Source organism: Anarhichas minor, unplaced genomic scaffold, assembly GCF_050575085.1.
Source record: "Anarhichas minor isolate MPS153535 unplaced genomic scaffold, ASM5057508v1 ptg000090l, whole genome shotgun sequence".
NCBI classification, from domain to species: Eukaryota; Metazoa; Chordata; class Actinopteri; order Perciformes; family Anarhichadidae; genus Anarhichas; species Anarhichas minor.
The window spans coordinates 1398846-1502804 of record NW_027466536.1 but is presented as its reverse complement, the minus strand read 5'-3'; the positions used below and the strand labels follow the sequence as shown (position 1 = coordinate 1502804).

The window sequence follows — 103959 nt, the reverse complement described above, 5'->3', positions numbered from 1 at the left end:
CTGGCAGTGTTCTAAAAACTTCAAAAACATTTACATCTGTCAGTTCACATTACTCACCAAACAAATACCCCTTGAAACTCTCAAACTTATTCTTTGTCACTGGTTTGGTAAGAACATCAGCTACCATGTTTGCAGTAGGACAGTATTCTATAGATATTTTCCCTTCTGCGTGTGCAGACCGTATAAAGTGATACTTTATATCTATGTGTTTGCTTCTCTGTCTGCATACTGGGTTCTTAGATAAAGCTATCGCCCCCTGGTTGTCCTCATATATCTTGACTGGTACATGCTGGTTACTACTATCTATTCCTCGAAGTAGTTGTACAAGGTACATACTCTCTTGAGTAGTGGCTGCAAGTGCCATATACTCTGCTTCGCAGGTAGATAATGCCACCGTTGGCTGTTTCCTACTCTTCCACGATATAACTGGACCATTCTCAGTTAAGCTGAAACAGTATCCACTTGTGCTCCTCCTATCATCCTTATCGGCTGCCCAATCAGCATCACTATATCCCTCCAGCTGTAGTAGGCTTTCCTCACATTTCTGGTAGTGTAGTTCTTGATCTATAGTACCCTTTAAGTACCTCAGTATGTGTTTTGCTGTAGCCCAATGCTGTTGCTTTGGTTCTGCTAGGTACTGAGATAGTTTACTCACAACCCAGCTCAGGTCAGGTCTGGTACATGTCATAATGTATATCAAGCTACCTACTATCTCTCTATATCCTGTCGAATCGATAACTTCACCCTCACTGTCAAAATTTAACTTTTGCTCACATGGGGTGGATCTCGGTTTGCATTCGGACATTCCAAATTTCGCTAATATTTTCTCTATGTGTCTCTTTTGAGTCATTTTGATCTCTCCCTCACTCTGTCTGAAATCGATACCTAGGAAGTGTTTAAGTGGACCCATATCTTTCATCTTAAACCTTCTCTTCAACATTTCTTTTACATCACTGAGTAAGGTGTTGTTACTCGCTGCTATGATTAAGTCATCTACCCACACTAACAGAATCACTTTCTCGTTCTCAGATTTTCTGCTGTAGACACAATGATCAGCATCATTTTGCACAAAACCATTCTCTGTAAGGTGATCATGCAGTAACATGTTCCAGTTCCGCCCGGACTGTTTTAAACCATACAATGACTTGTTGAGTTTACACACTAAGTGTTCCCCTGTTTTTGACTTGATCTCAAAACCTTCCGGTTGCTCCATATATACCTCACAGTCTATTGGAGCATGGAGGTAAGCAGTCTTCACATCCATTTGGTGTAGGGTAAGATCCTCCTGTACAGCCACCTGCATTAATGCTCGTACAGAGGTCATGTTGGCTGTCGGTGAAAAAGTCTCTTTATAATCAATCCCTTCCACTTGACTATACCCCTTTGCAACATATCTGGCTTTACAAGTCTCAGATCCATCTGGGCTCTCTTTCACTGCATATACCCAGCGACCTCCCACTGCTTGTTTGCCTCTTGGCAGTGGGGCCAGAGTGAAAGTATTATTCTCTGTCAAAGAGTTCATCTCCTCTTTCATCGCGTCAGCCCACATTTTTGACTTCTTAGAGTCCATTGCCTCTTTAAGTGTTTTAGGTACATCATAAGCCACTCTGTAGAAATAATCTACATTTTCACTTTCGTCATTATTACACTCAGCTTTACACTGGTACTCCTTTAAGTATTCTGGAGCCTTTCTCTGTCTCATAGGGTATCTCTTTTCTCCCTCTTCTCTCTGAGTACTATCTGTCTGGGTCGGACCTGCCTCAGCAGTCTCCTCAACATTTGACTCTTTACTCTCCTTAGGCTGTCCCTGACCCTGGTTGACTATCTTCGGTGGTGTATCTCTTTTCTCAATATCTTCCCCCATGTCACAATCTGTCTGAGTCTGGCTATCTGCGCTACCTTTGGTGAGGAATTTCACCAGCCTATGTTTGAGGACTTTTCCTGTCTCGGGATAATACACGTTATATGCTGGACTATATTTGTCATAGCCTACAAGGATCCCCTTTTTGCATCTAGAATCCAGCTTTTTCTTATCCTGCTGATATACGTAGCATTCAGAGCCAAATATCTTCATGTTAGATAGGTTAGGTGTTTTTCCTGTGAAAACACGGTAAGGTGTCTGCTCTAGCCGCTTACTGTAGCACCTGTTGCGGATTTGAGCTGCTGTCTGTACAGCATATGTCCATAATTGCTTTGGGAGGTTACTCTCCAGTAGCATGCATCGAGACATCTCGAATAAGGTTCTCCAACCTCTTTCGGCAGTTCCATTCTGATGAGGCGAGTAGGGTGCACTCTTCTCATGCCTTATCAAGTTACTCCTAAGTAAAGACTGGAACTCCTGCCCGGTAAACTCTGTGCCGTTATCAGACCTTATGCACTTTATCTTTCCATATGGAGCTACATCTGCTATGAATTTTTCTGTAGCTTTTGTCGTGTCACTCTTTGCTTTAATAAAGTATGGAAAAATCATCCCACTGTAATCATCAGTAAATGCTATTGCATATGTGTATCCATCTTTATCTGCTGGTTCTATCGGACCGCATAGGTCTGTGTGTACTAGCTCTAATACGGTTGTAGCTTTAGCGTCTGCCTGTCTGTTTCTGCTTTGTGTAAACTTGCCCTGTGTGCATATTTCACAGTTTTGGTTGGACTTGTCATGTTTCCCTTTTATAGACATCCCTTCAACCACCTTTTCTAATTTTGCAACATCATCAAAATTACAATGACCAAGTATCCTATGCCACGTTTGAATGTCATGACAACCATATACTTCATCAACATTTTCATCCTCTACAGTGCTAAGGTAATACAGCCTACCATACACGTCCATTTTGAACATGGTACCATCCTTGTGGATCAGCCAGTCATTACCGTCCTTGAAGCGGACCTCAGCTCCGTTGGCTGTCGCTGCTTTGACTGAAAAGATGTTTTGTGGAAACGATGGGATGTAGAGTGCTTGCTTGAGCCTCGTTTTCACCTGTCGTCCCTCGCTGTCCAGCAAGTAGACTTCGGCGTCTCCCCTCATCTTCGCCATCCCGCTCACCTTGGATCCGTCAGCGAGCTCGATCATGTGGTCCTCGGGTCTGAAGCTCTTGTCAACTGTTTTGAACTTTGTGGCGTCGTTGATCATGTGTGTTGTGGCGCCGCAGTCGACCATGAGACCCTTCTTGTTTCCTCTTTGTGCAGGACAGTCACTCATCCTGAAACAGAAAGATGTATGCTCTGCCTCTGTCTCTCCATCAGCTTTCTTCACATGGTCACGGCCTTGTCCTCGGCTGCGTCCCCTTCCTCGCTGTGGTGTGTCCCATTTTCGTTCCTCTCTTCTCACCTGGTAACCGTCAGGACATGCCCTGGCCATGTGTCCCTTTTTACCGCACGTGTAACACTCGACATCAGCCATGTCCATTTTCTTCCCTCTTCCTCTTCCTCGTGACCTCGTTGCCCCGCTAGTCTTCATCACGTTGTCTTCTTCAACATTCACGTCACTTTTCCCATATTTTTCAGTACTCTCGTAACTTCGCAGTTTTGTTTTAAACTCGCCGAACGTTACAGTGTCACTTGTCTGAGTGATGTACACGATGAATGGCTTGTATGAATCAGGTAGTCCTTTTACTACCATAGCCATCTGAAGCCCATCACTAATATGCTCCTCTGCTCTTCTCAATGACGTGAATATAGTCTCTGCTCGAATAATATAGTCCGTGACCGTTTCATTGCTAGCCTTCTGGAGCGAGGAAAGTTCACAATACAAACTCACAACGCGGGGTTTGTCCTTTCCCGCATAGTGCTCGCGAAGAATATTCAGTGCTGTTCTTCCGTCACGTTTCGCGTCCCTCATTACCAATGACAAGCTCTTGTTGTCTAGACATTGCACTAGTTCTGCATATGCCTCACCGTTCTTTCCCTCGTCTTCCGCGAGAGCTTCTTCGTCATCCTCAGCTATCTCCGGGTCTTCCGAGATAACTTCTCTGAGGCGACGTAACTCCATGTGCGCGAGGAACCTCGTTTCCCAGAGCTCGTAATTTTTCTCATCACCGTCGAATAAAAGTCTGAACCACCTTTGGCCTGATTGACTGGGCCCATAACCTGTAGCGTTAGACATTCCTGCAGCTATCTCCGTTATTACAGTCACCAAAGTGGTTAGCTAGTAGCTCCTAGTAGCTAGCATTCACGGGAGAAAAAGGATAGACTACCATCGTCTCTTTGGTCTGGGAACTCACTGACCGTTTATTCTGCTCATGCGCACAACAGCACCCCAGTGCACACAGGTATACATCCTCCCACGTGACATCACTGCACAGGCCACTCAACATGGCTTTGCTACTCATATAAGGAATATGCTCAACACTACTGACTGTTAAGACTGACTGTTGAGTGCTAGCTAAGCTAATAGTAGCCCTGTGTTACATCCCTTGTTTTTATCTGGCGCCTACACAATGAACTTTTTCTTTATGATGAAATGAATCGACTCTTTATGTTCTGTTAGGTCGATCCATACTAAATATGTTAATTAATGTGACTGTAATATGTATATAAGTGTTGTGAATGTTTGTTAGCATTTGTTAGCTGTTCGCTGTACTGGTGACGCACCGCCGCCATTTGGAAGAGTGTCTGTCTCACGTACGCCACAGTGGCTGTGGGCATATTGCCAAAGTGCAGTTAGGAGGGGTTTTAGCCCAAGAGACAACAGATATGTTGATCAAACATGTAATAATAGTAGTGTAACCTTTGTTATTTTGTTTATTACAACTTAATGTATTTTTCCTGTGTTTTGAAATGGAGAAACATATACAGAAGACTGTTTTCACTTAAAGAAGTGTAAAAATAAAGATAGCTTGAGAGGACACTGAAGCGAGAAGCCACAGCGTTTGCCTGTTTCATTTATTTCCTGTTTTTCTCAGGCACAAAATCTGTGATCAGGCCCATTCATGCTGGGACCTGTAACAGATCTTTGGGGGCTCGTCCGGGATCGGCAGTGAATGGGGATCCGACAACTGCTGATCCAGTGATCCATGAACCGTGGGCCAGAGTGACGACACGTTGCCAGAGCGAGGGGTACTAAGAGTGTGCGACTGCCAGGGTGAGGGAACCAGCAGAGTGGGATCCAAGCCAAGAGAGCGCAACTCAACAGTCCCAGGGTGTCGACAACGTGCAGCATGTCTGACAACGAGAGAAAGAGACTTGTTTGGACAGTAAAGAAAGGACTCCACAACCTGACATCTGAAGAGATCTTCGAGCTCACTCAAAGCATTGGACCAGTTGATGAGCTTGAATCAGATAAGTTGGACGAAAATGACGAGGAGAGTTGTTTTGAATATTTGTCTGCTTATATGTCTAGCAACTCCCTATTGATGTTAGAAGATGAGGGTATGTCATGGTTATTGGACCTGAAAGATAAAGTAGATCAGATTATTGAAGACCATAGCGAGAGTCCAGAGACTCAACAGTTGAATACTGAGGTGAAGATTAACACACCGACCATGATGCATTTATTGCACACTGACAGAGCTACAGCTAATGAGTATTCTGGATTAATGCTAAATGAAGTGACTGGAGTGAACACTGACACACATGGGGCACACACACGAACTGATACAGCCACTGCTAATATTGATACCAATGAGCTTGATATGCAGAAGTTGCTGTCCAGTTATGAGGAGATTTACAACAAACTCCTCCAGTTAAATGTCCCACTGACCACACACACTGCAGACAAGCAGCTGCCTAGTTTCAGGGACTGTAATCAGCCCAGTAGGCTAAACACAGTCCACTCACCCCCGTGCTTACCTAACTCCAACACCGAGAAACAGCCCACCCAAACCAGTAGGCTACACATTGATCACTCACCTCACTACATACCTCAGTTCGGAACAGAACAGCCCACCCATGCAGGTGAAACTATGATAGCCTTAAGGGATCTCCCACTGCTACAGCGTAGGGAATTTAAAATACATGGAGGGCAGATCGGGGACACTGCATCAGATATGAGCTATAACAGTATCTGCAAACAAGTAGATGAGGGACTGAGGGAGCGACACACAGAGAATGAGATCATCAGAGGAGTCCTGCGTGTAATCAAACCTGGAAACTTCAGAGATATGCTCACAAACAAAGAAGAAATGACTGTCACAGAGCTGAAAAGTTTCCTCCAATCTCATCTTGGTGAGAGGGGCAGCACAGAGCTGTTTCAAGAACTGATGTGTGCAAAACAACATGAACATGAGACACCTCAGCAGTTTTTATACAGGACAATTGGACTAAAGCAGAAGATAATGTTCACATCCAGACAATCTAACTCTGTGGTTAAGTATGATGCATCCACAGTACAGTGTGTGTTCCTTAACACCATCTACCAAGGTCTGGGTGAGAAACATGAGGATGTGAGGCGAGATCTAAAACCTCTTCTGTCTGACTCCACCGTGTCTGATGAATCCCTACTGAGGCAAGTAATCAGAACTACCAATGAAGAAAGTGAAAGGAAGCGCAGACTGGGTCGCAGCTCCATCCGCAAAGTGACTCAGGCTCACAGTACTCATGCTGAACCGGAAAAGACAAACAAAGGTGATAAGAGTACTGAAACTGAAAATAAAGACAAGACAATTCAGAGACTATCGGCTCAGGTAGAGGCCTTAAACCAGATCATAGAGTCACTGAAACAACTTAGAACACCAACTCAGGCACCTGAACAGCCATACTCGCCTGTGTATAAGTACCCCACTGACAAAGCTATGTCACAGAAAAAAAAAAGACCTTTTGGATGCCCTCAGTGTGTAGAACACGGCCTACCTAACTGTAGCCACTGTTTCGCTTGTGGAGGTGAAGGTCACCGTGCTGTAGGTTGCCTGAAGAAACCAAAGCCGTCGGGAAACGGGCCTCGGTCATGGAAGAGGGACGATCTGTGACCGCATTCGAGACCAAGTCCCACTGCAATGATGTTCTGGCGTCCAAAACTGACGATGTCAGTTCAGTCATTTCCCCTCAGCTGTCCAACAACACACAGCCAGTCACAGACAAAGTAGCTCCACTCATAGGACGCAGATCCCTGCTAAGATGCAGCATGGCTGGCTATGCTGTCACCGTTCTGTTAGACACTGGAGCAAATGTGAGTATCCTTGATCGTACCTGGAAAGAGAAATATTTACCCTGTCAAGATATTCGACCTCTCAGTGAACTCATTGACAAGGAACTGGATGTGCTAGCCATCACAGGAGACGAAATACCCTACGACGGATGGATTGAGGTAATAGTCAACTTACAAGGCAACAATGACCCAGACCTGTCTATTCGAGTGCCGTTCCTAGTGAGTCGTTTAAAGATAGAAAGGCCATTGATTGGATTTAATGTAATTCAAGAGCTCATCATTGGGCAACAAAGCAGACCCAAAGTCCTGTCTATCCTCACAAATCTCATCGCTGGAGCCATGGAAATTGACAGTGTCAAAGCTGAAGCAATTGTGAGTTTTGTGCAGACCCAAAAGCCAGAGGAAGAATATACTACTGTGAAGGTCGGTCTGAAAGGGGCTATCATCCGTCCTGGAGAAGTTGCCTATGTCAAATGTCAAATCCCAGACAATTTTCATTTCTCTGGCTCATTGGTGTTATTTGAACCCAAATTCAACAGCTTACCTTTAGAGAGACTAGACATGGGTGTGGGGCTGGTGGAAATCCGTCAGTCTGACAGGCCCTATGTTGAAGTGCCTATAGGGAACCACACAGAGCAGGATGTGATACTGCCCAGCAAGACAGTTATTGGCAGTATTGAGCTTGTTGAGGAAATAATAGAAGAAGCAGAGCCAGAGAGTCACAAGAAACATGAAAACCTAGTACATGGTACCGACTCTGCACCAGCCACTCGGTTAAACAATGGCAACTCAATCCCACTGTGGCACCCTCCTGTTGACATAAGCCATCTAACAGAGGAACAACAGAAAGAAGTCAATCAAATGCTGTACGAAGAATCTGGAGCTTTTGCAAAGGACGATGATGACATCGGATGCATCCCCAGTCTCCAAATGAGCATCAACCTTAAGGATGATATTCCTGTCCAGCGAACTTATGTATCTATTCCTAAGCCACTCTACAAGGAGGTCAAGGAATATGTACAGGTTCTGCTTGCTAAGGGATGGATAGTAAAGTCAAAATCACCATATGCTGCTCCAGTGGTCTGTGTTAGAAAGAAAGATGGAACACTCAGACTGTGCATTGACTACAGACTACTCAATCAAAAGACTGTGCCAGACCGACACCCCTTACCTCGCATTCAAGACCTAATTAACACCCTTGGAGGTCACAGCTGGTTCACCATTCTGGACCAAGGAAAGGCCTATCACCAGGGCTACATCGCTGAGGGGTCCCGTCACATGACAGCATTTGTCACACCCTGGGGTCTATATGAATGGGTGAGGATCCCATTTGGCCTCTCAAATGCTCCAGCTGCCTTTCAGAGAAGCATGGAGGAAATGCTTGACAGCCTGCGGGATGAATGCTGTATTCCCTACCTGGACGATGCCCTTTGTTATGGCAAATCCTTTGAAGATCACATTGAGGGGGTAAGGCGGGTCCTGAGAGCTCTGCAGCGGCATGGTGTGAAGCTCAGACCAACAAAATGTGATCTATTCAAGCATGAAGTCAGGTATGTGGGAAGGCTGGTCTCTGCAGAGGGAGTACGGATAGACCCAAAGGACCTGGATGCTGTCTTAGCTTTGAGGGAGAAGACACCCAACACGGTAGGAGATGTCAGGAAGCTACTGGGATTCCTCAGTTATTATCGGACATACATCCAAGACTTCTCCCGCATCGCCAAGCCCATTTATGAATTGCTGCAGGTAAAAGGAAGTACAGCAGAAAACTCAACGAGGATACTGAAGAGAGGGAAAGGTGCCCAGCTCTCATCAAGGTCCCCAGTCCAATGGACAATAGAGCACCAAGGTATCCTCCACCAGCTCATTAACACGCTTACCAACCCACCTGTACTAGCATATCCTGACTTTGACCTGCCCTTTACCGTACACACTGATGCCTCAGAGCAAGGGTTAGGTGCAGTGCTCTACCAGCGCCAGGAAGGAAGACTGAGAGTCATCGCCTATGGTTCAAGGACTTTGTCTCCGGCTGAGAAGAACTACAGGCTTCACTCTGGCAAGCTTGAGTTCCTCGCTTTGAAATGGGCTGTTTGTGAGAAATTTAGGGACTATCTGTTTTATGCTCCCCACTTCACAATCTACACAGACAATAACCCACTAACATACGTCATGAGCACAGCCAAACTAAACGCCGTTGGTCACAGATGGGTAGGTGAACTTGCAGACTTCCGATTTGATATCAGATACCGACCAGGGAAGAGCAATGTTGATGCTGACACCCTCTCCCGTCTACCACTGGACTTTGACAGGTATGTGACAGAATGCACTGAAGAATTGTCCAAGGAAACTGTATTTGCAACGTGGGAAGGTAGTCAGGCTGCAGAGGAACAAGACATTGCTTATGTGGCCGCTCTCAATCTTGCACAAGACCCAGAGCCTCATGGGATAGGACATCTGCCTACTATTAACCATGATGAGCTGGCCAAGGCTCAGAGAGAAGACCCAGCAATTGGGGCACTAATAAGACTGAAGGAAACAACGAGAGTCTTGTCAAATGAAGATCGACGAGGAGCGAATGGTCCGCTGCGAAAGCTCATGCATCAATGGGGGAAACTCCACATCAGGAATCAACTGCTGTACAGGCAGACAACGCAGCGACAACAACTCGTCCTCCCAACAAAGTACCACGCAGTGGCTTTAAAGCACCTCCATGATGACATGGGTCACGTAGGAACTGAGAGAGTCCTTACCTTGGCGAGAGATAGGTTCTATTGGCCCTTTATGAAAAGAGACATTGAAGTTTACGTGACCAGGAGATGCCCCTGTATCAAAAAGAAGAAACCTGTGACTCACATCAGAGCACCAATGGGAAGTATCACCAGCACTTCACCACTGGAACTGGTCTCCATTGACTACATGCATTTGGAGACAAGCAAGGGTGGGTATGAATACATCTTGGTTGTCATAGACCATTTCACCAGATTTGCCCAAGCGTATCCAACGAGAAACAAGTCTGGAAGAACAGCTGCCGAAAGAATCTTCAAGGACTTCATTCCCCGTTTTGGATACCCAGCAAAGTTACACCATGACCAGGGCAGAGAGTTCGAAAACGAACTATTCAAAACTCTACAACAATTAACCGGAGTAAGCCACTCCAGGACAACACCGTACCATCCTCAGGGTAACCCAGCAGAACGTCTAAATAGAACCCTGCTTCAGATGCTGAGAACCCTAGAAGAGAAAGAGAAGAGCAATTGGAAAGAACACCTACCACAGATTGTGCACGCGTATAATTGCACCAAACATGAAGCCACAGGGTTTTCACCACACTACTTACTGTATGGACGTCATCCGCGCCTACCTGTTGACCTATTGTTTGGGCTGTCCACAGAAGAGGAAGCAGATTCTCCAAAGGGTTACGCAGAGAAATGGGCGAAGCGAATGAGAGAAGCCTATCAAGTTGCCTCTCAAAATAGTCAACAATCAAGCGCTAGAGGCAAGAGACATTATGATCGTCACCTGAAAGGAGTCATCCTCCAGCCTGGTGACAGGGTCCTGGTCCGAAACCTGGGTGAGAGAGGGGGTCCAGGGAAGTTAAGATCTTATTGGGAACAAACAGTATATGTCGTTCGAGAACAAGTGAATGACAACCCCGTCTACAAGGTATCCCCAGAGACTGGTGGGATTAGAGTGCGGACTCTTCACAGAAATCTCCTGCATGTTGTCAATGACCTACCAGTCGACCTAACCCCACAGAAAAAGACCACACAACTCACAGAGAGAAGAGTGCAGAACAGACCTGCAAGGACACAAAACCAGAGGGATCTATCTCAGAACAGTGATTCGTCAGACACAGACGAAGACACTCCAAGGATACAGTACTGGTTGAGGGTTCCAAGACAAACTGAAACTGAAATGGGAGTTGTGAGACCTACTTCTCAACCTTGGGAAAATGCAGCTCACATTCAAACTTCAGAACTGCCTGAACCCAGAGTCATCTTACCTGCAAGGGAGGCTAGTAGAAAAGCACGACCTGTGAGAGATGACAGACGAGAAAACTCCATTGTTTTCATACCTGAAAGAGAACTGAGACAGGAGCGACCAGAAGTGCAAATCAATGGAAATCACCTACCCGTAGACCAAGCACAACTGGGAGAGTATGAGCATGAGGGAACTAGACCCAGTACAGATAAAGGTGATGGATCCGTAGTCTCTGGAGCAGTTGACACAGAGAGTGAACAAGTCAGGAGGTCCACACGAGACAGAAAGCCCACACGGATATTGACATATGAGTCCTTGGGTCAGCCCTCATACTACCCATACAGCTCTGTAAACAGTGTAAGGGTACAGCCAATACCCGTCTGGGGAATGCAGCCATGCCCCATGTCACAACAGGAACACTATCCAACATTTTACCAGGCATCTTACCAAATACCTCATCAGGCACTGACATACCAGGCCATGCCTTACACCCCAGTAGTGCCTTATTCTGTTCCTGTCTACCTACACTGAAAAACACACACACCTCACACCACATACATAGCACAAACATACTTACCTTGACCTATTTGAAACCTTACCTTACTTCGCCTATACAGACACTAGAGTATGTTATATTTGTTGAAAGAACTCAACGGTTTTGTGGTAGTGTTTGAAAAAGTTTTCTTTTGCCATGTCAGGAGCCATTTTTATTTTGTCCGGGAGCGTGTGACGCACACAAAATGTATGGTCACATTTTTGTTATTAGATTCATATTTGAACGAATTTCTGTGATTTGCCTATCATAATTAAACTTCCTTTAGAAGTGTATTTTTATCTATGCCCAGTAGGTGGCACTGGAGCGCTGTCGATCTGCCTCGCGACCAGAGATTTGTAGGTGCGCGTTCAGCGTCTTCTCATAGCTTGAGAGGACACTGAAGCGAGAAGCCACAGCATTTGCCTGTTTCATTTATTTCCTGTTTTTCTCAGGTTAGTAACATGAAAAGTGCACAAAAGACACATGAATTCAGGACCAATGTGTACGTAACATTTGTATAGAGTATTTTGTGTTTTTATGTAGTTGTTTGATCGCTACTGACTGTTAAGACTGACTGTTGAGTGCTAGCTAAGCTAATAGTAGCCCTGTGTTACATCCCTTGTTTTTATCTGGCTCCTACACAATGAACTTTTTCTTTATGATGAAATGAATCGACTCTTTATGTTCTGTTAGGTCGATCCATACTAAATATGTTAATTAATGTGACTGTAATATGTATATAAGTGTTGTGAATGTTTGTTAGCATTTGTTAGCTGTTCGCTGTACTGGTGACGCACCGCCGCCATTTGGAAGAGTGTCTGTCTCACGTACGCCACAGTGGCTGTGGGCATATTGCCAAAGTGCAGTTAGGAGGGGTTTTAGCCCAAGAGACAACAGATATGTTGATCAAACATGTAATAATAGTAGTGTAACCTTTGTTATTTTGTTTATTACAACTTAATGTATTTTTCCTGTGTTTTGAAATGGAGAAACATATACAGAAGACTGTTTTCACTTAAAGAAGTGTAAAAATAAAGATAGCTTGAGAGGACACTGAAGCGAGAAGCCACAGCGTTTGCCTGTTTCATTTATTTCCTGTTTTTCTCAGGCACAAAATCTGTGATCAGGCCCATTCATGCTGGGACCTGTAACATAACCGCTATGTTTGGTTAATTGTAAATTAAATGTGATGCAATCTGCCTCTGAGCCTGTGCGTGTGTCCTCGCCATCCTTATTGCTCTTTAAAAGTGACGCCTTGTGTAACTGAAATTTATTGAAACTTTGTTGCAGTGTTTCAGGGCGTTCTCACACCCGTAGTTCGTTTGCTTTGTTCCGATTCAGGGATTAATATGATACAATGTTGCAGTTGCCCCTTTGTTCGGTTTGTGTTCACACTGCAACATTTAACAGCGGACTAAATCTTGTAAACAAACGCCACGCGCGAGCAAACTGTTCTCTCATTGGTCCGATTGTTATGCGGCTATAAATAGGCTCTGTTGATTTTTTTTTTTTTTAAGGTGTGGGGGATTGGGGGTGCGTGAACCCGGTCGGGATGGGACATCCCGACCGGGTTCACGCACCCCCAATCCCTGGGTGGCCTAAAAAGTTTGGGAACCGCTGCTCTACAGAGACATCAGCTCTGGTGGTGTCAGTTCATGAAGAACAAAGTCTGAAGTCAATCCTCTGAAATACAGCTTTGACTTTGCTTCTCACTCCGGTTTCATTTCCATATTGTTTAATTTGAACGCCCACAGACCAGAAATTAGGCTAAACCACACTATGTAAATGTTTCATCACTTCATGATTAATAACAAAATATAAAATAAATACAGTGAGACAGTCGAAAAAACGACGACTGAGTGAGACTATACAACAGACACTAAATTAATATCTGCTGATATGTCTACGTAGACACACAACATAATTGTCCTTGATAATGTACTTTAGTACACCTTTTAAGTACCTATTGTGCCCATAAGCAACAAACTATGGAGGAGACACGCATTGCTTCTTTTATGTTTATTGGCGGACTACAAACACACGTTTAAGGTGCATGCCGCCACCTACTGTGCCGGAGTGTGTAACATCATGGCTTTATGACAATTGTCATAAACACAATAATATTATTACAAATTTAAAAAAAAAGACTTCATGTAGAAGTTATATTCTGGATATAAACCTGTTCCATTCAAAAACTTAAATAAAGCCCTTTTAACCTGAACTTGTTAGTCCACTATCTCTAACAGTCCTTTAGGGTGCACCAAGTTACACATCACCCTTCAGTTAAATCCAAAGAAGAAGAGAAGCCCCCCCCCCCCCCCCCCCCCCCCCCCCCCCATGTCTTCTATCACGTCCTCAGGCAGGGTTTAAATATCAGTGAACCATCATCATTCTTCATATTGACAAAATACTCTGACCAGTGAAAATGAGCGGAAGAGGCAAAGGCGGAAAAGGACTCGGTAAGGGAGGCGCTAAGCGTCACCGTAAAGTGCTCCGTGATAACATCCAGGGAATCACCAAGCCCGCTATCCGCCGTCTGGCTCGCCGTGGTGGAGTGAAGCGTATCTCCGGTCTGATCTACGAGGAGACCCGCGGTGTGTTGAAGGTCTTCCTGGAGAACGTGATCCGTGATGCCGTCACCTACACCGAGCACGCCAAGAGGAAGACGGTGACCGCCATGGATGTGGTGTATGCTCTGAAGAGACAGGGACGCACTCTGTACGGCTTCGGCGGTTAAACTCTAACTGCTCGTTATCAAACCATCAAAGGCCCTTTTAAGGGCCACACACGTCCTCAATGAAAGAGCTGGTATCCTGGAGAAGAACGCAGGTCACTTCTTAACAGAGCTGTACATCTTGTGAAAACACAAACTACCATTTACTTAAGGTGTCAGCAGGTCAACTAGGGTTTGGGTTAAGTGTTTAATAAAGGAAGAACTATTACAACCCAAAGCTGGGAGCAGGAAAGTTGTCTGGATGAAACATCCATGAAGGTGTTATCTATTTTACTGAAGTTAATTTGTTTGTGATGAGGCTATTGTAATATCTGAGGCTGAATTTTAGTTTGTTTTTTGTGCCTTTTTTTTTTTTTTTTTTTTCTGATGGTCCAGGTCTGTTTTTGAAAAGAATATTTATAAATAAATGATATCAACCAGACTTAAATTTATGAAACCATCTGATCCAGCTTCGGGTTTTTTTCAAGATAGGATGTGAGTCGGAAGCAAACACATCTGCTGGTATGTCAGAGTAATGATGAGGAAGGCACAGTACTAACCACAAAGCATTTACTCATCTCAGCTGTCAAACCAGGTTTATTTGTACAGCCCAATATCACACATCAAGTCTTTTGTATTGGGCCACAGACACAATATAGATACTTCTAGTAAATGAGTATAGCTTGAGCACACTGACGAGATGTATTCCTTTACTACAAATGTACTACCTAATCTATGTTTTGTATTATAAACATTTCTCTTCCTCTACATAGAATGTGAAACAATACATTTTAAACCGTACCTCTTCAGGTCAGTGCATCATGAATCCATTTAACAAGACATTTAATGCAATTAAATGTATTTTAACATCACTGCCCCAGAAATACAAAGCAATGATATGTACAGTATTATATAAACACGGGTAGTTTGTACACTGATACAACAGGTCCAAAGTTTGGAACTGAATCCTTTGTGTTTGTAAAATAATAATACAGAGTATAATAATAATGAAAATATTAATATAATGTATGGTAATAGTGTTTGACATTTTTAGAAGCCGTTAGAAAAATTACATATAGTATATTTAATTTATTTACAATTTGATCTGCTGTATAACTCTCAGCAGAATACATGTAATATCTGTTTAGCTCTGACAGTATCAATGAAACCATGTTACTGTAACATTTGAAGCACTACGTTGCTCTCCCAGACAGATTGCATTTATTTGTCAGTGTGTTTGATCATTAATAGTATAACTATTTCTATTAAAAGTTATTATCAGCAGAGGACATGTTCACAGTGAGCAGCTCTGATAGGAAGTCTGGCTGAACTGCACCATAAGCCTCGACCATCATCAGTGTGTTTGCTGCTCCCAGAATAACTTCAGTTTATTAAACACTGATCAACATCAGATGGTTGTTTTTACATCGAGACTCTGAACAAACATGTGGACCAGTTGGAAAACGACTTTTGATGGAGCTCTGATGCATTTTAAATCATTTTTAGAGAGAAATGAGTTGGAAAAGCCGCTGATCAGTGGTGTCCACGGCGGTGAGGAGGTGAGGTTTTTTTTCTGGGACCAACTCCCAACGTCCACGTGTTGCCACAAAGTCTGTAAGGGCTGTAGGACTGTCTGTCAAATAGTCGAGTTCTTGAGGGCGCCTTTGCAAACATTTCGAGCCCTTTATGACATTTTTTTGAACATTAAACGTGCTGAGGAAAACAATGGAAATAGCAAGCTGAGCAAATGAACCCCCAAATCCTGAGCAGATCTGGGGGACAGCCAGCAGCCATATCACACTCCCAAATGGGCGAGTTTCAACGTGAGGTCTATTTGGGTGAGGCCGGCCCACATACCACACACCATAAGATATGCAGCATATGTTGTCATTTGCCCAAAATAACCTCAATAGCGAGGCACCGTTCCACATGAGCAGGGTGTGAAGAGCTCCGAGGGCTGAATGGGATATAAAATGTTGAGCAGCAGAGGGCGCTCTTTGACCAGATACGATATGGGTCTGTAAGATGCCACATCAGCAGAACAGAACTTAAGTACAAGTCTGGAAAAAATAGGAAAGCAAGATTTGTGTCCTCCTTTTAACTGTAAAAGTATGGCTCGTTGGTCTAGGGGTATGATTCTCGCTTAGGGTGCGAGAGGTCCCGGGTTCAAATCCCGGACGAGCCCGAATTTTGAACAATTGGGCTTCAATGTGATAGAACACATGAAACAAGTCAGCTCACAGTTTAGTTTACACAAATCAAAAACGACTAAATTGTGTTCCAGTGACGGTATCCATTGGAACTCACCTGCTAACAGTACAAATTCGATGTTTGTGCAAACTGTTGCCAAACACATTTGATGCTCGAGATTAGAGCCATCAAGCAACCAAAGTCTTCTTTATGTTAATGTTGATCAACTTTTATTGACACCCATTGTACACAAACTAAAATATTGCATACGAGTACCAGAATAAGTGACAGTGTCACTACAAGGACTTGAACCACTGAACCTCAGATTGTCATGTCATCTCCCTAAAGACTGAGCTACTACCACACCTTCTTGTGCCTCCACCATACTCTGATTGAAATATAATTGTACAAATACAATATTATACAGGAATACAATTTGTACAAAGATGCGATATGTGCGAAATAAAATATTAAATATAATGCAGAAAAAATATGAAACATGGTGCAAAAAATGGATGCAGAGGAAAAGAGGAGGTAATTGTCAGCAACGTCAGAGGTCTGTCAGGAGCTTTGGAAGTGTCCAAATACATTGCTGACAACTGCTTTAACCAGATACTTGTCCTGTTCACTTAAAGAACAAATATGTCAGCCAACACGCATTACAATTACAGTTTAAAAAAAAATTGCTACCACACTAAAATTACACGTAAACCACAATTATATTATATTATTACGTTACAGCAGTGACCTGGCCAAACACCTGAATGCTTGATTGTTGACTCATCAATCAGGGCGTAAGCACTTTAAAAAGACCACAGGTGAGTACTTGTGTACAACAACAATGGAAGCCAACATCAGCGAGTTTGTAAAAACATGCATAAGAAAAAAAAAAAACATTTTTTTGTCTCCACAGATGAATTTGCTGAATCTATATTATATTTAGAATAAACTCTGTTCTGATTTGCAGTGCAAAATGCAATCTGTGGAAGTCAATCAACGTATTGATTGATTTTACAATGTGTAGAGTTGGTCAATATAGTAATGTAATTCAAGATATAGTAGTAAGGTTTTAATGTAATATATATGCTGTACATTATGATTCTTGCAGTAAAAATACTATAATAACCATCATAATATTCAAGATAACTTAAATACAGCAATGAGGAGCAAGGCAGCGAGACTTCTGCCCCCAGTTATATAAAACACTATATGACCCGGGGTATACAATAGGTCCAAATTATGTTAAAAATATTAATAAAAATACTAGTTAGTCCTTCTGGAACAAACTAGTTTCATCAAGCTGTTAGAAAAATGCAAAATAGTTTCTTAGCTCTGTCGAATCTGAACTGCTGTTTTAAATTTAAGAGATCTAAATCTAAATGGCAGTACTCACTTCAAATCTCATTAGAATTGACAGAATAACTTGACACTTAATGTTTTTTTTATTCAACTCTGATACATGAATAATGTAAACAATGTTTCTGTAACATTTAAAGCCACTTACTTAATGTATTTGTCATTGAGTTTGATTGAGGACATGTTCACAGTGAGCAGCTCTGATAGGAAGTCTGGCTGAACTGCACCATAAGCCTCGACCATCATCAGTGTGTTTGCTGCTCCCAGAATAACTTCAGTTTATTAAACACTGATCAACATCAGATGGTTGTTTTTACATCGAGACTCTGAACAAACATGTGGACCAGTTGGAAAACGACTTTTGATGGAGCTCTGATGCATTTTAAATCATTTTTAGAGAGAAATGAGTGGGAAAAGCCGCTGATCAGTGGTGTCCACGGCGGTGAGGAGGTGAGGTTTGGAGGCTCCTCAAACACAACACAGAGATCATCAGAGCTCTACATGACTTCAATATGAAGAGACACTAGTCCGCTATCGGCTCCCTTCACCGTCAGCCTTCAGTACTTCTTCCACATTTAGTTTTGAGTCTTTATCAGTGAAGAGAAAACACAAGTGACTCTGCTTTCAGACTGCACTGAGGAGTCCCGGGCTGGGTTGAGTCTCCACGGTTCTCATGGTGTGTTTAAGTGCAGCCCCGTGCTCTGAGCTCTTCAACAGTCAGTCGGACTCTCGTGTTCTCGTGACTACAAACACAACGATAGAAAATGGCAGAAGTAGCTCCAGCTCCAGCCCCCGCGGCGGCCAAAGCAGCGAAGAAGAAGGTGTCCAGGCCGAAGAAGGCTGGTCCCAGCGTCGGTGAGCTCATCGTTAAAGCTGTGGCCTCATCCAAGGAGCGGAGCGGCGTGTCTGCTGCCGCCGTGAAGAAGGCTCTGACCGCCGATGGATACGATGTGGAGAAGAACAAGTCCCGCGTCAACACCACCATCAAGAGCCTGGTGACTAAGGGGACTCTGGTCCAGACCAAGGGGACCGGGGCCTCTGGCTCCTACAAGATGAGCAAGACGGCTGTCGAGAAACCGGCAAAGAAAACCGCTCCTACAGTCAAGAAGCCCGCAGCTAAGAAACCCGCAGCGGCTAAAAAGACCAAGACAGCGGCAGTAAAGAAACCAGCAGCAGCCGCTAAGAAATCACCCAAGAAGGCAAAGAAACCCGCAGCGGCCAAGAAGCCCGTCAAGAGCCCAAAGAAGGTAGCCAAGAGCCCCAAAAAGGCCACCAAGAGCCCCAAGAAGGTGGTCAAAAAGGCCCCCGTAGCCAAGAAAGTCCCCGCAAAGAGGGCTGCCAAGCCCAAAGCCAAGAAAGCAGCACCCAAGAAGAAGTGAGCTGTTATCAGTCTGAAGTACCAACGCTCCTATAAAAGGCTCTTTTAAGAGCCACCCACATCTTCATAAAGAGCATTTTCCTGTTTATTCAGAAGTTATTAACAGCAGAAATAAGTTACTTTTTATTTGAGACAGAAAAATGATACATTTAAGAACATCACATTGCTCATATACTGTATACTTATGTATCAAATAGTAATAAATCTAAACATGCATACAGGAGGAGAATAAAGTAGCAAATATGAATCCACTTGTGAGGAGACATATTAGACACAATAACTAGTTTGTATTCATGTCATGCTTTATCCGGTTTAAGATGAAATGTGCTGGAAAGCTTAGAGACAGAAGGCTGACTCAAAAGTTGAGAAGCCTGCACAGAATACAACTACTGTATAATACCTTGCACTGCAAACGGTTTTTTTTTTTTCCAGGCAACTAATTTAAGAGCAATCCAAACATACAAATAATGTAAAATGGTAACAATAAATACCTCAATTAAAATTAGTCATAAAATAAATGAAATATGTAAAAGCATTAAAGTTATTCACAGGTTTCACACCAACATAAAAGTGTAATGTGGGAAAAACAAAATCCAGATCTCCACAGTTAGTGGTGGCTGGATGTCTTCAGGAGTATCCACTGAACTTCAGAGTTTACTGAGCACCTACATTAAGATCCTAAACTCCTTTATAAGATGATAATTTTGGCCATCAGCCTCTATAAAGCAGGTTATAGTAACAGCTGTTAAATGTAACTTAGTGATCCGTATCTTACACAGACTACCGTCAACAGGTATTTGATCTACAGATATAAACTTCATGTTACTGACCTACTCCAGCCTTTCTGGCATCAGTGGTTAATATTCTACAAAAATACAGTTTGTGCGTGAAACACTTGAAGAAGACAGAATCTCTAAAGTAGAAGAGCACCTCATGAGACAGTAGATAAGGCTCTGACTGCAAATTACTGGCTACATTTCCATTATTTTTTGAAAGTGAATGATACTCTGTACAGTTTAAGAATTTTTGTGCATGTTGAATTGTTGCCAACTTTCTTATCGTGTGCAATCACTGTACATTGCAATAATAACAGGATATACATTGAGGGCATGTAATATCCACAGAGTTTTCACTGGCTTTCACCCCAACCTCTTTCAACCTTAAATACAGCAGGAACTCCTCTTTAGATGAAGTGGGTGGCTCTTAAAAGAGCCGTTGTGTTGTTGGTCTCCATCAGGTGTTTACTTGGAGCTGGTGTACTTGGTCACAGCCTTGGTTCCCTCAGACACCGCGTGCTTGGCCAGCTCACCGGGCAGCAGCAGGCGGACAGCGGTCTGGATCTCCCTGGAAGTGATGGTGGAGCGCTTGTTGTAGTGAGCCAGACGAGAGGCCTCACCGGCGATGCGCTCAAAGATGTCGCTCACGAAGCAGTTCATGATGCCCATGGCCTTGGAGGAGATGCCGGTATCAGGGTGGACCTGCTTCATCACCTTGTACACGTAGATGGCGTAGCTCTCCTTCCTGCTCTTACGCCTCTTCTTGCCGGTCTTGGCGGCGGTCTTAGAGACGGCTTTCTTGGAGCCCTTCTTGGGCGCTTTGACGATGTCGTCAGGCATGATTCTAGATTTTTTCTGAGTCGGAAGATGTTCCCAGAAGCACAGGGCGGTCTATATATATCAACTTGATGCAAATTGCACTGTGCTGTTGCTTGCACAGGATTGGCTGTCTTCTGAGCGGGACTGAGCATGCGCCAAAGACCTAATCGTTACTGTGAGCAGATGTCTTTAGTGTTTGAATGACTAAATTACTCTCCGTGATACAAAGTTATAAAACATACAGGTTTACATCAATCTAGAGGGAACAAATGGTGGAAACGTGATTTATTGTCTGACAGGAACAGTAAGTAAGTAAAGCAAAAAAAAAGGTTGCAGCTTATTCTAATAGTGTAATTATGAGAGATGAAAGGTTTTGTACTGCACTAAACTGCCTTTATGTAGAGGCATTGTTGGAGGGAGCCGAGAACAAAGGATTTGATTACCAACGACTCCTTCACTGGAATAAAGAACTTTAATGGTTCTTAAAATGTTACAAGATTTATTTTTTTGTTTTTTATTTCAAAGGACAGGGTTGCACAGTTAAATATAAATTGTTACCTCTTCTCTCAACACACCCACACAACAACTATTTCATTCAAACATATTACAATCCATGATTACCAGACATACACAGGGCACCATGTTTACTATTAGTCACTGTGATGAGGGCTGCTGTATTAATGTAGCTGTGGCTTAATGTGAAGGGAGGGACGGCCCTTCAAAACCTCCGTTATTACAGTTTATTACAGTGATTGTTGATGCACTGTATTTTCATATTGAGGTTTTTACAGAACTGCAAGAAAACCAGTATCTGGTGGAAAAGGTCTCCTGTCCACCTCAGAGCAGGAGACCCACATTGTAAATATGGTCAATGCAAATAACTGCATCAGACTCAGAGAACTGCAGAACCAGATAACGGCAGATAACGTCTTGTCTACTGAAAGAGTAGAAATAGGATGAAGCAGCTGTACAGAGTCACTTTCACCGTTTAAAACCACTGAGATATGAATATGTGCAGGTCAGCTGTACTATCCCATCATTGGCCCTGGATCTGGAAGTGTATGGTGCTACGTCATATTGACTGATCCTTGTCTGTCTTTCCATACAATGTTTTGTCTCGTCTCTTTCAGAGAGTCATGGAGCTAAATGCAGATGCTGTGCATCAGCTATTATATACGTAGAAGAGGCAGGTTTCATCCTGACAAAAACAAGGACGTCCCCCACTATCTGGCAATCCTGGGCCCATACAACCCTGCACACATTCTCACATTTCTGGCCTAATGATTCTAATGACCAGGGGCCCGATGACCCTAATGACCAAGGGCCAGAGCAGCCCAGGTATATCATCGTCTGGGACAATGTTAGTTCGTCTGCTTTGATCCAAACTTGGTTCACAGGTCACTCACTTTTTATCTCACTCAATCTCCCATACTCACTATTCCTGAATTTGGAGGAGGCTTGAGCAGACAAAGATCAGGGCTCATTCCAGACCTGGATACTGTAGTCAAGGCAATATTCGCTGCTGAGCTCAGGAAACATCGCATGTGATGAGTGTAACGTCCAAATCTTTAGCAGAATGTAAGCCTTAAGTTGACGCGTGTTTCTGGTCCTTAGCACATAGCTCACACCGACGCCGCTCGTAGATGAAAGCAATACGTGTTTTATTGATCCAATTTCCTTCGTACAAGTCAGTCAAACAACTTCCTTTCTTCCTAAAAGTACGCTGATTACTTGGACATACTTTAAGTATCCACAGGTTATCCACAACTGAATCCACGTAGATCGTTCCATATAACACGTTTCATAACACGTTCCACAACACGGTCGGAAAACTGTGCGGCTCCATACTGCTTCAGATATTACTCACAACTGTCAGTAACTGTCGCAAAGTTACCTTAAAGTGACAGTTGTCTGTCACTTACATGTATTCCTTACTATAACAAATTATAAGGACATCCTTGTAACATTCAAAGTAGAAACAGATGTGATTAAAGTTAAACATGTAAATACAAGTGAATATTTAACAGCACATTGAATTTGGCTCTTACAATGAGGATGAAGTCTTATGACCAGACCAGCAAAGAAGAGATCCAGCCTCATTTTCAGTTTTTTTTTTTTTTCTAGCACAAATGTTTTTCTTTTCTTGTACTGCGCTTTTGTTATTTGAGGAGAAAATAATAAACGTTCCCCCTTACATTACATTTTGATACCTGTGTATGTGTTTGATAAATGTATGACAACACTGTATAGTAAACTGCACCTGCACACAGAAAAAGAAAAAGCCACAGGTGTGTTTCATTTCAGGACTAATTTCTAGTGCGTTTACATTTAATGACAATTGTTTTTTTGAGAAAATAATCTTTTGATGAGCTGATAATATATAATTGGTAATTGCAGCCCTGAAAAACATTAAACAGCTTTATAGACTTTGTGGTCTGAAATCATTTATTTTACATAATTGCAGCCTCATTACAGATACAACTTCAAAAAGATGAAAACAGCAAAACACAAAGTTCAATGTTTTTGCAATTATGTTTTTCCAAAACCGAATAACTTGCTTTACTTTGTTTTCATCAATAGAGCATTATTAATATGTCAATCAAATGAGACTCAAACTAAAGTGTGTCTGCAAAGTGACCTCAGCCTCTGGAATAACTGTTGGGATCAGCTTTATATCAATAACCACAATTAATATACTTTAGTCTAAAAATGCAAATTGTGTTTTTAAAATATTAGCATGTTTTTGTTATTGGGACGCCTGAATACAAAGCTCTTTATCAGGTGAGTGTTTGAGGTTCTGGTTCCAGCAGTCAAAGAGGCTCCAGGTTTACTTGGACTTGGCGGCCTTCTCGGTCTTCTTGGGCAGCAGAACAGCCTGGATGTTGGGCAGCACGCCGCCCTGAGCGATGGTCACTCCGCCCAGCAGCTTGTTGAGCTCCTCGTCGTTGCGGAGAGCCAGCTGCAGGTGACGGGGGATGATACGAGTCTTCTTGTTGTCGCGGGCCGCGTTTCCAGCCAACTCCAGGATCTCAGCGGTCAGGTACTCCAGCACAGCCGCCAGGTAGACGGGGGCGCCGGCACCGACACGATGCGCATAGTTTCCTTTGCGCAGCAGCCTGTGAACACGACCGACTGGGAACTGGAGCCCAGCACGAGAGGAGCGGGTCTTGGCCTTAGCTCTGGCTTTCCCTCCGGTTTTTCTTTTCTTTCCCTTTTTTCAACATTTATTTACAGGTGTGTAGGACTGGGTGACTCAACAGAGACAACAGAAATTATAACATCACACAAAGGAAAACACATACTTGCAGAAGTCAATGCATAAACACATTAATTGCCTTCTGGTATTTTTCTGCAATTCTGTATCTAAACATGCAAAATAACTTCATACAAGAAGATATTTACATCAGCAAAACTTTTATTTTAATGGTCAAAACAACACTAGCTGGGTAACGTTATAATATTAACAGTAAGCAACGAGTCTTAAATGTTACAACCTTTCAATAAACCACCACCGTAACGTGGTTTAGGGCCGCGTGTGACCTGTGACCCCGTGACCTCAGACCAAGAATTCACTCACCATCTGAAAAGAGTTGTGGCAGCTGGCCCGAAAAAAGGGAAACCGGGGCCCCTTTCTGGAGCCAGACCTGGGAGTGGAGCTTGCTTGTGAGGGTCTGGTTTCCGGGACATGAGACATATGGTTCGACCAGGAACAACCCGAAAACTCTACATTGAGCCGCCGCCCTATGGGCCCACCGCTCGAAGGGATATGTGCAGGGGGGATTGGGTAAAAGGGCTAAAGGGGATTCTTACCTGTGTGAGTTTTCATGTGTACCGTTAGATGTGCGTTGTGCATAAATCTTTTATCACAAACTGAGCAGCTGTTAGTTTTCTCTCCTGTGTGGATTCTCATGTGTGTCTGGAAACGTGAACGCTGGTTAAAAGATTTCTCACATACTGAGCAGCTGAAAAGTTTCTCTCCTGTGTGGATTCTCATGTGTGACTGTAAATGTGAATGCTGGTAGAAAGATGTCTCACATACTGAGCAGCTGAAAGGTTTCTCTCCTGTGTGGATTCTCATGTGTGTCTTTAAATTCGAAGACTGGTTAAAAGATTTCTTGCAAACAGAGCAGCTGAAGGGTTTCTCTCCTGTGTGGATTATCATGTGTTTATGTAAAATTGAAGAATTGTAAAAAGATTTCTCACATACTGAGCAGCTGTTAGTTTTCTCTCCTGTGTGGATTCTCATGTGTCTCTTCAGAGTTCCTCTGGTGCAAAATGTTTTCTCACACTCGGAGCATCTAAAACGTTTCTCACCAGCACTAAATCTTGAATCACTGACATGGACTTCATCAGGTTTCAAAGAGTCCTTCCAATCACCAATGTCAGAAGAGTCTCCAGTCTTCTCATCAGTATCTGGTTCTGAGTTCCTGTCTGGTTCTGGTCCTCCACAGTCCTCTCCATCAGCTTCTGTTTCCATCTGTTCAGTTTGTCTTTGATGAAGCTGTGAGGACTGAGCTTCCTCTTCATCATCTTCACTCTTCACAGGAGTGAATGAGAACTTGATATCAGCCTCCTCCAGCCCTTGAAGCTGCTCTCCCTCCTGACTGGTGCAGAGTTCCTCCTGTTCCTCTTTAATGTGTGGGGGCTCTGGGTCCTCTTGGTCCAGACTGGAGCTCCACTCCTGCTGCTCAGGGGGAACCTCTTCTTTAATCACCAACAGCTGCTGGACGTCTGCTCTATGTAACCGAAGCTGAGGGTTGAAAACAGCGTCCAGTAGTTTCTGTTGTCGCTCGTTCTCCTCTTTTAAAGCAGAAACGTCCTCCTCGTACTCTGCTATTGTTCCTTCAAACAGACCAAATATCTCCTCAGCAGCCGCAGTTAGTCGCTGATTGACTAAAGATTTCAGCATTTGGACTTTAGACATTTTCACTAAACCACAGAAAACCTCCGGGTTTTCCTCTGCCACTGGTCGTTAAATGCTTTTAGAGAAATGAATGTTGACCAACAACCGAAACCCTCTTTTATATGTCCGCGGAGCGCGTGGGACGTTTCCTGACAAACAGACCAACCAGAAAAGAGGCTTCCAGCAGAAGAACAGAGGGCGGACCATTCTACATTTTGGCGGGCAATTTGAAAGCATTTTCCGCCAATGAGCAGCGGAGACTCGGGCGGTGGGTCGCTGCTCTGGGCGGGGCTGAGCTCCAGGAGGAGCCCTCACCAATCAGGAGCCGGAGGTCTGAAGCTGCGTCACCATTTCACAGCCGGTCCCACAGTTTAAGAGCAGCGTGTCTCCTCTCTGACTGCATGTTCCTCCTGATCAGAGAAAGAAGAAGAAGTCATGGCAAGAACCAAGCAGACCGCTCGTAAATCCACCGGAGGCAAAGCCCCCAGGAAGCAGCTGGCCACCAAGGCTGCCCGTAAGAGCGCCCCGGCCACCGGCGGCGTGAAGAAGCCTCACCGTTACAGGCCCGGTACCGTGGCTCTGAGAGAGATCCGTCGCTACCAGAAATCCACGGAGCTGCTGATCCGCAAGCTGCCCTTCCAGCGTCTGGTGAGAGAAATCGCTCAGGACTTCAAGACCGACCTGCGCTTCCAGAGCTCCGCTGTTATGGCTCTGCAGGAGTCCAGTGAGGCTTACCTGGTCGGCCTGTTCGAGGACACCAACCTGTGCGCCATCCACGCCAAGAGGGTCACCATCATGCCCAAAGACATCCAGCTGGCCCGTCGCATCCGCGGAGAGCGAGCTTAAACTGTCTGCTGATCCACAAACCACAACGGCTCTTTTAAGAGCCACCTCACTCTCTCTGAAGAGCTCATTCCTCTACTATCGCCATGTTTAACTCAATCATTTAATATCGTCAATAAAGTCGTTGTAGTATATTGCAAGTTAATATCGATGCGCTGAAATGTCGGGCACTCAATGAATTTGAAATTTTGCTGATGAAATCTATACACAATGCTCCATAATGACCGAGTGGACTTATTTTTTTGACTTTCAAATGACCCGAAAACATTTTCTTAAAGGCCTTTCCCCCCTCTTTTTAATACAGTAAACACTGACTCCACCAGTATAGTATGTCTTTATATGTTAATCCTTTCTTGAATGTTTTCTGAACTTGACATCAGTTCACATGATTCCATGTTTATGTCAGACTGACTAGGGATTTTTAAGGTTGTGTTTTGGAATGCTTTATATTCAATACCTAATATACTGTATATTCAACACAATTGATAGAACTAACGTCTTATTTTGGTGTTTCCTGTCCAAAGCTGCAACATGATCATGTGGTTGGCAGGAACCTCTAATGGCTTGTGCGCTTTTTTTGACTAAAGTTTAAAAAGTTAAGGCAAACCGGTTCAGTACATAAATCAAATTATATATCGTCAGAATATACAAAGTGCAGTCAGAATATCAAAAAAACGAAATGTGATAATGAGCTTTAGAGATAATGTGTGTGTATAGTATGTGTCAGGGGAGACTGACATTTATGATCAGTAAAGTTTTATTAATATTAAATTAACCTCCATATTCAAATTCAATAATTTTACTAACAATTACTTCGACCTCACCACATTTACATCTGTAAATGCTGATGTTCTGTAATAAAATATGTTAACATGTATATGCGTTTCTCCAGCCCAGACGAAACGGTCAAAAATACCCAGATGTGGGACTGATTTAGAAAAAAATCTAAAACTTCTTATGAGTCTACGTCTCCTACAAAGCAAAGCGCTGGAACGGCAGTCTATAGTCACATCTACATTGGCCAATTAGTTTCAAACTGACTAAAAGTAATACACACATCGCTCCCATGTCTACTAATCTAACAAATACTTAGAAACGCAATATAAATAGTATGTCTGCTGTCAATGACAAATGCTCTTAGAGGATGATGTATGACTTCCAGACATGCAGCTGCTCACGTTTACTTTAAACGGGATTTAAAACACTGACATTTATGTTTCGTCTTGCGTTACCTCCTACAATCATACAGCTACACCATGTCTCTCCTTGGAAGTGGATTTATTTTCGATACTTTATTCACCTCCTGTATGTACGTTTAGATTTGTTACTTTTTGATACTTAAGTATAGTGTGTAACTATATGAGCAATGGGACGTCCTTAAATGTTTACATTTTCCCTCTCGAATAAGTAACTATTATTCCTGCTCTTAATAACTTCTGCTGAATCAGGTCTATCTTGTGGGCCTTAACTAAACCATCAAACATTGGTCTTTACTTAAGAAATAGTTTTAATGGAGGACTTTTATTTGCAACAGAATATTTCTACACTGTGGTGTAGTAAACTCCGAACGTATCAACTTGTGAGGTTCTGATGTTAGTCTTGACTTCCTGTCTTCTTCTGTCAATAAAACAAATAAGTCTGCTCACAGAAACGGTGACCTGTTCAGCGCATGCTCAGTCCCGCTCAGAAGGCAGCCAATCCAGTGCAAGCAACAGCACAGTGTAATTTGCATCAAGTTGATATATATAGACCGCCCTGTGCTTCTTGGAACATCTTCCGACTCTGAAGAAATCTAGAATCATGCCTGACGCCACCGGTAAAGCGCCCAAGAAGGGCTCCAAGAAAGCCGTCTCTAAGACCGCCGCCAAGACCGGCAAGAAGAGGCGTAAGAGCAGGAAGGAGAGCTACGCCATCTACGTGTACAAGGTGATGAAGCAGGTCCACCCTGATACCGGCATCTCCTCTAAGGCCATGGGCATCATGAACTGCTTCGTGAGCGACATCTTTGAGCGCATCGCCGGTGAGGCCTCTCGTCTGGCTCACTACAACAAGCGCTCCACCATCACTTCCAGGGAGATCCAGACCGCTGTCCGCCTGCTGCTGCCCGGTGAGCTGGCCAAGCACGCGGTGTCTGAGGGAACCAAGGCTGTGACCAAGTACACCAGCTCCAAGTAAACACCTGATGGAGACCAACAACACAAAGGCTCTTTTAAGAGCCACCCACTTCATCTAAAGATGTTTCCTCTGAATACCAAAAGTGTTTGTTGGTAAACTTAGCATAGGAGTCAAATGGTTATATTTTAGAGTGTATGCAGTTATCTATATATATCCATATTATCTGATATATATATATCTATATATATATCTATATATATATATATCTATATCTCATTCAGTGGTAATTTTCATGGCTTTTTAGACAAATTATAATATAGTTGTCAAAAGACTGGAATGTTTTTTATTTTTGCCAAATTTACACACAATAATATTTTTGAATCAACCTAAACATCCAGAGGAAGGACGGCAGTTCTCTGACACGAAGATCGTGTAGATGGAAGAGATCGAACATCTGATTCAGGACCAATATATAGTGTGACTTCACTTTTTAGGCGTGAGCGCCATCTTTGGGACGTCTTTCACTACTTCAGTTCTTCTTTCAGTCCATGAGGAGGAACCACAGAGAGAGAGATGACGTTACACATCTGACTGTTGGTGGAAGCAAACATTAATTTAGATTCTGTCATGTATTAAACTATCTGTAAGCTTTGCTGCCAGAACGGCTCTACTTTGGAATTGGTAAGTAACACGAAGTTTACATCTGTAGATGTAATAAAACCTGATAGTCGAGGGATGTGAGATGCAGATGACGAAGCTTGACATGAACTATGACCTTTTTTTATAGAAGACTGGGATGAAGTGGATGAAGGCATCCATCCAATAACCGTTTATTGAGATCTGCTTTTGAGGGACAATATAAACTAATTCAGACATTATTTTGGTATTCATGCTATGAACAGTGATGACAGTTGGCCCAGGTAATGAATAATACGTAACAATTACTGTTAGATATGATGGCTTTGGTACATATTTATTTTATGACTTATCAGCACTTTGTCAATAAACAGAAGGGACTCACAAATGTTTATTGTAATCATTTCTTCTATATTATGATTGCTCCTATTAGAATGATGTTCATAAGGTAGCAGGAGAAATGGTTTCATACTACTGTGCCGTGCTGTTGGAGGGCTTTTGACTGGCCTCTCAGCTTTACTGTCACACGTCTGACTAAATAGATGTGAAGATTTGCTTTTCAGTGTCATCCTGAACTTACAGAAAGTCGAGTTGAGATCCAGCTGCTAGCATTCATTTTTACCTGGATTTGAAACATTGTGGTCTTTATACCTAGATAAGATCTTAGATCTTAATTAAAAGGCCAATATAAATATTGTGATTGCTGTTAATGACAAGTATATGGATAAAACAGGAAGATGCTCTTAAAGAAAGATGTTGGTGGCCACTGAGTGTCTATTGAGATCTGGTTTAGAGTTTTATCTCTTTGCGTATTGTTTTTCCCACATTACACTTTTATGTTGGTGTGTGAAACCGTTGAATAAAGTTAATGATTTTACATATGATTTAATTTATTTTATGACTATTACATCAATTATTTAAATTAATTGAGATATTTATTACTAATATTTTTACATTATGTGCATGGTATGATTGCTTTTATTATATTGATTGTATTATTATAGTTATAATTTATCCTTGGCAGGCTTCTCAACCTTTGAGTCAGCGTTCTGTCTCTACTGAAGCTTTGCAGCACATTTATCATGTTGTGTAGCTCACTCTTCAACTTCCAGACAGATAAGCTGATGCAGCTGCTCACGTTTACTGGATTATAAAACACTGATATTTATGTTTCCACCTACAATCAGTCAAACAGCTACAACTAAGACCACCCATAGGCCGCATCACACAGCAAATAAAACATGAATACAAACTAGCTATTGTCTAATTGTCTGTCTCTCCTTACAAGTGGATTCATATTTGCTACTTTATTCTCCTCCTGTATGCATGTTTAGATGTATTACTATTTGATACATAAGTATACAGTATATGAGCAATGTGATGTTCTTAAATGTATCATGTTTCTGTCTCAAATAAAAAGTAACTTATTTCTGCTGTTAATAACTTCTGAATAAACAGGAAAATGCTCTTTATGAAGGTGTGGGTGGCTCTTAAAAGAGCCTTTTATAGGAGCGTTGGTACTTCAGACTGATAACAGCTCACTTCTTCTTGGGTGCTGCTTTCTTGGCTTTGGGCTTGGCAGCCCTCTTTGCGGGGGCTTTCTTGGCTACGGGGGCCTTTTTGACCACCTTCTTGGGGCTCTTGGTGGCCTTTTTGGGGCTCTTGGCTACCTTCTTTGGGCTCTTGACGGGTTTCTTGGCCGCTGCGGGTTTCTTTGCCTTCTTTGGTGATTTCTTAGCGGCTGCTGCTGGTTTCTTCACTGCCGCTGTCTTGGTCTTTTTAGCCGCTGCGGGTTTCTTAGCTGCGGGCTTCTTGACTGTAGGAGCGGTTTTCTTTGCCGGTTTCTCGACAGCCGTCTTGCTCATCTTGAAGGAGCCAGAGGCCCCGGTCCCCTTGGTCTGGACCAGAGTCCCCTTAGTCACCAGGCTCTTGATGGCGGTCTTGACGCGGTTGTTGTTCTTCTCCACATCGTATCCATCGGCGGTCAGAGCCTTCTTCACGGCGGCAGCAGACACGCCGCTCCGCTCCTTGGATGCGGCCACAGCTTTAACGATGAGCTCACCGACGCTGGGACCAGCCTTCTTCGGCCTGGACATCTTCTTCGTCGCTGCTTTGGCCGCCGCGGGGGCTGGAGCTGGAGCTGCTTCTGTCATTTTCTGTCGTTGATGTGTTTGTAGTCACGAGAACACGAGAGTCTGACTGACTGTTGAAGAGCTCAGAGCACGGGGCTGCACTTAAACACACCATGAGAACCGTGGAGACTCAACCCAGCCCGGGACTCCTCAGTGCAGTCTGAAAGCAGAGTCACTTGTGTTTTCTCTTCACTGATAAAGACTCAAAACTAAATGTGGAAGAAGTACTGAAGGCTGACGGTGAAGGGAGCCGATAGCGGACTAGTGTCTCTTCATATTGAAGTCATGTAGAGCTCTGATGATCTCTGTGTTGTGTTTGAGGAGCCTCCAAACCTCACCTCCTCACCGCCGTGGACACCACTGATCAGCGGCTTTTCCCACTCATTTCTCTCTAAAGATGATTTAAAATGCATCAGAGCTCCATCAAAAGTCGTTTCACAACTGGTCCACATGTTTGTTCAGAGTCTCGATGTGAAAACAACCATCTGATGTTGATCAGTGTTTAATAAACTGAAGTTATTCTGGGAGCAGCAAACACACTGATGATGGTCGAGGCTTATGGTGCAGTTCAGCCAGACTTCCTATCAGAGCTGCTCACTGTGAACATGTCCTCTGCTGATAATAACGTCTAATATAAATAGTTATACTATTTATGATCAAACACACTGACAAATACATGTTGCTTGTTTTGGGAAGCATGAGTGGCTTTAAATGTTACAGTAACAATGTTTCGTTGATAGCTGATGATTAAAGTGACCACTAATGGAGATTTTGTTTTTGATGAATAAAACTGTCATCATCATTATTATTATTACAATTAATAACTGTTATATACTAATTATTATTATTACGTGTTATTATTGTTATTAATAGTATTCTAAATATCATTATTGTTTTAACATTCAATACATTAATGATGCCGTTTCAACCTTTGTAGCTTGTGTGAGTCTGCAAACTTAAATGCACATTATTCTACCCAGAAGTGGACTTTTGCTGGCAGTAGATAACTAACCCGTTTACTGTTGTCGTTTTTTCCCCCCGTTGATGATCAGCTTCTTAGACTTTATGACTTGTGTTAAAACTTAATACCTGACGGCTGGCTCAGTAACTTATTACAGTAACAGATTCATTTGCATCACAAAGTATACAAGTAAACCGAGCTGTCTGGAGTCAACTAACTTCACAATAGCCTACATTACTTTATACCTCCCTACCCTAAGTCTCTCCCCCCTTGATGTCCTCCTCCTCCTCTGAACTTTCACCTAAAGAAGTTACACTGTGCACCTTGGACAAGTCATAACAGAGGGTTTTTTGATTAACCACAGCCTCCTTCCCCACTCGTCTTCTCCTGATTCCGCCTCTGGCCGCCCGTCACAGCGACCAGCTCCTGTTCTTCTCCTGCGTTAGAAATCTTGCCCTACTTGTTTATCTACGTCATCCCCCATCTTCACCCGGGCTCCAAGGCCGCTATACTAGACTCCCTGTTTCAGTGACGTGATAACATATGACAATAATACAGGTCAATATCACAGTATGAATATACATGGGTACATTTCAAATTATGGTTATGATTGATTTTACACAAATATATTTTTCTCCCACATTAGGAAAGGCAGTAAACACCCAGAGGTCTGTACTGAGCAAGAATACACCGGAACAATTTATAAGCAATTAATAAGAAAACTAGAATGGGAAACAGCAGAAAATGGTGCATTCAGGGGCTCCTGGCATGATCGCATTTATGAATGTGAGCTTTAAGTTGTAATGTAGAAAACATATGTACAAATAAGATGTATTTTATTACTTAAACAACACGTTCGCTAGTTTTGAGTTAAAAGATCAACAGCGCATTCATTGTCACAACAATAACAATGTTGTGATCATAATCGTGACCATAACCAATAACCATTTCTCTGGTAGATTAACTGTGAACAGCACATAAAACATGAGATTAATTAAAAACTCTTTCATGCTGCAAACAAAGCATTCTGTCCTGCTGTGCTCTTCACAACAGTAAAACTCTCTCTTTGTTGTTCTTTACAGTTTGTATGTCCTTAGAAAAAGCTTTATTCATGTACAACAAGTTTACAAGATGTATAAATACACATAGGCCTCACATATTACAGGCACAGTGATGACACATGATGCGCTGTGTGAGGACGCTGTTCTGGAGCTGAGACTCAGATCTTAAGTCCATTTCCCTCCAAGGATCTGATTTCTGTTCCTTCCTTTCATGTTTAACTTCCATGTCGCTGTGTGTCAGTCTGCTCGATGGTGCAGCTCATTCTCCACAGCTTGAAACTTACAATACAGAGTTGCAAATGTTGTTTTTGTTTGACAGACATCTGATGAAACAGACCACATTACAAAGTGATCATTGTTGGAATGCTGTTAAGCATTCCAACTATTGTTATCCTGTTTCTCTTTATTGTTGGAAAAGCCCCAAAGAGTGAATTCTAACTGAAATGCTTGTGATGAAGCCTGTCATTTAATAAACTCTGTTTATGTGTCAAACATTAAGATTATGTCTCCTCTCCCCCTCTCCCCCACCCAGTCCCACCCTTTCAAAATAAAAGCCTCATGGATTAACTGTATTTAAACGTTAAATTCAAAATTAGGCTTTTTTGTTGAAATAATGAATGCTCTTACTAATACTGCGACAACTACTGCTACTAATATTTCTAGTATCACTACTACTACTACTGCTACTACTACTACTTCTACTGCAACTTTTGCTGTTGCTACTATTACTACTACTACTACTACTACTACTGCTATTACTGATACCATCACTATTATTACTACCACTACTGCTATTACTACCACTACCACTACTATTATTACTTATACCACAACTGCTACTACTACTACTGCTATTCATGCTACAGCTATTAGTACGACTGCTACTAGTACTACTACTACTGCTACTTCAAAAACTGACTTTACTATTACTACTACTTCTTCTACTACTACTACTACTGTTATATTAACAACCTTCTGGCTACGAGTCTCCCCCATTTGGGTGCAATCTGGCTCAGCACCCCTGAAAATATTGTTCGGAAAATAGCCTTATTGTTCGTCAATATTGTGGATCTGTCCAGTTTTTTTTCCGGATTAAACAGCAACATATGGGCAACACTATCATATAAGTCACTTTTGACACACTCCAAACACAACTATAGGCTACTCATATAAGCATCTATAAATCGTGGCATAAAAGCATGAAATCCTGGGCAGAAATCAGCGTTATGTCTGCCTCAAATCAATATTTTCACCACGAAGCTAGCAGCTAGCCGGCTAATCCGTACATCGTTTAGCATTAGCATCAGGCAGAGAAGACGTACATACCGTCGGCTCTTCTCTCCGTAGACGCACCGCAACGCTGTGGCCGTACAACGGTCCAATGCCACTGGTCTTCACCGGAAAAAATCCATGGTTTTTGGTCAGGTTTTATGAAATATTAGTACAAAAACATCGAAAATGCTCCGGTCCCGAGCTACTGTCATGGCCGCGAAGCGCATCCTGTTTATGCCGAGCCGGTTCCTGTGGAAGGGGGTCAACCCAGCTCGGGCCAGCGGTCAGACTTTCGGCCAATGGAATTTTACGCACGGGGAGACGCCGCACTATTATTGGCTTTCATTGGCTGAAACTTATGTCAATCAATACCAAACTCGTCACACGCCTTCCTGAGACTATGGCGCGTCGAAAGGAGGGCTTATTCACTGAAATCGACCGATGATAGGCTGAGATAAAGCGCCATACACACACAGGGACTGAGAAAATCCTATGGCTGAGAGCTCTGATGATGTCAGGAATCTCAAAATGATTCCTAACATCTGTATTTGGATGTATTGAATAATATGAGTGATAAAAAAAGTGAAATATATAGTTATATAGTATATAAAATTAGAATAGAGCATGAGTGAGTACAGAATTTCAAGCCGAATGCTCATTTCTCTGACCTCCTATTATGCTGGCCTGCTTCACTCAATCTAAGTCAAATGAGCTTAGAGAGACCACAACCCTGTTTGCTATGACACAGTAGTGTTTGTAGGATTCATTCTGCAATAATTCCAAAGAAATATCAATGAAAGTGCTTTTTTTTCAGTCGAATCTGAAAGTTTTTCAACTTGAGCTGTGCCATTAGTGTTGCAGTGTTTAACCAGTAACATATACACAATATTTACACAATATTTACACATCTCACAAGTGTTACCTGTATAGACCATCAAAATTATTAAAATAGACCTTGTAGTTTGGGTAGTTTACTCAAAAGAGTAGGAGTATGCAATTTTCGAGCAGGGGGCTAAAAATAGGCCTAGTAGGCAAATACTACGACCACTACTACAGCTATTACTACGATTACTGATACTACTACTTCTACTACTTCTTCTTCTAATTACTAATACTTCTACTACTACTAATACTTCAACTTCTACTACTACTGCTACTACAAATATCACTACTGCTACAACTAGTACTTATTCAAATGCTACTAATACTCCTACTGCTAATAATACTTCTACTGCTAATAATACTTCTACAACAACTACAACTTCTACTACTACTACTACAACAAGTAAAACTGCCTGTGCCAAAGCACACTGTATATTATCCATCGGGCTTAATAATAATAATCATCATCAGCTTTATCCAAAAGTTTGGCACGCCTCTCCTCACACAGCGTTGCCAACAGCGGCGTGAAAAATACATCAAAACGTGCGGCCTGATCAGGAATAGCACGGAAACTGTTTTTCGGAGAGATTCGCCCAGCGGTTTTCCCGAAAATCCCGGAAAACCCCGAAAAATTGAGCAAAATGAAGTTTGGCGCGCTTCTCCTCACACAGCGTTGCCAACATCGGCGTGAAAAACGTGCTGCCTGGTCAGGAATAGTGTGCTATCTATTTTTCGGAGAGATTCGCCCAGCGGTTTTCCCGAAAATCCCCAAAAACTGAGCAAAGTTTCTCCATTCACTTGAATGGGGTTGCGGCGTGAAGAGAGCTAAAAAAACACTTAACTTTGGGCCCATATTGACTAGCCGTACATTAATGTAGAAACATGATTCAAAGTTTAAAACGTAGACAGAACGCTGCACTTTATTGAGCCAAATGGACATTTCGATAGCTAGCACAGTTTTCATGAAGTCGCAGATTAAGTTTCAGGAAAATTTTGGGTCTGTTTCAGATTTTATAATGGGTGTGTATTGCGCAGCTCGTTAAGAGCTAGAGTGAGAGCATAACTGTCAGAGTGGAGCGGAGCAGGAAAATATTCTGTGATTTTTCCAAACAAATTGCTCGAGCTCACACAATTTTTACTCTATATACACCATTTTTGGCCAAAAAGCTTGGAAATGTTGTGCTGTCGCACACAGATGTCTGTGGAATCCAACGGACTTACACATTTGGCTCAAAGAGCCGCAGAGCGACATGAACTCCAACCAACTGCTCTATTAGACTCCATGTTAAATCTGACCACTCATTTCTCAAAGAAAGCAGACGGTACCAGTTTTGCATATTGCGCTTGAGCTCACATTTTTAAGACCACAAACATAAAAAACACATCTCCGCGTTTGCCAGAGTCTTATCTCTCTGACGGTATCCATATTTTATTGATTAGTCTCATGGTTTTGATATAGAGGGCATATGTTTGACAGGTAGTTTTGTTGGAAATCACTGGTTACGCTCTCTTATTAATTAGCCTCCAACACACAGGTGCTCCAATCACCAACATGCACCCAAGCACACAGGTGTTTATATGAGCTCATTAGTGATGTTGATAAACACAGAGGCACTGAGACACACACGCACATACACTCCTCTCCCTCTCTGTGTGTGTCTCTCTCTCATACAGTCATTCAGGTCTTGGAGACTTTTAGAGGACTCCCCCCCCCTCATTTTAAAATAAAAGCCTATAACTGTCTATCTGCCTGTCTCACTCTCCCACTCACTCAGTCCATCTAACTGTCTGTCTGCCTGTCTCACTCAGCCTCTCTGTCTATTTTTCTGTCTGTCTCTCTCTCCCTCTCTGTGTCTCTCTCTATCATACAGTCATTCAGGTCTTAGATATTTTAGAGGACTTTTCCCCTCTCACCCCCCTCCCCCCATTTCAAATTAAAAGCCCCACAGAATGAATTCTAACTGGAATGCTTGTGATGAAGCCTCTCATTTTAGTGTCAAACATTATGATTCTGTCTCCTCTCCCCCTCTCTCACCCACCCAGTCCCACCCTTTTAAAATAAAAGCCCCACAAATACAAGATTCAATCCAAGAGTATGAATCTAAAATGCAGAAAAGAGAGTAGCGCTATCTCAATTGAACCCGAATGACACTACCGGTAACATTGGCGTGTGTATATATTGCGATTTCTTCGGGCAGTAGAAGCCACACTGTCAAAACTTCTTTAGGAATTTTCTAGTTTACATTAAACTCCAGACCAAGGCCTTGGAGCCTGGACCAGACCTTCTGAGCTCTGTAACAGTCGAGAAGCACATGTGTTCATCATGATGATAATAAGTTATCTGGCTCGTTTTGTTGTTCTCTTTCACTACATGTTTGGTTACGTGACATTAATCCATAAGAACCCAAACCCATGTTTCCTTAAAGGAATATTATAGATGATATAAAACAATGGACCACATTTCTAGAAATATTTCTAGTGCCAAAGATCTGAAATGTAACATATGTCACATTGGCCGTTCACGTATAGATGTTTTCCTCATTTAAAAACTAATCAACAATTTTTTGATTGGTAATAGATATTTTTTATTTGCATTTCCACAACCCATCAAAATTATAACTGTTATGGTTATTTTACCAGAAAATAAGTTTCAGATTTGTTTTTCAAGTAAATTTGTCTTCCATAATTTATTTAACTAATAGACTTTTTTTGTATAAATGTCTTTTGAATTCAACAACAGAACATGTTTTAATCAAAATAATTGAATCAGTTAAGTCAATTGAGCAGCTCATTACTATTTTTCTTATTGTGACAAATATGTCACTTTGTTTTTTCTGAGACAATTATAAATTTAAAAGCCTGATGTGACGTATCTGTCACAATATTGTTGGGGGTGCGTGAACACCTTAAAAAAAAAAATCAACAGAGCCTATTTATAGCCGCATAACAATCGGACCAATGAGAGAACAGTTTGCTCGCGCGTGGCGTTTGTTTACAAGATTTAGTCCGCTGTTAAATGTTGCAGTGTGAACACAAACCGAACAAAGGGGCAACTGCAACATTGTATCATATTAATCCCTGAATCGGAACAAAGCAAACGAACTACGGGTGTGAGAACGCCCTGAAACACTGCAACAAAGTTTCAATAAATTCCAGTTATACAAGGCGTCACTTCTAAAGAGCAATAAGGATGGCGAGGACACACGCACAGGCTCAGAGGCAGATTGCATCACATTTAATTTACAATTAACCAAACATAGCGGTTACATTAATCTGAATCGAATTACAATAAAGCACCACACTTTGGGAATCCCTGCTCTACGTTATGTTTTCATTGTTTTCACATTGATATCTTTTTAACGTTCCCTGTTTTATTTTGTCACTCACCTCTCCCTCTCGTTTCAGATCACTTCACTTCCTGACCTTGAGTGTTTCCAGCCGTGATCAGCTTCACCTGTTCCCAATTTAGTTTTATCGATACCACTACCCGAGGTAGAACAAAGCACAACCAGGGCTTTCCTAAATATAATGTGTGTTTTAAATGGACAGTTGTATAAAATATTCCACAACTGAATGAGTTTTTTTGGTTGATGTTTGGATTCTCCTCAAAACCGCAAATAGTGAAAATGGAGGCTTCTCCAAAAGGGACAGCGTCTATCACATGTATCTCTGGAAATAATGATCAGAATGTTACCAAAGCAGTTATTCCCTCAAATAAAGCAAATGTTTCATTGACACCTTTGTTTATACTTTAAATGTAAACAGTTAAACAAGCGGAAAGTGAATCGGAAACTGAAAATCCAAAAGCCATGTGTATATATGTCATTATCATAGTAAGGAGGCTGATACTGATCACAAAAGAAAGTCGTCTATATGTACCAAAGACTGTTATCTTATCAGAAGGTAGTTATCTGACTATTCACTTCAACCTCTGGTGTCCCAGCCCCGAACAGGGAACTAGTGCAGCCTGCACTTCAAACTGACTCATACAATGGGGCCCTATTGGTGTAAATGTGTGAAGATAATATAAGATAATATAAATATATATGGTAATATATATAATAATAAATCTTTCTTTATCACTATAAGGACAGCCTTTCTTTAGATTTGATGTCATCTTTGAACAACACATATGATACTGTGAGCCAACAGGCTGCATGACACAATATTGTTACATGATTCCTGCATACTTTTAAGATGTACCTAGTATCTCAGCAGGATACATTAAATAAGATGATATTCTTCAGACTATCTTAGCTGGTTCCCCACTGACAGTATATCAACAGTAAACCATAATAGTTGTAGATTGCATTTTAAATATCTCTAATGTGCTTTATTTGATGATACTAATCAGGGAAACATCAAGATATTAACATTCAAACCTTTGATCAATTCACTCAGTAACATCTTTTGTTTCCATTCGTGTTAGCGATACCCACCAAGTGTTGGTGTTCTTGAACACTTCATCTTTTAAATGTTTCATGATATTTCATTTTATTTTTCATCTTATATGTTGTTACCATAGACTGTATATAAGAGAGGTTGTTACACTTGTGTCATTCTCATTAATTATATGTTATTACTATTGTTAATAAGTATTGTAATGTATTGTAATACAGACCATTGTTGTGAGCAGAAACATCTGCAGCCTGTTAGACCGCCGTACTGAAAACACTATTTAAAGTTTGTGTTGGCACTGTTCATTTGAGAATGCTTGAACGTGACTTTTATGAGGTGGAAAGTCATGATGAAGCACTCTATACACAGCCCAGAGGATAATCCTGCAAAAGGTTTGTTATTATTCATTCTTTTTATTTTATGTAGAATAGTTAAAAGTGCAAACAGGAAATAAACTTGAAGGATTTCACATGTGATAGCTTCGTGGTGTTACTGTCATGACAACAGAGCCAACAATAAAGTCAAAGTTCAGAGTAAATCAACTCGTTTTACAGTCAGACTCTCACACCTCTCAACGCTACAGCCTGAAACATTCACCCAAATAGTTTAAGCCTTTATTGACATAAATAAATATTATGAATACATACAAATAATTCAGTGTTTAAGACCACTGACAGTTTATTCACATTCAATTGTGGAAATTTGGCAGAAATAACATTTAATCACGATCATATATTATGTTCAATATTTAGGCTATTTGTTTATTATTCATTCACCTTCCCATAAATTGATCGATGGAGCAAACGCGTTTGAAAACACGCAACTTTTACTTTGAAGGTGAGGCGTCTGTTTCGACTCTGGACTTCCTTAACTCAATTTTCATTATTCAAGTACTATAATGTAACAAGCTGATGTTTTGGTGTTGAATTGCACTGCACGTGTTCTATGAGACAACAGACAGAAAGCATTAACCACGTTCAGGCAGCATCGGCTATGAACTACGAACTCACAAGTAGCAGAGTACATTTAAATTAAGATATATAGACATCAGGTAATACTCTCAAACTGACATTGTTCATTATACTGAACAACGTGAACAATGACAATTAATTAAACCAATTTTGTATTAAATAATGTATTTAAGAGGTCCGGGGATGTAGCCTTCAAATTATTTAGGTTGTAGAAGAGAATACAGGTACAGAAGGACTTAGTTTATCCGTTGTCATTGATGGTGAAACATGAGTTTGCAGAAGAGGAATGAGCTCTTCAGAGAGAGTGAGGTGGCTCTTAAAAGAGCCGTTGTGGTTTGTGGATCAGCAGACAGTTTAAGCTCGCTCTCCGCGGATGCGACGGGCCAGCTGGATGTCTTTGGGCATGATGGTGACCCTCTTGGCGTGGATGGCGCACAGGTTGGTGTCCTCGAACAGGCCGACCAGGTAAGCCTCACTGGACTCCTGCAGAGCCATAACAGCGGAGCTCTGGAAGCGCAGGTCGGTCTTGAAGTCCTGAGCGATTTCTCTCACCAGACGCTGGAAGGGCAGCTTGCGGATCAGCAGCTCCGTGGATTTCTGGTAGCGACGGATCTCTCTCAGAGCCACGGTACCGGGCCTGTAACGGTGAGGCTTCTTCACGCCGCCGGTGGCCGGGGCGCTCTTACGGGCAGCCTTGGTGGCCAGCTGCTTCCTGGGGGCTTTGCCTCCGGTGGATTTACGCGCGGTCTGCTTGGTTCTTGCCATGACTTCTTCTTTCTCTGATCAGGAGGAACATGCAGTCAGAGAGGAGACACGCTGCTCTTAAACTGTGGGACCGGCTGTGAAATGGTGACGCAGCTTCAGACCTCCGGCTCCTGATTGGTGAGGGCTCCTCCTGGAGCTCAGCCCCGCCCAGAGCAGCGACCCACCGCCCGAGTCTCCGCTGCTCATTGGCGGAAAATGCTTTCAAATTGCCCGCCAAAATGTAGAATGGTCCGCCCTCTGTTCTTCTGCTGGAAGCCTCTTTTCTGGTTGGTCTGTTTGTCAGGAAACGTCCCACGCGCTCCGCGGACATATAAAAGAGGGTTTCGGTTGTTGGTCAACATTCATTTCTCTAAAAGCATTTAACGACCAGTGGCAGAGGAAAACCCGGAGGTTTTCTGTGGTTTAGTGAAAATGTCTAAAGTCCAAATGCTGAAATCTTTAGTCAATCAGCGACTAACTGCGGCTGCTGAGGAGATATTTGGTCTGTTTGAAGGAACAATAGCAGAGTACGAGGAGGACGTTTCTGCTTTAAAAGAGGAGAACGAGCGACAACAGAAACTACTGGACGCTGTTTTCAACCCTCAGCTTCGGTTACATAGAGCAGACGTCCAGCAGCTGTTGGTGATTAAAGAAGAGGTTCCCCCTGAGCAGCAGGAGTGGAGCTCCAGTCTGGACCAAGAGGACCCAGAGCCCCCACACATTAAAGAGGAACAGGAGGAACTCTGCACCAGTCAGGAGGGAGAGCAGCTTCAAGGGCTGGAGGAGGCTGATATCAAGTTCTCATTCACTCCTGTGAAGAGTGAAGATGATGAAGAGGAAGCTCAGTCCTCACAGCTTCATCAAAGACAAACTGAACAGATGGAAACAGAAGCTGATGGAGAGGACTGTGGAGGACCAGAACCAGACAGGAACTCAGAACCAGATACTGATGAGAAGACTGGAGACTCTTCTGACATTGGTGATTGGAAGGACTCTTTGAAACCTGATGAAGTCCATGTCAGTGATTCAAGATTTAGTGCTGGTGAGAAACGTTTTAGATGCTCCGAGTGTGAGAAAACATTTTGCACCAGAGGAACTCTGAAGAGACACATGAGAATCCACACAGGAGAGAAAACTAACAGCTGCTCAGTATGTGAGAAATCTTTTTACAATTCTTCAATTTTACATAAACACATGATAATCCACACAGGAGAGAAACCCTTCAGCTGCTCTGTTTGCAAGAAATCTTTTAACCAGTCTTCGAATTTAAAGACACACATGAGAATCCACACAGGAGAGAAACCTTTCAGCTGCTCAGTATGTGAGACATCTTTCTACCAGCATTCACATTTACAGTCACACATGAGAATCCACACAGGAGAGAAACTTTTCAGCTGCTCAGAATGTGAGAAATCTTTTAACCAGCGTTCACGTTTCCAGACACACATGAGAATCCACACAGGAGAGAAAACTAACAGCTGCTCAGTTTGTGATAAAAGATTTATGCACAATGCACATCTAACGGTACACATGAAAACTCACACAGGTAAGAATCCCCTTTAGCCCTTTTACCCAATCCCCCCTGCACATATCCCTTCGAGCGGTGGGCCCATAGGGCGGCGGCTCAATGTAGAGTTTTCGGGTTGTTCCTGGTCGAACCATATGTCTCATGTCCCGGAAACCAGACCCTCACAAGCAAGCTCCACTCCCAGGTCTGGCTCCAGAAAGGGGCCCCGGTTTCCCTTTTTTCGGGCCAGCTGCCACAACTCTTTTCAGATGGTGAGTGAATTCTTGGTCTGAGGTCACGGGGTCACAGGTCACACGCGGCCCTAAACCACGTTACGGTGGTGGTTTATTGAAAGGTTGTAACATTTAAGACTCGTTGCTTACTGTTAATATTATAACGTTACCCAGCTAGTGTTGTTTTGACCATTAAAATAAAAGTTTTGCTGATGTAAATATCTTCTTGTATGAAGTTATTTTGCATGTTTAGATACAGAATTGCAGAAAAATACCAGAAGGCAATTAATGTGTTTATGCATTGACTTCTGCAAGTATGTGTTTTCCTTTGTGTGATGTTATAATTTCTGTTGTCTCTGTTGAGTCACCCAGTCCTACACACCTGTAAATAAATGTTGAAAAAAGGGAAAGAAAAGAAAAACCGGAGGGAAAGCCAGAGCTAAGGCCAAGACCCGCTCCTCTCGTGCTGGGCTCCAGTTCCCAGTCGGTCGTGTTCACAGGCTGCTGCGCAAAGGAAACTATGCGCATCGTGTCGGTGCCGGCGCCCCCGTCTACCTGGCGGCTGTGCTGGAGTACCTGACCGCTGAGATCCTGGAGTTGGCTGGAAACGCTGCCCGCGACAACAAGAAGTCTCGTATCATCCCCCGTCACCTGCAGCTGGCTCTCCGCAACGACGAGGAGCTCAACAAGCTGCTGGGCGGAGTGACCATCGCTCAGGGCGGCGTGCTGCCCAACATCCAGGCTGTTCTGCTGCCCAAGAAGACCGAGAAGGCCGCCAAGTCCAAGTAAACCTGGAGCCTCTTTGACTGCTGGAACCAGAACCTCAAACACTCACCTGATAAAGAGCTTTGTATTCAGGCGTCCCAATAACAAAAACATGCTAATATTTTAAAAACACAATTTGCATTTTTAGACTAAAGTATATTAATTGTGGTTATTGATATAAAGCTGATCCCAACAGTTATTCCAGAGGCTGAGGTCACTTTGCAGACACACTTTAGTTTGAGTCTCATTTGATTGACATATTAATAATGCTCTATTGATGAAAACAAAGTAAAGCAAGTTATTCGGTTTTGGAAAAACATAATTGCAAAAACATTGAACTTTGTGTTTTGCTGTTTTCATCTTTTTGAAGTTGTATCTGTAATGAGGCTGCAATTATGTAAAATAAATGATTTCAGACCACAAAGTCTATAAAGCTGTTTAATGTTTTTCAGGGCTGCAATTATCAATTATATATTATCAGCTCATCAAAAGATTATTTTCTCAAAAAAACAATTGTCATTAAATGTAAACGCACTAGAAATTAGTCCTGAAATGAAACACACCTGTGGCTTTTTCTTTTTCTGTGTGCAGGTGCAGTTTACTATACAGTGTTGTCATACATTTATCAAACACATACACAGGTATCAAAATGTAATGTAAGGGGGAACGTTTATTATTTTCTCCTCAAATAACAAAAGCGCAGTACAAGAAAAGAAAAACATTTGTGCTTGAAAAAAAGATAACAGAAAATGAGGCTGGATCTCTTCTTTGCTGGTCTGGTCATAAGACTTCATCCTCATCACATGCGATGTTTCCTGAGCTCAGCAGCGAATATTGCCTTGACTACAGTATCCAGGTCTGGAATGAGCCCTGATCTTTGTCTGCTCAAGCCTCCTCCAAATTCAGGAATAGTGAGTATGGGAGATTGAGTGAGATAAAAAGTGAGTGACCTGTGAACCAAGTTTGGATCAAAGCAAACGAACTAACATTGTCCCAGACGATGATATACCTGGGCTGCTCTGGCCCTTGGTCATTAGGGTCATCGGGCCCCTGGTCATTAGAATCATTAGGCCAGAAATGTGAGAATGTGTGCAGGGTTGTATGGGCCCAGGATTGCCAGATAGTGGGGGACGTCCTTGTTTTTGTCAGGATGAAACCTGCCTCTTCTACGTATATAATAGCTGATGCACAGCATCTGCATTTAGCTCCATGACTCTCTGAAAGAGACGAGACAAAACATTGTATGGAAAGACAGACAAGGATCAGTCAATATGACGTAGCACCATACACTTCCAGATCCAGGGCCAATGATGGGATAGTACAGCTGACCTGCACATATTCATATCTCAGTGGTTTTAAACGGTGAAAGTGACTCTGTACAGCTGCTTCATCCTATTTCTACTCTTTCAGTAGACAAGACGTTATCTGCCGTTATCTGGTTCTGCAGTTCTCTGAGTCTGATGCAGTTATTTGCATTGACCATATTTACAATGTGGGTCTCCTGCTCTGAGGTGGACAGGAGACCTTTTCCACCAGATACTGGTTTTCTTGCGGTTCTGTAAAAACCTTCTCATTATGAAAATACAGTGCATATTGACGACAGCACTTACACTTACTTCCCTCTTCTCATTTAGAAATATCCAGATGATACGTCGATGTGGAAAAGAAATTGGCAAAATAGTGTAGTGACCAATGTTTACAGTTTTGTAAGAAGTGTGTTATTAAATTGCAAACTGACAGTAAAACAGAAAACATTCATTTAGTTTGGCACACTTGGTAAATGCTTTGGCAACAAGTGTTTATTGTTTCACAGATAGTGCTTCAACAATCACTGTAATAAACTAATAACGGAGGTTTTGAAGGGCCGTCCCTCCCTTCACATTAAGCCACAGCTACATTAATACAGCAGCCCTCATCACAGTGACTAATAGTAAACATGGTGCCCTGTGTATGTCAAGAAGAAAAAGTCACTCAACATAATAAGACTTGGTCATTCCAGTTCAAAAGGAAAGCTTTCAGCTGGTTCATGTGGCCATTGTTAGGTTGAGGAACTGGTAATCATGGATTGTAATATGTTTGAATGAAATAGTTGTTGTGTGGGTGTGTTGAGAGAAGAGGTAACAATTTATATTTAACTGTGCAACCCTGTCCTTTGAAATAAAAAACAAAAAAATAAATCTTGTAACATTTTAGGAACCATTAAAGTTCTTTATTCCAGTGAAGGAGTCGTTGGTAATGAAATCCTTTGTTCTCGGCTCCCTCCAACAATGCCTCTACATAAAGGCAGTTTAGTGCAGTACAAAACCTTTCATCTCTCATAATTACACTATTAGAATAAGCTGCAACCTTTTTTTTTGCTTTACTTACTTACTGTTCCTGTCAGACAATAAATCACGTTTCCACCATTTGTTCCCTCTAGATTGATGTAAACCTGTATGTTTTATAACTTTGTATCACGGAGAGTAATTTAGTCATTCAAACACTAAAGACATCCGCTTACAGGAACGGTTAAGTCTTTGGCGCATGCTCAGTCCCTCTCAGAAGACAGCCAATCCTGTGCAAGCAACAGCACAGTGAAATTTGCATCAAGTTGATATATATAGACCGCCCTGTGCTTCTGGGAACATCTTCCGACTCAGAAGAAATCTAGAATCATGCCTGACGCCACTGGTAAAGCGCCCAAGAAGGGCTCCAAGAAAGCCGTCTCTAAGACCGCCGCAAAGACCGGCAAGAAGAGGCGTAAGAGCAGGAAGGAGAGCTACGCCATCTACGTGTACAAGGTGATGAAGCAGGTCCACCCTGATACCGGCATCTCCTCTAAGGCCATGGGCATCATGAACTGCTTCGTGAGCGACATCTTTGAGCGCATCGCCGGTGAGGCCTCTCGTCTGGCTCACTACAACAAGCGCTCCACCATCACTTCCAGGGAGATCCAGACCGCTGTCCGCCTGCTGCTGCCCGGTGAGCTGGCCAAGCACGCGGTGTCTGAGGGAACCAAGGCTGTGACCAAGTACACCAGCTCCAAGTAAACACCTGATGGAGACCAACAACACAACGGCTCTTTTAAGAGCCACCCACTTCATCTAAAGATGTTTCCTCTGAATATAGAAAATGTTTGTTGGTAAACTGAGACAAAGTGATTAATTGCTGTTGTTTTGCATAGGAGTCAAATGGTTATATTTGAGAGGTTATGCAATCTATTTATGTACAGCAGTAATGCACTCATCCAGTGCATGTGTCCGATTTGTATTTTTATTTAGTTGTACTTGTTAAAGCGTCTCTCAGGGCTCTCCTTGAATTGAGTACTACACAGTTGTAGAACTGGAAAACTAAAGTCCTTGTATGAGTGATTTCATGGAAAATTATACTCCTTAAATCTTTATTTATACAGTGCAAAATAGAATGGGACTAATTTTCCACAGAACAGTCTAATCCTCAATTATATATACTTAATATTTTTGAATCGACCAACATCCAGAGGAAGGACAGCAGTTCTCTGACACCAAGATCTTGTAGATAAGAGATCGAACATCTGATTCAGGGCCTATATATATAGTGTGACCTCACTTCTTAGGCGTGAGCGCCATCTTTGGGACAACTTTCGCTACTTCAGTTCTTCTTTCAGTCCATGAGGAGGAACCAGAGAGAGCGATGACGTTACACATCTGACTTTGAGTCGGAGATCATTTTCTACTTTCTTGTGAGGTGCCCTGCTCTACAGGTTCTGTCTTGTATGAAATTATCGTTCTATGATTGTGTTTTCTGCTGATATCTACTGAACATGTTTATTGCACAAACTGCATTTTTGTAGAATATTAACCACTGATGCCAGAAGGGCTGGAGTAGGTCAGTAACATTAAGTTTGTCTGTAGATCAAATACCTGTTGACGGTAGTCTGTGTAAGATACGGATCACTAAGTTACATTTAACAGCTGTTACTGCTTTATAGAGGCTGATAACCAAAAATATCATCTTATAAAGGATTTCAGGATATTAATTAGGATCTTAATGTAGGTGCTCAGTAAACTTTGAAGTTCAGTGGATACTCCTGAAGACATCCAGCCACTAACTGTGGAGATCTGGTTTCTCTCTGCGTATTGTTTTTCCCACATTGACTCCTGTGAATAACATTCAAGCTTATGATTTCAATTATTTAAAGATTATACATCCCTTACTTTAATTGAGGTTTATATTTCTATTTTACATTATGTGCATGATATGATTGCTTTTATTATATATTTTATAATTGATAATTATTAATAATAAATAATATATATATGGTTTTACAGAGCAAGTATTACGGTTATATTCTATCCTTGGCAGGCTTCTCAACCTTTGAGTCAGCGTTCTGTCTCCTGTGAAGCTTTGCAGCACATGTATCATGTTTTGCAGCTCACTCTTCAACTTCCAGACAAGTTGATGCAGATCTCCTCCTGTATGTTTAGATTTGTTACATTTTACTATTTGATACTTGTTAAGAATCGTGTGTAGCTATGAGCAATGGAACGTCCTTAAATGTATCATTTTTCTCCCTTAAAGTAACCGTTATGTCCGCTCTTAATAACTTGTGAAAAAACAGGAAAATTCGTTATTTTTCTATATCATTGTAATAAATTAGGTGACTTTCACTGAATAACTATTGTTTACTTGTCTTTTGTCTCTATATTCTAATACAAAGCTTGTTATAACATTAAGAATAAACAGGAAAATGCTCTTTATGAAGATGTGGGTGGCTCTTAAAAGAGCCTTTTATAGGAGCGTTGGTACTTCAGACTGATAACAGCTCACTTCTTCTTGGGTGCTGCTTTCTTGGCTTTGGGCTTGGCAGCCTTCTTTGCGGGGACTTTCTTGGCTACGGGGGCCTTTTTGACCACCTTCTTGGGGCTCTTGGTGGCCTTTTTGGGGCTCTTGGCTACCTTCTTTGGGCTCTTGACGGGTTTCTTGGCCGCTGCGGGTTTCTTTGCCTTCTTGGGTGATTTCTTAGCGGCTGCTGCTGGTTTCTTTACTGCCGCTGTCTTGGTCTTTTTAGCCGCTGCGGGTTTCTTAGCTGCGGGCTTCTTGACTGTAGGAGCGGTTTTCTTTGCCGGTTTCTCGACAGCCGTCTTGCTCATCTTGAAGGAGCCAGAGGCCCCGGTCCCCTTGGTCTGGACCAGAGTCCCCTTAGTCACCAGGCTCTTGATGGCGGTCTTGACGCGGTTGTTGTTCTTCTCCACATCGTATCCATCGGCGGTCAGAGCCTTCTTCACGGCGGCAGCAGACACGCCGCTCCGCTCCTTGGATGCGGCCACAGCTTTAACGATGAGCTCAGCGACGCTGGGACCAGCCTTCTTCGGCCTGGACACCTTCTTCTTCGCTGCTTTGGCCGCCGCGGGGGCTGGAGCTGGAGCTACTTCTGCCATTTTCTGTCGATGTGTTTGTAGTCACGAGAACACGAGAGTCTGACTGACTGTTGAAGAGCTCAGAGCACGGGGCTGCACTTAAACACACCATGAGAACCGTGGAGACTCAACCCAGCCCGGGACTCCTCAGTGCAGTCTGAAAGCAGAGTCACTTGTGTTTTCTCTTCACTGATAAAGACTCAAAACTAAATGTGGAAGAAGTACTGAAGGCTGACGGTGAAGGGAGCCGATAGCGGACTAGTGTCTCTTCATATTGAAGTCATGTAGAGCTCTGATGATCTCTGTGTTGTGTTTGAGGAGCCTCCAAACCTCACCTCCTCACCGCCGTGGACACCACTGATCAGCGGCTTTTCCCACTCATTTCTCTCTAAAAATGATTTAAAATGCATCAGAGCTCCATCAAAAGTCGTTTTCCAACTGGTCCACATGTTTGTTCAGAGTCTCGATGTGAAAACAACCATCTGATGTTGATCAATGTTTAATAAACTGAAGTTATTCTGGGAGCAGCAAACACACTGATGATGGTCGAGGCTTATGGTGCAGTTCAGCCAGACTTCCTATCAGAGCTGCTCACTGTGAACATGTCCTCAATCAAACTCAATGACAAATACATTAAGTAAGTGGCTTTAAATGTTACAGAAACATTGTTTACATTATTCATGTATCAGAGTTGAATAAAAAAAACATTAAGTGTCAACAGTTATTCTGTCAATTCTAATGAGATTTGAAGTGAGTACTGACATTTAGATCTCTTAAATTTAAAACAGCAGTTCAGATTCGACAGAGCTAAAACTATTTTGCATTTTTGTAACAGCTTGATGAAACTAGTTTGTTCCAGAAGGACTAACTAGTATTTTTATTAATATAATTTTTTAAAACATAATTTGGACCTATTGTATACCCCGGGTCATATAGTGTTTTATATAACTGGGGGCAGAAGTCTCGCTGCCTTGCTCCCCATTGCTGTATTTAAGTTATCTTGAATATTAAGATGGTTATTATAGTATTTTTACTGCAAGAATCATAATGTACAGCATATATATTACATTAAAACCTTACTACTATATCTTGAATTACATTACTATATTGACCAACTCTACACATTGTAAAATCAATCAATACGTTGATTGACTTCCACAGATTGCATTTTGCACTGCAAATCAGAACAGAGTTTATTCTAAATATAATATAGATTCAGCAAATTCATCTGTGGAGACAACAAAATGTTTTTGTTTTTTTCTTATCCATGTTTTTACAAACTCGCTGATGTTGGCTTCCATTGTTGTTGTACACAAGTACTCACCTGTGGTCTTTTTAAAGTGCTTACAACCTGATTGATGAGTCAACAATCAAGCATTCAGGTGTTTGGCCAGGTCACTGCTGTAACGTAATAATATAATATAATTGTGGTTTACGTGTAATTTTAGTGTGGTAGCAATTTTTTTTTAAACTGTAATTGTAATGCGTGTTGACTGACATATTTGTTCTTTAAGTGAACAGGACAAGTATCTGCTTAAAGCAGTTGTCAGCAATGTATTTGGACACTTCCAAAGCTGCTGACAGACCTCTGACGTTGCTGACAATTACCTCCTCTTTTCCTCTGCATCCATTTTTTGCACCATGTTTCATATTTCAGAGTATCAGAGTATGGTGGAGGCACAAGAAGGTGTGGTAGTAGCTCAGTCTTTAGGGAGATGACATGACAATCTGAGGTTCAGTGGTTCAAGTCCTTGTAGTGACACTGTCACTTATTCTGGTACTCGTATGCAATTTTTTAGTTTGTGTACAATGAGTGTCAATAAAAGTTGATCAACATTAACATAAAGAAGACTTTGGTTGCTTGATGGCTCTATCTCGAGCATCAAATGTGTTTGGCAACAGTTTGCACACACATCGAATTTGTACTGTTAGCAGGTGAGTTCCAATGGATACCGTCACTGGAACACAATTTAGTCGTTTTTGATTTGTGTAAACTAAACTGTGAGCTTCATCTGACTTGTTTCATGTGTTCTATCACATTGAAGCCCAATTGTTCAAAATTCGGGCTCGTCCGGGATTTGAACCCGGGACCTCTCGCACCCTAAGCGAGAATCATACCCCTAGACCAACGAGCCATACTTTTATAGTTAAAAGGAGGACACAAATCTTGCTTTCCTATTTTTTCCAGACTTGTACTTAAGTTCTGTTCTGCTGATGTGGCATCTTACAGACCCATATCGTATCTGGTCAAAGAGCGCCCTCTGCTGCTCAACATTTTATATCCCATTCAGCCCTCGGAGCTCTTCACACCCTGCTCATGTGGAACGGTGCCTCGCTATTGAGGTTATTTTGGGCAAATGACAACATATGCTGCATATCTTATGGTGTGTGGTATGTGGGCCGGCCTCACCCAAATAGACCTCACGTTGAAACTCGCCCATTTGGGAGTGTGATATGGCTGCTGGCTGTCCCCCAGATCTGCTCAGGATTTGGGGGTTCATTTGCTCAGCTTGCTATTTCCATTGTTTTCCTCAGCACGTTTAATGTTCAAAAAAATGTCATAAAGGGCTCGAAATGTTTGCAAAGGCGACCTCAAGAACTCGACTATTTGACAGACAGTCCTACAGCCCTTACAGACTTTGTGGCAACACGTGGACGTTGGGAGTTGGTCCCAGAAAAAAAAAGGTCAGAATGCCAGATTGTACATATCCGTTACTTGCCTGCAAGTCGTTGTTTGGGTCGCGTCTGATGTTGATCACTGTTTAATAAACTGAAGTTATTCTGGGAGCAGCAAACACACTGATGATGGTCGAGGCTTATGGTGCAGTTCAGCCAGACTTCCTATCAGAGCTGCTCATTGTGAACCTGTCCTCTGCTGATAATAACTTTTAATATGAATAGTTATACTATTAATGATCAAACACACTGCCAAATAAATGTTACCTGTATTGGAAAGTAATGCCTTAAATCCATATATCGGAGCTAAATATTCAAAAACTTCCTTCGGTATCAAAAAACTAATTTTGAGCGCTGACTGAAATCGAGATGTTTTCAGAGTTGAGGAACGACTGCGCGTAGAGCCATAGCAGCTAACAGCGGCCCAGCCGGGCGCTGAGAGCAGAGGGACACACTCTACTTCTTTTATTTTATTTTAATTTGTAGATAAGCACTCAATTTTTCAGCAACGACACATACAACGCACTGTCTAATGGGACAGAATTCCACCTTTTCCTCTTCCGCTCATTTTCACCAGTCAAAGTATTTCAGCTGAATGGTTTAAGAACTCTTTGCCCAGTCGAGTTGCCACATATCTGAGGGTAAGGTTACAACTGCCACTCAGGCTGCGGGATTGGCTGAGGAGTATGTACTCATTCATAAGAGCTTGCCCGGTGAGCATGTGTTTCACAAAGGTGGTGGTGTGGAGTCCTCTGTTCGGTTTGGGGGTTTTCTAGGTAAGGGGGCCCTGGGGAAGTCTGAAATTACTGCCGTGAGGTGGACCACTGGAAGCAGGATGTCACGGGGCATGATGAGGACTCAAGCGCAGACAGTCAGAGTAGGGGAAAAAAAGTCTTTAATAGCTCACAAACAAAAACAGGTAATCCAAGGACAAGACAAAAGACGAGGGGGAAAATCCGGCAGGACAGACAGACTGGGAAACCGGGAACAGGATGAGCAAAACGGGCGGGTAGGTAGGAAACAAACACAACAATGATCTGGCAGTGAGTGAGTGAAAGACAGGGGTTTAAATAGTGACTAGGCAGAGTGAACAGGTGAGAGTAATGAGCTGATGAGGTGAGTGTGACTGGCAGGTGCACTGAATGAACTGATTAGGTGAGTGAGGAGCTACAGAAAGAAACAAAGACACAGAACACACAGGGCAAAGCCTGATCGTGACAGTACCCCCCCTCCAAGGGACGGATTCCAGACGTCCAAAAGAAAAACAAAAAAATCTTCCAAGGGAGGGCGGTGGGGGCCCGGAGGAGGGTTATCACTCCTCCGAGGCCGAGAGTCAGAGTCCACAACCGGGTGGGTGGAGGGGGTCCAGAGGAGGGATGGCCGGCCTGGCAGACTGGGGAGACAGAGGGTCCGGAGGACGGAGCTCTGGAGACTGAGGGTCCGGAGGACGGAGCTCTGGAGACTGAGGGTCCGGAGGACGGAGCTCTAGAGACTGGGGGTCCGGAGGACGGAGCTCTAGAGACTGGGGGTCCGGGGGTCGGAACTCTGGAGACTGGGGGTCCGGGGGTCGGAACTCTGGAGACTGGGGGTCCGGGGGTCGGAACTCTGGAGACTGGGGGTCCGGGGGTCGGAACTCTGGAGACTGGGGGTCCGGGGGTCGGAACTCTGGAGACTGGGGGTCCGGGGGTCGGAACTCTGGAGACTGGGGGTCCGGGGGTCGGAACTCTGGAGACTGGGGGTCCGGGGGTCGGAACTCTGGAGACTGGGGGTCCGGGGGTCGGAACTCTGGAGACTGGGGGTCCGGGGGTCGGAACTCTGGAGACTGGGGGTCCGGGGGTCGGAACTCTGGAGACTGGGGGTCCGGGGGTCGGAACTCTGGAGACTGGGGGTCCGGGGGTCGGAACTCTGGAGACTGGGGGTCCGGGGGTCGGAACTCTGGAGACTGGGGGTCCGGGGGTCGGAACTCTGGAGACTGGGGGTCCGGGGGTTGGAACTCTAGAGATTGGGGGTCCGGGGGTCGGAACTCTGGAGATTGGGGGTCCGGGGGTCGGAACTCTAGAGATTGGGGGTCCGGGGGTCGGAACTCTAGAGATTCAGGGGCTGGAGATCAGACGGGGAACAGGGCTCCAGGGGCTGGAGATCAGACGGGGAACAGGTCTCCAGGGACTGGAGATGAGGCTCCGGGCAACCGGAGTCCATAGACTGGGGCTCAGGGGGATAGACTGATGACCCAGCGGTGTAAAGGGCTGGAGGTCGTTGCAGTGCGGCGGCGGCAGCGGCCGGGACTGGAGGTCGCTGCGGTTCGGAGACGGCGGAGGCCGGGACTGGAGGTCGCTGCGGTTCGGCGGCGGCCGGGACTGGAGGTCGCTGCGGTTTGGAGACGGCGGCGGCCGGGACTGGAGGTCGCTGCGGTTCGGAGACGGCGGCGGCCGGGACTGGAGGTCGCTGCGGTTCGGAGACGGCGGCGGCCGGGACTGGAGGTCGCTGCGGTTCGGCGGCGGCCGGGACTGGAGGTCGCTGCGGTTCGGCGGCGGCCGGGACTGGAGGTCGCTGCGGTTCGGCGGCGGCCGGGACTGGAGGTCGCTGCGGTTCGGCGGCGGCCGGGAATGGAGGTCGCTGCGGTTCGGCGGCGGCCGGGACTGGAGGTCGCTGCGGTTCGGCGGCGGCCGGGACTGGAGGTCGCTGCGGTTCGGAGACGGCGGCGGCCGGGACTGGAGGTCGCTGCGGTTCGGAGACGGCGGCGGCCGGGACTGGAGGTCGCTGCGGTTCGGAGACGGCGGCGGCCCGGACTGGAGGTCGCTGCGGTTCGGAGACGGCGGCGGCCGGGACTGGAGGTCGCTGCGGTTCGGAGACGGCGGCGGCCGGGACTGGAGGTCGCTGCGGTTCGGCGGCGGCCGGGACTGGAGGTCGCTGCGGTTCGGCGGCGGCCGGGACTGGAGGTCGCTGCAGTTCGGAGACGGCGGCGGCCGGGACTGGAGGTCGCTGCGGTTCGGAGACGGCGGCGGCCCGGACTGGAGGTCGCTGCGGTTCGGAGACGGCGGCGGCCCGGACTGGAGGTCGCTGCGGTTCGGAGACGGCGGCGGCCGGGACTGGAGGTCGCTGCGGTTCGGAGACGGCGGCGGCCGGGACTGGAGGTCGCTGCGGTTCGGAGACGGCGGCGGCCCGGACTGGAGGTCGCTGCGGTTCGGAGACGGCGGCGGCCCGGACTGGAGGTCGCTGCGGTCCGGAGACGGCGGCGGCCGGGACTGGAGGTCGCTGCGGTTCGAAGACGGCGGCGGCCCGGACTGGAGGTCGCTGCGGTTCGAAGACGGCGGCGGCCCGGACTGGGGATAGCTGCTGCTCCGAGGCGACAGCTGGAGTCGGCTGGATCGCCGACCGGACACGGGGAGGTGGAGTCGGTCGGACCGCCGACAGGACACGGGGAGCTGGAGTTAGCTGCGGCCCAGCGGGAGCGGGGAATCGCTGCGGCCCAGCGGGAGCGGGGGATCGCTGCGGCCCAGCGGGAGCGGGGGATCGCTGCGGCCCAGCGGGAGCGGGGGATCGCTGCGGCCCAGCGGGGATGGAAGTCTGACCCTTCTTTCTCTGTCTCCTACGAGTGTTGAGCTGGCAGTCCATCAGGTCGCGGTTCGCCTTCTGGACACTCCGAGGCCCACCAAAGGCCAGGCGGGTTCCCATGAACTGCTCATACCACTCAGGGAGACGGCACTTCAACCCATGGTCTGCTGAGTCCATTGTAGGCCAGATCATTCTGTCACGGGGCATGATGAGGACTCAAGCGCAGACAGTCAGAGTAGGGGAAAAAAAGTCTTTAATAGCTCACAAACAAAAACAGGTAATCCAAGGACAAGACAAAAGACGAGGGGGAAAATCCGGCAGGACAAGGCAGGGCAGACAGACTGGGAAACCGGGAACAGGATGAGCAAAACGGGCGGGTAGGTAGGAAATAAACACAACAATGATCTGGCAGTGAGTGAGTGAGTGAAAGACAGGGGTTTAAATAGTGACTAGGCAGAGTGAACAGGTGAGAGTAATGAGCTGATGAGGTGAGTGTGACTGGCAGGTGCACTGAATGAACTGATTAGGTGAGTGAGGAGCTACAGAAAGAAACAAAGACACAGAACACACAGGGCAAAGCCTGATCGTGACACAGGACACTAAGTTAGTGACACTAAAGTACCTGTTAAGATTTTGAGGGATACGGGTGCTCTCAACTCCTATGTTCAGGAGTCCGTTTTGTTGTTTTTCAGAAAAACACTGATACAGGAGATACAATCCTTCTCCATGGAATGGGGTTAAGGGTGTTACCCAGTGCATAGGAGGCATTTAGATTGTGGCTTGGTGCCTATTGGTGTGAGACCCAAAAAATGATGAATAAAATAGGAGTCCTTTGTGTCTAATGTGGTATCTACTCACTTTAGAGGAAAACAAATGTGCAATTGTGATGATTACTATTTCATTTCTAAATTGTAAAACATGGGGTATGCAGCCCACTGCACAGTAGTTTTTAACATTGTGATGACATCACATATAAAAAAAAAAATTTAAAAAATGCTTTTCTTGGCTTGAGGAAATTTTACAAAATATAAAACCTACATGGTTAAAAAAAAAAAATAATTGTCAGAACCGATACCCACAAGCCAATGGGTGACTGGACCATAGGTAGGGGGACCTCTAGTGGCATTGAGGTCAAATGACAACACAGCAACTCCTGCATAGCTGATGGCAGAGCAACAGCTGAGATCTTATGTTTATATGATGTCTGCCAATTTTCACACGAGTGCATTTCTTTAGTTATTTTCCACTTAGTAGTTTGCACCATGACAATACATTCAGGAACCATCCCAGATGAGCAACCTCATTAATCCAACCTACAAAGTGTGTTCTCCTTCCCAAATGTCAGGCAAATTAGAAGTTTCATAACCCAGATACAGAATGGACCATATAAGCACATTGACAAATGATTTAATACAAAACACACCATCTTCAACATTTCCATTTCAAGAACATAACAGCAAACATAGGTTATGTTCTCAAAGTGAGGACTGGAAATTGTAAAATAGAAAAGCTATGAACTGAGCAGTTATTGGGTTAGAGCGTCTCTCAGCTCTCTGACGGTGGGGGTGCAGCCCTGCGCACAGCCCTGGAAAGGGCTTGTTGGATGACCGGGTACAGTTTATAGCATCCCTCAATGCAGGTCCGCACCCCGGCTGTCAGAGTCTCTTCGGCCATTTCTCCATCCGACTGCAGCCCAGAAATCTGGTTCAGGCTGGGGAGGAACGCGACGGTCAGACCGCCCTGGTTCTCGCAACTGACTGAGCCGCAGCTGTTTTCCTCCGCGTAAGAAGGGTCGACCACGTAAGAGGCGCCATCCTGGTGTATGGAACAGCCGAGCACCAGATCGTACATTTCGATCCCTGCGTCCGCGAGGGCGAGCGAAGCGCACGTGACCGCGTGGGCCAGAACAGAACCGCTGTTCTCCAGAACCATCACGTTGACCTCGACCTGAGAGCGGGGGTATTTGTGGAGGCACACGGCTGGCTGCAGACTCTCGTGCAGCATCAGGGAGAGGTCCTTGTCCTGGCTCCCCTGAATCCAGGAGCCCCTCTCCGGGCAGGAGAATGGAGCGAAGCGCATATCAGTAGTCAACCTGGATACACAGAGAAATGCTATTATAATAACGCTTTGTTGTCTTATTTACTCTCTTCCTGTAGAACCCAGTTGCAAACACCAGTGTCCACTTCAAATGCATAGTATAAGTAGGGATGCAGATGCTTGAGGGCAAACCTGGCTAAACTCAGTTGACAGACTTGCATGATTGAAAATGGCATATGTGAAAGCATTATTAGTGGTAACGCTGGTGGTTGGTTATTTTGTCTTTTGTACAACGTTGGAAATAAGTTCATATTTTAAGCACGAGTAATTTAACTTCTGTTGAATACTTGAACTGACTATCTGAAGGTTGCTAATGTGAACTAACGTCAACATTCAGCTAACATAAGCTGCTCCTCATACAAAACCGAGTGTTACTGCTTATGAATTCAGGCAGAATGTGTAAGTCTCTAGATTAATAAAGCGAAATCAAAAAATACATGAATGAAATCCCTACATACCTTCCACATTTCATATCGGTCTCATCTTTCCGCTCCGTTTCTCTGGGGCCGTAAACGCAGCACATCAACTTGGTGTTCCCAGCCTCGATGTACGCGGAGCCTTTAGCCTGGCTCACCAGCCCGCACCGGACAAACACGGGCCGCACGTCCACTTGGTCCCGCTGACGACCGTCCGCTCTCGGGCCGCGCGAGGGAAGAACGGCCGCAGGTTTGCACAAAAACAGAGACGGACTCTGTGACGCTTCTGGGCCGCGTACACGTTTGGTGTCAGTCGGCATGGCGCATGGAAGTTCGGTGCAAAATGAGCAGCGTCTGAACAAGTCCGGCACAAATCCTGTCCCCAGGAAACACAGCAAGTCGAATAAAGGTTCCGCTATTGCGTGGTAGTGAAGGGAACTACATCAGTGATAAAAACAAATATGATGTGCTGCTGCAATAACAATGAGTGATATTTCACTATCATTATTATGTCACAAAATCACAAATTATTACACAACTCTTGGTACATCTCATGGCGACTTGGCCAGAACCTAAACACCCAAACTAACGCTCTGAAACTATCATTGACAAGACATTTTAATGTAAATTTATATTTACAAACATGTGCACAACCATTTCTTTATTTTTATCAAGCGGATCAAAAATATTTATTGACACCCTCATCAACACCGATGTCTGTTGCATTGCATCAGCCAAAACAAGGAAGTTTGTACCATTCATGAAGCGGGCTCGGCTGAGATTGACAGCAGGCTCGTCCAATAAAAACTTCACCTTCCGACGTACCGGTGCGGACGGGCCAATGGGCGGCTGCCATGGGCGTGTCCACTTTCCTTTTGGTCGAGCAGCGTGGGCTACAGCAGTGTGTCAGGGAGCAGTAACTGATTCATTCTGCTAGAATTGCGACCTCTGTGAGTATTATCCTTTGCTTCAAATGTTTAAAGTGTACCGTGACATTCGCTAAAGAAGATTTTCTGTTAGAGTTGTGGGCTGAAATCTGTCTCGACAGAGGGAGCCGGCTCTGGCTACCATTTCCTTTGCTAACGTCAGCTCGTCGAGCTAGTTCGCCTCTGCCAGATTACAACCGTCCGACGGTCAGATAATGCTGCATTACGGCTTTTAGGAGCAGTTTCAGAGGAACGATGTGTGGCATGACTTGCAGTATTTCGTGGCAACGATTTCTGAAGCACTTGTTTACAGCAGAGCTGCAAAGGTGACCTGGGGGAACTTATTTTAGTCAGCAGGAGGAAAGAAAATTAACCCGCTGAGACGTCATGTTACACCTGCGGATACAACTCATTTTAGTCATTTGTGGACCTCCCCAATGGAAAGTCACTATATTTTTGAGAAGCACGGAGCTGCTCCACTGACTGACCTGGAGTTTAACTCTGTGGACGTAAAGATGTTGGCTTCATAACTTAAAACCCACCCGAGGTCTTTGTCAGTCACGTGATTACAGATGAGAATAATTGTGTTCATCCTTATTTGCATCCTTAAAAGTGCACGACTGTCCCTGTTGTCACTGTATTCTCCTGTTGTCAGTTATTGTATCCTGTTTGCTGTCCCTCCCATGTGTCCTTTGTTGGGTCTCATCTTCATCACAAGGAGCAATTATTTTCATTTATTTTTTTACAATACACCAACAGTCTGTTCTTCACAGAGACCAAAGTTTCCGTCCCATCACCCCAAGGTGTCCACTTTCCCTCGTTGCCAGCGGGGTGGTTTGGTAGTCCGGATGGGGACGGAGGCTGTTTCCGTCTGCTCGCTGGCCCCAGAGAGCCGACGCCATCGGCTGTGTGGTTTCCTTTGCTAACTTGTTTACGAATGAGTCCACTGATGGGAATGTGCTGCCTTTTAATTATAGACATCATTGGTACTGTAGCTATGGTGCTTGGTTATAAGACCAAAACAAAAACATGTTTAATTGAATTCAGATCCTTGAAATCCTTAATGGCTTTAGTTTTCGGTGACCTGACCCCAGAATTGCTTCTTTACCGGCTGCTCCTATTGCTTTACGTTAACCCACATATTAAGGACACATATCGGTTTGTAACACACTATTAGGTAGTTGTAAGCGGATATAAGCGTTTAACTAGTAGGCCAACTGCTTCTATGAGCTGCTGTTTAACTGTTGACAAATACTGTACAGATATAAAGACTTCAACATGTTCTCATCTGCGTACAACTAAATAATAGTTATAATAAATCTTCTGAAAAAGCAACTGAGAAATTACAATAATGTAATTAAGGTTCCGGGTCCCACAACAAGTGAACTGGACATGGAGCTGAATTGTACAGTATTCATTTTTTGTGCATTTTTTGTTCAGACAGCTGATTCAGAATGGACTCCTCTTTGAGTGCAGCTCAAATCCGCGAGAAGTTCATCGACTTCTTCCGTCGCCATGAGCACAAGTACGTCCACTCGTCGGCCACCGTCCCGCTGGACGACCCCACGCTGCTTTTCGCCAACGCTGGCATGAACCAGGTAACCGAACACCCGTGCGCCTCTTTTTTTATACCTACCCACTGCTTTTTTGCTGCAATTCCGAGATTCTCGACGGCTCACAAATTTGCTTTTTGTGCCGCTTCGTCTTAGTTCAAGCCCATCTTCCTCAACACCATCGACCCGTCCCACCCTATGGCCAGGCTGTCTCGTGCCACCAACACCCAAAAGTGTATCCGGGCAGGAGGCAAACACAACGACCTGGACGATGTGGGCAAAGACGTCTACCACCACACCTTCTTCGAGATGCTGGGGTCCTGGTCCTTTGGGGACTACTTTAAGGTACTACGCTGTCATACTTTTCAGCCACCGTACAGCAATGATACGACTGACATTGGCATTTTGAGGCAGATACCAATATTGATGTTTCATAACGACATAGGCGTTTTCTTTTCATTTTTTATTAAACACAACTTACAGATCCCTTCAATTTTATTTATTTTTTTGCTAAAATTGTGACCAAGATACTAAGCGGGACATTTTACAGTTGGAAACTCTACTTATCACTGCATTCAGTTTCTAAATGACCTCACACCTAGTTTTCTGTATCATCTGCACCAATACTGATTTATCGGCAATAAGCTAATATTGACTGATACATCAGTCTTGCAGACTTATTGGTCTAGCTCCACTTGCACCTTCTATCTGCTGCGGTGCCCTTCATTTTGACTTGAAGATAAAGCGGTAAGCTACAGATTTGCTTTTACTGTGGCCGAGTATGTGTGGAGAAACGTGGTCTAATGTAGCTACAAGTTTATTTCTGCTGAGTCGATACAGGATTTTAGCCGTGGTAGGGAATTGTAAAGTTTTCAGTCACGTCAAGTTTATTTTTCGCAGCAAAGATCCAAAAATGGTCTTTTCTATGCCGTCGACGTGGCTGATTCAACGAGGGGAAACCGTTAATGAACTTGCTTCATGCGCAAGAATTGATTTTTAATCATGATTATCATATGAACCAGTTTTTTCACTTGTTGAACTTTTCTGTCTCGTTGTCCTCTCGCGTCTCGTCTCGTTCTTCCCTCTGCTCATTCGGCCTCTTCCCACCTGCCCCTGCAGCACCTGGCCTGTAAGATGGCCTTGGAGCTGCTGACCCAGGAGTTCGGTATTTCCATAGAGCGTCTGTACGTCACCTACTTCGGGGGTCAACCCGACGCGGGCCTGGAGCCGGACCTGGAGTGCAAACAGATCTGGATCGACCTGGGGTGAGCCTAGCTTGTGAACTAGAGATGTGTCGGTGTACGCACCAGATGAAGGCATTTGTACAGGTCCTACTTGTCACACAACTGCATTTTTTTTTACCAATTTAATTGAATCCCCCCCCCCACCCTCTCTCTGCTCGCTGTGTTCCTCTCAGGGTGGATGAGGCTCGCGTGCTGCCGGGCAGTATGAAGGACAACTTCTGGGAGATGGGGGACACCGGGCCCTGCGGCCCCTGCAGTGAGATCCACTACGACCGCATCGGAGGGAGGGACGCCGCTCACCTGGTGAACATGGACGATCCCAATGTCCTGGAGGTCTGGAACCTGGTGTTCATCCAGTTCAACAGGTAACGGAAGAAAAGACACACACACACACAGAGACAGCCAATAATCAGAGTATCTGATTTTTTTCATAGTGTTTTGTACACTATGCAGAGCAACTACTGAATCATACGTACTCACCGTCTCTCCACACCTCTTCACAGTCCTTGCTATTGTATGTGCAGTACATGTTTTACAAATGAAGAAATCTGACCACTTGGCCGTCTAAACTGATAATCTGGTTTCTGAAAAGGTTTAAAATGTGTGACCCAGGAAAGAAATGGTGTCGGGATAAAAAGGAGAATAATTTCTCGTATCCAAAATAATTCAATGTTTGACGTGAACTGAACAAAACTGTATGATCCTCCCTTGTGAAAAAAACCTGCGTGCTCTCCCACTACGAGGCGGCCTCGTCAAAAGTGCTTACTCAGTGACTGTGTGTTTTTAACGCTCGCTTCTCGGTCCACCGTGCGCAGAGAGTCAGAGACCGAGCTGAAGCCCCTGCCCAAGAAGAGCATCGACACAGGGATGGGCCTGGAGCGCCTGGTGTCCGTGCTGCAGAACAAGATGTCCAACTATGACACTGACCTCTTCGTCCCGTACTTTGAAGCCATTCAGAAGGTACTGAAACGCACCCCAAGTGCAGCAACATCTCACCTGTCAGGTGGGTAAATGCTGAATTCAGCAGCACGCACACTATTGTGATCCAGATTATTCAGATATGTACTTTTGAAAAATATTACGCTTTTTTAAAAACATTTTCTTACAATGGGAGACATTTTCAAATTCTCTTAAAGCTACCTCGAAATGCTTGTAAACTTTAAACAGTTTTCAAGGCCTTGCACTATTTAAGTACAAGTCAGCTTTTTGATATCTTTTTAGTATAGGGCTGCTGAGAGTGGGTGATATCACAGCTAGAGTGCAGAGAATCTTTTTAAATCTTGAGAGACGCTGTTGGTCACAGACGTATTACTACAGAAGCAAACAGATTTACACATTTGGACACACAAGCCTGAAAGTAACAGGAACTCCAAGCAAACACCCCACAGGCACTCGTGTTTACACTGACCAACAATAACCCAAACAGTAGCATATTTTCTAACCTGCCCCCATTGTTTTGACACTACACACACAATTTGTGTTCATCAGTGGGGCCTAACTCTCCAGGAGAGTTGTGTTTTTGCTTGCTGCTGGACAGAGTTCTTGTGTTTTGTTTCAGGGTACAGGTGCTCGACCGTACACCGGTAAAGTGGGCGCCGAGGATTGTGACGGTATTGACATGGCCTACCGCGTGCTGGCCGACCACGCCCGCACCATCACCATCGCCCTATCAGACGGCGGCCGGCCTGACAACACAGGAAGAGGGTGAGACATTGGAGTGTCCTGTAGTTTGTGATTACAGATGATATATTTCAAGACGCCGTGGCTTTGAACGCAGCATTTTTTTCACACGTCATTGTGATGTTTCGCTGTTTCCGTCATGCTCAGCTACGTGTTGCGGAGGATCCTGCGTCGCGCCGTCCGTTACTCTCACGAGAAGCTGGGAGCTCAGAGAGGCTTTTTTGCCACTCTGGTGGATGTGGTGGTCGATTCCCTGGTGAGAACAACTTATTTTTTTTTTTTTGATCTGGTAATGGCCTCAGCAAGTGTTTTCTCATTTAATGAACTGTTAAAGTGGACAAAGGGTTAGCACAGATATGTCTCCTGGCACTACTTATATATATAAAATGATACCCACCAACTCTATGCGTTATAGCAGCACAATTGTCAGGACTGAGGTGACCCACTCTCTACGTTCCCTCTTTTAACGTGTCCCCATCTTCTTTCACTCTCACACCTCCAGGGCAATGCCTTCCCGGAGCTGAAGAAAGACCCAGAAGTGGTGAAGGACATCATTAATGAGGAGGAGGAGCAGTTCCTCAAAACCCTCAGCAGGGGGCGCCGTATCCTTGATAGGAAGATCATGAGTCTGGGAGACAGCAAGACCATTCCAGGTGAGACGCAGGTGAAGGGAAGCTTTGCCGCTTGCATGTGCACACGTGGAAAGAGTTCAGGTTTGCTGTTGGATATCATGTGTTGGAAGGGTTTTAAAACATTTCATCTGAACATGTTTCTTTTCTAAAAGTCATGTGACTCCTCACCACCCTTATCTCTTTGCTCTTTGATCCCTGGTTTTCTGTTTGACTCGAGGAGTCTTTGAGCATTACTGCTTCAGACAGACATATCAAGCAGCTTTTTTTTCACCCCCTCTCGGCGTCCAGGTGACACAGCATGGCTGTTGTATGACACATACGGCTTCCCCCTGGACCTGACCTCCCTCATCGCAGAGGAGAAAGGCATGGCGGTGGACATCGCTGCCTTCGAAGAGGAGAAGAAGGCCGCACAGGTGAGGAGAGGGGAAGGAAACTTTCTTACTGTTTGAATTGTTGCCCTTGACTGCTCTGCGAGGGGAAACTCCACTGAGCAGTGTTTTGTTTCCACTCCCGTGGGAACACCATTTTACCTTGTGTCAGCGTTCTCCAGTATCGCACTGTAAGTCACAGTCAGCAGCTGTGCACCTGCTGTTTTTAAATAAACCCTCTCTTACTGGACAGCGCTGTGATAAGCTGTTGTCTGATTTTTTTCTTTTTTTTTGGGGGGGGGGGGGAACTGTAGCCTATGACTGCTGTACAGCACTCAATGAACAATCAATGAACTAACTGTCTTGATACATACTGGCACTAAAGAAAACCACTATCAGTTGCTTTATTTATGCAGTAATATTGTCAGTTTGTCAATGAATGTGTCATTAATTAAGAGGTTTCTAAGTCCACTAAGCCGGGCATGTGTTCCCGTGTAGTTAAAGTCCCAGGGCAAGGGCACAGGAGACGTGGACCACATCATGTTGGACATCTACGCCATCGAGGAGCTGAGGAACAAGAACACACCCGCCACAGACGACTCCTCCAAATACAAATACACCTCCGAGGAAACCGGCAACTACAGTCAGTGATCCGCACGCTCACCATGCAGACTTTTAAGTCCACCTGATGCGGCTGTGTTTTCAGGACATTCGCGCACTAACCCCCCCCCCCCGCGTGTCTATAGAGTTTGAGCAGCCCTCGGCCACGGTGCAGGCCCTGCGTTGCGACCGAGCCTTCTGCGACAGCGTGACCACGGGTCAGGAGTGCGGCGTGCTGCTCGACCAGACGTCCTTCTACGCCGAGCAGGGCGGGCAGACATTCGACGAGGGCTACATGGTTCGAGAGGACGACAGCACGGGGGACGTAAGTGAAACGCAAATCAAGGAAACTATGACGGAGACGGGTGCTTCTCGGCACGAGCTCCGCTGATGCTGTTTGAGAGTGTTTTTGTAAAAGCATCATCAGGCAGGAGGTGTTAAAAAGAGTCATTAGAGTATTTTACCAAACGACACAGTGGTCAAATACCCAGGTTTGTGCTGAATTTGTTGACTTGAGAAATGGCACCATCACTTAGTTGGTGTTAAACATAAGAGAAAAAAGTCCCTCTGTTACATGAGAATAATTGATTTTCTTTCATCTATTGTCCTTTTTGAAGTTAAAAAAGAAAATGCTCGAACAAAATACACACAACACACCAGCGTTCTGACTAAACTTTCTCAGAACAACAACCTGTCCATTCATTCCGTCTCCCCGTCTTTCTTCCCCGTCAACGCAGCGGATGGAGTTCACGGTGAAGAACACGCAGGTTCGAGGAGGTTACGTTCTTCACCTGGGGACGGTCTATGGCGTTCTGAAGGTTGGAGACCGCGTTACATTACGCGTAGATGAGGTGAGAACACGTGCAGTCTACGTCTTAACCATAGAATCAAGTGACATACATGATATTGAAAATCAGTTTCTGACCTCTTCCCTCCGCTCGGTCTGTTTTTATTGCCTCTGGCTGAAGCTGTGATTGAATCCAAGTATCTGGTCACATCGTCTTTCCAGGCTCGTCGCAGGCCCATCATGAGCAACCACACCGCCACGCACATCTTGAACTTCGCCCTGCGGGGGGTTTTGGGGGAGGCAGACCAGAGGGGCTCCCTGGTGGCCCCCGACCGCCTGCGGTTTGACTTCACTGCTAAAGGTGCCCTGAGCACGGGGGAGGTCCGCCGCACTGAGGAGATCGCTTGTGCCATGATAAAAGAAGCAAAGGTCAGCGGGAGAATAAGCATGAAACAGCAACAGATTGTAGTTCCTTTAAAGGGAATATGTGGCCTTCTTTTAAGATACTGATTTTGATGGAGGTGGCGACGCTAGCTCAAGGTTTTGTATGAAGAGAAAATCAAATATTCCTGATTAAAGTTTCACACTTGCCTTTAATACATATTAATATTGACTCCATACAAACCATCAGCTGACGGTGTTTTCCCTCCCGCGCTTTGCTCTCTCCAGCCGGTGTACGCCATGGACGCCCCGCTAGCAAAGGCCAAGGCCATTCAGGGCCTGCGCGCCGTGTTCGATGAGACCTACCCCGACCCCGTCCGAGTCGTGTCCATCGGCATCCCCGTCGAGGAGCTGCTTGAGAAGCCCGAGAGCACCGCTGGTTCTCTCACCTCCATCGAGTTTTGCGGGGGAACGTGAGTGTCGATGCTTTGTTCCATTTTTCATGTCCGCTGACTTGCGACGAGGAATGCAAACCAGCACCGTAGTCCGCTTAACTGAATAAAGTTAAATTAAGCGTGAAAACAATTAATTTAAAGAATGTGTTTCGAGCTTGTCATCAAGTTTAAGAATGTAGCATTTTTAATCCCGAATGTCAGATGCCAGATAAGGAGTTGGTTTGCATATAAAGTTTTTTTTTTTTTTAAAGAGAACAAATTTTGCCACATACACGGTGTACATATGTTCATACATGTGGGAAGTTAAACAGTGAAAGTTCTACATAGCTTAAGCAAAAACTAAATGAACAATGTTTCTCTAACTGTAATTTAAGAGTTCCTCCTTGATGAGCTGTAATTCTATTGTGTTGGAGAATAAAGCGTAGCAAAGCAGAACAAGTGCCGTGTTCACATAAAGTAGCAGAACCAAAGCACACGGCAGGAAGAAACGTTTGAACCTGAGAGCATTTTAGTTTCATGAGCTCCTGTTTTTGATTGTGTGTTTGCCATGAAGCGAACGCAAGGGTCGCTGGTAATCACGGGTCATGTTCCCACATCAACCCGGAGATGTAGAGTCGTCTCTGAATCAATGTCTGCATCTGCACCAAGCCAACAGTTTTCCGAAGTGTCAGACCTGCCCAGTGTCGGTGTGTAAAGTGGAAACCGTGATTTGGATTTGTGAGTCTTTCCGGTGAAGCGTCCGTGTGCCGATGATGCCCAGGACATGTTAGTACAGCTCCGATCAGCGATCAGCCTCGCTCTGCTGACTTTCACAGTGTCCGCTCCGGGCTGTAAAATCCACCCGAAAGACAAGACGCCCCAGCTCTCGCATAGATTATTGCAAGACTTTCCATTTGATTTGATTGCTGTCTGCGTCAAAAGTGATTTCCAAGCTGTATTTCATGTGCATAGGTGTTGAAACTGACCCTTGTGGGTGCATTGAGGTGGTTCTGATTCAAGCTCTGGAGGAGACGTTTGCACTAAGCTTGCTCATGCCGCTTCAGGTTTTAAAATATTCCACTTTAGTGAACTGTTGTTGTGCCTCCCGATGTCGTCTTTGATGTCGTTTTAATCCGCAGCCACTTTAAAGAACCCTTTGTTCATGCTGCTGCTGTTCTGTAATGTTTTCTCTCCTCCTCCACCTCCTCCTCCATAGTTGTGCAACGTTTTTGGTAATGTGCTGTTGGTTTCTGTTATGCGCAGCCATCTGCAGAACTCTGGTCACGCCGCGCCGTTTGTCATCGTCTCAGAGGAGGCCATCGCTAAGGGCATCCGCCGCATTGTTGCTGTGACAGGAACAGAGGCCCAGAAGGTCAGCACTAACACACACACACACTAACATACACACACTAACACACACGCACACACTCATGCGCTTGCTGCCAGCATTATGCTCATCCCCAGAAAAGAGTTTACCTAACATTTTGAAGAAACTACATTTTATACAGCGCATGTTTCCATCTAAAAGGAAATGAAAATGACTTGTTGCGGCGTGTCGATGGTCAAATAGTCGCAATGATTTTCTGTCCACTCACAACAGAAAACCGAACTAAGTGAAAATGTGTCTCAGACTGAGGGACGACATGTCGAAAAAAGGCAGTGATGAAACTTTAGTGAAGCTCGTTTCTCGTGTGTCATTCACATTCATCAGGCCCAGAGGAAAGCCGATTCCCTGCTCCAGGCTTTGTCCGGGCTGGGAGACAAGGTGAAGCAGCAGACGGCCCCGAACAAGGACGTTCAGAAAGACATCGCCGACATGACGGAGGTAAATGGCTTTTTTTCTTATTTTGTGCTTCAAAGAACATCCCAATAGAGCGACCCTGTGCTGTGGTGCCAACATGTCCGTCCTCCCTGCAGTTGATCGGCACAGCAGTGATCTCCCAGTGGAAGAAGGACGAGATGAGGGAATCCCTAAAGGGCCTGAAGAAGACCATGGATGACTTGGACCGCAACTACAAGGCGGACATCCAGAAGAGAGTCCTGGAGAAGACCAAGGAGGTGATAGAGAGCAGCCCGAACCAAGCGCTGCTTGTCATGGAGATGGAGACCGGAGCCTCAGCTAAGGTGAGAGTCGAGATGGTGTTGAAAGAGGGACTGAAATGATGCATTTGCATTTTTTGTGTTCTCTGAATTGACCCTACATGCTCATATAAGCGGAGATTTATTATCCAAACCCCAAGACTTCATCAGCATCCCATACAAAACTACATGAAGAGTACAAACCGCATAAAATCTAGTTTATCTCTGCAGTATTGCACATTTTCCCTGCCAGTCTCATTCTTTATCATATTGTGCCATCTGACCGTGACACATCCATAGTGCTAATTAGGAGACTACTTCTTCCCTCACTGTGTCTACTCTTTCCCTCCTTCTCGCTCACTTGTTTTTCTCCTTATCCTCCCTCAGGCTCTCAACGAGTCACTGAAGTTGCTGAAGTCGCAGTCTCCTCAGACCGCTGCCATGCTCTTCACCGTAGACCCCGAAGCCGGCAAGATCACCTGCCTGTGTCAAGTCCCACAGGTAACACGGCCATTCATTCAGTCAAACTGTGCACCGGCAGCAATTCCGCGCCACGTTTTATAAACAGATTTAAACCCTGATCGCCCTTCCTCTCCTCAGGATGTGGCCAAGCGAGGTCTGAAGGCCAGCGAGTGGGTTCAGGAGCTGTGCCCCCTGCTGGACGGCAAGGGAGGCGGCAAGGACATGTCGGCCCAGGCCACGGGCAAGAACATTCAGTGCCTGCAGGAGGCGCTGCAGATGGCCAACCAGTTTGCACAGCTTAAACTGGGGGAGAACTAAGAGCAGAGAGATGTCAGTGTGGTAGGAGGAGGAGGTTGCAAACATAGGTTGGGTCTTAATTGAGTTAGAAATCATCCTTTTTTCCTTTGTCCATTTCCTCTCTTTTCTTCTCCCCTTGGGTCACAAAATATTAGAAAAACAAACAAAGCTCCCGGGTTTCTTGCTCACTATGTTGACGGATGACACTCTGTCAACACTCTGTATAAATCGAGATCCTCTGATGCAGTTAAGTGAAAGAGGGCAGCCGATCATTCGAGAAATCTTACTTCTGTGCGTCCACTGCACTGTTGCACGCTTGTGACCGAGGGAAACAGATGTGCTTTTGATCGATTTTTAGCCTCCGGCCAGGACTGCACCGCTCAGATGAAGCGACTAAAACGAATGGCTCCGTCCATCAGAGTGAGCAAAAGCCAGAGTTCTCTCCTGTGATTGGTTGCACTAGCTGTATCTTGCTTTTTCAAATAACAAGCCATTATCTGACATGTTAGAAGTCAACGGGTTTAATTTAGTAAATAAATAATTCATTAAACTGTATAAAATTATCATGAACGTGTCCAATAATTAATCTGTGTAACTTCATTTGCTGACTTTTAATATCGATTGAATGCAGGATGTTGTCTGTTATCATTGTAGCTGTTCCATGTCAGATGTGTCACGTTATGAGGATGGAATAAATATGACTGCTGTCTACTTTGCTTCTTTCAAATGTGTGATATATTTGTATTGGTGATAAATCTCAGGGAGGAAAGTGCAGACTCGAGGTTTGATGGATCACTGAGCAAAAAGCACTGAGGTGTAAATGTATGTGTACGTTGTAGGAGCATCTATTATGAACACTTGGTTTAAAGAGAGTGAATATTGTGTGCGTTGTTCGACAGTTGCAGATTTGTTACATTATTCTTAACCTGCAATAACATGTTTGGCCACTTGGGGGGAGTGGAAACAAGCTGTATACACAACACTGACACGTTCTATCGCCATTGATTGGTTGAACTTGATAGCAAATAGTTGGCAATTTACACATCCTGCAGTAAATCCAATATCCACTGCGTCTTGTCTGGATTTAGTCTTCACTTCCTGAGGAAAACAAACTGGTTTCCAGCTTGACGCCCCGTGATGTCATTTAGTGCTGGGCAAAATCATCTGAAGCAACTAAAGCTGTGAAACCAAATGTAATAGAGTGAAAAGTTAAATATTTGTCTCTTTGAAACACATTGCAGAAGTTTAAAGTCACATAAAATGGAAATATTTCATCTTTCTTCACTATTGGAAGAAATGCATTACAATAAGTACGTTTTCTTTAGTGTATAATCACCTGATAAGAATAGTTGTGTTTTCGTTTCCTCTTCACAGAGCCGGTCGCCATGATGTTGCTATCTGCTCGATGACGCCAAATCCCACACACTGGACCTTTAAGTATACGGCAGGCCACTCCAGTACCCAAATTATTTTAGTAGCTCAGTGTAAACCAAAACCCTAATCCCACAAACACGCAGTCAGACCTCATGTTTCATGAAGCTTTTATTTGTACAATAGCATAAGATACAAAGAGTTGGATCACATATCATACGGATGTGTCAATGTAGTAAATACACGTGTGGTGTACTACCTAGTCCAAAAGGTAGTCCTACTGACGAATGAGACATTGAAGCTTGAACTAGATGATGACAGATCCAGACAGCAGGAAAACCACCGATATGGAACGATTTCACCCATCTCAACTGAGACAACAACCTTTCTAGATCCCTGGACGACTTCTCCTACAGTATCTGCTAAGATGTATTCACTAAACAGCTTTTACTCCTACTTGATACGCTTTACTGGATTGAGAGTACGAGCACAATAGCTGACAGAGGTGAGAGTCGTTAGCGTAACGATCCACAGCGACAGTATGATATGTGCAGTCTGAAGCACAGTGACTGCTGCTAAAGAGCTGTTCTTGATCAACGCACACCAGTGAACTGATGAGGAAGGAGCTGCGGCTGTCCTCACCTCAGCCTCAAACAGCACAGCATGCTGGCAACGTCACGATGCCAACAGCCGCCTGGACCGGCAGTCATTCTGATCAGGATGTGTTTGTTCCTTTAAGCTCTCTTAACAGTCAGTCAAATGTATGCTACTGCTGGAGGAAGCTATTCTCAATTACCCGAGAACAGAACTGACCTATATTAAAGGGGACATATCATAAAAATACTCGCTTTCTCAGGTTTTTTTGTGGGCTGCCTAATAAAAAAAACAAAAAATGATTCAGCAAGCCACTCAGATTTGTCTCCCTGTCCTGTCACATGTGCCAAGGTGCAGCATACATTTCTTGAAAGCTAATCAGAGCAATTGGTCTTTTTTAGGGAATGTGGGGGCTTAAAGAGACAGGCGCTAAAACAGAGTGTTTGAGACAGGCGGTCAAAACAGAGATAGTCGGATAGACAGTAAAAAAAAATTGTGTTTTTTGAAGGTAAAACTTGTTCTAGTAGAAACCCCAAATTCAACAATGAACCTCAAAAAAAACCTGTCTCCTTTGAACCCAACAACCTGAAAGAAATAAATTGAGACTTTAGTAAAAAGAAAGAATTCCAGCCATAAGAGCTGTGGTTATCTTTTCTCTAGCACAGATATTGTCTTTTGTAACAACTCGAGACACTGTCTGGTCTGTTCCTGCCAGACAACCGCAAATTGATCCAATTTTCTGATTTGCGTTAACTCTAGCTCAATAAAGAGGTTCTGATTAATATGTTGCCGAGTCATAAAGTCGGCTAGAAAAACAACCCAATTTGTGTGTAACATGAATATAATTTGGAGGGAAACTGTGACTGTGATACATCTGTACAGACTAGCTTGCTAGCTGTCAGAAAACATCAGTGTCCACTTTTTCTGAGCTGAGCAGGTGTGCTTTCAGACAGTGTCTTCAATTACCCAATAAAAAGATGAATTGAATGACTTTAATGTGCCTCCTTTTCTATTAAAGAAAATGTTAATTGCAGTAAACTCCAGTGGTTTGTGTCTGCCACTTTGTGCAGCCGTACAAGCAATCAATAAATGGGGTTTGTGACTTTTCTGAAATGTGAGTCACAGCATAGTGTGAGAGACAAGACGGTGTAAAAATAGTCCTGGATGTGAAAGGAACCTGGATTCCACTGACAGCAGAGTAGAACAAAGGTGGTTTTAGTCTGGGGAGGTTTTTGCAAGAGTCTGGCCTGGAATTCAAAAAGTAACACAACGCTTAAAAGAAAATCAGTCCAGTTTAAGTTGTGGCAGAAACATAACACTCGAGTCAGCTTTCATTTGACTCGTTTCCGTCAGCGTTGTGAGAGAACCAAACCCCCTGCATTCAGATTGCACCTGAGAAAACATGCTGCTCCCTGGACATCCGACCGGCACAATCAAGGACCACGTTTCCCAAAAAATGCTCTCAACCGATGCAGCTCTTTATTTCTTGATTGCTGTTCTTGACGCAGCCACCTGAAAACTGGCGCTGCTTCCAATTCTTTTCAGGATCAACTCCAGAGGACACAGAGAAATCAGTTTATTGGGTCAGCGACAGGAGAACAGACCTACTTCAGGTTATATACAGGGAACACTGTCAGGCGAGATCTGTGTCGTGTACTGTAAAACCTCCACTCGTATTTAGGCCAGCAGAGAAGGATCACCCTGCTCACCCCTCTATCTGATCACAATGTTCTCGTGTAAGAAATCAAGGATGCTGATAACGGTTGCTGTGCTTGAACACGGCCCGACTCCGTTAAGACTTTTCTACCCACTGCAGGCTGCAAGAATGTGACAGGAATGCTGCCAGAGAGCCGAGTTATCTCCAAAACATTTTACACATTCCTTTTGAAGTTGGAAGGAGCATCTTGGGAAACAAACATCAATAACACAGGACCACAGTGGTGGACAACTCCAAGATAACAGGGAAGCAGTGGTACACTGATATGTCTAAGCCTTCAGACGCTTTGTCGTCCTCGCCATCTGTTCTACAGTCCCTGTGTCGTTGAAAACAAACACCAGCAATTTGAGGGATTGAATCCAGCGGATGACCCTCTCTGTCTGCCATTTTTCACTAAATGTTATCTAGAAAAGCAGAAATGCCTCAAAAGTATATACACTTGATGCTCAAAAAGTAGCAAATGTCCTAATATGAATTCACAGCGAGTCACACTGCATCGCCGGTTTACATCCTCTCCTTTCGCCTCCAGCGATCGGTAGAAAACAATGTGACAAAGCAGTGAGAAGTGAAGAGCGGGAGGCGTCTGTTCCCCGAGCAGAAGGCAGAGTGTGTGTGTGTGTGTGTGTGTGTGTGTGTGAAGCTCAGAAGGCACAGCTCTCAGCCAAAAGACATGAGAGTGTGTGTGACTAAAAACAAATGCAAAGGTAACAGGCGCATTTGTGTGTGTGTGTGTGTGTGTATTGCCGATGGAGCAGCTTGTAGGCGAGATACCTCCAGCAGCAGGACAAGGCACGAAAGCATGAATGTGTGTATGTGTGTGTGTGACAGAGAGAGAGAGAGAAAACGCTATGTCCAGTTTCAGCCAAACGGACTCCTAAAGTGAGCCCGACACTAAAACCTCCGATAAGATCTGTTATGTGCAAAGTAGGATAAAAACATTGAAAGCAGATTAAGTACAATGGTAACACAAGAGAGTTACATGTGGTTATTAAGATGATACAATAATAGAACTGATATCAGCATAGTAGCAAACAGTTCTTCACATCGCCTGCTGGGGGCGGTACAGCACTCCGACCCTCCAACATTGTGTGTGTGTGTGTGTCTGTCAACCTCAAACCTTTCTCAGTGTGAGCAATGTAAAAAGAGAAAAAGTGAAGTACACAATAAGAATGAGCGCTACAGGATTAAATCCCTTAACAACACACTCAGAGGGACGTGCGTTCAACAATGTGCTTTGTTGATCTCACACACACACACCGGTGTTATTTCGGATAAAAGAAGCATCTGCTGCAGCACACACGGTTCCTACACAGCTTCTATTCACATATGTAGCTGTCAATGTAAATGTAGCTCACGTATAGCATCATGAGTCACTAAAACAATACACCAACTCCTTCTGTGGGAAAGAAATATTGGTGAAGTTCTGGTAAACTTTAAGTTGCAACTAGTGTAGTTTTCTCATAGTTCTAAAGGAGCATTAAAGACCCTGAAAACATGTTTTCTGAATGTGATTGGATAATTATTTATTTTTGTCTGTGCTCTTCTGTAGTGGGCGGGGCTGAGATGGAAACACGTTATGTCACGTATTTCTCTGCCCTGGTCCATTGTTTGCAGTATTTGAATTAAAATTTAAAAGCCTGAGCTCTCAGCACAACGTGAAGCAATTGTTGAGTTATTAATACCGATCAACGATCGTTTGAACCCATGCACGCATGTATTAGTTTGGTGTAAAGGGGCAGTAGAAATATGACTTGTTGCACCCTGAAAGACTTATTCAATCACCTGCTTCTCCATATTGTCCAGACCTGTGTAGGAACCACGAGTACTCTTCCTCATCAGCCACCATCTGCTGCTTGATAAACACAACTCCGTCACAGCATCTTTGGATGGATTTACGGCCTCAAGTCAAACCAAATACTTTCCTTCCTCTCTGTGGCACACATTCTCTGTCTTCCACCGACACTTCTGTTTTTCATATATTTTTTAGCAGCACTTTAACGACTATTTTGGGCCTCCTTGTTAAAGACATAAATAACCAACAATGGAGGCTATAAAGGGTGTAAATGGCCGTTATTTCAAGATACCAAATCATGATAAAAAAACATAAACGAGCCGCCTGGGTGGAAAAGAAAATCTAGTCTGAGCCAATAATATAAATCCAGCCAATGGGTAAACTCAAGGCTAAACAGCACATACAACTAACAAATGAAATCTGCAGTCTGCTGGGTATAATATGCCATCAGCATGAAAATCAGAACAGGAAGTGCAGTTTATGCGGTACGAAGGTGAAGTCTAAGGCGTCTGGTGGCTCCACCCTCCTCCAGATATAGCTCAAATTTGAATTGGCTGAGCGGGGGACCAGGGCTAGTGGTTAATGAAGCCGAGCTGCTGACTTTCCCAGATCCAGTGGGGTTTTCTTTCACCCCATCATATGGGGCCTTAATCTGGGGCAAAATGCTCCAGACAGTCTCTAATCCCACAGGGATGCAGGAGTCAGGTCTGTGGAAAGGAAAATAATCAGTGCGAGGTCCATTTTCGTTTCAGTCCTTTCAAAACCAAAGTGGTGAACCCAGTACAGTTTGTGTAGAAGCGTGAGTTTGCTGCACATAAACAGTGGACCAACGTCTTATCTATTCACCCAGCAGCAAATGATGTGTTTCTCATGCTGCCTTTGTCAAACTGGTGCTTCGTGCCCCGGCTCTCTGTCTACAGTCCTCGTCTCCCAAATTAGAACCTGACAGACCACATGGGGGATGAAACGCCCGGTCCAGATCCAGCGTGCCTCCATCCAAACATGAAATCACAGGAGACGGACTTTCGGCCTCATTAGGCATCACGGAGTCAAACCAACGCTCCTCCCTGTGTCTGGATGTGAATAGAGACTGTAGCATGGGCATGCGGTTTGCCGTGGTGTGTAAAACCAGGTTAGCTGGCTCTCCAGACGCCGAGGCTCATGCTAGTGCTGCAGTCATCTGTCAGAGTCAGAATGGCCACAAGGCAAAAGCCTTGATCCCGTTTCTGTGCGTCTGCTGCAAGGTGTCGAGGACAGTCGCACGATATAAACTCACAGCAATCGCCTACAGTCTTACAACCAAGCGTTTTTACAACCCATCACCGTCAGACAAAGTCCTTGTGACAGTGAAAAGTGGAAAGTGAGGCTTGGCCGCATATGGGACTTGAGAAGATCAATTCTTTCTCAAGGAAGTCACGGCCCAGGAGATGGAAAATTAGTCCTCGAGTCTCAAAGTGTTCAACAGCACTCTGGCTTCTGACAGCTCCACAGTTTGTGTCCGTAGTGTCAATCTTGTCTGGAGGCCTACAGTGCAGTACAGTACAGTACAGTATCTCGTGCTTAGAAGGTGAAGAACTGTGAGTTTAAACACTATTTGTTTCTGTCTGACATCACACTGCTGTAGAACAGTCGTCTACTAGATGCCGACGGTGCAGTTTCTGTGGCCCTTTCAGTACGTCGCATACTGAATCTTTGTTAATGGGTGAGTGTTGGGCACTCATCCAAGGTGAGTCCAGAAGTGGGATATATATATCTGTATCTGACAATGTCTGTATTTGTGGTGATGGGTTGAGTTTTCCTGCTGACAGCCCTTCACTCGTTTTTCACTCCTGAGTTGAAGCTGGCCCTGGAAAAAGATATGTGGTCCCTCTCTGGACATTAGTAGTATAACCTTGAAAACTAAGAGCCAATTACTCTCTAGTGAGCAGAACTACGTTTGGATCTACATGTTCCCTGCTCCTGGTTCCTCCATGTTCTCCAATCAGAGCCTCTTTTGGTGGGGCAAATTCTCCAATATAAAGGAAAGTGAATGGAATAGCATTGTTTGGTACCATTTCGTGAACCGTTTCGTCTCGCCTTCTGTAAGCATTCGGTTTACTTCAACCTGGGAACCCAAACTGGTGCAGGTAAGGGAATGCGAGGATATCTAACACGTTCTAAGCAGCCTCTATAGTGTCTGTTCCAGTACCAGAGTTGGAACGTTAGATATACAGGGTGATCTGCTGGTTATTTTCCCGGGAATACAGTGATCTTGCCAGCCTTGGCCAGCCGTTGGATGATCTGGGCTTCGTAGTCGGCGTCATGGACGCCAGTCTTCCTGAACTCTCCGGAGTAGCGGTTCTGTTCCCAGTAGTGGTGCCAATTTCCCCTGCTGTCTGCCCCGAAGCCAAACACATTCACCTAGAGGAGAGTCGAAGAGTGAGGGTTGGAAAACAAAGTGTGCGATTACAAATATGTCGAGTTGTACCAAGACCAGTATCCGAAATTCCTCCGATACAGCCTAAAATGCTGGATCGGGAATTGGCGAGTATGCGAGTCTATTCATCGATCCAATATCACAATAATCATATAATGTATCTGTTAATATAGGCAACACAGGAACAACAACATGATTTACTCACTACCGGATCCCTAGATCACTCGTTAACTACTTCCATCAGCGATTTCGTACACAGTGTTTTTTTCCCCAAGCTGATGATGGAAGTAGCTAACGAGTGTGCCGTCTCACGTCTTTCTCATCTCTGTTAGGAGTTGCATATGTGGAGTACCGAGCAGGCAGGTGATAGCGGAGAGTGTAACGTTAGCCAGAGCTAGCAAAATGTCAGCAATTTGGCAATATTTTACACTCATCCCACCCGTAAAAGCGCTGTTTTTAACCCACTAGTATCGGATCGGTACTCGGTATCGGATCGGTACTCGGTATCGGGACGATTCGCAAAATTCAGGTACGGCATCGGTATTCAGAAGGAAAAATAGTCTGAGAACATCTCTACAAATGTGTGTCTGTTCAGGATAAATATGATGTAATAGATGGATGTGTCGTTCAGCATGATGCCAGAATGTACAGCATCTGTGTTGTGTTAAAACAGAGAAAGAAAGAGAGAGAAACTGACCTCATCACAGACATGCAGGGCAAAGAACAGTACAAGCATGCCAGTGGAGGGGTAGCGCCCATGATGTCTGGTCCAGTGGTCGTGGATGTATTTAAAGAATGCTGGGTTGAAGATCTGGACCTGGGTGGTGGACAGAGACGCAGAGGATGGGACATAGTGTAATATACCGTCTCTACCGGCTGTGAATTTAACCAAGAATCAAACCCAAACTTTATCAGCAGAAAGATATTCAGAAAGATCCACAAATGTGTTTTTCCAAGTATTCCCAGTGTAGGTAAATCCAATTTACTCTGAATTCAGATCTTAAGCTTTCACTCAGATTATTTATACAGTAAGAACAAAAACCCACAGCCGCTGCACATTCAAGATGTCCAACCGCACAAGAAAATATTTTATAATACTCTCTGAGATTGTGATTGAGTTTTTATTTTATTTCACAGATTAAAGAGCAAGCAGAAGATTATTTAAAACAAAGGGAAGGTCTGTAACCTAACTGTAAGCCCTCATCAACAATGGGGAGGGGTTGATATAATTGCAGCAAAGCGGGGTCACTCTGTGTGTGTGTGTCTGTGTGTGTGTGCATGTGTGTGTGGCTGCAAATGTCTATGTGTTGGTGTATTACTGTGACTGTGTGAGAATGGCCAAAAGTAATTGCAATGGCCGTTGAAAATACACACCTTGTCTTTATCTACACGGAGGAACTGCTTCACAGGAGCGTAGGTGCTGAGGGAGAGACAGAGAGAAATTGATTAAACACATTCAATCCACATTTTATGTGATTGCTATGAATTCTGGATGAATGACGACTGACAGATTGTTTCAGCCCAGCAACTCTCTTCTCACAACTCTGTGTGTGTGTGCGTGTGTGTGCGTGTGTGTAGGTATGTAAAATGAAGTCTCTTTACTCCACCAAACTATACTTATGTGTGTGTGTGTGTCTGTTCTTACAATCGAATCTGGCCGGTGGACAGAGCGCTGGTGATCCAGACGAGATCCAGCGTCTTAAAGGGAACCAGGACGAAGCTGACGTTGGCCGCCAGATTCTTGGCGCTCTCCGGGTACATGAAGTGGTGAGTGGTGTGGCTGCCGGCGTCTTCTTCGTAGCCCACCGTGGGGGCCAGGTTTATTCTGGGAGTGAGGGAGGGACAGCATAAGAGATGTAAGTCTTTGTGCGAGCTTCAACTGTAGTCAAATAGGTGCCTGTTTCACTTGATAGACAGATTGTTTTTGGAACCAACTTTTAAAAGAGTAGCTCAACATTTTAGAAATTAGAAGATCCCCTGTTTCATTTGAATGTGTTACACCTGAATTTGGCCACATGGGGGCAGCAGTAAAAACTAAAATGACATCATCGGTGTCTTAAATTGACGTGGCCAAAGTGTTAAGGCGTAACGGTTTATGTACACGTCTAGCAGACACGGACAAACATTTGCATGAATTTGAATTCGTCGGCCACCCGACAGATAAAAGTGCATATTCACTCTCCTTCTTGCTCTGTTTTGGTCTCCTCCAACTGCTGAGGGAAATGTCTGGCTCTCAAAAAACGGTCCAATATGTTCACCAGCTAGCTGCTAACGTAACTTGCTAACTGTTTTAGGGCTGAGCAGGTAATGGAGAGGTAATGGGTTTTTAGAGCTTTTTCACTGATGTGAAGGCCTCTTTGTTCGGTTGCTGTTGTTTCTGTGCTTTCCATCTCCAGGGCTGCAGACCTGATTGAGTGTAATCAGCGGCATTGGACACACTGGTCTCACCTTATATATACAGATATCTGTGATGTGGCTTCTGTTTGTTTTTTCCAGCACATTGTCACACATCCTCTTCCTACACTGACTCTACAGATTCCTGCCATCCATTCATTTGACTTATTTTGACTTACGTTTTACTTAATGAATCACTGTATTTGTTAAGTATACCAGTGCGTCTCCTGTTTTAATCACAGTTTAAGAGCCTGGGCTGCAAAACAGTGCTCATGAGAGCAGTGAGAGTGAACCAAAACAGTAAAGTAACCAAAACAATGAGCTGAAAGATGCTAAAACACTACGAAACTGCAGAGTAGGGTGAACATTCACTGTGGGTTTTGTCACTACCAGCAAAGCAGTCCACAGTAGTCAAAGTCATTTGAGTCAATATGAAAATATTTGTTAACTCATAAGTTTCAGGACAAGGACTTTTCAGGAAAAACATTTGATTAAATAATGTAATAAGCATATTTGGCATTGCAATCTCCAGTCAGACAGTAACTGAACCACTCAGCTCCGTCTGTGTAGTTCAGACTTTTGCTGTATTTACAGTAGATGTGACTCACTGTCTGGAGGAGTGAGCTGTAAACAGGGAGGTGCACATTAAAAAAAACACTGAGTGCGCCTTCCCATATGTCAGTGAACAAAACAGATGGGTTTTTAGATAGCGGGAGTAAAAAGGCAGACAGAGAGGAGGTGGGTGGTGGTGGTGGTGGTGGTGGTGAGTGGTAAGTGAGCCGGTTGTGGCAAAGATGATTACTGAAACAAATGAGAATCCAACCACAGCAATGAGCTACTGTAACAGGAGACAGAATTTGGAGGCTGCCCACACAGGTCTGCTGAGAGTGCAATGCTAATGGATGCTAATGTGCACAGAAACAAAAAATACTAGTCATCCCTGCCGAAGCTTTCCTGCCACAAGCACACGCCCGCTGCAGGAAACAACATATAGCTGTGTGTTCATGCCAACTGACAACAATCAGGCACTGTGATCCATCACTGCTGCACGAATAAAAAGCCCTGGGGGGGGGGGGGGTAGATTCAGACAAATGGATTTATGTGCCTCTCTGCATGGGTGTGTACGTGAGAGGCACGATCTGTACGTTTCAGCTTCTTAGGACATAAAGTCCTCTGTGGTGACCTCACACGAGTCAGGTGACCTCTCTGTCAACCGGTTCGGAGAGCTGAATAGAGGACGGCTTATAATGAAGATTACATTTAGTATCAGACACACATCTGCTTCTTTGGAAATATTTGCACACACACACACACACACACACACACACACACACACACACACACACACACACACACACACACACACACACACACACACACACACACACACACACACACACACACACACACACACACACACACACACACACACACACACACACACAATTATTTGATGTAACTTTAATGGCACATACTGTGTAGTGTGATGTCACAGTGTGCTCTCCGCACATGAAATGTCTCTTCCCTCCTCGTCTCCCTCCTCCTCCTCCTTTCTTCATCTCTCAGCCCTCATCTCCTCCTCTATCTCCATATCTCATAGCCTTGCTCTGCCTAATGCGTCCGGCATCTGGTCTCTGTCCCTCCCGTCCATCCATTGCATCCACCATCACCCTCACCTCATGATGTAGTTGTGTCCGTCGATGGTCGCCCCATATTCGGCCCCGCGGAGGTTTCCGGAGTTCCCCACCACGGCGCAGCGCAGGCAGCGTCCTGGATCCCACGAGCCGTACGGCGACCTTCCAGGAATCACCTGCGAGAGGAGAGCCGTGATTGAATCAATCCGACTGGATTCAAGATACACGGGAAATGAAATAGGACAGCGGCGCTAGAACAGCAAGAGACATATAAACGACCCAACCGGCAGCTAAGACCTGATTGTAAAAAAGTACATCATGCTCTCACTTCTGGTGTGAATTCCTAATGAGACCCTCCATGAAAAATACATGGGGCCCTTCTGCCCTTAAGGAGCGAGACTGAGTTATAGAAACATACAGCCTTATGTGAAAGAACTGCACTGCTTTGAGTCGGAATGAAAACAAAAAAATAATTTTTTTTAATCAAAATCCAGATAAATTAAAAAAAGAATGAGCCACTGATAAACCCTACTGTCTAATAAAGATGATCGTTACCCTCAGCCTTTGCCCAAGAGAGTGAAGTAATGACTTGGCTGATCTGAAAGTGCTGGGATAATGGAAAGGTGAATTAATAATGTAATAGTACCTGGAACAACCTCAGCAGCACCTGCTGGATGGTGTGGGGTTTAAACTGGGGCTGTAACATCTAGAGAGAAAGCAGACAAAGAGAAAGTGCGGTTAGCATTTGTAGTTTCTCCTCTGCAGACAAATTGGATGTGACAACAGATTTTATATCGAGTTATTTGTCCGTGTGCCCGTGCACGTGTGTATGCATGCAGTCGCCTGCAATCATGTGCGAATAAGCAGGTGCCTGTGTGTGTGTGTGTGTGTGTGTGTGTGTGTGTGTGTGTGTGTGTGCGCGTGTGTGTGTCTGTGTGTTCAGGTAACAGACATGTGTCAGACTGACAGGATGCAGTCAGACTGGGTGAGCTGTGGTCAGAGGAGCAGACGCGCTGCTCTCCACATGTCAAAAACAAGTTGAATTAAAAAATAAAATAAAATAACAGATGTCAGTGGAAGAAGGGAGGAAAATTGTTACAAAGAAAGCCAGAAGTGTGGGCGAGTCCTTCCATCCTGTCAACTTCTCACTCCCACCAAATATTTTTCTTTCTTTCAAACTCCTTGTGTAAATATACGGTTTATTACAGCTAAAGAGACTTTGTGGGGCTTTGTGTCTTTCCAGGAAAGTTTACTTTTACGCTGTCCGTCACCAACAACAGTGAGTCGTCCAAAGTACCCAGAGTTCTGCTCAGCGGGATAAACAAAAGTGACAGCAGAGATGACAACACGTCTCTCCTGTCGGGCTGAACCACCAGAATAAATAGAAGGTGGACAAAAAAAAAATAAAAAATTAAAGTCATGTGTTGAATTTAAAGGGAGGAGGAAAAAAACAAAACAGTGAAATGAGAGGGTTGAAAGAAAGACGAAGAGGGGAGGAAGAGGATGCTGTAGGTGATTTAGCGCTTTCAGTACCTTAGTGGATAAGTGACACCATGAATGAATCTAACCCTCCTGCATTTGGGCCCAGCCCCGTTTGGAACGAGTGACATCCATTGCACATAATTAGCTTAGCTTTGTATTGTATTGCGAACTTGAGAAAAATAAAACCGTCACATTTAGATTAAAAGGTTTTTGTACGCAACGACTTTTATCAGATGACGGATTTTAAAAAAAGAAAACGAAATACGAAAAATACGGATTGGGCTGGCACCACCTACTGTGGATTAAGACCCGGATTTACTTCCAAAGACAAAGAGATGTCCGATAAAAAAAAAAAAAAAACGTGATCCAATTTTGGTATCTGCCAAAACACACAGGCAATGGTGCATTCATGCATGTAAAGAGAAAGCCAGCACCTGCAAACACATTAAAAAAGAAAATCATCCCCCAAAACAAATAAATGCACACAGACACACACACACAAAAGTTCCATCAGGATATTGGCTGCTCCTCTCCTCTCCTTAAGCATCGTTTCCTTTCTCTCTTTCTCCTTTTTCTCCCACACAGCAGTCTTCATTTTCACACTCCTTTGTCGCCACTTCCTTTTCACCCACCATCGGCCTTAATTCGCTTTTCCCGACACAGATCTCCTTCGCTTACATTTTCCTTCACGCATCCTCTCTCCAGCAGTCTCCTTGGCCTCATGTCTAATTCCTTCTCTTTAATTTCCCTGGCTCCCTTTTGTTTGTTTGTTTGTTCCTCCTCCTCGAGCCTTTCTTCATCTCTTCGTCTCTCTGGGACACCTATGCACCACGCAGCTCATCAGTGCTGATCAGAGGCCCCTAAATCTGTATTTTTCTCCACCTTTACTCTCTGTGACTTTGCTGCTCATGCCGTTACCCCTCTGCATTCTTCTCCTTCTTCTCACTATACCCCTCTTGTTTTTCTAACCTCCTTGATCCCTCCATCTTTTGCCTTCTTCTGCCTCTGTCTCTCCGCATGAAGCCAGAGCCAGCTTGGCACGCTGCACCACTGTTGTTCAGGGGCTTCTAATTTTTTGGCACACGTTTATTTCTTTTGGCAGCCAAGCCAAATGGCGTCTTGCTTCCTTCGTCTCAGCTGTCCTCGGACTCCTAAAGTATGAGCTTCCTGGCACCTACTTTCAAGTGAATACCACTTTTCTTCAAAAACGCTCAATGAAAATCAGAGCGAGTTTTCCAAGTGAATCAAAGTGACGGTTAACTTAATCAACGAAGAGTGTTTATACTCTTAAAATGTGAAAATGCTTCACCGAACTAGAACGTCACTTAAGTCTTGCCCGACAAATCATTATTCAAAACATTTTTTGTTCGTTTTTTGCTTAATGCTCGATTCTTCCCTCTCCTGAGGCCGGAGGAGGAGTAACACATTAGGTTTGTTTTGAAGAGCATATACACTCCAATCATGCACACACACAACAGTTTGCTTTCCTTCCTTCCTAAAGTTTGTTGATTGGAAAAAGTCAAGTGGGTAATTGACTGGGGAGCGCTTACACGGTGACGTCTGCCTCTCAAACTCTTTGCCAGGAAATGTCATCTTATCGTGTCTTCTGATTCCCAACAGAAAGAGCTTAAACTCCTCTTCCCCCTTTACACCATGGTGTCCTAAAGTATAAGACTATAAGCCCAATAAAGGCCTGGTTTTCTTTGCCACTGTTGAAAATAAAGTGGACAGGTATACCATGACTAAAGGTGGTAATAACTCCCATAATTGCTGCACTCTTTCAGCAATGTTGTCCATTTGTCCAAGACCTGTGTGGGAAAGTTCCCGGTTGAAAACGTAAAATATCTCAAATTTGTTCAAAACCACTACTAACAGCTCAAAAAGCTTTGGAGTGACACGATGCATTCATGGCCAGCATATTTTGGGGAGAAGAAAAGAAAGTTCTGTGGAGTTGTTATTTGCATCGAGGCAACAAGTACCAGATGGCTCGGTGCAATTGGATGTGATGTTCTTTCTGATACAGAGTGATAGAAAGGGATCCCTCACGAGAAAGCACAAGGTCAAAAACAGAGAAACTAATATGTCTGCCGAGGCCTGTGAGTTCCTCTTGCTTGATATGGCCCCGTACCATTCTTCTGTTCGTTCTCAGTACCTTTCAGTGTTTTATTCTACATGTTGTATATTCTTATTTTCCTCTTCTCCTTCCTCTCTGTATCTCAATTTCATTGTCCTACCGTCCATGTTTCCCCTGTACTTTACTTTGCTCTGTACGTGATCTCCCCTATTCCTTTCCAATCAGAACCAATCTTCTCATTTATGTCTCCTTCTTTGTCTCCCCCGGTTCGTCGCCTCCCTGTTGCAGTGTGACCTAATGACTTGGCAGCTGTTCGCATGTGTTTGCAGTTCTCTGCCATGTCAGAGCTGGACTGAGGGTACAGCTGTGAAACGGGAATAGAGACCGGACATTAACACTCGAGTGGACATACGCAGGCACGAAGACGAACACACACACACACACACACACACACACACAGAGAAGGGGTGTTAAAGCGAGTTTGTGCTTCCCGTCTCTCTGAAGATGTTGTTCATTTCAGTTTTTCAGACACTACTCAGTCATGGTTTACGCCCGGTGGCCAACCATGTCGTGAGACAGTAACATACAACTGGCATGAGGAGCATGTAGTACTTCTAAGAGGGGATTGGTTGGCTCAGTCACGAGGGAGGATGAAGAGGATGGAGAGAAATCTGCGATTATGATGCATTACTCCCACTATGTTGGTGTTCTAATATATATATATATATATATATATATATATATATATATATATATATATATATATATATATATATATATATATATATATATATATATATATATATATCTTCCATGCAACTGACTTCCCCCCCTTTGCCATACAAATGGAAAGTGTTTGATGGTGCCTTATGCAAAAAAATGGAATGAAGTAATCGGCATAATACTTCTAAAATAAGTGGAAGCTGCAGCCCTACTTGTCACCGCGCATAATTGTGTCACAACTGGATCATGTAAAGTGAATTGATATTGTTACTTACCACCCACCAGTAGTAGACATCAGAGGGCAGCTGGATGTTGTCTCTGGTCCAAACGGGCGAGATATCCGGGTCGTAGTTCTCATCGAACCAATCGGAAACGCCGGGGTCTCCGACGCAGCGCGGGCAGGCACATGTCTTCGGCTGCGAGGTCTCGGCCGGCGACAGCCTGTGCGCGCCCACGTAGCTGGGCACTAGCTTCACCCGCCTCGACTCCTCCCACCCGGGCGGCTCCAGGTAGTTGAAGCCGACGCCCCCGCGGAGCGAGACGGAGAAGAAGAGGGAGGTGAGGAAGACGAGAACCAGCGAGCCAAGGAGGACCCAGACCCTGCGGGAACATCTCGCCTTGCCTCCTTTCTCCGCCCCGCCTCCTACCACAGAGCTACCTCCGCCTCCAGCCGCCTGGACCGTCCCTCCGCTCAGCCAAGGCCTGAGCTCAGCGAGTCTGGGGGCTCCCCTGGAAGGACCCCCACCCCAGGACCCCCAGGAGCCCCAGCCCCAGCGCCTTTCCCGGTGCAGGGTGGAGGACGGGATGCGGCCCCCCCACGGCCATGCTCCAACCCCTGGGCCTGCCACTGTCCACAGCCCACCACCACCACCCCCTGCGCTGCCGCCTCCACGCAACGACCCCCAAGGCCTGGTCAGCGTGATCGGGGCGACCCCCTGACTAACACTTTGGACCACAAGGTCACTCACTATATCAGACTAGTAAAATCACACACACGCACTCTGGCGGAGGACGATGTGTCGGAGTCAATTTGTCTCACAGTCAAGCTGTGCGCTCAGCGACGCTCCTACGCTTTCCGTCTCCCGCTGGAGATTCTCTGCCTCTCTCGTTTCACAGGTTTGAGCTTGTCTCGCCACACGCACACACTCCCTCCCTCTCTACTTTATAACTTTCCCCTCCCTGGCTTCCATTGATGTGCGCCTCTCTCTTTCCCCTACTGCTTTCCTTTTTGGGGATTAACTGCGGTGTCCATCTTCAGTGAAACCCAGTGCACGGCGCGGACGGATGCAGCAGGTCCTTCTCGCTGCCATCTGTGTGAATACTGAGCTCGGGCTCCAGCGCTCTGCCTTCTCTCCTCTTCTGTCTCTCTCTCTCTCTCAGTTGCACTGAAGCGATGTCGCCAAAGAAAGCTGGCAGACTAGTTGAGAGCAGCGGAGAGAGGGAGGGAGGATGGGAGGAGGAGCGGTAGAAGGGGAGGAGGTCTAGCCTGAAGGGTGTTCCATCATGTCTCTAGTCATCCTAGACCGGAAAAGAAAAATACCTCTCTTCTTCTTCTCTTTCCTCCTTCGCCCCTCGGTTGCTCCGTTATCTGCCGTTCTCTCAGTGTTGTCTCTTCTGTTTTTTTACCCTACTTACAGCTTTTCTCTCTCCCAAGTCTCTCTCTGTCTCAAGGTCTCTCCTCTTTTCACCCTCTGTCAGTCCATTGTCTGTTTCACTGAGGCTCTGAGAGCTACTTGGTATAAAAACTCCGTTGTGTAGAGTTTAAAGCGCTCGTCTGATGCCGTTCCTTTGCACAATTTTCTTCAGACACAAAGTTTTAAAAAGTTGGAATCAAAAAGCTTCAACTCTTTGTCATGAATTATGAAATGTGATAACAAAAGAAAAAATCAACTCACTAATAGAGTTGCATGAGATTTTGTGACGCTGTTCCAATTAGTGTACAGCATTCGCCACCATCACCTTCTAGATGTCAGTCCTGTGGTTGAGGGCTTGTGCCAAACCTCGCTCAAATCGAGAAGTCCTTTTATTGCTCCACTCTGTACCCAGAGAGATAGAAGAAAAAACAAAGATAACGGCAAAAAAAAACGTTGTAAGAAGTAATCAAAGCATCCCAAGCGGATTGTCCGACGTTCGGAAAGCTTTTTATGACGATGGTTCATCCGGCGACGAAGCTGTGCCAAGGAAAAGGGGAAAGTGGTGGATGGAGCGATGCGCAAAGGCTGCAATGAAAAAAAAAAAAAAGACAAAACCAATCAGCCCCAAATCTCATCCTCTCTCCAGCTGGCTTTGCGAGGGCGACGGGAGGAAGGGTGGGGGCAGCATCTGTCCTGCATCCCAGAGGGTGTGTGTGTGTGTGTGTGTGTGTGTGTGTGTGAGCACGTCTTTGTGTCAGCGATTGAATGTGTGTACTGTGTTGAGTCAGGTAAGCACACCGTCTGCCAGTTGCACTAATTTAATTGTGTTCTACAGCTGTGTGTGTGCACGTGGTAGTGTAACTTTCATGAGACTGGTGAGTTTGAGGTGAGTGCTGCTTAGCTCTAATCTGCTCAACTGTAATCCGAGGGTAAAACCCCTTACGGTGCCCACTTCATGCCAGCTGTCTGCCCATGTTCATCTTATGCCAAATAAACACCTTCACACACGCACGGTTGTCTTTCTGCTGCAATAACACCTACTTCTGACGTGTGTGTGTGTGTGTGTGTGTGTGTGTGTGTGTGGACCCTAAGGCACAAACCACTGCTCCCAGTAAAGCTTTCTTTCTTTTTTTTCTTTTCTATGTCATGATCAAATGACTGTGTGTTTGTGTGTCGTTGATGGATTTCTCGCCCGAAGTCCGGTAAACCTGTAGAGAGAGAGAGAGAGAGAGAGAGAGAGAGAGAGAGAGAGAGAGGTAATACCTTATTGACCATATTGACATCTTTAATTCTCCTCTCCTTCTTCACTTTGATCTTCTTCGTCTTTCTTTTGTTCTCATTTCCTCGTCTCTCCCCTCAGTCTAACCCGCCTCACCTCAAACAGTTTCTTTCTTTTGTTTTTCTCTTTCTGCTGTTTCAATTGCACCTCTTCTATTTACACATTTCTGAATCTTCTTTTCCTCCTTTACTCCTCTGGCTCAGTTTCTCTTTGACTGTGTCCACTAGGGACGAGGGTACACGGAGCACGTTTCTGCTCTGTGCCGTCTGTGTGTCTGCTGGTCGGTACTGAAGGCATAAATACACTGAATTGGGAATATTGAGGCACACTGACAGGATACGGTTGAGCGAGTCGGAGCAGAATACTGAGCAGAGAAACATGCTGCTGTGTTTATCGCTGCTGTTCCAGATGATCACGCATCTGAGGGGCATATTTGCTAAAAAAAAAAAAAAAAAACACCACAAAATGCCATCAGGTTGCAAAATGTGGCGTCACCGCAGTGTTTTCATGTAGTGAGGTATTCATTGAGACAACATGTGAAAATGAGCTTTGCTGAGAGCTAACCGGACTCATTGTGTGTTTTCTGCTGCTGAACTTGGAACATTGGTTGTGGGACCAAACATGTTTGTGTGTATGCGTCACACAAGAACAAAGCTGTGTGTGAGGAAATGTGACTTCAGTAGCCAAATGTCATCGGCTCAATAAAAAAGTCAGTGATTGAATATGATGAGACAAATCAATGTGGGTATTCGTGGTGAAACTTTTGACTAGATTGTTGCTGAGAACAGATGAAGATGATTGAACAGACGTTACTGGCTGATTAAAACATTAAATCACACTGGACTTGTCCTGCTATACGCCATTTAAATGCAGGGGGAAATACAAATGCTGCAGCATTCTTTACTGCTGTCATTAAATGACTCGTTTAAGAGTCGAACTCAGAGCGGCTGACCGACTGCTGCTGCTTTGGGTCCTTTGTCAGTCCAAAATGCAAAAGATGTAAGCGAGCGTTGAGCAGAGAGATCAAAGCAATTTGACGAAGTCCACTTTGGCTTTGGGAAATTTGGATGGACAATTTTTTTTTAATTATTTTCCGACATTAGGTAGAATGAAAGTTTAGCCTGTCAGTTGATTAATTGAGAAAATAATCAGCAGAATAGCCAATAATGAAAATCATTTTTAGATGCAACCCTACTATTAACACTTTGTCTCACCTTCTCCCCCCCTTGCTTGCATTTTACCAGCGCACAACCTTGGTGCGGTCCTTCAGTCAGTGACTAAGGACCACAGCAATTTGACGAGTAAATATCTTTGTGTGCTGTTCTCAGTCAAACAATGCTTAGTTGTGTACAGACATCTGTGTCCCCTCCCCCCTATGGGGATCACATTACATTACCAAGACAGTCTGCTTCTCTTTCTTGCCACCAACCTCAAGAATCAACAATGATTTTCCTCAACTACTCTATTTTTGAGACATCGCCATGGCAGCCAGCACGCGATGCAGCGTTGTTACGGCAACATAAACCGCAGAAACCCCAACCTTGACCCTTCTAATCCATGCTGGAGAAGTGGGACGGACATAACTTCCCTCCAGTATAATTGCTGTGTATACATCACTCCTTCGCTGACGGAGAGTTGCACACATGTACACCTGGAGCCACGGTCCTGGCTGTCCTGGTGGTTTTTCATAACTTTACTGTTGTCACTGGATGTCATCCGGCTGTAAAAGTGACAAACAGCCAGATGCACACGAACGAACACACGTGCAAAAGCTGACAAGAGCTTGTGACGCTACGACAGCTGCATTCTGGGTCCTAACAAGCTGCAGGTTTACAATGTGAACTTTAGCCGGTTGCTTCTTCTACCACTTAAACACTTAGATTCTGTCTAACAGCTTGTTAGCATTCCTTCTATTGTTTCACTGAGGCCATGGGGTACAAATTATTTGAGCACGATGCCCGCCTCTGCCCCTTTTGGTTTTAATGAGAAATGCTGCCCATTGGATTCTCTATCATTTGTTCCAGACCGAAGGACAAAAGCAGATAATTGTTAACTGTGGCAGCAGTCAAGGGAAACAGCTGTCGGTATTTTTCCACCATATCTCCCACTGTTATCCACAATGTCCTTCAGGTTCCACACAGCTGTCAATGAAATCTCCTGTTAAAATGATTCGTCTCATCCCCGAATACAACTTATACACAGTGATCGCGCCTCGTCGCTATGCCAGAAAACACACAGTTAATCTATGTTGCACCGATGTGAGCGGAGCCGTGCACATGCTGCAGCTCGAATGTTTTCCAGAGACGTCTCCTGCCTCAGTGTTAATGCAATTCATACACCTTGGGAGCAGCTTTCAGCGAGTGAACTCGGCTTCTGTGTTTTATATTCTGCCCAGTTTTTGTACACTGCTCTGCCTCCTGAATGGCAACATTTCTCTTGCATTGATTTCAGGTCAACTTTAACAGGCGCTCGCCACTTTAAACTGTCAATCACCTCGCCCACGCTCCCTTCCGCCGCTCTCTCTACATCTCCTGCTCTACTCGTATCTATTGTCCCGTCATATTCCTGCTAGTTCTGTGCAATCATATTTGTACAGCTAGTAATTATCATCCAATACCCTCCTGCCGGACTCCTTCCTGTGACAGTGGCTCTTAACAGGTGCTGGAGAATTTCAATCTTTTTTTCTCGCTGCCTGCTGTCGAGTGCTCTCGTCTATGACGCACGGCAGTCTACTCAGTCTCACCTCCTCTCTTCGTTCTGTAGGTGAGGGTGTCTTAATGACTGAAGAAAACAAATCTATCCCCATGCATCCGGCTTTCAGGCACTCGTTGGGCACTTCCAGCCGCAGTTCGCTCAAGATTGCTGCGGAACAATGAGTAGCAGCATTACTGACACTGACAACCTGCCCTGGGGAGACTGACGGTGATGCTCCAGGTCTGAAGGCCAAGAAAGCAAATAATAAACAAGTGTGAAGAGGGTTTTGTTGACACGATGGAAAATCGTTCAGACAGGGGCGTGGCAATGTATTAATATAGAACACGTCCTCCACCTGTTAATGTCAACGAATATCATTAAGAGACCAAAACCAACATGAATTGATCCCACTAACAAGCATCGCCTGTGTTGCCTAAGAGCGACATAAATTATATCTTTGTGCCACAGAGCTCCATTGTTGTCCAACAGGACAAAGGCCACGTTCAGCCCTCTCATTCATCTGAATGAGGCCAGTCCGGAAGTGCAGTGGGGGGGGGGGGGGGGGGGGGGGGGCGCCAATGCAGGGGGCACCGGCAGATATTTGCCCTCTTTTCCCCGACGCGGTATAACCAGGTAAAGAAAATAAACGAATGTATCGTGTAGTAACATCTGCAGAAACTAATTAACATCCCGTGAATAGTTGAAAAAACACTGAGAAGAAATTAAAGGAATGACCAACTTGGACAACTCCAATTTCCTGTTCTTACTCGTCTGGAGATGCTCGGTGACCAACAAAGCAATTAGCTGCTTTACCCAGCCTGTATGTCTGGGTGCATACCTCTTCCAGGTTTAATTACCATCTTTAATTCCTTTAATCACTCGCCTTAACTGTTGTTGTCACCGAGCACACGCTGTTGCCAGCCTGCCATTAACCTGCCTGGATGAGCCAAATCCTGTTCTCAGTCGACCCGAGTCGTATTTTTCTACATCGTCTGTCTCGTTTCCTCTCATCATCACAGTTAAAAAAAAACGAGGCGTCAGAGTAATTCTGCAGGAGAAACATCTGTTAGCAGCTGTTATCGTGGTACAGACCATTTTTAATTACTTTGTCCATCCACCCTCCCATAATCTACCCACTGATTCCTCTATCTGCTACGGTCACCATTTGTTTCTGAATTTCCTAGTCCCCTCATTCATCCGCATCTCCTCCGGTCACGACTATAACTCAAGTGTGTTTATGACGATGACAGATTGATGCCGACATTACAGGTGCATGGCGTCCAGTGTGACACATCCCCCACCACACATGACGGCTCCATCCCTCCCATCTCGTTCCCTCTCTGCCGTCCATCTTCGAAGTAGAAGCATCCGTCACAAGCAGTTGATCTCATTTATGTCCTTTAAGGGTTCAAACAGGCTTTAATAATTCTGCATCACTTGCTTGCTTCGAATTTTCCCCCCTTAACCTCGCTGTCTCATTTGTCATTGTTTTTCACCGTTCCCCTCCATCACCCCTCCCTCTCTCTCTTTCCATTTCGATCACCGCTGCGGATGGCGCGAGTCAGAAACAATAAAATGGAGCCATTTTGGTTGTTGCAGGTGCCCAATGTACCTCTGCCCTGGCTGTGTGTAGCGTTTGGCAATAACAACGCTTCACTGCAATTTCACAAACCAGAGGCCACCTTCACCGTCAACATGAATTAAGGAAGTAGGTTTCAATGGCCGATTGTAGTAAAACTTGATCTCTATTTTTGTCATGCAATCCTCTCTTATTCACCCTGCCTGCAGTTAGAGAGAAGCTGGTGGAATATTGAGACTGTAAACATTGTTATTTTGTACACATTGTGTCTGTCTGAACTTCACCTGTCCATCCTCACTGCAGCTAAGATCAGTAACAGTGTAAGGATGACCCCACGGCTGCTGCTGAGCAACGCTTTTGTCACTTAATAACACCTTCTATTCTCTTTTCCTATCACAGTGCACACGTACACCCTGCAGCTTCAATACACTGAGCCTGAATGACACACAAACACAGTGTGGATACTATCTTATACATGATATCTTCTTTGGTGAACTGGGTCTTCCTCATGTTTGCTGGTTTAAGAGACTGCACTAACTATATATATATTTCTTTAAAGTCATCTGGGTGATGAAAGTGGCACAGCAAGAGGACTACTCCCAGGGCTAGGTGGTGACCTACTGTGCCTGGCGAGCTAACCAAGAACACTCTAGCCAGCCTAGTCAAAGTCCACCAATGTTGTACAAAAATTCTGCGCGGCAAATCCATCAATCGCAGTAAATATACTGGAATACATTGATTTTGCTGTGAAATTCCTTTACTCTTTATACAGTCCGACTACTTTGCAGCCTTTCATTCGTAAACGTTTGCATAAAACTTTTATAATAGTTGTGATTTACATAGGTAGAAAAATCCCGCAAACATACCAAAAAAAAAAAAAGTCGAATATGTTACTTTAGTCAGCCTGACTCATTGATCCTTCATCTGACTGAGGTTTGTGCAAGTAAGAATCTATTGACCTCGACCATGGCTCTGAAATATCAGCAGCCTCACCGTGCTGCGTATCGATAAACCCATGGCGCTGTCCGTGGTACTGAAGTAGCAACCTGATTTGTAATTTGCTAATTTTGTACTTTTATCAGTTTCGTCTTGGATCTAAACTATACAGCTAGGGAGAATTAAAAGAATACAGAACCAAACGAGTCGTTCATGGGGAAGTTTGCTTGTCGTGCTTGAACGAAATGAACCGCCTCTGGTAAAAATGAATACATTGCCTACTGGTTGGGGGGGGGGATATTTCAACCTCTGAGCTTTGCTCAAAGTCACAATCACCGCCTTTCATACCCAAGACGTTGGTAAACACCTTTCTGGACTGGTCTGACAGAAAGAAAAAAAGAATTTAAGAAAGACCTTCAGCTACAAAATTGAGCTTATGTCTCTTATGTATCTGAGACAAAAGCCCCTGACTTTGAAGGTATACTCGCCATCTGGAAACAGAAAGAAAGTCACGACCAGCCTTGAGCGACACAGTAAAAAGAGAGAAAAATAAAAACGATGGAATGAAATACAGCAAGACAAAATAATACTAGACACAGTCAAAGAGCAGCCAATTTGAAAAGAAGATAGTGGGTTATTTATCACCGAATTCAAGAGTCTCCATTTTTATAAACTGCGAGCAGAAAGACTGGCTCTTCAACTGGGCTGTAGCCATGGGAACCCGCTATCTGTGTCCTCTGGAAAGTGATCATTCTTTCATTCCTGCCTTCAGTTAATTATGTCATACCGCCACTCTGATTACACAAAATTACTGTTACAAATCTGCTACATAAAATGTAAATGTCAAAAACAGCTTTATTGTGCAATTTCACAATTCATGTTTCTCCTACATCTTGAGTCTTAATGGAGCCAGCATGGTGACATTCTTCAGTGTATTTACGGATATATATTACGGATATATCTGGAATTTTACTTTCCAGGGACTGACTGATCTTACCTGCTGCAAGGAAACAGTTGTGTTTTAGAATAAAGGAAAGCTTACATGTTGTTTTTGAATGTAGCTGCAAGTTTGTTTGACATGTTTTAATTTGCACAATCATTTATTGGTTGGGGGCATGACTCATTGGCCTTCAAAAGGGGGGGGGGGGGGGGGGGCATGACAGAAAACGTTTGACAAACACTAATGTAGCAAATTCTACATGTTGTCGCATTTGGTTGCTCAGTGGACTGTAACTCTTCCCTATTTACTAAAATCCAAAATGGAGTTCTTGGATTTTTTTGTCATGACATTTAAAAACATTTTGAAACTTTATGGAACAGCGAAATAATGATAATTAATGATAATGATCAATAAAGTAGTGTTGGGGTTCGAAATCATATTATGGATTTTTTTAAAGTATGAAATCCACCAATGGAAATTCAAATTGTTATCAATGCCACTGACATTCATTTTCAGTATTGATTAATATGCCAATTTCTTTTTTTAATACTTCTTTGATCTGTAAACACAGTTTCCCATAGTCATTAAGATATCTTATTGTATCCAACCATTACTCAGAAACCCAAAGATTATATAAATGGGGAAAAGCAACAAATCCTCACATTGGAGAAGATGGAACCAACCAATCAACCAACAAATAAATTAATTGCTTTAGCTTTTTCACCAGTTTGTCTTGTCAAGGAGACAATTTCATATTTAAGCAAAAGGGAAGCCGTGCATTCATTTTATTGCAAAAACAATTTAATTGTATAAAATATAAGAAGTAAAGCTTTTATTTGAGCTGTTAAACTTTACAATAAACAGATAACATTTTAAAATCGGATGATTCAAAGAGCATTCAAATGAATTCAAAGCTGACACAAGAAGCCACTATAAATCACATAGGATGGGTGTTATGTGGTCTCTCATTTTTGTCTTTTTTGGGAGCAGCATATTGCATAATTTGGAGTTCTGCATTTGCTGAGTGCAATTTCTTAGTTTAGTGCTGTCAGCATGACTATAATTAGAAGAGCCCGGGTCCTATGGCAAACGATCACTTCACAATGAAGTCTGACCTGAAAACATTAACACCGTACGAATGTAAGTCTGGATCCTTAGACAACAATGACAGTTATGTAAATGTCATATGTTCTATTCGTCATATACACTCAGTTGCCAATTTATTATAGACACTTAGCCAAAGCTAATGCAGTCTAATACAACAGTCATCTATGTTCATGAAGGTTATAATATTCAGGTTGTGATGAAACGGTTTCAGAGAGGTGTTGATTCAACTTCATGTAAAGCTAAATCGTCCAGAAAATTGTTCCATATTTTACATATATTTCTGTCTGCACTTTAATGAAGCTGCTCTGTATAATGCCTAACCCAAGTTAAATATTGAAACACTAGAAACTGCTTTTATGGCTACACCGTTACATTAAGTTTAATGGTTTAGATGAATATTCTGGGTGTCCCTGGCATCCCTTTAAAAGCACCTTCCCTGTAGTTCATCCAGACACATTCTGAATCTGAGGGAACTTTTTGTGGACACTTTATAATTAGACATTATTATACAGTATGGTAGGGTTGCTTAACCGAGGTTGTTAGAGGTTAACAAAGTAACTTTTTGGGATTGCAGATGAAGGAACCGAGGATTTTGTTTTCCCAGAGGTCTCAGAAAACTGACAGAGAGTCACAGAGATAATCACGGCAGATGGGAATTTGCATATTGAGGAACGACGCAAAAGGTTCACAGGAGCAGCATGTTCCCAGCATAGGAAATTAATAAATGGTGAAGACATACAGGAACGACATTGTCAGTGACATTTTTGTAACCGGGGTCAAGGGGACAAGCACTATGGTTCATTAGGTAAAATGTAGTTCTTTAAAAGAAAGTAGACAGTGAAAATAGTGTTGCCCTTTGTTCTGTTGACGCTAATTAGTTACTGTCATTACTTGACAAAGAGGTATTATTTGCGAATAGTTAGTTTTGTATGTTCAAAGCAAATCTGACCTCTATTGAAAGATGCATCTGCTTGTATATTGGATATACAAATACAATTTACCTCATCTAACATGAAGCAATAGCAGTATAATCTGTTTATGTGTCAATTTGCAGATAATACATTCCCAATAGTTCCCAATATTGTGACATATTTAAGTGACATATTTAAATTGGAAAGTCAGAGACAATTTCCCCACGGAAATTATTTTCAGATGTCAATCTACTTTGAATTAAGAGATTGGAATGCATTGTATTCACGAAAGAGAGTGAGAGAGAAAAGTCCACCTATAGAAATAGAATAGGAGTAGAACAGACGTTGCCATTCAAATCAACGCAGCAGGATGTGTCAGAGTGGCGTCCATTTTTCAACTATTGAGAGCACCGCACTGTACTGCTAGGAGGTACCAAACAGGTAACAGATATGGCTTTTCTTGAATTACTGAATAGTTATAAACACCATTGTAGCTACACTGGTCCAGCAAAAATGGCGACGCTTCGTACCGATGTCTTTGATGAACTTTATTTGCAGCGTAAACATTTGCGAGCTCTTCCTGGAGTCTCTCAGGCAAATGTCTGTTGCCAAACAGGCTAGCACATATTAGCACATTAATAACATAGACTACAACCTACAATCTCAAAAAATGCAACACATGTAAACGTAAATGCAGTTCAACAACAATACACACAAACATATGTACAAATGAACACTTTACCGTGTGCACCTCTTGGACCACGTGCAGAATCAGTTTAACCTGGGGTCGTTCACTCCTCTCTGCTTCTGTGCCAGCAAACGACCCACAATGCCACGGTCATATGCCCACGCCAACTCTGGGTGTGGCCCGTTACTTTATGGCATTACATAACGAACTACGATAAATTGAGGCACCACATACGGTACCATATAAACTCAATAGATTTCAATTACACGTCTCTTTGACAGTTACAACCATTTATTTGATAATTGTGTTTAATGTGCTCTTTTGTAAAGCGATGATAATATTGTGCTGAAGCAATGGCCTCTTTCAGCTAATTCTTTTGGATCTACCACCCGCAACTGCCCTTTTTTGGTTCCCAGTGCTATCATTAGCATAATTTTAGAGGTGAAATTCTGCGCTTTCCATAGCAATCATTCTGATAAACCTACTCTAAAATACTTGTTCAGCAACAAGACTGACAACAAAACAGAGCTACGAGGAGAGCAAATATTAGATTTATATTCACATGTCAAATGGCAGGAAACTTGAAAAGGCTAATGACGCTAACGCTCCTGTTGGATCTCTAAAGAGGCAACTGCTAGCACATTTGACACATACACTTTATAAGTTGATAATATGCCAGTTACAGTTACAACAGATTACTCTACAATAGCCAGTAAACTGAGGTTTTACCATTACCGTTATTACCGACAGGTGCAGAGTCAGCATTTAGACACTCAATATGCACTCAATAGTCATTAGAGACTGATTTCAGACACAGACTATGTTTTGTTTACAGCTTGCTCCACTTCCCCCAAAAGGCCCTAAAAAAAAAAAACCTGCTTCAAGGCACCTTTTCCTCACAGAATGTAGAGCCATGAACTAAATTACCAAACTTGTGTGCTTTTATTCCCTTGCAACAATGTTATCAGCCAGGAGAGTTGTTGCACAGGGACTAGCTTGTGGCTGCCTGCCTGAAGCCAATTCACACAGCGACAGACACACACTTTCAAACACAAAAAGGTCTGAAAAACAGAAGCCATTAACTCACCGAGTTTCAATTTAGGCCACAGTAATGCCTCATGCTGACGAGGAGATGTTTGGTCTGAGGCCATGTCCCATTTACTGAACAGAATTTACACCTTGATGCAAGAACAGTGGGCACTCTGTAAGATGAGTTATCATCCCAGGATAGCACATTACAGGACACACTCTATTTGTGGGTGCAGAGGTTTATTAGAACAACATGAATGTTTTGCATCAGGCCTGACCCTCATTTTCATACCACAGCAGGGAACTTCTGTGTGCGTCTGCGAGTATCCTGTGAAACCGTTCTATTAAGAAAGTTAAGGCTGTTAAAGCGAAATGTTCCTGATTCATAATGTGGACATTCAGTCTGTCTTGCTGATCTATATACAGTAACTACAGCTATGGCATCATACTCCTGACCTGTGCTGCATGTGGCATTGTGTACCACACCCGCATGCCTTTTGCAACCTTTATTCAATTTAATTAGGTTTAATCATCAACTGCCGATTAAGCGCAGTTATATGGTAAAATATTCAAGCTTCAACGGGTGAAGTGTTGCATTCAAATGACTTGTTACACAGTTATAAATGGTTGAATCGTGACTTATTCGATCAGCCTCATCAAAAGTAACGAACCACAATGAACAACAAATCAGCTAAATGAGAACCCAACTTGTGGTCTTTTCTTTATTTTGCCGTTTATCAGTTTCTGTTACTCTACAACACTTAACAGGGGAGTTACACTATTATTGAAATAACAATGATGAGTGAGGGTGTAAAGCAACAAAGCTAATGGGGCATCTCTAGACAGGAAAGAAGGTAAACTCCTTTCTTTCATCATGTCTCTCTTTCTGTTTGTCTATTATAATTTGTTTTTGGTTCATTGGTTACTTCACACTAATGAAAGTAAATCTAACAAGCAGCTTTTGCTGGACTACTCACAGGGGTGGCATATAAACACATACCAGTATGACCAGTGGGCCATATGCAGATGCAGCTGTGAACCACTGAGAAATTCCATCAAAGCATTTTTTCTTGCAATTCCCCTCACAAATTGATTTTACTGTATAAGTAAAGGGAAGTGTCACTGGGAGGATTAGCAGGCATAAACAGGCTTAACCATGACTATATATTCCATAAACCCCTGGTTTGTACTGTAATTTTGACAAAACCTTGTGAGCATTTTTCTGGTGAGTTGCTGGTGAAAATCATTTCAAACGTTTAGGCTAAAACCAGAACCTTCTTTGAAAAATGTTTCTAGATGTTTGTGTCCTAGTGGTGGTCAAATTTAGACTTTTGATTTGAAACAATGCTCACGACACACAACACAGAGAAACGGCAAAGTAAACAGTAAAGTAATTATCTAACTGAAAGAAAACAAAGACCATAAAACAAAACACTACACTAAGTACTAGACAAACCACAGGATTAAGGCACGCAGCTGGAAATGCAGCATTAATCAGCACATTTAATGGTAATCTGCAGTTTTCTTGTAAACACACGAAGGGTATATGTTGTACGCCTACATCTATATTTACAAGCTAGCGGTCTTCTTTGTCGCAGCATTGCTACACTGAGCACATTACCGCCTCCAACATCTTTGTCTAGTTCTGGTTATGATGTGTATCAGTTTGTATTTTACTCTATTGTGCCAAGCAATGCGGCTAAAATGTGAGGTTTTTAATTTGTAGACATTTTGTTGTTCGTAAACAAGCGGCGCTGCCTCATCAGGGATGGATTCAAATCAACGCCCTGTTTCTGGCAGCATACTGTGCATCCAGTGGTCAAAAAGCTCTTGTCCATTTTCTGACCCCAGCATTCTGCTCTGCAACCCTTCTTCAACTGTTGGTGTTATGCAGAGCTCATTCCACGATCTGCCTTCTCTCACCACCAAGGATCAATAATCATCCTTCCTTCTATCTCACTCTATATTTATGTGACTGCCTCTCCAACTTATTCTGGTCCTCCCCTTAGTATTTGTCCTTTGATTCATTTTCATCCTTCCCTCCTCTCTCTCTCAGTCCTTCCTTACTGTCTTACATCTGACAGCAGAGATATATACTTGACCAGCGAGTCATTTCTTTGAAGTAAAAGGACATGGCTTTCTCTCTGCAGTTGTTCACTCGCCTTTCTTTTTCTGGATTTATGAGTCGTTGTGCCCTGTATCTGAATTAGATAGCATCGCATTTGTCCAATCACTGGAAAAAATGGGTGCACTTTAAGAGCACTTACAATATTTCTTCTCCGACAGCTGAATAAAAGGTAGCGGCGAAGAGGCCTATCACCAGAAACAATCACTTCTTTTACCCACTTTCATTTCCCAGCTCCATTTTTCCACCCTCTTCTTTTTCTTCATCTACCTTAAATCATCTTCCCCTAATTTGCGCACTTTCAGCTATTTCAATCTTACCAAATCCTCTCCTTCTATTGTCTTCCGTGGATATCAAATATTTGTTCTTAACACTGCTCACACTCACACACTACTGTCTCAAACACATGCACGTCTTATGCCAAAACATTCTCTCACACACAGTCAAGCGCTCCTTTGTCATATCTGCCATGCATAATGCCTTACATTTAGGTCTCCATTTCTCCCTGCATCTCAGTACCTCCGCCTCTTCTCTCTGTCCCTCACTTTTTCTCCGGGCTTCTTATCATTCAAACCCCTGCTGTCACACGCAGAATTCTCTCACACTCCCTCCCCGCTCGCTTTTTAATCTTTGCTCTATGCTATCATTTTCTCTGTAATTTGCATTTGGGCGAGTGCTGCGTGACCTATATGCAATTTACAACAAGACCGATCATTTCCAATCCTTTTAAACTGATCACGGCTCCCATACTGTCATGAAGTAGTCTGGCAGAAACTGTATTTCACTGTGAGTGTGAAATCCCAGTTGGTGTTATTATATGACTGTTAAGCGGTGGGACATTTGGTGCTTAACATCCCTGATGTCCAACAGAAATTGCTGTTGACAAAATTTAGCTGGAAAACTGTTTTTTGGCGATTGAGGAAATGGAAACAGCACTCACACTTGCTCTGTTGGATTTGAAATTGATTACCATCTAAACCTTGAAAAGTTGCCTCTTACTAGGACTGGCTTAACAAAAAGGAACTAAAATTATAGAGGCCAACTGTCCAACTGTCCACTCGCTAAACGCCTGCAGAGGTTGGCCTCTATAATAAAGCATGCTCCAAACAGAAATGTGTCCAATCTTAGCAACCCTAGCTAGGCATGTTGAAGTTACGCATAGCGTTTATCTGCTTTAACGTAAGCTGCAATCATTAGCATGTTCGGCTAACTAGCTTACTACATACAGAAGTAAGCTAGTGCTACTTAAGGCCAAGGAGCATGCTCAAGCAAACTTAATATGTTTGTGGCGTTGCAGGTTATGTAAAAAAAAAAGGGCTAACGTTAGCATTCTTAGCGTCTTTATTGTCTTTCATATCATATGCTGCAATACAAGAATAATGCTATCTCTTTAGCTCCATGTCTAAACGGACCATTACCTGGTGAGGATTTGTATTGTTTGCCTGGGAAATGCGGCTTTAGCCTCAAGTGTTTTTGTACCGTATGTAGCCATCAGACGCGTATTTAAGACCCATTCGACAAGATTCTCATTTTAAAAGGCGTCAGGTGGAAACATTATGAAGCTGCCAACAGCGTTTTCAAGCAATTCATGGAGCTACCGCTAGCTTAATTAGATTGCTATAGCTGTTCCAATCTAGCGACACTTGTCATTTCAGGAGGGGAAATGGACAGTCATCAGCTCAAAATGGGAAGCCTGCTTTTGTTTGACTTAACTTTCAAAGACTATAGATTTTGAGCGTTAAATCTGCCACCATTACCGTAGTAAACTGCTTATGTGCCCTGTGAGAATGGAGAGCTTCTCACAGCAACGGTAATTAAAGGGGGTCAGGAACGGTCAGTTCTGGGAGATAGAGCTGGATTTCCTTACGGCAGCACTTACACACTCAATTTTTCAGGTTCTCAATCATCATGGGAGGTGCAAGAACAAAGACTGCCAAAGTAAACAGATGGTGTCTGCATTCGTATGGTGCTCCTTCATTTTTAGCTGCACAGAAAGCATGAACCGACCACTTGTCTCTCTTCCCTCTCGTCTCCCTGCCAGCCCTGCTAGTGTCTCTGGGCTTCGCCTTAACCCTTCCTTTTCTCTCCATTAGTCTTCGGTCCTAAAGAGAGAGGCGAGGGGAATACAAAAGTGAAGACGAGGAGGAGAGTCCTCCGTCCTGAGGCCCGGTGCCAGCTGCTGCTGCTGCAGAGACGATCCATCCAAACACAGGCAGGCACGGATGACACTGCTCTGGAATTCAGTCCTCGACGCAAACTCTGGGTGCTATGTGTGACGCTCTGCCCAAATAGTGATGACAGAAGGTGCCCCAGTCTACACTCTATAAACACTGCTACCATTGAAACAGATGGCAAGAAGTATTTTCATCTTTCCTCCATACATCCACATCAATGTGTACAGCCGAAGTAATAAAATACATGTACGTATGCATGGACTACTCTGTCCACTCAGCTCAGTAATTCTTGTCATTCTGCTGCTTGTTTATCAACAAGATAAACTTGAGTCAGCACATCTGTTGTTTGTGTGCACGTCCACCACTCACACAAGCAAAACCATGTGCACAAATTTATTGAGGAGACAACGCGGCGAATCTTGTCCAAGAAGCAATGAAACAGTGTTTCATTTCAAACAGACGAACTTCCACGAGTGGTAGTATCATTAATCAGCTTTCTCATCAGCCGGCCACGACGTAAAAGCTGCACTCGTTAACAGAAAACGTCTGTATCAGTCCAATCTAACGTAAATAGATGCGGGGAGAGAAAAGCAGCTTTAGATTAAAAGCTGCAATTAGCAAGAATGAGCTCTGTGAGCCGGCAGCAGTGTCAGCAAGTGAGAGAATATATTCCTTCCTACAGTACATAAGTTGAGGGAGGGACAACGTGTTGTGGTGTTGATGCACAGACAGACAATGGACAGTTTTTAAAGGCCAGTCTCAATGGAGGAGAGTGTACAGAGCATCTCGTGCACTTGCAGTAATACACTGGGGCATGCCTGATATTATAATGTTATAGTATTTTCAAAGATA

General features: G+C 44.0%; 15 protein-coding genes and 2 non-coding genes across 18 annotated transcripts; 8 read left to right on the top strand and 9 right to left on the bottom strand.

Moving 5' to 3' along the window:
- The first annotated feature begins 14003 nt into the window (after positions 1–14003).
- LOC142938811 (histone H4) lies at positions 14004–15258 on the top strand. The gene has a single exon (XM_076082221.1). It carries the CDS (start codon positions 14020–14022, stop codon positions 14329–14331), a length of 312 nt encoding a protein of 103 aa, XP_075938336.1. The 5' UTR covers positions 14004–14019; the 3' UTR covers positions 14332–15258.
- Positions 15259–16420: 1162 nt separating this feature from the next.
- Positions 16421–16492, top strand: trnap-agg (transfer RNA proline (anticodon AGG)). Its single transcript has one exon. It is a non-coding gene; the product is annotated as a tRNA-Pro (tRNA).
- Positions 16493–18579: 2087 nt separating this feature from the next.
- On the top strand, positions 18580–19464 carry LOC142938803 (histone H1-like). The gene has a single exon (XM_076082211.1). It carries the CDS (start codon positions 18618–18620, stop codon positions 19230–19232), a length of 615 nt encoding a protein of 204 aa, XP_075938326.1. The 5' UTR covers positions 18580–18617; the 3' UTR covers positions 19233–19464.
- A 960-nt stretch (positions 19465–20424) lies between these two features.
- Positions 20425–20859, bottom strand: LOC142938808 (histone H2B-like). Its single transcript, XM_076082217.1, has one exon. It carries the CDS (start codon positions 20845–20847, stop codon positions 20473–20475), a length of 375 nt encoding a protein of 124 aa, XP_075938332.1. The 5' UTR covers positions 20848–20859; the 3' UTR covers positions 20425–20472.
- Positions 20860–23384: 2525 nt separating this feature from the next.
- On the bottom strand, positions 23385–24520 carry LOC142938737 (histone H2A-like). Its single transcript, XM_076082117.1, has 2 exons — positions 24404–24520; positions 23385–24037 (listed from the first exon to the last, which is right to left on the bottom strand). The coding sequence occupies exons 1-2, from the start codon at positions 24518–24520 to the stop codon at positions 23654–23656; spliced, it is 501 nt and encodes a 166-aa protein (XP_075938232.1). The 3' UTR covers positions 23385–23653.
- Positions 23914–25750, bottom strand: LOC142938804 (uncharacterized). Its single transcript, XM_076082212.1, has one exon. The coding sequence runs from the start codon at positions 25748–25750 to the stop codon at positions 24620–24622; it is 1131 nt and encodes a 376-aa protein (XP_075938327.1). The 3' UTR covers positions 23914–24619.
- A 414-nt stretch (positions 25751–26164) lies between these two features.
- On the top strand, positions 26165–26941 carry LOC142938805 (histone H3). The gene has a single exon (XM_076082214.1). The coding sequence runs from the start codon at positions 26165–26167 to the stop codon at positions 26573–26575; it is 411 nt and encodes a 136-aa protein (XP_075938329.1). The 3' UTR covers positions 26576–26941.
- Positions 26942–28357: 1416 nt separating this feature from the next.
- On the top strand, positions 28358–30746 carry LOC142938810 (histone H2B-like). The gene has a single exon (XM_076082220.1). The coding sequence runs from the start codon at positions 28373–28375 to the stop codon at positions 28745–28747; it is 375 nt and encodes a 124-aa protein (XP_075938335.1). The 5' UTR covers positions 28358–28372; the 3' UTR covers positions 28748–30746.
- A 57-nt stretch (positions 30747–30803) lies between these two features.
- Positions 30804–31539, bottom strand: LOC142938802 (histone H1-like). The gene has a single exon (XM_076082210.1). The coding sequence runs from the start codon at positions 31474–31476 to the stop codon at positions 30862–30864; it is 615 nt and encodes a 204-aa protein (XP_075938325.1). The 5' UTR covers positions 31477–31539; the 3' UTR covers positions 30804–30861.
- A 9801-nt stretch (positions 31540–41340) lies between these two features.
- LOC142938829 (histone H3) lies at positions 41341–41765 on the bottom strand. Its single transcript, XM_076082239.1, has one exon. It carries the CDS (start codon positions 41763–41765, stop codon positions 41355–41357), a length of 411 nt encoding a protein of 136 aa, XP_075938354.1. The 3' UTR covers positions 41341–41354.
- Positions 41766–42176: 411 nt separating this feature from the next.
- Positions 42177–44542, top strand: LOC142938736 (uncharacterized). The gene is made up of 3 exons (XM_076082116.1): positions 42177–42382; positions 42428–43061; positions 43890–44542. Exons 1-3 carry the CDS (start codon positions 42177–42179, stop codon positions 44271–44273), a joined length of 1224 nt encoding a protein of 407 aa, XP_075938231.1. The 3' UTR covers positions 44274–44542.
- A 2351-nt stretch (positions 44543–46893) lies between these two features.
- On the top strand, positions 46894–47326 carry LOC142938798 (histone H2B-like). The gene has a single exon (XM_076082206.1). The coding sequence runs from the start codon at positions 46904–46906 to the stop codon at positions 47276–47278; it is 375 nt and encodes a 124-aa protein (XP_075938321.1). The 5' UTR covers positions 46894–46903; the 3' UTR covers positions 47279–47326.
- Positions 47327–48872: 1546 nt separating this feature from the next.
- Positions 48873–49710, bottom strand: LOC142938797 (histone H1-like). Its single transcript, XM_076082205.1, has one exon. The coding sequence runs from the start codon at positions 49646–49648 to the stop codon at positions 49034–49036; it is 615 nt and encodes a 204-aa protein (XP_075938320.1). The 5' UTR covers positions 49649–49710; the 3' UTR covers positions 48873–49033.
- A 1980-nt stretch (positions 49711–51690) lies between these two features.
- Positions 51691–51762, bottom strand: trnap-agg (transfer RNA proline (anticodon AGG)). Its single transcript has one exon. It is a non-coding gene; the product is annotated as a tRNA-Pro (tRNA).
- A 5487-nt stretch (positions 51763–57249) lies between these two features.
- On the bottom strand, positions 57250–58755 carry exosc6 (exosome component 6). Its single transcript, XM_076082113.1, has 2 exons — positions 58414–58755; positions 57250–57950 (listed from the first exon to the last, which is right to left on the bottom strand). Exons 1-2 carry the CDS (start codon positions 58689–58691, stop codon positions 57404–57406), a joined length of 825 nt encoding a protein of 274 aa, XP_075938228.1. The 5' UTR covers positions 58692–58755; the 3' UTR covers positions 57250–57403.
- A 436-nt stretch (positions 58756–59191) lies between these two features.
- Positions 59192–70525, top strand: aars1 (alanyl-tRNA synthetase 1). 2 transcript variants are annotated; one of them, XM_076082111.1, is made up of 20 exons: positions 59192–59321; positions 60738–60895; positions 61007–61195; positions 61970–62115; positions 62268–62459; positions 62910–63054; positions 63653–63798; positions 63922–64030; positions 64277–64427; positions 64695–64819; positions 65273–65417; positions 65521–65699; positions 66112–66225; positions 66384–66590; positions 66831–67015; positions 68240–68348; positions 68688–68801; positions 68894–69100; positions 69443–69556; positions 69656–70525. In XM_076082111.1, exons 2-20 carry the CDS (start codon positions 60752–60754, stop codon positions 69833–69835), a joined length of 2901 nt encoding a protein of 966 aa, XP_075938226.1. In that variant the 5' UTR covers positions 59192–59321; positions 60738–60751; the 3' UTR covers positions 69836–70525. The 2 variants fall into 2 exon arrangements, with proteins under 2 accessions (XP_075938226.1, XP_075938227.1); XM_076082112.1 differs by lacking the exon at positions 59192–59321 and having other exon boundaries at positions 59918–60895.
- A 6989-nt stretch (positions 70526–77514) lies between these two features.
- st3gal2 (ST3 beta-galactoside alpha-2,3-sialyltransferase 2) lies at positions 77515–89355 on the bottom strand. The gene is made up of 8 exons (XM_076082115.1): positions 89258–89355; positions 86287–86956; positions 82379–82438; positions 81775–81908; positions 79350–79529; positions 79079–79124; positions 78402–78521; positions 77515–77688 (listed from the first exon to the last, which is right to left on the bottom strand). The coding sequence occupies exons 1-8, from the start codon at positions 89353–89355 to the stop codon at positions 77515–77517; spliced, it is 1482 nt and encodes a 493-aa protein (XP_075938230.1).
- Positions 89356–103959: the final 14604 nt, after the last annotated feature.

Bases quoted from the DNA above. Each gene is read 5' to 3' on its own strand.
- LOC142938811 (XM_076082221.1), top strand. From the start codon at position 14,020: ATGAGCGGAAGAGGCAAAGGCGGAAAAGGACTCGGTAAGGGAGGCGCT.
- LOC142938805 (XM_076082214.1), top strand. From the start codon at position 26,165: ATGGCAAGAACCAAGCAGACCGCTCGTAAATCCACCGGAGGCAAAGCC.
- LOC142938797 (XM_076082205.1), bottom strand. From the start codon at position 49,648: ATGGCAGAAGTAGCTCCAGCTCCAGCCCCCGCGGCGGCCAAAGCAGCG.
- LOC142938804 (XM_076082212.1), bottom strand. From the start codon at position 25,750: ATGTCTAAAGTCCAAATGCTGAAATCTTTAGTCAATCAGCGACTAACT.
- aars1 (XM_076082111.1), top strand. From the start codon at position 60,752: ATGGACTCCTCTTTGAGTGCAGCTCAAATCCGCGAGAAGTTCATCGAC. The intron at 64,820-65,272 runs GTGAGGAGAGGG...GTTCCCGTGTAG, and splicing joins AGGAGAAGAAGGCCGCACAG to TTAAAGTCCCAGGGCAAGGG. The intron at 65,700-66,111 runs GTAAGTGAAACG...CCGTCAACGCAG, and splicing joins AGGACGACAGCACGGGGGAC to CGGATGGAGTTCACGGTGAA.
- LOC142938736 (XM_076082116.1), top strand. From the start codon at position 42,177: ATGTCTAAAGTCCAAATGCTGAAATCTTTAGTCAATCAGCGACTAACT. The intron at 42,383-42,427 runs GTTGGTGATTAA...GCAGGAGTGGAG, and splicing joins AGAGCAGACGTCCAGCAGCT to CTCCAGTCTGGACCAAGAGG. The intron at 43,062-43,889 runs GTATGTGAGACA...TGTTGAAAAAAG, and splicing joins AGAAACCTTTCAGCTGCTCA to GGAAAGAAAAGAAAAACCGG.
- LOC142938808 (XM_076082217.1), bottom strand. From the start codon at position 20,847: ATGCCTGACGACATCGTCAAAGCGCCCAAGAAGGGCTCCAAGAAAGCC.
- LOC142938803 (XM_076082211.1), top strand. From the start codon at position 18,618: ATGGCAGAAGTAGCTCCAGCTCCAGCCCCCGCGGCGGCCAAAGCAGCG.
- LOC142938802 (XM_076082210.1), bottom strand. From the start codon at position 31,476: ATGACAGAAGCAGCTCCAGCTCCAGCCCCCGCGGCGGCCAAAGCAGCG.
- LOC142938810 (XM_076082220.1), top strand. From the start codon at position 28,373: ATGCCTGACGCCACCGGTAAAGCGCCCAAGAAGGGCTCCAAGAAAGCC.
- exosc6 (XM_076082113.1), bottom strand. From the start codon at position 58,691: ATGCCGACTGACACCAAACGTGTACGCGGCCCAGAAGCGTCACAGAGT. The intron at 57,951-58,413 runs GTATGTAGGGAT...CTGTGTATCCAG, and splicing joins ACCGATATGAAATGTGGAAG to GTTGACTACTGATATGCGCT.
- st3gal2 (XM_076082115.1), bottom strand. From the start codon at position 89,355: ATGCCCCTCAGATGCGTGATCATCTGGAACAGCAGCGATAAACACAGC. The intron at 86,957-89,257 runs GTCAGTGTGCCT...TGTGGTCCAAAG, and splicing joins GACTCGCTCAACCGTATCCT to TGTTAGTCAGGGGGTCGCCC. The intron at 78,522-79,078 runs GTGTGTATTTTC...TCCACCACCCAG, and splicing joins TCCGTGTAGATAAAGACAAG to GTCCAGATCTTCAACCCAGC.
- LOC142938798 (XM_076082206.1), top strand. From the start codon at position 46,904: ATGCCTGACGCCACTGGTAAAGCGCCCAAGAAGGGCTCCAAGAAAGCC.
- LOC142938829 (XM_076082239.1), bottom strand. From the start codon at position 41,765: ATGGCAAGAACCAAGCAGACCGCGCGTAAATCCACCGGAGGCAAAGCC.
- LOC142938737 (XM_076082117.1), bottom strand. From the start codon at position 24,520: ATGTCTCATGTCCCGGAAACCAGACCCTCACAAGCAAGCTCCACTCCC. The intron at 24,038-24,403 runs GTGAGTGAATTC...TGTTGAAAAAAG, and splicing joins GCCACAACTCTTTTCAGATG to GGAAAGAAAAGAAAAACCGG.